At 41.3% G+C, this 144,179-nt stretch overlaps 4 protein-coding genes and 2 pseudogenes across 5 annotated transcripts; 3 read left to right on the plus strand and 3 right to left on the minus strand.

The window, feature by feature from the left end:
• Positions 1–14,954: 14,954 nt before the first annotated feature.
• Positions 14,955–15,518, plus strand: LOC147905851 (uncharacterized). The gene is made up of 2 exons (XM_087378680.1): positions 14,955–14,963; positions 15,039–15,518. The coding sequence occupies exons 1-2, from the start codon at positions 14,955–14,957 to the stop codon at positions 15,516–15,518; spliced, it is 489 nt and encodes a 162-aa protein (XP_087234806.1).
• A 172-nt stretch (positions 15,519–15,690) lies between these two features.
• On the plus strand, positions 15,691–17,200 carry LOC147905852 (uncharacterized; annotated as a pseudogene).
• A 34,264-nt stretch (positions 17,201–51,464) lies between these two features.
• Positions 51,465–51,743, minus strand: LOC147905853 (glutathione S-transferase F10 pseudogene; annotated as a pseudogene).
• Positions 51,744–52,254: 511 nt separating this feature from the next.
• LOC147905854 (pentatricopeptide repeat-containing protein At4g19191, mitochondrial-like) lies at positions 52,255–65,769 on the plus strand. The gene is made up of 7 exons (XM_087378768.1): positions 52,255–52,308; positions 53,784–53,893; positions 54,300–56,591; positions 56,918–57,010; positions 57,103–57,343; positions 58,131–58,317; positions 65,591–65,769. Exons 1-7 carry the CDS (start codon positions 52,255–52,257, stop codon positions 65,767–65,769), a joined length of 3,156 nt encoding a protein of 1,051 aa, XP_087234894.1.
• A 33,127-nt stretch (positions 65,770–98,896) lies between these two features.
• On the minus strand, positions 98,897–100,631 carry LOC147905855 (uncharacterized). Its single transcript, XM_087384614.1, has 4 exons — positions 100,335–100,631; positions 99,680–100,241; positions 99,118–99,578; positions 98,897–99,023 (listed from the first exon to the last, which is right to left on the minus strand). The coding sequence occupies exons 2-4, from the start codon at positions 99,809–99,811 to the stop codon at positions 98,897–98,899; spliced, it is 720 nt and encodes a 239-aa protein (XP_087240740.1). The 5' UTR covers positions 99,812–100,241; positions 100,335–100,631.
• A 37,491-nt stretch (positions 100,632–138,122) lies between these two features.
• LOC147905856 (7-deoxyloganetin glucosyltransferase-like) lies at positions 138,123–141,562 on the minus strand. 2 transcript variants are annotated; one of them, XM_087375129.1, is made up of 3 exons: positions 140,726–141,562; positions 139,712–140,573; positions 138,123–139,499 (listed from the first exon to the last, which is right to left on the minus strand). In XM_087375129.1, the coding sequence occupies exons 2-3, from the start codon at positions 140,286–140,288 to the stop codon at positions 138,565–138,567; spliced, it is 1,512 nt and encodes a 503-aa protein (XP_087231255.1). In that variant the 5' UTR covers positions 140,289–140,573; positions 140,726–141,562; the 3' UTR covers positions 138,123–138,564. The 2 variants fall into 2 exon arrangements, with proteins under 2 accessions (XP_087231255.1, XP_087231253.1); XM_087375127.1 differs by lacking the exon at positions 140,726–141,562 and having other exon boundaries at positions 139,712–140,642.
• Between the last annotated feature and the right edge of the window lie 2,617 nt (positions 141,563–144,179).

Here is a 144,179-nt window from a genome sequence, read left to right on the forward strand (position 1 = left end):
GAAGGAATACCCAACTTATCATCAAGGCTCTGTTCTGAGCCACTGGATTCACCATCCACATAAGAGTGACATGCATTCACATCAACCATGGGCTAATCTACTTCCTCTTTTCCTTTTCATGATACTTGCATACAACTATTTGCATTGCTTTGAGGAAATCCTCTTGATCTCAATCTGCCTGTCGATGGCAAAATATGTGAACCACTACTAGAGGACACTATAGGTCCACTAATATTTTGTGATTGCTATTGTGAATTCTGTGCAGCATTACCATTTTGTGCATCTATATCGTCAATCATATTTACTAGTTTATACCAGCTGCTCATCTCATCAAAAACAACATCTCTGCTCACTGTAAACTTACGAGTAGAAGGGTTATAGCATCTATGCCCTTTCTGCTGCAGAGAATAACCAATAAAGATGCAGTTCTCAGCTTTTGGATCCAACTTAGATCTCAACTCATTTAGCACATGAACATAGGCAATGCAACCAAAAACTTTTAAATGAGAAATATATGGTTTCCTACCAGTATACCTCTCCTCTAGCATCATGCCATGTATTGCTGCAGTGGGAGTCCTATTCATTATGTAGACTGCTGTAGCAACTACTTCAGCCTAATAATAATATGGCAGGTCTTTTTTGTTGAGCATGGCACGAGATACCTCTCCAATATGCCTGTTTTTCCCTTTTGCAAGTCCATTTTGCTGTGGGGTATGACTGCATGAATATTGCTGCTTTATGCCATGCTCCTGTAGGAACCTTGCAAACTCATTTGAGAGGTACTCTCCCCCTCCATCTGACCTTAGGCATTTTATTTGTAGGCCGATTTCTTTCTCAACCATAGCTTTAAAAGCTTTGAAATGCCCAAACACTTCACTTTTCTTTTTCATAAAATACACCCAAACTTTTCTGCTGTAGTCCTCAATAAAAGTGACAAAATAATGACAGCCTCCAATAGATGCAGCTTTAGTAGTCCACACATTAGAGTGGATTAATTCCAATGGCCTCTTACTCTCTTGAACATGTCTAGGAAATGGTTTCCTTGCTTGTTTTCCAAATTCACATACCTTATGCATTTCTGCAACCTTAAACTTAGGCAATCTTGCAACAATATTTTGGGCCTGCATTAATTTAAGTCGCTGTACATTAACATGACCAATGCGTTTATGCCAATTATCAATATCTGCAACTACACCGGTCCAATGTGCAAACATTGTTGCACTCAATTTAGGCATGTCCGATCCAACATAAACATCCTGCCCTTCTTCTTCCCTTTTGCTATCAAGTGACCTCTATTTTTCATATCCTCAACAAAGCATCCATGAGGATTGAATACTCATACATTTGACCAATAGAAACCAGGTTCTTGGTGATATTCGGGACAAAAAATACATCAGACAGGTATTTCTTTTTCCCATCCTGCATAGACAAAGGAATTTTACCAATCTGCACAATAGGATGTGCAGTATCATCACCAGTCTCCACAAATCCTGGTCTTTCCATTTTCCTTGCATCCTACATCCATTCTGCATGACCTGTCATTGGTTTTTGTAAGAAAACAATACAACATCTGTGCTCAACAAATAACAGGATCTCGTACGCAAGAGAGAAAACAAGATAGTATGGAGAATCAAAAATTTGATTACTGTAGAACTGATACAATAGATGGCGCTACCTCCCAACTGTGCGCTCCTATGAAAGAAGCTTCGATGGCATGTTGGAAACAGTAGAAGATGGAGGCTAGATGCTAAGGAATCAGGGTTGTTGTAGCCAGTGATGAAATGGGCTTCACGGGCTTGCTCTTATATAGCCATCAGTTGTAGTCGGTTAGGCTCAATTGGGTGACCGACCCAGTCTGCCCAAAATGGTCAACTAGGGGTCGGTTTCGAAATAGGCCACCGACCACACGATAGAACCGGTGCACAAAATAGAGCAACTAACCTATGGTCACCGTTCGACCCAGAGCCATCCGGGATCATCTGAGCTCCAAACGGCCCCTGCAACTCGAGAGTGGGGCTACCCTAGGAAATGCTCTATCTACCCTCAGTGCAGTCAATCAAGGGATGCCTTCTCGCACTTGCATGTAGCCTAGTTGGTAGTGTGCCAACTCTATCTGAAGCTGTCCAGCCATCAGGCCACACATGGCCCCCATTTGGTGTCCAAACCAGGACCTACCGGATAACCGAGCTACTCAAATGCCTTCTCCTCATATGGGGGGCTTACAAGTAGAGTTAGCTAGTTCCTGCATAGTTACATGAGAGTGGAGCATTGATATCTAACACCCCCCCTCAATGTCCACCCGCAAGTGAACTTAATTTTTCGGCCCAATGCCAAGTCGATGAAGATGCCTCTCCAGCAAGTCTCTTCCAAGAGCCTTCGTGAAGATGTCTGCAGTATTCTCTGTAGTCAGATAGTACACCAAGTCGACCTCTCCATCCATGATGAGCTCGTGTACAAAGTGATATTGAATCTCAATGTGTTTTGTGCAAGCGTGGAACACTGGGTTCTTTGCAATCGCCATGCAACTCTGATTGTCACATGATAACTACGTAGGCTTGCATTTGCACCCATGTCTCCCAAAATCCTCCTCAACCACACTGCCTCGCAAGAAGCAGAGCATGCAGATTTGTACTCAGCCTCAGTAGAAGAAAGAGCAACTATGGGTTGCTTCTTACTGACCCATGACACAACTCCAGATCCAAGTGAGAAACAGTACCTTGTCACTGATCTCCTACTGTCCATGTCTCTTGCCCAATCCGAGTCATAGAATCTAGTCAAGATGTTGCCCTTGTTATAAGTGATGCCATAATCAAGTGTGCCTTTGATGTATTTTAGCACCCGCATCCCTGCCCTCCAATGGTTCTCTCGGGGCTTATTGGAAAAGCTGCTTAGTACACCAGTTGCAAAACTGATGTTCGGCCATGTGTTGCACAGGTAAATCAAGCTACCCACAAGCCTTCTGTACTTCGCTTCGTCCACCAGTGGTGATGAATCTTCGTTTGAGAGCTTCGCGTTAACCTCCATAGGGGTACCAACTGCTGTCTTGCACTCAGCCATGCCAAATGCCTTCAGTATCTCTCCAGCATACTTCAGCTATGAAATGAAGATCTGTTTCACCAAACTTCAATCCCCAAACAGAAATGCATCAGTCCGAGGTCTATCATTTCAAACTATCTTCCTAGCAAATGCTTCGTCTGTGAGATCTTCTCTTCATGGTTCCTTGTTATGACAAGGTCATCCACATAAAGGACCACGATCATACTCTTGCCTCCTCCTCTAAAGATATACAAATTTGCATCAGATGGGCCCCTCCTGAACCCGTTTTGTAGAAAGTAGGCATCAATTCGTTGGTACCACGCTCATGGGGCCTGTTTCAGCCTGTAAAGTGCTTCTTTAGTTTGCAGACTTTACCTTTTGAGCCGAGGATCTCAAAACCTGGTGGTTGTTCCATGTATACCTCCTCCTTGAGATCTTGATTCAGAACGGTGGATTTCACATCCATCTAAAACACGGGCCAACTTCCCTGGGCAGCTAAAGCCAAAACACTGTGAATTGTGGTCAGTCGAGCTGTGGGAGCAAAAGTATCTTGATAATCAAAACCATGTACCTGTGCAAATCCTTTTGCCATGAGCTGAGCCTTGTATTTATCCAACGTGCCTTTGGACTTGTACTTGGTCTTGTACACCCACTTGGTTCTGATTACCTTGCGTTTTGGTGGTCGATCCACAAGGTCCCAAGTGTTGTTCTTCATTATGGAGCCATACTCTGACTGCATAGCCTCCATCCACCTATCATCGCCTTGTGCCTCTTCAAGACACTTGGGTTCATTAGCATGAATCACTTTTGTCATCAAAGCATAGTTGACCAAGTGTTCCTGCACCCTTCTTTGCTCCTCTAATCTCTTGGATTGGCAGTGTTCGGATGGTTCCTCCTCAATGGCTGGAGGTTCTCTGCCATCCAAAAGCTGCTTTACCCACTTTAGGAATGGCTGTTACCATTGTGGTTCTACAGGCTCTTCTTCATCTTCTTTGTCTTGAATCCTCCCAAGCACCGTTGCGATTGACATCGTAGGAGTCGAGAAGGTCCTTCACTAGATCTACATCAAATGCCTCCTTCCTTTGCAAATTTGAAGAGTCGGTTGCTTTTTAAAAGTATGAGAATTGTTCAAAGCTAAAATCTATGATGGGGTGGGGTGATGAGATGCAAGAGGTAGCACGCTTGCAGGCCTGTTGTCCCTCCATTTAACACTAAAACAAGGGAATACTGAAAGAGATGGAAGAGGAGTTGTGGATGTAGCAACAGGATGCGATGGTGGAAGCTGTGGAATCAGAAAACAAGCAAGCAATGGTAATAAGACTCTGGTAAAGAAGGATAGGGAGCTTGTAAAGTGCAAGGAGCATGGACTATGGATAAGCAATAGGAATGGGAAGATGATAGAAGGAAGCTAAAGATGGTGGTCTCTTCAAGGATAATGTAGTATTATTCTTCCAATACCCCCATTTATCCTTATTATGAGCTCTCCTTAATGTCATTGGACTTGTAAATGTCATGTGGTTGGTCTTCCTAATTTACATCTTGCTTTGTAATTTCCTTCCCTTGGATGCGATCTAAGAATTTGACTCTTATTAGGTGACTGCATTGCATACACATGGATACTAAAGTTTCTATAGCCAAGTGTTTCTCTGAGTTTATCGGTACTAAGTTTGAATCCTCAGTTGCTCAGTATGGTTTCACCTTTCTTCCATTGTAAATTTTGGGAACACCTCAGCTAACCTATAAGGTTTGTTCTTCCAACCAAGTTAGAAATTTGTTTTTATGGGACTAGCTTAGTAGTATAGAGCAATACAAGCATCCCTTTCTCCACTAGTAGTAGCAACAATATGTTGATCATGCCACATCTTTCTGCGCCTTTGAATGATTTATTGCGACCATGCTGCTCAAAGAAACAGTTCATCTAGGTGGGCTAACTGATGCAATTGTCCCTTGATTACCTCAGGTTCTCACCTAGTTGATGCTTGGCTGCGATGCGAACACTTGGCACAATGAATTCCAAAGGAACAGTTGCTTCAAGACCAAAGCCCATCTGAAAGGGTGTCAAATGATTGGTCCCTTTGTAGGTAGTATGATAGGACCTCAATGCGGCATGCAACCTAGCATCCCAATCACCCTTTATGAGATTGCATTGTCTTAGTAAGAATGAACTTGAAGTCTTATTTCTTGACCTAGCTTCACCATTACCTTGAGCTTAATATAGGTAGTGGAGACTGTATGCATGATTTTTAACTCAAACTTGAGTAATTGCATATCCTCATTCAAGAAATGAGATCCTTGATCACTGACAATATGAATGGGGCATCCATGTTTTCATATAATATTCTTAAAGAGGAATCGAGTAGTGATTTGTGTTGATTTGTCTCAAAGATCCTTAGCTTTGACCCACTTAGTGGCATTATCATTTTGCGACAACCACATACTTGTTTCTTATGTGCCAAGCACATTTCAAAGGACCAATGAAGTTGAGTTCCCATCACTAAAAAGCCTCCCAAGGCTTAGTACGCTACAACGGAATGTATTGGTTGGACAACAACCGATCACATTGCGTAGATTTCTTACTGGCATCAGCAAAGAGAGTACCCTGCCATAATCCTACTTGCAACACTGATGTGGCGATGCCAACATTTCAAACTAGTGGGACTCTTCATTTTGAGCTGTGAGTTCAATTTGGAAATGGCCACTAGAGGGACCCAAATGAGCTTCTTGCAACAACGTAGCTCGTTCATGAGAAAGAACCCATCTACATAAGATTCCATCTTTGCGCATTGTCAGTAATGCTAACCACCAATTAAAATGTACTTCCAAGACTTCAAGGCTAATTGTATGTGTTTATCATGAGGCATATGCTCAGGAAATATCCCCTTAGACAAGTAATTAATCACCTTGACATACTCGCTTTCAAAGAAATCAATTGCAAAGGGCTCAGCATCAGGCAACTCATTGTCTACCCCCTCACTATCATCAGGTGCAGGCAACTGAGATATACTATCGGCACCCTCATGTGTTTTTCTAGGATTATGGATGATTTTAAAATTAAACTCCTGAGAAGAAGAATCCACTGAACAAATTAGCCTTGAATGTCTTTTTTGGTAATTAGATAAAGCAAGGCTTGATGATCCATATAAAATACAAATGGATTGCCAAGCAAGTAATGCCTCAACTTTTGACCACTAAAGATCATGCCAAGAGCTTCACGCTTAGTAGAGCTATAATTAGATTTTGTCAAAAGGTGAGCAATTAGTTGGCATAATACATGCCTGTAGTTGAGCCGGGATTTCTAATTTTTGAGCAAAACCATCTGAGCATTTGAGCAAATTGGATCAGAATGTAGTTTTTTTGTGTCAAAGTTTATGAAAACAATCAAAGTGTATGGACCCCTTTTGTAAAGAAAGGGGTCATATTGCTTAAGAAAAGAAATGGATATCCTCATTTCTGACTAAACAAGTTTTCTAACTCTTGAAGTTCATGAAATGAGGCCATGATTATGAAACCATTTTGTAAATGAAGGATCCATATTGCTCAATAAAAGAAGTGGTTATCCTTGTAAACTAATAAACCACAACAACTAATAACCAAAAAACAAGTCTTCAAATAAGTTTTAAACCTATGCAAATGAAAATGAAGACATGATTTATCACATAGAAGACATGTTCAAACTTTTGTGATGTAAAATCATCCTTCAAAATGTCCTACCACAATTATCAAGTGGAGAATAATTAGTACACTTTCCTTGTGGTTCAAATTACTTATGGAAAAAAGGATTTCTTATATCCAATCCAAGGTACAAAAGGAAATGTAACAAATATAGCCAAATTTTAAGTCAATATTTTACACTCATAGTTTGGTATTTTGCTACTAGTTGTGTTGAGTTCATGTTATTTCAAATAAGTTTCCTACAAAGTGTCCTGCCACAATTACCAATAAGTGGAGAAACAAACCAAAAATTTACACAAGGAGAAATGCAAAAGGCTCCAAAAACATTGTTCTTGTGGTTCAAAATCTTCATGGAAAAATGAATTATTATAGATATCTTTTCATTTTGTATTCAACATCATGAAGGTTTAGTCTTCAAAAAAATACTATTTTTGTGGTTCAAAATCCTCATGGAAAAAGGATTATTATAATAGCCCTTCCATTTTCTGTTGACCATCATGAAAGTACAGTCTCCAAAAACTAAACCTCAAGGCATGCAGGACACTGCCTGGAATATCTCTTTTTTACTCAGGGTGGCTTGGTGAACAAACATATTATTTCTGCTATCCAATCCAAGGTATGAAAAGGAAGATGTAATAAATATGTTTGCATGGAATATAAGCATCCAATTTGCATGATCGTCCAATGAAGTCTTCACAGTTGCAAGAAGGAAATGGGGAAATGTCAACCTTGTATTCAATACCTTTTTGCATTGATCCTTCTGTAGAAATAATGAACTCAACATGCTCCATGGCCTTCATGACTGTTGTGTCCTTAACAATGCATTTCATGACCAATGACCTCTGAATTCTATCTTCCATTTCTTTGGAGATTTTGTTTCGCCATCTGATTGCTTTGCCATCTTGACGCCGAGGTCGATCTTCATGCAATACTATTGTTTCATCATGGACTTGAATTGGTGAAGCACAACTTGCACCCACCATCAGAGTTGACACTCCTAATATGACAAACCCCGAGCTTGTCAACCTGGCAATCCCTACACTTGTCAAGGATGTTCCTGATTGATGAACCTTCCACCTTCTTGGTGATGGTCCTGGAATACCTGTAATGCTAGTTGATGGCTTCCATGTGTGGGTTACATCATTTCCACAAAACCAAATCATTTGGGAGTGCACTCCAATTGGTGTTTGAATCCTCCCAAAGAATGATGGTGCAACAACTCCACGTCAATTTTCACGATCCTTTATGTTGACAAGCTTGTTACATTTTCCTCCTTGTCCAACCCAAGCCTAGCAACGGACTTGTTACAAGAACTCTTCGTAATGCCCAATTTGCATCATGCACTTCATATTCTTGTACACTCTTGGAATCATCATCCTCAAAACTCTCTGTTGCAAATTTAGATTTTGGAGACATGGAGCATCTTTTCTTATTTGCATAACTGTACTCAGGACAATGACTATCATCCTCATAGATATTTGAAGGCATTGACTTTGGCCTTTTCCTTCGCACAGCCTTGTCATCTCCATCATTAAAACATACTTCAGATGAACACCCATTTCCTTTGCAACATCACTTGTTAGATCAACAACTGTTTTGGCACTAATGTCAATCCGAGATTTTGAAGATATTTTTTTTAAGGTCTCTAGACTCGGTCCACTTCCAATGAACTGGCCCTTCAGAAAAGATGTGTATCTAGAGCTTTGTAAAATTGCATTTGAGAGGTCACTAATAGAGGCATTGTAGAGACCAACATATTTGACATGGTTCAATCTAGCCCTTTAACTACCATGAATAGACTCTGCTAGATTTGTTCAAGGTATCAAGTACTTCTCGTTATCTAACATACTCTGCAAACCAAGCATTGCAGAGATATTGTAATGGCAAAATTACATTATTAGATTTGTTTGAGGTATCAAGTACTTCTCGTTATCTAACATACTCTACAAACCAAGCATTGCAGAGATATTGTTATGGCAAAATTACATTATTAACATGATTTAAAAAAATTCAAGAGAAATACAAAACCAACCTCTATAATGTAGTGGCCCCAATGGGAAATCCTAGCATGCTACCATGCAAACCAAGTTTCAAGCCATGGCAAGTCTGAATCACTTGCATGGCCTGCATTCCACCATGCCCTTAGGCTTCTCATTTCGACTTCTGTAGCTTACTCTGTAGAGGCATCCTTCCAGCATCTATATCAGATTTTAAATTCCTCTTGGCTGCCAACTTTTATACATGCCTTTACATGGGAATGAAGACTTTGCTCCCAATGGAAAAGGCAAGAACGCTCTTTCCCTTCCATTGTATTGTCAAGGCCACCATTGAAAGTGGCACGTACAACTCTCCAGTTGGCTTGGGCCTCATCTGCCATGAACCCTTTGAAATTTGCATTGTCAAACCCTTCTAAAACCATTACTTTGTTGAGAGTATCCCAAAATAGAATTTGTGTGTCAGTATCTTCCACCTTGAAGTCACAAGTTGCAATTGTTTGCAACTCTTGGATAAAAGGATTATACACATGGCAAGCCATGGTAGTCCAATCTTTCATTTGCTTCACAAAGTCAAACAACACCCAACAATGACCCAGTTCTCCTCTAGGTCTCATTTTATTTACCAAATCAACCCTTGAACTAGAACCTTGGGTAGAATTTTAAATACATGACACATGCTAAATGAACTATGTTGCAATTGTCTAGGAAACACTACTCTTTGGAAATAATCTACAATGTCTTTTCAAGTATAAAATTCCATCTAGCCCATCTGACATAGGTCGAGAGTCACGTTGACCCTCCTCAATCCATCTTGATAATCTATACACAGATATAAAGTTGGTCAATATTCATTGTAATAACATCATTTAATAAACCAATGCAATAACAAATATTATGGTAATTACCTTCTTTTGTCGAGCAAAGGTTCATATTGTTTTAGCAAATCTTGTAGCTTAACATCTGACATCTTAATCCCATCTTGCACTTTCATAGACAATAAAGTTTCCATAATAATGTCTTGGACAATTATATTTTGTATCCCTTTAGGGCATACAGCACCACCAGCCCTCACCATTTCAGAAACTTTGGTTTTAATGGCATCCTTTGTTCTCCTAGTCAAACCATCTCCAACGGGATGATTATGATGGCCATGGTGTATGACTGCATGAGTAAGATTCACACCATCTCTACATTCTGGCATGCAAAGTAAGATTTCACAGTAACATCTCTCCAAGCAAATTGGTGGACGACCACAATGTATACATGATAAGGAGCCATATGATTCAATTGACACTTTGCTGGGGCCACTCTAATCACTCTCCCATCCCATTGTGTCTCATTCTCTATCCCAATTCTTGTTTTATAACCACAAGTTGCATTTATACAACGGAGGTGACCTCCACATTCCTTTCTACGAACCACACCAGGAAATACTATATTTGTTGTAATAGGATCACTCCAAACATGACCATCAAATTTTGACTCCGTACCTTTTGTGCGATGTTTCACTGAAGTAGCTAGTAACTCAAAGAAAACATCACCATCATAAGTAGAAGGCAACTCATCCACAGTGACGTGCATTTCAACCTTCTCATAGGCCTTACGCAATCTGTTCTTTATAGGTAGTTGCATAATAATCTCAATGACACTATGTTGTTTGTCATTCTCAATGTTGCTAGTTGAATCATGTTTCCTTGCCTCATCATTTGTGTTGCAAACAGAGTAGAAATCTTTTTTGTTTTCGTGCACTAGAGTCTTTTGAAGTTCATTGTCATCAAGCTTGAATCTTTCTCCCTTCACGGTGAAAATATCACCAAACTGCGCATTAAGGTGAAACATTTTGTATCCATCATCATGGACTTCGTATTGCAACTCCATTGTCAAATCAGACCCATTATCACCAAAGTGCTGATGGACAGATATGGACCCAAGTGTGAATTGAAAATGGCTAGCAAGCACCATCTCTGACGACACTCCTCTACCTACGGAAGTGCGAAGAAACATATGCAAAGATCTATCCTCATTCTGAATTGTGACAGATTCCATAAGAATGGAATGGTTAAGCTGTGCAACTCAATGAGATGAAGTCTAAAGGGTGAGATCAAGAGCAGAGTGTTCGTTTCAAGAACTCATTTGAAACAAGAGTTTGCCGCAAGAAAAGTTGCTCACAAATGCTTTGCACACACTGCCCATTGTTTATATCACAACTTTGTAAGATAGGTCTTGTGAAATTCGGCACAAGTGTGACAATGGTACTGAACCATGATGTAAATTTTAGCCATCATTTGTTAACAACAATAATATAATACCATGGACTCTTAGACCTTTTAATCCCCAACCTTTCTTTGACACATATGGGAGTTATTGCAAGCCATTCTCGCTAGCAATGACATTTCATAATTGCTACATATTCATTTCGACAATTTGATATAAGTATTTTAAAGTTGATAGATAGATATAAATTATAATTGTGGTGAACAAGAAATGGTTGATTAGTAATTTTCAAAAACAATTATGAAAAATTATCAACCTCACATAGTAATAATGTTTAATTAAATGATCACTCATCATTGCTGCATTCTCATGAGCAATCGAATTCGTATGATAATCATTATAAGTCATTGTTCTTATTAACATCATAGTGCGGTAGCATTTCTATTGCTAGTATGTCGTCCTGTCATGGTGAATAAAATAAACGCATTGATTGTATGTCATCCCATCATGTGTGGTAAGGAGTGCTAGCTAATAAAGAGCCCTCATGAAAATGAAAGGCCAATAGACCCCTTTCGTCGACAAAAGGGGTCTATGGGCCTTTCATTTTCATGAGAGCCCTTAAGCCCTTAAGAAATATAAAAGCCAATAGACCCCTTTCATCGATGAAAGGGGTCTATTGGCCTTTTAAACCTTCAAGAAATATAAAAGCCAAAGCCCTTAAGAAATGCCAATAGACCCCTTTCGTCGACGAAAGGGGTCTATTGGCGTTTTAAGCCCTTAAGAAATATAAAAGCCAAAGCCCTTAAGAAATATAAAAGCCAATAGACCCCTTTTGTCGACGAAAGGGGTCTATTGGCCTTTCATTTTCTTAATTAAACTCATGAAAATGAAATCCCTTAAGAAATATAAAGGCCAATAGACCCCTTTCGTCGACGAAAGAGGTCTATTGGCCTTTTAAGCCCTTAAGAAATATAAAAGCCAATAGACCCCTTTCATCAACGAAAGGGGTCTATTGGCCTTTTAAGCCCTTAAGAAATATAAAAGCCAAAGCCCTTAAGAAATATAAAAGCCAATAGACCCCTTTCGTCGATGAAAGGGGTCTATTGGCCTTTCATTTTCTTAATTAAACTCATGAAAATGAAAGGCCAATAGACCCCTTTCATCGACGAAAGAGGTCTAGGGGCCTTTCATTTTCATGAGTTCTCCCTCGCTCTACCTCTGTCACCTCGCCGCTCCCTCCGTCCCTTGCTCGCCTCGCCTCCCTCCCGTGTGTTGCCTGCCTCTCGCGCCTCGCTCCCTCGCTCCTTCCTTCTGGCTCTTTCTCCCTCCCTCCCTCCGTCCCTCGCTCTGCCTCCCTCACCTGACCTCCCTCCCTTGCTCGCTCGCCTCGCCTCCCTCCCGCGTGCAGCCTCCCTCCCTCGCCTCGCTCCCTTGCTCCTTCCCTCTTGCTCTACCTCCCTCCCTCCCTCCCTCCCTCGCTCTGCCTCCCTCAACTCGCCTCCCTCCCTCGCTCCCTTCCTCCCTTGCTCGCCTCGCCTGCCTCCCTCCTACGTGTAGCCTCCCTCCCTCACCTCGCTCCCTCGCTCCTTCCCTCTTGCTCTACCTCCCTCCCTCGCTCTGCCTTCCTCACCTCGCCTCCCTCCCTCCCTCGCCCGCCTCGCCTCCCTCCTGCATGCAGCCTCCCTCCCATGCAACGGGCCACATTTATACATGTAGAAAAGGGTTCTTCCTTATTATGGGGCCATTTTTTGTTCATGTTGCAATGGTGGGAGTGATGCATCTGTGTATATGAGCTTTGGATGAAAGACTTGTATCCACACGATTTCATGGAGAGGTAACTATAGATTGTATTGCTGCATTTACACTTATGATTCATGGGATTCCTAGGACATTAGCAGCAAACACGAGACCACTACAAGAGTACTTCGAACACCACTACCCTGGCAAAATATATCGTGTTGTTGTGCCCCCAGATCTATCTTCTTTTAGATGTCATGGTTGCAAGCAGAGCTTTTCGTGTATTACAAAGAGGATGCAAACGGTTTTGTGAATTTGGCAGGGGCACGAAGGAGTAGGTTTGCAGGGTTGAGGGAGGATTGGCATTTATGGAAGCTTATTCTGGAGATGCTGCTGGTTCAACCTTCCAGGGCTGCTGGTATTTGTGATAACCAAGTAAAAATTTCACAATAGAGAATAATTGAAAAAAGAAGGGGTTGCGAATGTTTTCCAAATTGTACTCTTGATCTAATACAATTTTCATTCTCACGAAAAAAAAGAAAGTAATGTAAAGACAATTTTATGTTGAGCTCAAAAAAGGCAGTTCTAAGAAAGGCTTTGGAAGGGTGCGTAAATTTGTCACTGGTTTCTTGCCCCTGAAGCCGCTCCCATTTGATCTTCTTGTCCTACATCAGTCGTGATATGCTACCAACAACCATCTACCTCCCTCCCTCCCTCTCTTTGTCCCTCTGTGTGGCTCCCTCCCTCACTCGCCTCCCTCCCTCCCTTTGCCTTGTCTCCCTCCCTCGCCTCTGTACCCTCTTTGTGTCCCTCCCTCCCTCGCCTCTGTACCCTCTTTGTATCCCTCCCTCCCTCACCTTGCTCCTTCTTGCCTTGCCTTGCTTTCTCCATCACGTCGTAAGTTCTTCTCACCGATTTTTGTCACATTGGCACGATGGTAAAAATAAGAACTTCTGAGAGGAGGTGGAGAGGTGGAAGAGAAGAATGAGGAGGCACGAGAGGTGGAAGGACAAGTAGCAAGAGAAGTTTGCAAGTGGAATCTACACCAAATTTAGAGATTCAAAAAGAGGTTGAAATTGGAGTTGAAGAGGATAAGGAGATTGAAGACTTTGAAGACACTACTATAATTGTGGAGGAATCTTCTAAGAAGAGAAAGAAAGAGGATAAACAACTGGATGAGGAGTTTGAGTAAGAGTTTCCTGCTGCGCTTGATATTGGTCAGGGGAAGGATGTTATTGAATCTCTTGCAATCAATCCTGGAAAGATTGCTCCCTTTATCCCTTTATGTCATTGTGTTGTAAACACAAGAGTGAGAGGCCTACGAATTGATATGGATAGCCTAAAGCAAGCTCTAGAGGTAGAAAAATATATTCAACAGAAAGGAATGTCTATTTTATCTACAACACTTCCGGATAGTGTTTCACAAGAGGTGACAGATGAAATTGAACAATCATGGGATTCTTGATGGAGGGATGTAAATGCAGAATTTGAGGCATAGATTTTTGATGATGATGAATGGTCATTTTTGTCTCGAAAGATGTTTTTTATGTGGGAGGGGAACCACTGTACTGTTGCATGGATGTCTCTAATTGAAGAGAAATTCAAGACATCAAAGGCATGGCATATTCAAGTTTTAGCAAGTTTTATTACTCTAGAGAAAGAAACAAAAATGAAGCTAATAGCTGCTCTTCAAAGGTTCAATCTGTAAGTGCGAGTTCTTGCTTATATGTGTTACCTTTTTTTGAGCTTTTAAGGGTTTTGTGAACAATTCTTAATATGTTTGAAGCTATGTATTTTTTATTTTTCAGCCTTAATGAAACAACAATTATTAAAACAAATCTCAAGGATTATTTGTACAACACAAAGACAATGTGTTCGTGTGATGAGAATGAGTACTTATCACTATTTTTTGAGGAAGAAAAAAAGACACTTGAAAAGCATAGGGCAAATGAGAGCAGTAAAGGATCAAGTACTTGGTATCCTTTGACATCTCTGATGCTAGGGAGAATGGTATTTGCAGTAAGTTTCATACCATTTGTCATGGATGTCTTTTGAATTATATCCAACTAATTCATTGTACTCATTCATTTTTTTGGAATATATTTTAGCCACTATACAGCCAACTTTGAGCGTCGTTGATATGGAGAAAGCACTTAAAAGTATTCGAAAGGATGTGAATCTCAAGTATGGTCAAAAAATGATCAAGGTATGGTTAATTTAATGATTCTTAACATAAAGTTGACTTTTTAAAGTGTTCAAGTGTTTTTTGAGATTGGTCATATGATGTTTGTTTACAAAATGATCAAGGTATGGGATATGCATGTATTGTATGATCAAAAAATACAATTGAGTGTGACAATTGCATGTATTGTTTATATGTAGATTCTGTCTATTGTCAAACCAACAAATGGTGAAGATTGGTTTAATATCGTGTGGAGCCTCCCATTTGATGATAAATCATCCACTGTCACATTGGAAAAGTTGTATAACATCTCCATTGCAAAAGTCTCAAAGGAGACACAACTAACAACCCTCAGAATCTTAGGGTCCGATTCAAATTTGAGAATAAGTTATGGGATGCCAAAAGCTGATAGAGAATTCATAAAGTGGATGGCAAAAGAGGCATGGATGGATCAATTGCTTTGTGAATCTGAGAGGTTACTCTCTCAGGTCTTGGTTGCTAGTCAACAAGCTAGCTTTGTGCTTCCTCAAGATCCTACGTTGAGAGAGTATTTTGGGGAAATACAAGCAATGAACAGACTTGAACTTTATGAAGATTTAAAGGATTCAATGACTATTGCTACAGCTGCAACAGGACAAATGGAGATGACGAGGGCATCTCGACGATTGGTATTTAGGTAAACAATACATGTTTTTTCCTTTTCAATTAAAAATCCATCCTTAAGTATTTCACTTTTGTACTAAGACTCTTATTGTATGCAGATTCTTCCAATCCTTAAAAGCTATTGGTAAAATTGAAAAATTGTTGCCCATATGTCGAGTATGGACAAAAATTCGGGACTTAAAATTCTATATGTACTCTCCAAACATGATAGAAAAAGAAGGGAAGCGAGTGCTCTCTGAGTGGGAGAGAAAGAACTGCCCGTGGTGGCTCAATATGAAAAAAGGATGTTGCATCGAGGAGGAGGTAGAGCTATACACACAGCATAAAAAGGGAGAGATGGGTTCATCAAGCTCAAATTCAATCCATGAGGATGATGCAGTCATTGAGGTTCAAAAAACACTTGAGAAGATGACTAAAAAGGACAAAGATTCAAGTATAGAACTAAAGAAGGGTGGTAGGCCACCAAAAAATCCTGGTACTAATAATAATTTCTCTTGATCTTTTTTCAAGCTGTTATTTGTTTGTCTAACATATGTTGTTATCACTTTATATTTACATATGTGGTGTGGGTACAGATGTGCAGGTACTCCAGTCTACACCCATTTTGAAAGGATGTAAATGGAAAGATAGGTCTATCCACTTTTTGTGCATTCCATTGACCTCTCTAACTTTGAATCATAGTGGCACATGTGATGCTTCACATTGCAAGGTTTGGTGCTATGATTATGTCGAGTTTGGGAAGCAATTGTCTATCTCAAACTTCACACAAGCCTATATAGACATGAAGGAATACTTTGTGGGTCTTGGAGGTGAAAGAAAAAGAAGAAATGGTAAGAGTGTTGCTTGGGCTGCAGATTTTGTCATTATTGATCTACCTACACAACTAGAAGCTCTTGGAGTAGAGGATTCCACATCTCCATCTTGGAATTTATTAGCAGAGGACCATGTACGCTACTCCTTGCTAGTAGCAGCCACAGTTGTTTCAGATTCTGGCTAGATCCTAGTTATGTGTGCTCCTCATGTTCTTCATTTGGTTGAGCGTTATGCTAGGATCAGTCGATTGGAGTTTGCATGTCGAATGTACATGCAATGCTTGGATGCATATTGTACAATCAAAGTTGGTGGTATTGATCATAAGGTGAGACAATTGTCATACAATGAACTGTTGAAAGAATTTATGCTCTTGTATAATGAAATGGCTTATACTAAGTATACGTTTAATTCTTTTCTTGTCTTTAGGTGGATGTTAGTGGTTTTATGCCTTCTTCATTGGGCTAGTATGTCTTGTGTTTGTAATCCTGGAAATGCTTCCGTGGTTGGTACCAAATTGGGCATTGCTTTTGGAAGTAGTTTGTTTCATCATTATTTACCAAGTGAGCAGACTATAAAACATGGAGAGAGTATTCCATGGAGAGGTGCATTGGAGAAGGCTCCATGCATGATGTTGTACTTCTTGGAGTTCTCGTGTCCAATTTCAAGACATGTGGTGGACTTAGGTGTTGGGACTGGTTCTATGCAAAAAGCATGCGTGCATTTTGGGATAGCATGCTTGTCTATTGAGAATGATCCGGACATTTGCAATTCTATATTGCAACCATTTTTGGATGGACAGAAAGGAAAGGGAAATGTGTTAAGCAACTATGGGACTCTAAATGATTCCGAAGATGTGGAAATGGTTGTTAATCTTCCAGACGACTAGTAAGTATGTTACTCTCGTGTTTTATCTTTTTAAACCTATTTGTTGGAGAATATTATTATCAATGAGGCATTGATATTGATTGATCTATTTTAGCTTTTTGCCTTCTTATGCAGGTGCTATGGCTGAGATGATGTGTAATGACATTGCACTCAATGCCCCCATCAAAGAGAGAAGGCATCATCGCAGTATCTATGTGGATGACATCAATAAAGAAGATTGAGTCTAGTGATTTGACATGAGTTTTTCCCTTCAAGCAATTCATTTTGCTTGTGATGCCCTAGTATTGAACATGCATAACTTTTGTGGTGTCTTGCACCTATTTCATTTGCTAGAGATGTAGTAATCATATTGAAGAACTATTAGTACATCATGTGAGTACCCACCATGAATATTAATCTCAATATCGCATATTCAATTTTGAGCATGTTGGTTTCATAAAACTTTTTCTATTTGCTAGAGATGTGACAATCATGTCATATCTTAGTTACGGTTTGCATGTCAAAACTATGAGTTGTGTACTTTTAGCCGGAAAAGAAACCGAGACCAAAGGCTAGAGACTAAGTATGGCGACGCTCAAAGGCCATAGAGAAAAGGAGATCACGAGGGCGAAGGGATGTCATAGGGGTGAATAAGGAATTAGAAATGGAGGGAAGGAAAAGGGAGACTATGACACAAGGGGAAAGGGAGAGTGGGAAGAGAAGCAAGTACATGATAGGAAGAGGAATGTTGAGATGTAGACATCAAGGGAAGTGAACCATACTTTATTGGAAAGAAGGGATGAGAGGGAAATATCAAAATACTAGCTAGGTGGCTTTACAAGAATGAGCGTGTCCCATCAAGGAATTGCCCCTTCCTTTTATAGCCAAAAGAGGGGGTCTCTCCACATTAATGTATCCTCCCACATGCATGGCGTGTGTGGAAAAGTTTTCCATGTGGGCTAGGTGGGTACGCACTCGCAATTGTATGCGACAACCCTTTGCCTCAATTTTCCACATAAATCAAGCCCCATATCTCAAGTCTATGATACTCCCTTGGCCTCTTTCCAATTTTATAATAGGTTCAAACCTCTAGGAGGACAAGTGGAGGGTTGGCACAAGGAATCTTGCCACCTCATCCTACTTTCCCCATTATTTAACTAGCTCTCTTTGTCCTTCTATACCTCCCCCACATGGGCCTATCCCATATGGAGGGAATAACTCAATATAATAGCCATCTCCACCCATTTTATATTGCTTCTCCCATGGACTTTGAGCCATATCTCAATTATTGCATCCTAGGTGGAGGGGTGGCACATGGAGGAGCCATGCCACCTTGCATTTTATAATATTCCTATTATGGATTATGTACTACACACCTTATGGGTCCTCTTACATGGAAGGGTGGCACATGGTCATGCCCTGCCACCTCAACCTTGGGCCCTATGCACACCATATTTGATTATACTATTGCCACATATACAAACACACATACATATTAATGCCTTTTTCCTTAGACAATTTTATCCATAACAGTTCCCCCCCCCAGGCAGGGAATGCACCGCATTTCCATGCCTGGGACCATCACGCACAAAGAAAGGCTTGAGGTAGCGCTTGTTGATCACCTTCTTGCCATATGGTTCATGCAGCTCCTGAACTTGTACAGACCCATTGCTACGTTCTTTGATGACTTTGTATGGACCAGCCCACAGTGGCAGAAACTTCTTATCCATTTGGTGGTCCAATCTGTTATCAAAGCATAGCACAACATCCCCCTCAGCAAAGTGTCTTACCCATCCCTTGCGAATCTTAGCATCCAATCGGGCCTTTTGTCGATTCTTTTGGATCTCTGTTTGATGTAGTGCAAGGCGTCGGGTCTCATCTAACTTCTCAAGTTGTACCAATCTGGCCTCTACATGTTCATCTTCTGTCATCCTCTGTTCCTGTGCCAATCTCAAGGCCGGAATCTCTATCTCAAGTGGTAAAACTGCCTCAGTACCATACACCAACTCAAAAGGGGTGTGACCTGTAGATGTTTTATGAGTGATGTTGTAAGCCCACACTGCTTCAGTGACCTTCTGATCCCATTGACTCCTATTCCCTGCGGCCATTTTTCCTATGATTTTACAGAGGAGGCCATTGGTCCGCTCTGTTTGACCCATGGATGCTGGATAATAGATGCTAGAAGTGTGATGATCAATGCCCATGCGATCCATGAGTAACTCCACTGCTTCATTTAAGAATGGACTCCCATGGTCAGAGACTATCTCCATGGGTGTCCCAAACCTTGTGCAGATACGTTCAAATATGAAACTTGAAGCTGCCTTGCCATTTGCAGCAGAGAGAGCGATAGCTTCAGCCCACTTAGTGACATACTGAGTGGCTACCAAAAGATACTTCTTTTTGCGGGCAGTCATGGGCAAGGGCCCGACAAAATCTATTCCCCACTTCTGAAACGGATGGATGGACATCACTGGGTGATGTTGCCCGGGATGCAAATCCTTCCTACCGAAGAATTGACATGGTTCACAGGTTTTGCAATACAAAGTGACATCCTTGAACAATGTCGGCCAATAGTATCCAGCATGTAAAATCTTCTTAGCTGTATAGTCACTGGCATAGTGGCCTCCACAAAACCCATCATGATAATGCTTCAATACCTTAGGCACTTCATCTGCATCAATGGCTCGTCTGAGTACCCCATCCATGCCTTGACGGTACAACACCCCATCAAGGAGGGTGTAGCGCCTACTATCTCTGTGGATCTTCTTTCTCTCATAGCTTGTACTTTCTGAAGGAAAGGAGAAAGCGGTCAAAAACTTATATATACCACCATACCAAGGATCCCCAACTTATATGGCTGCTACCAGGGTAACATCAAGGCACTCCTCTAAATCAATCAAAGCATTCTTCAAGTTGGAACAACCCCCTTTTACAATTTTGAAAGAAAAATCATATTCTTGAAGAACTGCCAACCATTTGGCCAACCGGCCCATGGGATTTGGTGATTGAAGAACCTACTTTGCAAGACCAGTGTCAGTGAGTATAAAGAAGGACTGTCCAGCCACATAATGCTTAAATTTCTCAATGCAAAACACCAAAGACAAGGCATGCTTGTCGGCCTCTGAATAGCATCGCTCAGTGTCGAGCAATTGTCGAGAAGCCAATCGAACGGGATACATGAACCGATCCTCCCCTTGCTGGAGAAGAATACCTGCCAGAGTGTGCTCTCCAAACCCAGGATTGATATAGAAGGTCTTTGACGAGTCTGGATTGCGTAGAATGGGTTCTGAAGCCAGAGCATTCTTGATTTATGCAAACCCATGATCACAATCCTCATTCCAAGAGAAATCAACCCCATCTTTTAATAGCATAGTCATGGGCCGTTTCAAAGCAGCATACTGATCAATGAAGCGGCGATAGTATCCTGCTAGATTGACAAATGAGCGTACCTGACATTTGGTTGTAGGTGGGGAGAGCTTGAGGATGGCTTCTACCTTCTCGGGGTCAGGCTTGATGCCCTCGGATGAGACAACATGTCCCAATAACCTCCCTTGAGTGGCTCCAATGGTGCATTTCTCAGGGTTGAGACTGCCATTTGCATCATTGACCCTTTGGAAGGCCAATCTAACCTTCATGATGTGCTCCTTACGTGATGAGAATATATAGAAATCATCTAAAAATACCCCCAAGAAATCCCCCAAATAAGGAGCAAACACCATCTGCATGAATCTTTGAAAGGTGGCAGGAGCATTGGTGAGGCCAAATGGCATTACTTTGAATGCAAATGTCCCCCAGGGTGTGGCAAATGTGGTTTTAAGCACATCTTCCTCGGCAATTCTGATTTGATAAAACCCAGAGTAACCATCACAGAAAGTATACATCTCATGTCCACTTACCTTCTCAAGAATGAGGTCTTGAAAGGGTAGAGGATGATGATCCCTCTTGGTGGTAGCATTGAGCTTCTTATAGTCGATGCAGACCCGCCACTTGTTGTTTTTCTTTGGGATGACTACCACTGGTGAAACCCATTCACTATTGTGAACCGGAACAATAAACCCAGCCTCTACAAGCTTCTGCAACTCTGAGCGCAAAGCGTCGGTCTGTAGGGGCCCTAATCTCCGATACTTCTGAGCCACAGGCTTTGCATCAGGCTTCAGCTCTATCTTGTGCTCTATGGCAGTCACATGGCGAAGGTGGTGGTAGCTAGTTGCAAAGAGGTCAGGGAAATCTTTGAACATTTCAAGAAACTCATCTTTCTCACCTGGAGTGAGGTCTAGAGAAAGCATTGATTCGAGCTGTTGAGGACTAGCTGTTATCTTTTCAGCAGGTGGCAGGGTTGGAGACACCCCCATCATGTAAACTTCCTCCTCTGAGAATTCCTCCCCCCCGTCTGATTCTTCCATGGACTCAGACACTGAAGATGAGAGAGTATCATTGTCATGCTCCTCTTCTTCTTCCGGTTCCATGGCACCAGGTTGCACAGGGATTTTCTCCTTGGAAGCACCAAAAGACATGTGTCCTGTCTTCCAATAGCTGACTGCATCACTTTTTCTCAACCATGGTCTCCCGAGTATGGCAGGGTAACTTCTGCCTGTATCTTCAATGTCCACTACATAGAAATTGACAGTGGTGGTCAGCCTGTTGACAGTGATGGGCAAATCCTCAATGACTCCCATGGTGGCGAGTCGTCGACCATCTGCTACCTTGATTCCAGTGGAGGAACGCCTTGTACATTTTAAATTCAATTTCTTCATGATGCGGGGCACCATGATATTACATGCAGCTCCCCCATCAACACACACATTTTTGACACGGCAATTATCTATGATGACATCTACTGTGTGTGGGTGCCGATCAATTTCTTCAGAGATAGAAGATACCTCTCGTACCTTTCCCTTTTTCTTGCTCTTCCTTGTTGAGAGACCTTGCTGCAGCTCACGTCTCACCTTAGGGCTTAATGCTATTAGTTGCGGGAGTGTGATGCTCAAAGAACGATGAGCAAGGTCTTGAACGATCGAATAGTCCTCTTGCCCTGAGCCGATGGGAAAATCCGAGGGTGACCACTTACTCCTGCGAGATCTTTTAGTCTTCTCTGTTGGTGGGTCTGCCATCTCAGCATCTGAGGGCTCTGAGAAGGACACCTTCTTCTTGGGGTGGCCCGGTTGGAGAGGGGTCCGAAGTAGCACGAGTTCTTTTCCCGAGATCAAGGATCTCCACATCAGAATCCTCAGTGCCCGACTCACTTAGAAGATTCACCCTTGGAATATTGGGGCATTCTGGGCGATAATGACCCTTCTGGTGGCACTCGTAGCATACAACATTAGCACGATCTCTTGGAGGGCGGTTGGCTTGATTTCTGATACCCACCATCTCAAGCTGAAGATCATTCAGGGCCTTAGCTAGGTCATTGACTCCAGGTTCTGTTGCAGGGGGGCCTCTTTAGTTGGAGGGGCCACGGGAGTAGAGAGGAGGGGGGCTCGTGGGCGAGGCTGGGGAAATCTTCGAGGCGGAGGATGAGGATATCCACCTTGTTAAGGGTAAGCATCTAAGGGAGGACCATACATCTGAGGTGGAGGCGGTGGATACATCCCTGAGGGGTGGGGGTATGCCCCTGAGTTAGACCCCCCAGGTTGTTGTTGCAGGAATGGAGGGGGATGCGGAGGGACAATTGTCTTCTTTGAAGCGGGGTCAGACTGAACTTTGTCAAACTTTTGAGCAATCTCATGTGCTAGCACCATAGTATCTGGATTCTCCCATTTAAGCTTGAGGCAGAATTCATCACTTGCTCCTGCTACAAGGTAGCCCAGCACATGTTGAGTCATTCCAACTCGAAATCCGGCATTGTCCTCCTGTGTGGCAATCAATGGTCCAAGAGCACGGCCGCTCGATCCACATATCGACACGCCGTCTCACCTTCTGACTGCTTCAAATTTGCCACCTGCAGGTACACATTCTCCGACTCCTCTTCTTTGCTGAAATACTCAATCATTGCTGCTGTCAACCTTGGCCAGCTTTGGCGAACATCTTCGGTTTGCTTCTCATACCACACTTGAGCCAAACCTTCTAGAAATGTGGGGAGAACCAATAGCCATCTGTCTTCAGTAAGAAAGTTGAGAGAAACACAACGGCGCTTGAAAGCCACAAGATACTCATTTGGATTTTCTTCTACCCGTCCACAAAACACGGGAATGTCAGCCATGCTTGGAAGATGGAAAAGAGTGGCTTATCTATGGACGAACAATAGTAAGAGGAAGCTTGAACTGAAAATCGGGTGAAGATACATCCAAAAAGCACACATAGGCAGGGTAGGGTGTGACTGGAGTAGTGTGAAATATTACACGAGAAGAATCTTCAGCATAGAATAGCACATAGACAATCTTAAAAGGACCAATCCTCATGATATCACTTTGATCATTACACGCGAGGGTTAGAGGTGCGGCGTCGCATGAGGTTGTTCATCAAGGCAAACAAGAATGCCATGACAAATGTCAAAAGTTGGAGAGCTTGCACATCACCTTCAGCTTCTTCCAGTTCTTGTAGTCGCCATTCTATTTCTTCAAGGGGTGTGCGGTCTGGCATCCTTCTTCTGAGCAATGTCCTTGAGAACCCTCCTGATGGTCTGCCGAAGTCGGTGAACTCATATCAAGTAGGCCCAACACTTAGTTTCATGATGACCACAACCTTTGCATTCCTTACAAACGATCACCCTCCTTCGTGGCTTGCGGCTTTGTTGGGGAGGCGCTTCCACTCGCATCATGCGTGATGGAAATACAAGCTTCACGTGCCAAGAAATCAGCAACAAGATTTCGAGCTCGAGGGATATGCTGAATTTTTACCTCTTCAAACTGGTTGCAGAGTTCCAAGGCCTGTTGATGTCGTGGAACCAAGCCTTTGCTCCGCACCTTCCACCTTCCACTAACCTGTTCACACACTAGTTGAGAATCTCCTTGCACCTCCAATTGCTTGGCCTGATGTTCTTGTGCCTTTTGTAGCCCAAAAATGAGCGCTGAGTACTCAGCTTGATTGCAAGTACTTGCGGGCGAAGACTTGCTGTAACAAAACTCCTCACCACCCGGTGAAGTGAGCTTCACACCCACGCCAGCTGCCTTGGTCGAAGGTTGATTGAGTTTTAGTTTGGTCAAAGTTGTGCCACATCACCAAGTGCCACCTAAGCACATAGCTTCTTGCTAAGCACAGTGTGAGTGCAACATGTGAATCCCTCTACCACATCATCAAAGGTCTTTTCAACAAGCCATAACTTCCAATCCATGAAGAATTTGCATGCGCTCCAAATAGGAAAAGTGATCTCCTTCTTGAGCTCTACGCGCCTCTCAAATCAGAATCATTGTAGACAATTAGACACTGCCAATATTGAAATATATCAATTGGTAAGACCTTTGCAACAAATGGGAAAGTGACCCACGAACGTAAAAAGCATGCCGGATATCACCATCAATAATGGACTGGACAATCAGCCGTTGAAGGTCGACATGAAGATCAAGGAATACATCTCATGCATTGGTAGCCGTAAGGTGTGGAGGAACAGGCACCAATTCCTTAAACGCGTCGAGAAGTGACATAAATGTCCACCCTTCTCATGAGGCGTGCGTCCGTGAAGTGGGCTTGGAGAAGTTCTGAATTGGTGATCTAGCAAGAGAAGTGGATAGAGAACATAAAATGAAATATTTTTGCTTTTTACAACAAGAGCAAACTCCTTATGGTTAGAGAGTTACAGCTCCCGCAATTTCAATATATGAACAAAAATCATTACATTTTTACCACTTCCAACTTGTTGGCCCAATGATAAGACTTTCTTTTGTGAAGGGGGAGGTCTTGGGTTCCAATCCTACTCTTTAATAAAAAGAGAGGAGAGGAGAGGAGAAGGAGAAGAGAAAGAGAAAGAGAAGAGATAGGGGGGGGCGCGGGATCTGCTGTTACTCTTTTGCAGGGGCTCAGGAAACAGCGACCAGAGCAGTCTAGAGAACTGTCACGCAGAAAACTGTCCGCAACCAGAAGTCGCGGCAGTCCAGAGAACTGTCGCACAGAAAACTGTCCACAACCAGAAGTCGCGGCAGTCCAGAGAACTGTCGCGCAGAAAACTGTCCGCAACCAGAAATCGTAGCAGTCCAGAGAACTGAAGCGCAGAAAACTGTCCGCAACCAGAAATCGCAGCAGTCCAGAGAACTGAAGCGCAGAAAACTGTCCGCAACCAGAAGTCGCAGCAGTCCAGAGAACTGAAGCGCAAGAGACGCACGAAGCGAATGCACGCGCAGTAGCTTAGAAAGAGCACAGATGGTATAGTTTTGTTGATGTAACCCGTACGAATAGAAGAGTTGCCACCAGCCGTGGAGATTCGTATCCCAGCAGTCACACCAAAACTTTTAGCCGGAAAAGAAACCGAGAACAAAGGCTAGAGACTAAGTATGGCGACGCTCAAAGTCCATAGAGAAAAGGAGATCACGAGGGCGAAGGGATGTCATAGGGGTGAATAAGGAATTAGAAATGGAGGGAAGGAAAAGGGAGACTATGACACAAGGGGAAAGGGAGAGTGGGAAGAGAAGCAAGTACATGATAGGAAGAGGAATGTTGAGATGTAGACATCAAGGGAAGTGAACCATACTTTATTGGAAAGAAGGGATGAGAGGGAAATATCAAAATACTAGCTAGGTGGCTTTACAAGAATGAGCGTGTCCCATCAAGGAATTGCCCCTTCCTTTTATAGCCAAAAGAGGGGGTCTCTCCACATTAATGTATCCTCCCACATGCATGGCGTGTGTGGAAAAGTTTTCCATGTGGGCTAGGTGGGTACGCACTCGCAATTGTATGCGACAACCCTTTGCCTCAATTTTCCACATAAATCAAGCCCCATATCTCAAGTCTATGATACTCCCTTGGCCTCTTTCCAATTTTATAATAGGTTCAAACCTCTAGGAGGACAAGTGGAGGGTTGGCACAAGGAATCTTGCCACCTCATCCTACTTTCCCCATTATTTAACTAGCTCTCTTTGTCCTTCTATACCTCCCCCACATGGGCCTATCCCATATGGAGGGAATAACTCAATATAATAGCCATCTCCACCCATTTTATATTGCTTCTCCCATGGACTTTGAGCCATATCTCAATTATTGCATCCTAGGTGGAGGGGTGGCACATGGAGGAGCCATGCCACCTTGCATTTTATAATATTCCTATTATGGATTATGTACTACACACCTTATGGGTCCTCTTACATGGAAGGGTGGCACATGGTCATGCCCTGCCACCTCAACCTTGGGCCCTATGCACACCATATTTGATTATACTATTGCCACATATACAAACACACATACATATTAATGCCTTTTTCCTTAGACAATTTTATCCATAATAGTACAAATGATCATCATGGTGAATTGAATCTTAAAGTATCTCCTTGATGCAACTAATAAATGTTTCGGCATAGATGCATGCAAATTTGCACCCTAAATTCTTCATCATGTGACTTGCAATCATTTCATCGATAAATCACTATCTATCATGATAGTATGAATGATGGATGATATAGGTGGAGGGTGTTGAAATGAAGTAGACATGAAAAGTAGTTTTGTGAATAAAGGGATCTTATAAGCCCTAAATACTATTGGAAAGAAATGTAATTAAATGTATATAATATCTTTGTGGGGTAGTTTTATGACTAAAGGGTGTGTGATGTTAGTGGCATCTTTGTGGCGTAGAAATGTATATAGTATCTTCTTGGGGTAGTTTTATGACTAAATGGTATGTGATGTTATGATAAAATTGTCTACCAAATCACAATATAGGCCATGCTCAGAAAAATGTGCTCAGACCAAGACGCTCAGAGAAAAGACATACCCTAAAAAAGCGTAGCTTGCTACCCTCATTGATCAGATAATTTCTCCATATCTATAGATGGGGCCTATGTCTATTACCACTAACTTAATTCTCTTTATTATCTCAGTCAAATTGTCATGCACACCATCGAAGCCTTCTCTGCCAAATGCTAATGCTTGACCAAATTTTCATCTAGGCCATGAAAGCCTTCCTTCACACTCATCAATGCTCTACACACAAGAGCTCTGTATAAATGCTTTCTTGTATGAAAAATAGCAAATTGAGTATTGCCACTCCTTGAATCAACTATGCAACATTTCCTTCATTTCAATGTTGGGGTTTTTTGGTGCCCATATGATCCTCTCAACTCCTTCTGTATGCGGATTTTTGGAAATCGAATTGGTCATTGAAGGTACATGACTGTTTGTAGATGCCAAGGATGTTGGTAAGCACCTCACTACTACTAGAGCCACAAAAGTCTTGAGCGTTGCTCCTAGAAAGGGTGCCATTCCCACCTGTGTCGTGGGGGTGAATGAGATGAAATATAGCTCTGAATAATTGCCATTAGCAATGCATCTTGCACCACAAACAACCTGGCGTCATCTATAAAGGCCCATCTGAAGAACCACTCATTAACAAGGCATCTTGCACCACATATGCAAAGGTCTTAGATGATAAGTACGATGAAAATTGCATCGATGCTAATGTGCAAAGGGGTGAATGGCTTCTTGTGGATCATCCTTTCAATGTGCTTCCATTTGATAACATGACTGCTTCTCTAATTTCCTATTGATCACCCCTTTCGATGTGCTTCCATCCGATGACAGTATAGCTTCTCTAATATCTTTGTCCCATTTTTGTTTTATGGAATGCACACTCATAGGAGTCATCAACCGCAACCCACTTCTACACCAATGATTAGCATCTCCTAGATGCTAGACACACAAGGACTTGAGGAGGGCCAGAGAAGCCACCCTCAACATCATGCCAACATCTTGATAGGTGAAGTGAAGGATGCTACCTAATGTCAATGGATGACAAGATCATAGGTGCCCCCTCCTAATGTGTCTATAGTAGACCTTGTGGTGCAGGTGGAGAAGAAAACATTCGCTGACGAGGTAAGTGCTATATTTGGAGAGGCAGTTGCCAAGATGAGGCAGGCACATGTGAGAACAAAGGAAAGGTTGCTTTAGGGGAGCTTTGAATCGATTTGGCAAGGGTAGGCATAGAGGGCGAAAGAAGGGTCTCGATCCTCCCAAGAGTCCAGTGAAATTAGAAATGTTTCCACTCAGGAAGTGTTCAATATTCTCACCAAATAGTAGAGGCGAAGGCACAGATAGCCTCGATTTATTGGGTTCACATCCCATTCCGTATGTTGCTTGTTCGATCAATTGAAATATTTCTTGGGAGAGTTTATGGAAGCTGGGAAGCATCAACATCGATAGTCCAACACAAGAGGTTGAAAGCTTGGTTCTGGCTTGGGGGAGATCAATGGCGTGTTGAGGCTGTGCATTGTGAGAATGTAGCAAATAGACTCTTTGTCTATTGTTTGGGTCTGCATGTGTACTATGGTCATCATGTTTGCCCTGTGCACTTATTCTTTTGCATGTTTATTTGCAGTAGATATTTTCTATTCCAACCAGAGGCTTTGCACGTACTGTTGCACTTACATCGATTGTGAGATAAGACTTTCATCTTGCCAATCGATGATCCCTAAAATTATAGCAAATTGTCTTTGCTTCTTGTAACTATATCTTGGTGCTGATTCTGAGAATCGTGTATAGTTTGGCAGCCGTGATAGCTAAATAACATTTCTTCCTTTTATTTGTACTAGCAGCAGTAGGATAGCCATCCATTTTCTTCATTAGATTCATATTATGCACCTCATTTTGGTAGACATAGGCCTTCTCAATGAAGTACAACTATGTGGTAGACAAAGTATAGTCCGTCCTAATTTATGTCACCCATTCAAACTTTTGTTTTCTAGTTTAGTATTTCCTAATGGTTTTCGTTTTCTTTTTTAGGCAACAGTTAACAAGTTTTCATAACTTTGTTTTTACCTTTTGCATGTTAAAATTTTGTAATGATATGGATTTGTGGTAAATTTCCACGATACTTTATAACTGTGATGAAATACAAGTATTTGTCTAACCCTTTGTATTGTTTTTGCTAGAGCAAATCCGTTATATAATTAATTATGTTTACAATGACTTCTATCAAATTGTACTTTATAATTTAATAGTCTTGAGAATGTTTGTTATTGCTTTAAATGTTAATTTGATAAATCCAACAATCATATTTTCTTTTGAGTAAGTTGCTTTAACAATCATGTAACTTGCATTCATTTCCATGTATTAGAAAACTTGGTCGTTAAAAAAGCGTGTTGCAAATCAGTTAAGTAAACCACTAGTTAACATTAGGTGTTGCTATGTTAAATGTAAAGATTGCATGGCTTTGCAAAGCTGAATTTATGAAATGTAATACTTTGTCATTTTCTTTAAGTAGAACATAAGCTCTATACAACATAATAAATCCTTCCAAATGCTTTAATTATGTAAATAAGACTTGTGTTTAAGTGTTGTTTTAAAAACTTTGAACAAAGGACATATGTCTTGCTAATAATTATTGAAATTGCAACTTCAAAAGAATATTCAATTACTTATGTATGTCACTCAATTATTCGCAGAGCAGTGAGAAAATTGTCCGTGACACCTATGAAGGCTTGTGAAGATGAAGTCAACTCATCACAAGACAACTTCCCAGCCAAATTTCCTGAGCAAAAGAATGAGGGAAATAATCAAGCCATGGTCATTGAAAGTAAGCACTACCTAAAAGATTCTTCCTCACTACTGGTACTATACATATGGCAGCAAACTGACTGCATCAGCCTTAGATTTGCTTTTGAGGGAAAACTCTTGGCCAAATATGGGACCTACAAAGCTAAAGAACTTGAGGATGTTGTTGTTCTCTGAGCTGACTTCACAAATAGACACAACTGTGACACTATCACATTTGTTGTCCCTCATTCCTATGTAGATCAATATAAAGACAAGTTGGAAGTAGATGGCTTCTATAGGATAAAAGGCCCTTCTATAATAAAAAAGAGCCTCGATGAAGGAGGTACTTGTTCTTATTCTATTGATCTTAACACCACAACAAGTGTGCTCAAAGGCAAACCATTTGAAGGAACTATCACTTTATTGAATGATCACAAACTTGCGAATATGTCCCTTTCGAGACAAAGAATTGTAGGTCCTTGAAGCACCTCAATATGGCAATGGGCACTATATCATTTGTTATCATCAAAGTTGACAAGGATGGAGGAGCAGCAGATCAATTAATCATTGCTGACGGACCAAGAAATGAGGATCGAACTGCGGTACACACAATCTATTAATTGCAATTCATTATGCATGACAACTTCATAATGCTTAGAATTTTCAAACATGTGCACAAGAGTTTGTTTGCATGCCTAGAGGAATACAAAATGAAGAAGGCATTGTTATGTGCACATTGAAGAATGTATCCTACATGTTAGTAAGGAATACATTGTGTGTTTTTGACTTCACAATCTTGGCAAACATCCCAGACGGTCCAAAGAAAGAAGAGCTCACCCAAGTGTTTGTTATCCAAGTTGGAAGTCTTGGTGGATATGGCCGCATGGTAAATCCTAAACTTACCCTTCATGGTTTGCTATTATTTGTTATGTATTACAATAACTTATAAATTGATGTGCAGGTTAGTCGAGTTCTACAATTCACAAATCTAAACTCGTAGCTTGTGGAGTATTCATGTGCTGTCTATGCTGGCTCTCGTGTGAGTCATGATCATCAACCTTTTTGCTACATACACAAGAAATTATTCAAACACCTTGCTTGACGGGCAAGATAGTTCAATGTTTTAGTGAAGACATTGCCATCCACTTGCGTGGGTCGCATGTAGAAACTATTCTACCTTTAGAGGCTCCTTTCCTTGAACTTCATAGTGAACATGTTCTTCGTGTATGCTCAATGCTCCATTGCATCAAGTGTAGTGGTACTTTCACAATGAATAGTTCTGGCCATGTAATAGGCTTTGAGGGAAGCTCTTGATTGTACTAAGGCATTTTTAAAATTTAGCAAGGGTATTCATGAGATTTTTTGAAAGAAATCATTGTTCTTGGACATTGAAACATTGTGTTGATATTCATTTCTTCTTTTTGTGTAGAAAATGGACATCTCATTTGAAAAGTAAATTCTTGAAAATCTCAATGCATTTGACCTTGCATCAAATGTTGGTTTCTTGTAGCAACACCCACAGAACACAAACATTATAAATTGTCCAATTGAGCTTATTCCATTGCAATCATATTCCGCTTTGCTAGAAATCCTTATTAAATGTGTTCAAACAAATGCAAACTTTGTCAATTCCCCTTGTAAAATTCTTTCAAACCTTAACAATGACTCGTACAATCAAATTGCATGTGTTGAAGAGATTAAGAGAATGGTAACAAATATTTCTACTTCAAGATCTTAACTATATAGTTGCTTGACGAGCTTTATAAAAAACTTGCATTGTTCATTCAAAGACATTTGTAAAACTAGTACAAATGCTACAAAGTTTTCATGCACATTTTCATGATAATATTTTAGTGCATACACTTTTATTTGATGAAACTACAATACCAATGCAAATATCACCTTTGCATCATATTCAATGTAAAGGAGCATACATCCCCTAGACCAAAGAACATGAAAGTCAACTTGGTTTAATTCTTCGTAACACCCTTCAGTTAAGTGCTAAAGAGGTTGGTACCATATTCATTGAAACACACAAAGATGCACCTTACAATTGCATGAAAGATATATAGAATGAAAGATGCAAATGTGGCAAAAGGATGAGAAAAGGACATACCAATGGTATTGAGAAAAGCACACAAAACAAAGGAGGTGATATAAGAGAAGACAATTGCATCTCAAAGCAAAGAACAATGTTTGATTCAAGCAAGGAACAAGAAACAAGGAACATAAAAGCAAGTAACTCTAGTGCCAATTGTGGACACTCTTCAACATTCTTGCAAATGTTGTCAAACGTTAACATTCTTGTCCAAGCTACACACTAAGTCCAATGTTGACTCCATTTTTAATACAAAGTGATATCATTACTGCCGAAGTTCTTCCCAAAGAGAAGTGCTTATGCTCCATTTGTTTGAAATATATTAAGAGAAATATTTTACCGACTTTTTCCCATATCAACATGCCACTTCCAAAGAAAATGAAATACACTAGTCTTCTTAATGACATTGAAGCATGCCTTATTTCAGTTCGAATCCCTTTTGCACAAATTTGTGAGTTGATTTTTGATGGACAATGCGGCCTCAAGGGAAGCATTGTGAATGTGTTTGCTGATGTTGACAGAGCCCAATACGTACTACTGAGGTTCCTTATAGATGGAGCAACAGCCATGGTTGGGATTAAAAGAAAGCTAGAGTACACTCATTATTATATGAGTGATTAGTAAGACCTACTTTGATAATGCGTGCATTGAAGGAGCTACTTCCAAATTCCCTATACAAGGAACAAAAGGTCACATCAAACCACAAATGGGCTCAAAATATAGAGTCTTTGGGAGAAATTCAAATACAAGAGAACTCATCAAGAAACAACAACATGGACGATGACAATGACATGCTAGTACATCAGATTTACAATAGCCAACAAGTCATTGACTTCGAAGAGAAAACAATAAATATTGCACCCTCAAAAGGCTTCTCACCTTTAAGCACCTTCAAGGACAAACATTGTGAAGAGTTAGCATTCCCTCAACTATTTTATGGACATGGACGCTTATACAATATATCGGATCGAACTTCATACCAAGACATTGCACAGTGGGAATTCACTAACAGTGATCAATGCTTTGCATTCTCCATAGAAAACATCTTTTTTTAAACCATGAGAGTATTGGTGCGTCAAGTACTATCCTCAACCTGGGTTCGCATATGTGTAAAGTGCAATTGCGTGGACGAACATTAAGAGAAAAAGACACACTGCACAACACTAACGTTGAGAACCTTCTCCATTCCAATATTGGACATCACTTCGCATCCATGTGAACATCATCCAACTACAAGATGAAGTTGCAAAAAGACCTATTTGCCATGGTTAGACAACTAAGAAAACTTTTTTTATTACTTTTTCATAAGTAGAAAGACTATGGGAACCTTTGTTGCAATGCTTGTTAGAAAGGCTTAGAAAGTCTTTGTGGAAGAGCCAAGAGATACCTCAGAGGGTACTCCTTTGCACAAATACAAAACTTGATTTGAAGAGATCCAATAACTTCAGCTCAGTATTATGTCCATAGATTCCAAGCAATCAAATGCTTGTTGAAACAAGATCCATTGATCATAGGGAAGGTGATGGACTACTCCTTTGTCATAGAATTTCAAAACCATGGTAGCCACCAACACGACCATGGGTTGCTTTGGATCAAAAACGCACCTACTGCGATGGTACTTCAGACATAGAAGAATTTATCGGCAAATACATATGCTCTGACTTATCAAAGCTTGCCTTGCCTAATTCAAAAATCCAAAGACATAAACATCACAAGACTTGCCAAAGAAGAGGTAAAAAAGGTCATTTTGGTTTTCCTCGTGCACCCATGCACACAACAAAGTTGTTGAACCTACTACATACGGGAGAAATCATAAGCAATTCGAAAGACCAAATTAAAAGTATCACTAATCTTATGGAAAACACAACAGTACAACAACAAACTTTTGATGTGATTACCTCAAATAACTTCACATTACTGAAGAAGAATAGATACTAATTCTACGATCAAACATTAGCCAATCGACAATATTCATGAGGTGTGAACCAAAGGCTCACCAAAGGATGTCTTCACTAACAACTTCAATCCAACAATTTCCAAATTATGGGGTGCTAATACAGACCTCCAATTCATTCTCAATCCACATCAAGCAGGATCATATTGCACGTCATATATGACCAAAGAGATAAAGACACAATTGACATTGTTCGTAAAGCATTTTCCATAGCATATGCAAGCATAGCCTACCAACCAATGAGCATCTACCCAAGGTTGGGAATGCCATTTTAAACACACAACACATAAGCGCTCAACAAGTTGTGTACTTATGCTTGTCCCTTCCTCTCATTTCCACCACACAAGAGTTCTCCTACATTAACACCAACCCCATTGATGAGCGTACATTCCTATGGAAATGAAGACAAGACTTAGAGAAGTTGGACCCTTAAAGCAATGACATTTTCTTCGCAGACATTGTTACAAAGTATTTGCAATGAAAAACTAGCATGAATGATGTTTGCCTAGCATCATTCATAAGTGATTAAAAGGAATGCAAATGCCACCAAGAAACGAAAACATGAAAAAATAATGTTTCAACAACAACAACAAAAACAAGGATCTAGAGAAACATTTCAGAGAGTTATGTCTACTGTACTTGCCATTTTCAAATGAAGAGCATACACTAACTACAGAATTTCCCACATGGCATGACTTGTATCAATACAACAAGAAAATATAGAAAACAAACGAAGCATATATAACAAACTAATACCAACCAGCACTATATCTACGAATTTCACAACGGCAAGTTCAAAAACATCTAAAAACTACAAACACACTGCAACAAATCAAGAGTATGACTTAAACATCGAGCTGAATACAACGTAAAACAAAAAACAATACATTGACAATGTCCTCTCACATACAAAGCACAACCAAATGAGGATTATCACTCCACAATGGGGAGATTGAATCAATGTAAACGACCAATAGTACATGACATCCTGCTCAAGAAATGTTTAAGCCAACAGCGTAGTGCCATTGCGCCTTTTTCTAACATGTAATGCTAGCATAGGAAAAACATTCACTCTGCTTATATTGATCCAAGCATTGGTAAGACATTACAATCATAAAAACACATCAGATGTTACTCTACCAAGGATTCTAATACTTGCATACACAAGCAAAGCCGCATTCAATGTAGGTGGAACAATAATACATTCCACACTCCACTTGCCACTCATGACTTCCACATACAAGCCACTCTCAACTGAAATACTACAAACTCTCTCAACACTATATGCAGATTTGGAGCTAATAGTTTTCGACGAGGTTTCCCTCATTGAGCAGAATACGTTTACCGCAACAGATATGCGAATGTGTGAGATAAAACACAACCACTTGGAACCATTTGGTGGTGTGGATGTTTTGCTTTGTGGACACTTATGCCAAGCAAGTCCAACAAATGATGCATGGATCTTTTTTAACAGATCTACATCATTGTCTATGGTACCATCCATTTGGAAAGACCATGTGATGTACTATGAACTAGAAGAAACAATGCGACAAAATGATAACACCTTCCTCACAATATTAAATCATATATGATTGGGCACCCAAACACTTTCAGATCTTCAATATTTAAACAACCTATACAATCATACCCCAAAGTCAAAACATGAGACGCCACACCTATACTATACAAACGTAGCAAAAGATAAACACAATGACGACGTCTTTCACATGCTAACTTCTGAACTAGAGCAAGAGACATTAGGCATAAGACTTGTAGCAAAACAATCAACATACCAACAGACCCAAAAAGTATTGGAGGACTCCATGCAGAGCTATTCCTAAAGGTTGGTATGATTGTGGAACTTTGTTTAGGAAAAATGTGGACCCAAAAAGTACTGGAGGACTCCATGTAGAGCTAAGCCTAAAGGTTGGTATGATTGTGGAACTTTGTGTAGGAAATATGGACATTGCAGATGGCTTAGTTAATGGAGCAGATGCCACTTTCATGGATTCTAACATCGACAACAAAGGAGCCATAGTATGGGTACATTTCAACAATCCCACAATAGGTTCGAAAACACGTAACATGAACTCAATGATCTATACGAGGATTACCAAAAAGCCAGCAACAAAAAGCGAACGAGCCAAAAAAAGCGAGTAATAAAATTTTATAAATCCCCCATTTCAGTAGCAAAAATTAATAACTTATTCAAAATACCATATGTTTCCTGAATGCTAGAAGGTTAAATATGCATATAACTTTAAAGCCACTAACACTAATTTCACATCATCCATGAGACAGTTTGTAGGTTTAATTTCCAAGTCATTGTTTGTATTAAATACAAACCCTACTTCAATCAAGTTCTCTCTTTCCACTAGAGTAATTGAGATAATCAATGCAACCTTCCACACAAGTGGGGTGTTTCCAAGGACTCCTTGCATGGGTCATATGTAAATGCTTAGCTTTTTTAACTCTGTTCACTCTTGGAACAAAACCCATGTTTCATTAGGAAAAAAGGGAGCTCATTTTGGGGCCTTTTACGGTTTGGAAAAATAAGCTCTCAACCAATCAATAGAAGGCCAACGTAACGTTGAAAATTCATGAAAATAAGAGAAAATAGAAAAAAGAAACAATACTTTATGTAAGTACAAGCGTGCTACATTAATGAGGAGATTGGTTTTTTATTCTCAGAAGATCTTTGGACAAGAAGATAGAATCTAAACTGACATTTTATCTGACAAGATCCTTCCTGCTTCCACCTTCCTTTGAATTTTCAAATGTTGTGCCGCCTTTCGTGCAAAAGGTCTACCATTCTACACCATTGCCTCATTGTGCAACAGCCTTTCTTTTCCAAAACTGCTCCCTTGATCCTGTTTGGCGTAGAGTAAGATGTTTCTCGTCAACTGTCTGTTTGCCCACTTTCTCTTTCTTGAAACTTCAAATTGTTATCTTAGTTACATTACTTTGCTATTGTTACAGATTCAGAAAATCTCCATGGTGAACCAAAACCATGGCCGTTCTTGTGGAAGACGCTCTGTGGATGATAATGCTACGAAGGCAGAATTATACCAAACATCCTTACCCCGTCGACCTGCTTCTTCTATTTCGTCGGTAGAGAATTCAAGTACAGTCAAAACGGAAGGAACTTGGGAAAGGTTTAGTGTTTCGAAAGGAGCATGGGTGCTCATGCAACCTAGCAAAAGAAAAAGACCCCAAACAAAAAACATTTTCTTGGCATCGTGGAAGGGAAGAGTACGAGATTTTAAAATCACCAAAGGGAAGATATCCGTGAAAGAAGTTTTGATTCAGCACGTGTACATGCATAAAGAACTTGTCTTGCGAGACTATCCAAAAAATCTTCCGCAACACAGGCCTAATTGTATATTTTTCTATTGTGGTTTTTTTCTTGATGAGGTGTATGGATTTTTAAGATGAAGCTTTCTCTCTTAGCTTATTGACATTCTTGTGTTGTTTTATTTCAGATTTATATCCTTCATCGTATGAGACATGGCAAAACATCGATTGTATTCTGGGATTTATAGATGTTCTGCATGGATCGATAGGAGAACAACAATACCAAGGTCGATGTGCAACAGAGCTAGCTCAATCGGGTATATTTTTTACTGATCATTTTTATCAGTTGCTGGACAAAGCTAACACACATGGTGTATTAATAAAACAAGACCTTCCGGCGTGGAATTCGGTGGATTGGCCTCACCCACATTCTAGTGTTACAGAGGCATATAGGGCGAAGCTTTTTACAGAAGTACAGAAAGCTCTGAGGCCCAATATTGCCACTAGGATAGTAAAAATTTCTTTGTGCATGCCTCTCACAGTTTTTGTAGACTTGTTTAATACCTTTCCAGTAAAGGTTTCAAAAACAATGTTCACAGTTAAAGCAACAAATTCGGCATGCATGCCACAATTTTTGGATAAAGGTTGGGATAAGAAGACATGTAGTTCAGTGTTTTGTGAGGTGGTCCAACCTTCTATGCAACTGAAGTACATGGTTGCATCACAAAATTTTATTTTCTCTTTTTATTACAAGCGCAGTCGAATGCTAGGCACAAAGCTTGTCCCAATGGATCAAGATGAAGAGTCTTTTGGTGCAGAAAATAAACTTATTGATATTGATGTTGTTGAGAATGGTGATGTGGTAGCCAATATCTCATTAAGAGAATGTTGCTCCCTAGCTCAATTGCGCAGTGACATTCTGTTTGAGACTGAAGGTTCTATCTCAAACGACTTTTTATTTATCTACAACAACAGAAAGGTACACCATCTGATTTATCCTAGTCTCATTAAGCATTGCTATTAGTTTAATTTACCACTCTAATTCATATTGCTTTTTTGCAGTTACTCAGAAGAAGAGAGAGCTCAGTTAAATGCAAAGACATAGAAAATTTTAAAATTGAGATAACACAGACTCCATAAAGAAAGGTTTTGTATTCAATCAAGTAAGATTTTGTACAGAACTGTTTAGCTGAATCTGTAGAACATATTTCTAACATCCATTTTCTATTTATGTACAGTTTCATCTACATTTTCTGGAGGATCTTCTCTCTGCTGCTCCATCCTGTCCGTGCTCCATCCTGTCTCCTCCACTGCCCCAGAAGCCTCTCTTTGCTGCTTCTTCACCTTCTCCTCAACATCAGCAGCAGGTCTTTGCTCCTGTGTCTGCTCCTCCTCAACACTCTGTGATTGCTCCTGTGGCTTCTGGTCCTCAGCATTAGGTGCTTCATCTGTAAGATCAAGGTGTATGACACCTTCTTGTACTTTAGAGCTTTCACCCAGCTCCACAGTAGCTGGTACAATAGGTTTGGGGGAGGCATAGCTCAAAAACCTCCAAATTGTATGAGCTCTAAAATTATGTACATAGTTGGGGCTGAAGGTATCCTCTTTCATCTGCAATGGCAGAGGATAATTTAGAACACTTTGTATCATTATGAATTATCTTCAAGCTAAATGAAATGTATTTTTCCTTACCAAATCTGGCTGTTCCTTCTCAAAGTAGCTTGAAAGTATATATTTTGCATTGATCAGCACCCTCCATCCACAGCTACTTGAATCATTTTGTTGTGGTGTCTGTACAGTTAGAAAAAAATGTTAGAAACTGTGAGCATCAGCACAAAACAAAATTATTCAATAAGTTCAAAGACATAGCATTTAATAGACTTTTTACCTCTAGACTTATTGGCTCTATTGAATCCAAAAGAGAGACATTTGGAGGACAATGATCCAATGCATCTAATAGCCTTCTAATACAACTGCAATATGTATAATTTAGTTAGTATGGTATCAAAATAATGAAGTTTTAAGTTCAAAAAGCACACACAGCACTTACAATTTCAGCTCTGTGTGTGTGTTTTTTAGAGAGTTGAATAGAAAGCATTGCTTTTGCTGGATGTCAATAGACACAAAACTCCAGTGGTCACTGCATAAGGAAAAAAGCATAAGAAAATGAAAGGCTACAAGAGTTCCCAATATTAAAGAAGAATCTTAAAAGAAGTAGTCACCCACATACTTGCTATGGTATGGAAGTAGCAAAATATCAATTACTTCAAAATTGCAGTGTTTGAACTAGCTGGAAATACTCATGGGAGTCTCCTTTGCATCTCTTAATCTAGAAGAAATGGCTGGATCAACAATATGGACTGTATGCTATACAAAGGGGTGAAGCCAGCTTCTCATCATGCTGCATAGGATCAGAACATAATTAGGGTAGGTTATAAAGGAGTTACAAGGAGGATTGATTTGCAAAAAATGTAAAATTTATAGACACTTACTAGAGCATTGCAAGAATGATAGTATCTGAGCAATACTCATTCTTGTTAGCCAATGCTGCTAAGCATTGTTTTGTCAAATCAAAATCATTGACTGAAACTTCATCCTCAATATGTACAACTACATCAGGGCCCAACTCCTTCAACCTTCTATGTATGTGTAGCTCCTTCTTTCCAGTCTCCACATCTATAACAGATTTTGTTTCTTTTATTTGCTGCTTCAGTGAGTCCTCATAAGCAGCCTTCCCTCTGGTGTTCTTTGAGTGTGTTACCTCAACAACCTTTACCTCATCAACCTTCACCTTCCTTGTAGGTGGAATTAGCAATATATCTCTCATTTTGATGTCCTGCCATTCCACAAGATGAACCAGCTTGTCATACCTCCATCTCACTCTGGACAAAGTGTTGAAGTCTTTGGCCATCAAAGTCACCCTGTGAGCATGGGCTGCTACAAGCATTGCATCCTCAAAATATTTCTCCAGGTAATCCTCTGCCATTTCCTGTAAGGAAAGAATGGCAGTTCTATTCCACCTGAACCCAAGGTTTCAACTGTCACAAATTTCTCTCACCAGTCTTTGAAAGGGTGCTTTGGGTATTGCAAAGCCTATAGCTTTTTGTTGCCTCCTTATCTCCCTTAGCACACCTGCACCCTTATTCAATATTTTGGCCTTTTGCTTGAGCAAGCTCATTGGCTTACCCTTCCTGCCATGTGCAGCTCTTCCCTTTGGAGTACCTGCCCTAGCTGCTGTTGCTGCAAGACCTGGTCCTTTGCCAACTTTCCTTGCAGTTGACTTGGTTCTTGCCATCACTCTGAAAAACTGCATACAAAGGATTGGAAAGAGATCACAGACATCTAACAAAGAAAAGGCAATCACAGGGGTGGAAGAAGCCAAATAGAGAAATTTGCAATAAAATGCGATATGAGCAGTTTGGAATTTCAAACAGGTCCACATCGCATTTTGCTGCAAATTTTTGAAATGAATTGCTGGTGCACTCCTACAGTGATTTCTATGTTTCTCCAACCAAATACAGTATGAATGGAGGTTATGCAAGAAGATCACATGCAAATATCACACTTGAAGATCTGCATTTCTACAGTGATTTCTCTGTCTTGGTTTGAGTCTATGCATTTCCATGCAGGATGTATTTTTTCTATTTTAGGCAAGAAGATTGCAGAGACTAAGGGGAGAACCCATTGTTACTGACCTGGAATCTATATGTGGATGTGCTGTGCTGCTGAGGAGTAATCTGTGCTGAGGATGAACCTGTGCTGTTGGACAAGATGCTGATGCTGCAGAGTATGGAGGTAGGGAGGCAAGAGAGCAGAGACTGGAGGGCAAGAGGTCCAAAACAGGATACCACAAATAAGTGCAAATAGAATTAAAGAATCACTAAATCCCACACGTGTGGAATGTAGTCGTTTTTCACACATGTGGATGGGACCCAGATCTCTTGGAGTTTGAAATTTGGCACGTGTGAAAGTACACTTTATTCCTTGGAACTTGTGCCATTCATGATTTCATCATCAATACCACAACCACTTTTCCCTCCCCTGGATCCCAATCTTTCATCCCTGCCACGACCCTCGCATCTTCCATTTCCTTCTCTCTGATCCTTTCCTACCCAGCACACTCCATCCAGACTGCAACCTGCCTGAAGACAGTACTGCCAGATCTCCAGGTTACCTAGAGTGCAAAGTTCAAGCTAGAGAAAGAGCAGGAGATTTACCAGTGCAACTCAATCAGCATGGAAAAGGAAAAAAAAGGTCAGAATTCTAGTTTGGTTTCAATGTTTTTCAACATTTAGTTCTTCCATCCATTGGATTTTTTATGTCCCAATGTCTTCACTCAGCTCCATCCTTCTTCTTACATTTTCAATTAATACTGTTCAAGAATGTGGTAAATCACCCAGAAATTAGATTGTAGGTTGATATGAATAGAAACAAGAAATTTGCAACAAAATGCGAGGAGAGTGGTTTATAATTCTCTAAACAGCCCATATCGCATTTTGCTGCAAATTCCTGTTGTTGACTCCTTCCTCATGAAAAGTTTCACTCATTCCATTATTTCTCTTGCATATGAGATCATAGTGTCCAGGAATCACTGATATGAACCAAGTGCTTGATTTGACATGCACATGAACAGAACTTGAGAATTTGCAACAAAATGTGAGGAGAGTGGTTTATAGTTCTCTAAACAGCCCATATCGCATTTTGCTGCAAATTCCTGTTGTTGACACATTCCTCATGATTAGTTTCACTCATTCCATTATTTCTCTTGCATATGAGATCATAGTGTCCAGGAATCACTGAGATGAACCAAGTGCTTGATTTGACATGCACATGAACAGAATTTGAGAATTTGCAACAAAATGCGAGGAGAGTGGTTTATAATTCTCTAAACAGCCCATATCGCATTTTGCTGCAAATTCCTGTGTATTATTTGTTTCTCACTTCTACCTCATTAATTTGCTATCTTTAGCCCTGTGGAAATCTTCCTTGATGATGAGAAATGTTTTTGTTTTGGAATAGCTGGCTCCCAGGCCCCACCTTTCAAGAGGAAGCTGGACTTTTCTGCTGCTATTATTAGACCACAGCAATCACCAGGTGAGTCATGAGATGTCATGAAGGAATTATCTGGTGATATACAATGCATTCACTGATTGCATATGTCAACATATAGAATTCATAGTATATAAGTTTTTGAACAGGCAAAAAGAAGAGGCTGGAGCAGAGTGCTGATTCTTCCATCAAAAAACAAATGGAACCAGAAGAGGACAGTTCTCCAGATTTGCTCCTATTTGAGTTTCTTCACAAATGCAAGGCTCAGAGTAACTTCCATATATACCACAGTATTTTCAACATGGAGTTCACAATGAGCTCTGTACTGGAGTAGCACAAAGATTTTCTTTCAGACTATTGGGATGCCTTCAAAGAACTGACAGAGGCAGGAAGAATTGTGGGAAGAGAAAAGGTTTTTGTGCACCTAAATCATATTGTCTCCAATGACAGGCTGAGGTACCATGTGAACAGAAGATTTGACAGCCTGCCTGATCACTATAAATTCAACTGTACTTTGCACACCAGAAAGTGCAGAGTGCTGGAGGAGAGCATGGCATTTCTTATGTACATTGTCTTCAGTCAGGAGTCTTTGGATGAACAAGGGCAGGAAATAGAAGAAGAAGACACATCTGAAGCTTCTGAAAAGGAGGATGTTTCTTTGGTCACAGAAATGGCAGAGCAAGAAGAAGATATCAACCTTCAGGATGAGGGGCTGCAAGTGGCTGCTCTTGACCTTGTTCAACTGAGGACAAAAACTCTGAGGGGAGCAGAGCCAGTTGAAGATTTTGATGTTCAGAGCAGCAACTATGCAGTGCCCATGCTTCCAGGTGTGTTGATTGGTGGAAAGGATTATGTTTTCCTCCATGATATAGAGTGTATGTTTGATTTGAGGGAGCTCCATCAAATTGAATAATCCAAGATGTCATCACACCAAGACGAGAATTCGGACATCCCAAGTTTCTCGGTAGTCCAAAATAGGTAGGAGAAGAGGGTGGGGAGAATTCAACACTTGAGCCAAACGTTCAGCACCAAATAAACTTGCAATTCTTTGTTGATAGTTTATCTTAAGCCCAAAAAGAATTACAATTTGAAGCTCGAAATGAGGCACAAAAGGCTGATTAGGTACAAATGGATTCCTTGGTCGAAACATTACCAACCATAGCCAAGGCCTAGAAACCTTTGTAATGAGATTGTGAATAAACCATTCAGGACGAGCTTTTCCACAGGAATCAACAAGCAGATGCGCCAAATCTCCCCCCAAGCTTGGGGAGCATCCCACCCTTCGAAGAAGGAAACCGTTTTGATTACCTCTGAAGCAGCAAGTAGGGCTACTGCAAGGTGATCATATGTGAGTTTACATTCCATCACCTCCCCTTAGTGCATGCATTGCTACTTAAGGTGGTCAAGTGTGGCTTTTACATGTCAATACCTCCCCTCGGTGCTTACATGGCTACTCTTAGGTGGTCAGGTTTGATTATAAGAATATAGGCTAAAGGTGGCAAGGATGTTGCTTCTTAATGTTGATGATGATTGCTTCTTTGCTTGATGTAGCTTGATGCATGATGCTTTGTTATTCCATGTGGCTTGATGCTTTATGTGTGGATGCCACGTTATGGGCTATGGTCATCTCAATGCAATTTCCCTTATTGCCCAGGCTTCAAGGCTTGACAAGGAGGTTGGCATAGAGGATGACCATTCACTACTGGCTTTGGAAACAATGTTTGATCCTATAGAGGCCCTTTCATTTTGTTTCAAAGAGGCTGAAAGGTTCCAAGAGCCAGATGAAGCTGCCTTCTAGCTCACATAGGAAGCTATGAATCTCTCAGCACTATACACAGAAAAGCCTAAAGAAGAGGCTGGACAAGAAGGGAGAGGGATAAATCTTTGGAAAGATGAACTGCTTGTTGCTGATGAAAATGAGAAGGTACTTCAAATCATATACTTTGACTTCTGCTTAACTTTGTTTTTGTAGGTTGTGTATTGTCTCACTCCAATCCTTTGATATGTTGCAGCTACAAATTGAGGATGACACATTCCTCCAGAAATCAAGTGGAAGCAGGCAGGTTGGGTTTCGCAAAATGTCAGGCCTAGCTCATTATATTCATGATCTAGGCAGTGCCAAGATCTTGATTTACCATAGGCAGTTGAGCAACAATGGAGAAGCCATTGTTTACTTCCTAAAATGTTTGTCCAGGGCTTTAGGAGGACATGCTCTTTCATGGCAAAAGGAAAAGATCATTTTGATAGAGAGGTTGTCTGCCATAGATATATTTGGAGATTATGTGAATAAGCAGGCCTCTAGGGCCGCTTACTTTTTGTCTTACATTTCTTATGCATTAGCATGTGGTGTTAAGGAGCCCAAATATCTGGAGGGCTATGGAAAACACCAGCTCGTAAGGTTTCGAGAGCCACCCATGATTGCATCAAGCCACACAGTCCAAGAAGAGGAACAGGTGGAGAGAGCTGAAGAAAAGGATAAAGAGACAGTCGACATCAAGCCAATAAAGAAGAAAAAGACTCCAATCAAGATCAAAAAGAGAGTTCCGATCGGCAGGCCCTGGGAGAAATAGGATTTAGTCATCGAATATAGCACAAACATTATATTAAATTTGAACTGATTTGTATAAAGTCTTTGATATCTGATTAATAAGTTGATGATGAAATAATTTGTACATTTACATAGAGTGGTGTCGTTAAATATTAAATGAACAATATATTGAAATTGTAAACAAATTGTATTAAGTTCAGATCATATGTTTCACATTGAAATACTTTTCATGCATAACACCAAGAGTCACTTGTTCCACTAAAAAAATTTCTATTGAATGAGTTTGAAAACATGTGGACATAACACCAATAAGTTACAAATGAGTCCTATTCATGTTTACTTGTCCATTTATGGTTTCTAAATATCTTCGATTCCCTCCATTGTCTATGTCTCTCTGCTGCAATTGAATTGTCTAGAGCTTGTCTTCGTCTTTGCTTTTGGGCTAGAAGAAAAGCAAGCTTGATTTTGGAGCTAGCAACTTTTCTTTTAGCATGCAGCCTCTGTAGTATGCCTCGGTAAAACCATTGGAAGACTTCCTTCAGACTATTCGCCTTCTGACTCCCTCCATAGTGTTGTGTGTGTCTAAAAAATGCATTACGTGCCATGTAGTGAGACGTCTCCATGCCTTGGGTAGACCAAATAGCTGGGCATCCATACTTTTTGACAAAATAGGGAAGGTGGTTGTATATGATATGCTGTAAGACATAAGAATGCATAGTAAGTAATAAAAAAAAAGAGGATCACACTTAAGTAAAAGAAAAAGACATAACCTTACCATGTAGTGAGTTATATTGCAGGCTGTCCACGCGTCTTTCATTGACTTTCCAAAATGTTTAATTGCCTCCTCAAAGTTCTTGTAATCACTCTTTGTCCATGTTACTTTGTCACAGAACATGAAGAGTTGATCAAGAGACCTCCACACCTCTGCCTTCCTATTTCGTGCTTCCCCATCTGCCTCATGATCTTTCACAGCATTATGGACTTGCTTCCACAATCCATAATTAATCTTTGAAACTGCTCTACCTTGCCTTACTTGCTTACTGTGTTTGGGTCGAGACAAGAATCTTCTTGCCTTAACACCACCAATAGAGGGCTTGATTGGTACCTCCTTGCCATTGGTAGACTTTTTAAAATCCTTTGTGATTTGAACATCTCCTCCATGCAGACCTATATCGGATAACACTTTTTCCAATGCTTGAAGAGCATCCTTTCTATTTTTTTCGGGACGGAGTTTCCAAGCAAATCCAATATATAAAAATACCAATTTCTCAATAATTCGACATAGACCATGCAATGTGCAGATGTGAACATTACATAGTGGAATGTCCAGAATGGCCTTGAAGTCAGGGTCAACTTTATCTCTATTAGGTGCTCTCTTCCACCATTTTGAATCCACTACTTGAGCTGATTCTTTGCAGTAAAGACAAGGAGACTTTGAGTTGCCTCCTTTACTAATGTTATACATGCACTTAAGTGTTTTAAGATCCCCGGCCATGTGCCACTCTACTTGAAAATCACCTTTTCCTGCAACATGGAGATTCTCGCCTTGCACTTGTCTTTTGATTATTCTTGGTATTTCCGTGTGGTGAAACACCCAATCTAGTGTTTCATGGTCTTCGGTCTTCACCTGCGAGATTATAGAAAACAAAAGTATTACTATATCAGATTTGAAAACAATGACCAAAATCAAGTATAAAACAACCCATGATCATACTTGGAACGAGCCTAACCACCATATGTGTTTCTCTGACTGCACACTAAAATACTTCGAACTCGCTTCAGTCAATGATGTATCAATTGCTCCATTCATCAATGTAATAGTAACTCTTTCCATTTTCTTTTCCTTTACAACCTCACACTCATCCAGTTTGATAACAAATTTTAAAATGCCTTTGCACTCCTCAAATGTTATTCCATAAAACTCGACCATTCTTTTTTGAAGTTGTTGCAGATCTAAAAATATATTGTTCCAAGGATCATACACAGTGGTTCCTTTAACACCATGAAATATTTCTTCAATATGGATATATTGCCCAATAAATTCATCTATACTTTCATTCAAATGACCTCTTATCCTCCACACGGTTGCTGGATTTGGCAGTAAAACTCGTTTAATCCTTTGATCTTTCAAAGTTGAGGATATCGCATGGAAAATCGAACTATATCCCTTCCTGCTAACTCCACTAACATCAAGAGCCTCTTGGATTATAGTGCCATCAACTTGATTATTGGATACAAAGTCCTCTACAACATTGCGTTTGACTGTTTTGTATTTTTTTTCCTCAATCAAACCTTTTGCTACACCGCAAGAAAGCAATCCTTTCATTTGTTTAACAGGAAGAAGGTTTGGGTCCATATTTTCTTTTGCAGGCTCCAATAATTTCCTGTAGTAACAACACAATATGACTATATTATTCAGCACCTCCATTCTTATTTTGCGACAATCAACGAAATAGATATAGTCTGGAAGAGAGCCTTTTTGAGTATACAAAATGATAAATTTCAATCTAACCTTGCTTCCTGAATTCGTCGCTTGCATCCACCAGTCCCAGCCTTTAAATTTGCAATGTTTTTAATCTTCCTGCTACGTAGTCTGTCTCCAAGCACGGTTCTCTTCTTTCTTGCTCTTGTCAACTCTTTTTTACTCTTTGAATGCTCCTCAATTTCATTCTGCAACTGCTGCTCCAATTTTGCACGAATGGCTATCTCCTCCATCTTGGCCCCCTTTTCTTGTAGGTACATCATTTTATACGTTTCCGCAAATGCAGACTGCGCGGAAATATAACCAAGAAGTCCATTTTGTCCATCGCCGGCAAACCTCAGTAATGTGGTGGGATTGACAAATGGAGGTGTAGAGTTTTTTACTTGACATTTTGGATATATGCTTCCATCACACCATAAGTCAATATGTTGAAGCCCTTCTCTTCTCATATTTTCCCGCTGTTGAGCATTCAGCACCGTATCCTTTCGTCTTTTTTGTGCTGGAGCATATTGTTCTTCTAAGTCGATGTGAAGATGGTGTAATCGCTTCTTCTCAGATAGTGACTCACTAGTATCGGCCATTTTTTGTGCTTCCCAGGTTGCGAAGTTTGTTTTTCAATCTCATAGTCGTTTTGTAACATGAATCGTGGAAGTGTGGCGGTATCCATGTGAATATTTTCAATCACTAAGTTCAGTGATGGACTCTTTATGAAAGGCCTGCACACGTCGGCCAAAGAGATGCGGAATCTTTAGTAAACAAAAAAAAATCTAAGAGGATATTTAATACAAAATCGTGTTAGTCAGACAAAAGATTATCTTATTCCTTTTTGAATTGACAGTTCTATAGTCCTTACTGACAATTCTGAGCCACGTTTCCGTATTTTACTATTTTTGAGGTCTTTTAGGAGAGAAATAAATCAAAAAATAGTGAATTTCTTACAGGGCCCCAAAATGAGTTCCCTTTTTCCCTAATGCTTTGTTACTGCAAAAATATCCTTCCCTAATGATTTATTCTTACCTCCCTCTAAGCTTACCAATGCAACAAATTGACCACAAATTCATATTTTGGTGCATTAAATTTTACTAGATGGTGCACAAAGACATGATAATCATCGGAAATACACCTTGCCATTTGATTTGATATGTAACATGACCCCATTTGGACTTGTAAATCAAAAGATACAGGGATGTGAAAATGTCGTCTTTTGGGACAAAACAGGGATTTCACATCCTTTTTTGGCCCAAAAGATGAGTTTTTAACGTCCCTGCATCTTTTTATTGTCAAATATAAATGGCATAATGTTACATATTAAATCAAATGACAAGGCATGATTTAGATCAATATCATGCCTTTTTGCACCATCTAAAAAAAATTGTCTGCATCAGAATATTATTTTGTGAAATTATGTACAATTTTTTGCACTAAGTTTAAAGCAAGGTTTCCCATAATGGGGAGCGCGAAGACATTGTCTATTTTGGCAAAAAATAAAATAAAATTTAACATCCTCTACCTTTTAATTACACTCTGGGAATTACTCTTCATAAACCCATAAAGCATGTGCAAGCAAGCATGTACTAAAAATTACCCCTATTCTTGCATTTTTACATGTTCTCATGTAAATGGTGAAACCCCTGTACGTGTTTACATTTTCAAGCTTAAAATTGTGACACTCTTTCATAAATCTACATATATAAATTACACTAAGTTGCTATCTTATAAATCCCCTCATGCACATAAATAGCATGTAAGTCCCCCCACTAAAAACTAGCCCTCAATACACTAAAGTGCTATGTTACATGTTTATTAGTGACCCCCCCAGATAATTTCTAAACCCAAATGGGGTCATGTTATAATAGTCCTTAACTTTAGACTACTCAATTTCAAGAATTGTGACACATAACCACCCTTTTGAATACTTTATACTTCAAGCAATTATTTTATAAAAAACTTAGATTCTTTTTTTGCTTTCTTCACACGACAATGGAAATTCACCTATCTAAACCTACGAGAATAATGTAGCTTACCAATTCTACAGTCATTAAACACAAAAACATTCCAAAGACACAAAGATGATATTCTAAGTAATACAAACATTCTCGCCTCCCAAATATTTTGCCTACAAGAAACACACTCCAAAACTTATCAAGACCCTACCATTCCAAACTTCAAACATGTTATGGAGACAATGGGCGTCGGAATTACAACTTACTACAAATTAGAACTAAACGTACTAAATAAACAAGGGTGCATGTATGCACAAAAGCACTAGCATTCGGCTTATGAGGCTCTATCAACAATTAAGGCTGTGTCGAAAAGAAATTCAAGGAAAATTTTTGCATCCATGTAGTTGAAAAAATGCAAGGTTACTTCAAAGCAGAGAGCCTCTACTTAACTTTGAGAGACCCGCTTATTGTCACTGATAGATCTCTATATTTCAAAGTTCCTTTTTATGTCATGGAGCACATAACTACAATCTTAAACTAGAACTTGGATCGTACCGTTTAATGAAAGTTTCATAAAGAGAAAAGAAAAAATAAACATTACACAAGGTCCATCAAGACCCGATCCTCCCTGCAAAAAAAGGCGAGCCTAGCATTCAAAACAAGAACAATGGACCTAAACAAATCAGTCGTCGATAACACCTTGCACAAACAGAACTTAAACCGTATCATGCATTATGGTTGCACACCAAGTGATTGTTTATCTGACGCAATCCTCAGGGGGGTCACTCATTATATGTAACCCTATCATGTGAGTTCAACAGAAGGATGTTTTTAATATCTAAATTTAACAAAAGTTAATTTACATAAGGGAGTACTTAAAACAATTTTCAAAAAAATTTACAGATTTGTATAGAAAAAGGGTACATTTTATTAATGAAAAATTTACAGATAAGGGATTTTAGAAATATGCCTTGAACGCACGTGATATTGAGGGTTTATACATAGTGACCCCCCTGAGACGCAATCGCATACCTGTTGGAAAACAGGATGACCTTTGAACAACTACGGACTACAACACTCTAAAATTTTGTTTCGAACTTGCACAACAATGACCAACACGCAATAAAATATTTCAACACATATTTGGATTTGAGCTTCAACAACAAGGAGTTAAAACGCACGACGAATACCTTACATGAATGAGTGTTCCGACATTAGGCGGTGGTCTTTGGGGAGATAGATTTGCCATTGCATGGCTTTCAAAGTTCCTTCAAAGGCCTATTCAAGTGTGGTCACCTTTAACTGGAAAGATATGTATGCAGTGTGGCAATGAAAACAAATCGACCCCATTACGGATCTTGTATGATGACAATTCTATACACCCTTAGTGCTTTGAGCCTCCTTTATTTGAGTTTTTCTTATTCTTTTACAGTCTCAATAAACCCGTTAGGCAAGCATAAATCCCGTTTGGCAGGCATAAAGCCCTTTCAACAGGTAACATCCGTTTTCAAGCAAATTAACAAATGGTTTTTTTTAAAAGGTGAACCGGCTTTTCTGGCAAATGGCTCTTTGGATTGCAATTTTTTTTTTCCAAGCATAGGCTTAGTAACTATGTCTACCACAGCTTTTTCTTTACCCAAGGATCTATGGAGCTCTATCTCCCAACTTGTAATAATACTCTAGCTCATTGACACTTCTCAAGATGTACTTGCAAGACTTGGCATCGACTTTCCGAGAGAGGGGAGATTTTTGCCTTCGCATGTAGATTTAGCAGCAGTGTCCCTCGTCTGCTCAATTCTAACCTCCAATAGCGGTGTCCCTCGTCTACTCAACTCTAATATGTCCTTGCCATTGTAGCTCTCACCTGCTCTCCTCAAAAAGTCATCCCAAGTGCTACTAGGTCCCGTCTCCATGTAATCAAAGGGTAATCCCCCACCCTGGTTGCACGTGACAATCACTCTTCACAATCTGGAACTCAACACTGTAGCCTCGTTCCCTTAGCCTAAGGTTCAAAAATGTTTTGCTACTTGTATGAGATTGCATTCCCTTTTGTATTTCATTGTTCACACATTCTAGAATTCCCGCAGAAGGTTTATAGTTTCGGCTCTGGGTTGTAGCTCTTGATGTTTCCTTGCAGCTTGTACTTGTTTACGATCATGGGAGAGAGAGAGGGTGTTGGATTGAAGAGACTGCAATCACCACTAGGATACCGATATCTTTGCTTCAAGTGCCTCATGAAAAAAAGAAATAGGGACCTTCAGCTTCTTTGATCAAGTTTGCAGGAGATCTGGAATTTTTTGGTGGATTTTCTAGGAGAAGAAATCCCCTGCCAAATACTCGTTGCTTGCCAGATGCGCCTCGTATATGTCCAATACCTTCTCCAGCTTCTCGTAGTTGGCCTTCACTACCTCCTCGTCCGTCGCTTGCCCCCTGAACTTGGCGAACACCAGCTCCTTCACCAGTGTCGAAATCGGTGGGTTGAAGTTCTGCGATTCCACTTCCAACCACTGCTCCACCATCGCCTTCTCTTGCAGCGTCTTCCCGTACAGGGGTGTGCCTTGACCCTCGTACTTTGTCACAACATATCTCACGATTCAGAAAACTATTTCAGTTTCCTCAGAAAGTGCTAATTAATATTGCACCATAAATCTATCATCACCAAAGACTCCGCTTTCATTCACCTCAGGGGACGGGCTCTAACAAAAATAAGGCATTCTTGCGTATTGCACAAAAACGTGCATGTTTTCTTGCCAAGTTCATGCCGTAAAATAAACTCAATAAAACCTCTTCGGCTTGCTGGAATGTTCCATTGTGCATTGCTTATGATGAAATACAGAGAGTGCTTAACAAAAATGGGAGCTCTGTGGCTAAGATATTAAAGACAACAACTCAAGACACACAACGATCGGACTATACAGCACATAATCGGAGCAACAGAGGGTCAAATTGATGTGTAGTCGAGCAAAAGAGACAAATTACTACTCACCATAAATCTTGAGGTCGCCATCTTTCAAAACAAGGATGACTCTGAAAGGCTGCAGATGCAGTCCATCTATGATAGTCAGTCAAAAGCACAGCTCCGACAAAAACTAATGCGCAATGGCGAATCGGCTTGAAAGCGAAGGGAGGGAAGCAAAAGGGGACGTTTTTTTGGTTCCCTGCAATGGAGAAGGGGACTGGAAGCGACCAAAAACCCCGTCCCTCCATCCCTTCATCCGCCCTCCACCATCTTCCTCCTAAACTTAGCGATGTGTTGTAGTTTCTCTTGGCCCCGTGCTACCATCCATGCAGCTCTCACTCGCAGGAACAATCGGGATGGATGCGAGAGGCTGTAAGGAAGAAGCTTCCATAGCCTCCTCCATGAGCAGAGGAGCGACTGCTGGTAGTTTGCTTATAGTTATGGAAATACCAACTCAGGCCACCAATAATAGAGCTCCTCCCAAGTGTCCACGTCTAAAAGGGAAGTTGGGTCATAAAAAATAGAGCTTTTGAATTTCAAACTCGCCCCAACTTGATCCTTAAGCATTGTCTGTAGGAGAGCCATGCTAACAATATTATTCCAATAATGGACTACAATGCCTTCTAAGAGTTTTCAAGCATCCAAAATCTCATAAGATAGCCCTAATAAATGTATATAAGCCTCCCACAACAAAAACACAAACTCTAATCCACTCACTAGAACATATACTAAAAAGTTTCAATACAAATATTCCCATGTATATCTTAGGAGACTTCAACATCAACTACAAAGTTAAAACTGGCAAACTACTTATACTCATAGGAAAATACAACATGAAACAACTAAGGGCAGTTACACACAGGCGCCCGCCCATCGTAGGGAAGGGGTGAATGCCCATGTGGCATTGATGTGGCAAAAAGAATTGGTAGTGCAAAAAAAGGGTCGCCCATCACGATGGGCAAGCAACCTCCCCCACCCAAAGCCCGCCCAAGCGCAAAACCAGGTTTTGAACCTAAGACCAACGAATAGGATTTCATGAAGCCTTGACCACTATGCCAATTTCAGCTATTTTGTAATAAATGCGCACATTTTTTGTTATGATTTGTCGAGCTAGTGTGTAAACACACCTCGCCCATCGCCCATCCTCACTTGGGCGGGGTGGGCGGTGTGTAACCAACCTACTATCAGAACCAACTACAATTCACGGTTCAACCTTGGATCATATCTAGACAAATTCATTCAACGAAAACCCACTTGCAGGAACACACTACACACATTGGTCCGACATTCAATAATATACACAAGCATTTCGCCTAGTCATTAGGCCCAATGAATCATATTCATCTTGTTTCCTTTTGGTGAGTAGGGGTCAATACATGCCACAAGTATGCGGGCGGCGAGGTTCCTCCTGCCTACGTGTCACGAATTTCGGCGAAGTGCCAGGCTGAAGCCCACCTGTCGAGGCCGCGTGAATGGTGGACTCAATGAGTTTTTGGCATGTGGCAGGTCGCCCCTGTAGAAGAGGCTTATGCATTTCGGCAAGACTCTGTGTAAAGGCCCTAACATTTCGATTTCATGAGAGTCGAAAGAGCTTGCAAAGGTGTGCGCAGCGATCATGTGCAGGTAGACAGAATGGCTTCTGCCCGATTCAAGAGACCAATGCTTGCAGATTGGAGGCTCGGAAGTCAACTATGATAGTCGAAATTTTGTCGAGATCTTGTGGCGACAAGAACTGCTTTATGCACGCTCTGCAATTGAATCTCGCCTCAGACTGACGAGGTAAGTCAGATGAGACGCTTCTTGGATTGAAGATCAGTCTTGCATATTCGCTTTGGAACTGCGTGAGATATCCGGATATGAGTCCAAGTTTGCTATAGCACTTTGAAGCTTTTGTTTAGAATTGCCCGGGTGGATTGGAAAAGAAACTGATATCCAAATAAGTTCAGTCATACACCTTTTAAATGTTTCACAAAATGATGTAGGCAATTCAAGCTGCAAAACATATGATTAAGCTGGCATTAAATGCGTCTTCCACAAAGAGGTTCTGTCTTCTTTTGCAAAAGTGCATTAACAAGAAAGACTTGACCGTAGGACGGAAAGTGTATTCCGTCATTGCAAAAAATGGATTAGAGCTGGATGCATTTCTGGGTAGCTACCTGATACGCATGTTTGCTTCATGTGGTAGTTTTTCAGAAGCCAACCTACTGTTTCACAAATTGCCTGAACAAAATGTATTTACATGGAGTGCAATCATTTTAGCACATGTTAATCATGGACAAGGTGACTGGGCCATTAAATTGTATAGCAAGATGCTACGATCGGGGGTGAAGCCAGATGGACATGTTTTTGTTGCTGTTCTGAAAGCATGTTCCAGTGTAGAATCTCTGTCCTATGGCAAGCTGATTCACTCTCATATAATCGAAAGTGGCTTTGAGTTGGATACATATGTGGTCAACACTTTGGTTGATATGTACGGAAAATGTGGTAGCGTTGATGATGCACTTCAAGTATTTAATGACTTGCCAAAACCAGATGTGGTGGCATGGAATTCAATGCTCGCAGCATATATCCAGCTTGGGAATGGCCAGGCAGCTCTGCAGCTTTTTCAGCATATGGAAGACAAGGGCAATAAACCAGACAATTACACATTTGTCAACGCCTTGAAAGCATGTTCCAGCTTAGCAGCCTTGTATCAGGGCAACTTGATTCATGCCAACATTATTGAAAGTAATTTGAACGTAGATGCTTTTGTTTGGAGCAGTGTAATTGACATGTACTCCAAATGTGGGAGTGTTGAGGATGCACGCAAAGTATTTGATAAATGTCCAAAGCGTGATGACGTGATGTGGAATGCAATGATCACAGGATATGTGGTGTGTGGCATGTCAGAAAAGGCTTTCCTATTCTTCCAGCAAATGCAACTAGAGGGAAAAGTTCCAGACAATGTCACATTTGTGAACGTTTTAAAAGCATGTTCCAACATGGCAGTATTGGGTCAGGGCAGGTTTTCTCATACCCAAGTCATTGAAAGGGGCTTTGATGTAGATGTGGTTGTTGGTAACACACTTGTTGACATGTATGCCAAATCTGGCAGTCTGAAGGATGCACGCAGAGTGTTTAATAGTTTGCCTAAAGATGATATGGTGACTTGGAGTGCAATGATTGCAGGATACTCCCAACATGGGCATGCTAAGGAAGCTCTCAGACTTTTCCAGCAAATGCAGCACGAGGGCAGGAAGCCGAACGTTGCTACTTGGAATGCAATGATCGCTGGATGTGCTCAGAACAAGCTTGGCCTTGTTGCTCTTGAACTTTTCAAGCAATCACAACAAGAAGGCATGAAGCCAGATAATGCCACATTTGTCGGTGCGCTGAAAGCATGTTCTAGTCTGGCAGCTTTAAGTGAAGGCAAACTAATTCATGCTTTAATAGCTCAAAATGGTGATGAGCTAGATACATTTGTTGGTAACACCCTTGTAGACATGTATTCCAAGAGTGGGAATATTGAAGATGCATCTGAAGTTTTTCAAAAGTTGCCAAAGCCAGATTTAGTGACGTGGAATGCAATGATTGCAGGACAGGTCCAGCATGGCAGTGCTCAAGTGGCTCTCCAACTTTTTCAGCAAATGCAACAGGAGGGTTGGAAGCCTGACCAGGCCACATTTCTAAGCATAATGAAAGCGTGCTCCTTAACAGTAGCCCCAACTCAGGGCAAGTTAATTCATAATATTATAGTTAGATATGATTGTGAGTCAGACATGTTCATTGGCAACTCACTCATTGATATGTATGTGAAATGTGGCAGTCTTCAAGATGCTCTCAGTGTATTTGACAAACTGCCAAAGGATAGTGTGGAGACATGGAATGCAATTATTGCAGGATATGCACTTTCTAATGACTATGAGCTGGCTCTGCAGGCTTTTGCAGATATGGAACTGGAAGGCTTAAAACCAAATGAGGTTTCATTTCTGTGTCTTCTTTCTGCATGCAGTCACATGGGTTTTGTGGTTGAAGGCTGCAACCATTTCAATACCATGAAAGAAGAATATGGAATCACACCAATGCTCGAGCATTACAATTGCGTAGTAGACCTGCTGGGTCGTGCAGGATGCTTGAAGGAAGCAGAACATCTTCTTCAAACCATGCCATTTCAACCTGACATTGTCAGTTGGATTTCTTTGCTTAATCATTGCAGATTGTATGGCAGAATGGAGCTTGGAAGACGATGTTTTGACCGCATCAATTCTATGGATTGTACAACTGCATCTGCGCATGTACTTATGTCCTGCATTTATGGTGATGCTGGCATGTCCAATGATGCAGACAAAGTTCGAGAGGTGATAGGATTTGCAACTGTGTCGAAAAAGCCAGGAAAGGCTTGTATAGAGGTCAATAATAAGGTACACGATTTTGTTGTGGGAGATAGAAGCCACCCACAAATTCATGGTGTCCATGCAAAGCTGAACAGTTTGAGCTGGTACTTGAAGAGTAAAGGACATGTGCCACAGGATGGCCTAGTACTGCAGCCATTTTCTAGTGAGGACAAGGGGGACGGGCTTATGTTGATACATTGAGAAATTGACCAACTAAAGCTTTTGGTCTTATTAATACCCCACAAGGCAACTATTTGAGTATCCAGGAATATACACCGAAAGATACGACAATCTGAGGGTCAAAGAATCTTCCAGTATGGGAAATCAATGTCCAATGTCTGAAGCTGAGTGAGATAGTGTCAGCAGAGCAGGAGCAAGGCCACCAAGAGAGAATATTGGACCCACTGCCCAATGCTCCTTTCTTATGCAGTTACTTTACTTCTGCTTTGGTGGCCAAGGATCTTGAAGAGGCAGATTTAAAGCTGCACTGCCAGGATTGGGAGGAGGGTGCCACTCATTGCAGGTGGAGACAAGGATTCTGTTGCTATGGGACTGAAGCCTCAGAAACATTGCGGAGATCGCTGTATCTCCTGGGCCTGGTCCCCACATTTGAAGGTCCAATGTGGGTCAAAAAGGTTGCGTTTGTAATAGTTTCTATGCAGCAATTGTGCAGTCCAGTGCTGTAGCAGAGGAGATGATGTCTGAAGGCAGCCTCTGTGTTTGGGTGAGAATGTTCTATGCTGGTCCATATATTCCTGTGTCCGCTTGTGGTGGAGTTACAGAAAGGATATGCTTTCTGTGCAATCCTATATTCGTGGAAAAGGATTTGTTGAACATGACAGGTAGCCTTGGGAAGGTATCCATGCTCCCTACTTAAGCTTACATCCTGTGGGAGGTCTGCGGTTCTTCTAGCATTTCCTTGAAGTTTTGCCATGGAAGGTGAATCCATTTATGTGAACTGTTCAACATTCCAGAAGATATAAATGCACGCAGTTTTCCATGAAAAGATATAGCTTTTGCAAAAAGTGACGAAAATTATTCATGCGCGCGGATTTTGTTCTTGAGTTCACGGGATGATAGTTTCCAGCCTAATCTCCACCTCCATCTTTTGCTGCTCCAGTTGGTGCCCACGAAGCTAAGCTGTACCTGCCCACGCAGCTTCTCCTGCTACCCACATAGCTATCCTCTTTGCCCGCCATCTAACTGTCCACGCTGCTTCTAGCTGCCCACGGAGCTGCTCCTACTGCTCATGCTTCTCTTGTTGCCCGCAAAGCTCTATCCTCTCGCCATTCGAGCTATACAAAAGTCACACGTGCCTGACTTATTTCTAAAGATGAAGCTCTACATCGTCCTTCAACATTCTTGTCCATAAAATTAAATAGTTTGAAAGTAAGAGCACTTACCCCCAAGAATAATAGGGATCTTGCGCAATAGATTGTTTGGAGTGTGAGAGCACAAAAGTCGAGCGTAGTTATCTAGGAGAGTGGTTGGGGAGCGAGAGAGTGGGAGGCTTGGTTGGTTCTTTGCAAGTGGAGCTCATGCGTGCCTCATCTGTCCTCACTCTGGGGAATGGAGTAAGGACCAAGCACCTTTGTATTGATGATAGTCTTGAGGTTGTCTTGAGTGGTGGTACTATGTTTGAGGCATTGGATCGAGAAGAGAGGTTGATTGTTGGTCCGAAGGTGGATCAGTCCCTTCATGCATGTGGTAAGGAAGCCCCGGTGGGCTTTGAGAGAGAAGTCACTACGGTGGATGAGCCGCCTCCTTTTGTTGATGTGGTGGCGAAAAGGTTGGGGAGCGGTTTCTCACTGATCCCGGACGACGAAGCTTGTTTGTTTTTTCATGTAGATATTGCTAGGAGAAATCGAGATTTGGAGACGAAAGATTGGAGGGAGGCTGGTGTCAAGCATCTGATTAGCTATGAAATCCCTATGGCCAAGGCTAGGCTTGAAGAGCAACTCATGCATGGGGGGTTTTACCTATTCTTTATTGGGTGAGCTCCATCTTTTAGGGAGTTTTGGAGTTTGAATGTGATTTTGGGGGAATGATTTTGAAACGAGATTGCTTGGGAAGGGTTTTGTTTGGTGCGTTGCATGTCCGAATGGTAGTGAGAAGAACTTGTTGGGCATTCCTTCATGTCCATGGGTGCTGTAGTCCTGGTTAGTCTGTTCTCCCTTTCGTTTAGAATCGAAAAATCCCTCTATCACGAATGTCTTATTTGGGTTGAGTTTCCTAACCTCCCTCTCTAGCTCAGTGATGTGTTGGAATACCTGGCTAGAGTGTTCGCTCCTGGTTCTGTCTTCTGCATGCTCTGCTGTCGAGGCAAATAGAGTCTGCATACTATGGCTCGGGAGGTGCCAGATCAGGTGGAGTTTTGATTGGGGGAAGGGTCGGTGTACATACAACAGGTTAAGTTCAAGGTTTTTCCAAACCGTATTTTTATTTCTAACATGCTAAGAACTGCCTTGATTGGTCGTGAGAGGAGCCGTGATGCAAAGGTTGCCTTGCATGCTACTAAGGAGGTGGCCCAAGAGGGTGGTTAGGAGCATATGTTTGTACCAGATGGTTCCAAGGGAATGGGCACTGCTGAAAAGGCAAAGGAGGTGTTTCCCGAGGGAGGTACACAGTCTATGGTTGTGCTTGATGGTTCAAAGAAGATGCTCGGGAACAAGCTGGAGATGGGGAGTGGTTCGTTGAAAGGGTCTATCCCTAGAAGGGATTCACCCCCTAGGGAGGTGGTCTCTAAGTCGTCGGTGTAGCAGCCCGAGGTCCAGCATGTGTCTGGCAAAGGGGAATGGAAGATGGGACAGGTGCCTACGGATGGAGATCGGTCGTTGGCTAAAGTTTCGGTTGGGATCTCTCAAGTTCGTGAGTTTGTTCTTGCTTTGCTTCTGCGTGATGGGGAGGATGTTGAGGCTTATCATTGTAAGCATATGCATGAAGAGTCATATCAGAAACCTTTGGGTGAGAGTGGTGTCGTTTAGAATGGGTCACATGTTGCGAAGAGCACGCCTAAGAGGATGGATGATGCTGCGAGAAATATTGGAGGTGGGAAAGATTTTTTTTTCCACTTTTTCCGCAATGCTTACAAGGCCCTATCACAGCAAGGGGGAAATGGGTTTGTGGCCGTATTCTAGTCAGCAGGCTAATTTCAGTGTTGTCATCGAACATGCGTGGCTGGTGTGGCTGCTGTGGTAAGGAGAAACATGATAGTTGTCTTCTTTGGGGTTTCGTGCTTTTGTGAACTATCCGAAGAGAGGAAGGGCAGTAGTGCAATTGTGGTGCCTTCGCAGTGCCGTGCGAAGGAACTTTCCTAGGATACTTAGGGACATTTTAGGCCATTTCTTGGTTATCACTATAGGGGTCTCTTCCATTAGTTTCAATGCTGTTTTTGTTTATGCCCCGAGTGGTGGTGGAGATAGGGCTCTCTATTGCAAGGGATTAAGGGAGAGTTTGGCGTATGGGCACTGGTTGCTTGGTGGAGATTGGAATATGACCGAGTGAGGGGCGGACCTATGACATTTAAGGAGGGAGGTCTCTAGTTGGGAGCAAGAGGAGTGGGATGACCTTGTGTTGATCTGGGAGTTGCTAGATTGCACAGAAATTGATGCAAAAGGGTTGCAGGTTTTACGTGGAGCAACAGACATAGTGGATTCGAGTTTTGTGCTGGTCTGATTGATCGAATCTATGCCTCGGGAGAGGGGTGGTGGATGAGGTCCTGCGTATTTGTTGAATACCAGTCTAGCAGATCACATGCCTGTGAAGTGGTGGTTTTCAACTGCATGTATGGTGACCACACCGTGGGACATAGGTTTCAAATTCAACAAGAAATTCTTGCAGAATGAATGTTTTTGCTCTATTATAGTTAGCACGTTGTATGAGTGTTGCTGCTGAGGATTTAATCTCTGTCAGTCCTGGGATCTGTCCATTATGAAATTGGCAGTTCAATGGGATAGGAAGTACAATGATCTTGTGGCAATGGCAAATGAAACAGTGAGGAGAGGTAGCTTGTCTTAATATGGGTAGTCAAGCGTTTTCCCAAGCATCAAAGCAGGTTAGTGGTTAGTGGCTGGTGACCGATCATGACGCTCAGCATTTCATATAAGATTATTGCAAAATCCTTGGCTTTAAGAATCAAAGAGCTGTGTGTCCTGGTTGTTGATAGAGAACAAAACGGGTTTGTGATGGGACATGATATCTTTGAAAAAATCATTATCGTTGATGGGATTTTTTTGTGAAGCCAATAATTTTTTGTAAGGATGAAAATGCCATGTATGCCATGTATAGAAGCACCAGTGTATGGGTAGTAGCATCGATAGGCACACATGTAAGCTAGTATAGATAGGACACAATATAAAAAGCTAGGAAATAGGAACAATGACCTCTTTGATTTTTGGTGACTTTTGTTTTGTCTGGACCATGTCTACATAAATAAAATGTTTTCTTGTATGAGAGCCTTGGCAGGAAATGTTCCAGTTCTTGTCGGGGTGTTCTTCTTTCTCCGAGCTAGTGTGAATGTGATATGAACTGGTTGCTATAAAGGCATTTGTGTATTTGCTCTACTGACCTATCAACTCTCTCTCTTCTTTAGATTTTTCTTGCTCCTTTGGGCAGAAGTGTCCTCTTCGATTTTGATTTTGACAAGGCGTATTACTGCAATAGATGGGACTTTATTGCCAGGGTTTGTTGATGGATATGGTAGAATGGTGACCACCCTTTTGGCAACACTTCTGCTATGCTATGCATTAATGGTGGTGTTGTAGGCAGGTTTGGTCTCTGTAGGTGTATTTATCAGGGCAGCACATGCTTGATGAGCAGCAAACGTGAATTCCACCCTAGACTTGATCAATGCTAGCAAACAAACTTCTTCTTGATGCAATCTTTAAACCACAGAAACCTCTATCCAAGAGTAAGGCCCAACCCCAAAGGGGCTCCCAGATAACAAATGACCTACCCCTAAGGGATCCAATTGATCATGAATTTGGCAGCGCAATTTGGTAAAGCATCCAGGCTTACCCGAATAGCAAAGGTTTTAGTCAAGCAGACCAAAACTGAGGCCTGACAAAACAGTTGAAGGAGGTGGAAAAGATTCCTTATATTATTAGAAGATTCAAGGGCAAAGTCCACTCAATCATCCGCAAACAATTGTAAACAAAACTGCAACCTTGACGATAAAGTCACCCCTTTGATTGCACCAAAACACAGGACCTGCTTGACCAACCCAATCAAAGACATAGTACAAATGGCAAATAGGAGGGGAGCCAATGGGCACCCCTGCCTCACTTATCTGCTCAGGGTGTATCACCCCATTACTCCTCCATTTAAACAAAGGACAACAAATGCTTTTCCAAACAAAGATCAAACCAGCTTAATCAGCGAGGTACCAAACCCACAAACTCTAAGACCCCATAGATCAACTCCCATGCCACCCGATCATATGACTTTTAGAGTCGAGAACCCAAACAGCACACACCTTTGAGGGAAGGAACAAGCATAGTCTAGAATTGAAGTAACATTCAGTGTGTTCTCCATAATGTTCTAGCCTTTAATAAATCCATTCTTCTCCCTATCTACTAAATAAACACATACACCCTAGATCCTTAGGGCAATGGCCTTTGCCATAATTTTTTCTGAGACATTTAACACTGTGGTTGGTCTCCAATCACCCACCTTTAGTCTATTTTGCCTCTTAGGAAAAAGCTTAACCCACCCGATATTTACAACTTCAGAATGAGAGCATTACTCACCATGTTCACCAAATCAAACTTCAACATATCCCAAAAGTGGATATAAAATAATATAGTGTGTAGAAAAGGGGATAGGGACATATTTGGAGAAAGGGGATAGAGGAGCAAAACGGAGAGAGAGACAGGGAAAAAGGGGGAAGAGGAGGGGTAGGAGTGAGAGAATGAGGTAGGAGAGAGAGAAAGAGAGATAGATAGATAGAGAGAGAGAGAGAGAGAGAGAGAGAGAGGGTGTAAGAGAGTAGGGAGCAGGTAGCAGGAAGGAGGCGGAAACGTAGATAGGATTAGATGTCACATCAAAAAGTACATAGTAGGGGGTGGATGGGGACTTATATAGTCCGTCCACATTTTCCACCTAAAGGGCCTCAAAAGGGCCTCCAACTTGGCCCTTTTCCCCCTTCATTTACAACCATCCATTCCCATAGAATTTTGCCCTAAAAATTTCACAGCATGGCTGTCCAAAAAGTGTAGCAAACAGCAAGTACTAATCAATCCGGTAGGAGATGGGGGTGGTCTTGGACAATGCTTTCTGGCTACCATGAATTTTCATCCTCAGGGAGTCCTCGCCAATTGATAAGATACTCTACGTAGGCCTTGTTTCGGAGTACATGGTCTTTGAAACCCACGATGTGCTCCGGAAAATAGAGGATGTGGCCCTCTTCATCCATAGGTGGCAACTAAGGAAGAACATGGACAGGCTGTCCAACATGTGGTTTTAGCAAAGACACATGGAAAACATCATGAATCTTGGAGGTACTGGGTAGCTCCAACTGATATGCAACCTCTCCAACCTTGCGGATGATCCTGTAAGGACCATAATACATATGAGCAAGCTTTGTGTTGGTATTACCTTCCAGCGAGGCATAACAGTTCTTATGGAGATGCAAATGCACATAATCTCCCTCTTTGAAAGAAAAATATATCCGGCGTTCATCCGCATATTTCTTCTGCTTGGCTTGGGCACCCTGCACATTCTTTTTTGCCAACTTCAGAAGGGCATCCATCCTCTCCAAGTCATTCCGTGCTTGCTAATTTTTCACAGCCATGTCAACAATTGAAGAAGGCATCCCAACCTTGCATCTGTACATTGCCTCAATTGGGCTCATGCCAATGGAGATATGCTTGGTAATTCAGCAAGTGCAAACCATTTATCCCAAGACTTCTGAGTATCATGACAAAAGTGCCCCAAATATTCCTCCACCCATTTGTTCACCCTTTTCGACTGTCCATTAGTCTCAGGATGGTAAGCAGTGCTAGGTGTGAGTAAAGTACCCACTGCTATAAATATCTCCTGCCAAAAGTGACCCATAAATTTTGCATGTCTATCACTGACAATTTCTTGAGGGAAACCATGATGCTTAAAGACATTCTCAATTAATTTGTTGATGCTTTAAGCCATACGTCATTGATGTAGAGGATTTTCAAACCTTAGTGAAGATGAAATGCCACATGTCATAAGAAAAAAAAACCATAGCCAAAAAGGAGAGATTGTAGGTAATAGGGAAGACATCACGTGGCAGATAGGAACCCAAGTAATGGTTGGCTACTACACACCCAAATAGTCTCATGATGTTTTACAATAAAAGGCAGTACAAACTTTGTCTGATTGGTTTGTCATTTACTCGCGAGTGAATTTTCAAGACGGATCGCACTGGGAATACTTGGTTGAGCATACCAGACTCTATCATTACACATATCTTCGATTTTAAAATGGGGCTAACATAGCAGGAGAAATGACTAGTTGGACAATGCAAACCACTCTATCCTTTAATGCATGTAGTGCATATGCTTCTCTTTCACAGTATGAAACATTAGTGATGGGCATGGTGGTCCAAAATTAATAGTCCTTCATACTGTCTAGGGACATGGTGGTATAAACTCATCTTACCACATATACTTGTACCAAAGGAGAATGCTAGTAGTCCATAGTAAATTTTTATGCTAATCACATAATCTTAAAGGTCATCTTAACCTCCCAAATTCTAATAGTGGGAAGGCCAACATTCCATGGTAACAGAAATCTACCCAATGCATAATTCTCATGGTCCCATGGCTCCCTATATTCTCATCATAAATCCATAAATGATGGTTTGTCAAGTCATTAGTCTAGGTCTAAGCCCATGTCAAGTATCACATTTCTTCAACACCCCACAATTATGTTTACATTGTTTATTAAAGTGTTGACAAATCCAAAGTTACATGTCTCCTCATCTCATTTATTTTTCCAAATTCTTAATACTTCCCACGATCCTTTCATAAAAGAGGAAACATGATTAATACAGGGGTCTTACAAGTAATTTATCAAGCATTCATACACATAAGCTGTTACGCTCTAGCCGAGGTAGCATGACCTCGGAAGAATCAGTCGACATTTCCCTTATAGGATCTATCTTTGTAATATATGTGTTTGCGCTTCATGTAAATGATCGGGAGGGATTTAATGTCAAGGTCCTAGGTGAGGGCTGATAGCACCAGACTAGATAGATCTAAGACCAAGGGCCTAGTGCTAAGATTGTGCCTAGGGGCAAGGAATTTAATGCATCCCAAGAGAGGGGTGAAATGTTGCATTAGGAAGGCCCTATATAGATGACATGTGGCATCTAGATCTATCTAGGGATTTGGGGTTTGCTAAGGCTAGAGAGAGAAGAGAAGAGAATGATTCATGTAATTTTTGGTAACGTAGATCTCTGTCTCGCTTGTGAGCCTTAGCAAGAATTGCCTGGGAGGAGAATCATGGTGCTGCTCCCGTGATCTGCAGAGAGGCTAGAATAGGAGAGTTTGACAATTGGTATCAGAGCCTTGTGGAGAGAGCAAGGGACGGGTGATGTACTGAAGAAGGCTACGAAGTGGAGCGTTGGTGGCGAATCACCCGACGGTGACCTCACGAGACGTATAGCGTGGGATCGTCGAAGTACCTGTGTGCTGTGACGACGAACAGCGGGAGTCTGTGATAGAAGGCGCTCCCGTAAGGCAACTCGAAGGAACGCAATCAAGAGAGCAGTAAACGAAAAGAGGACTGTTGACGAACCATAGCTGGAACTCGGAATTAGGCAAGTGAAAAGGCCGCACAATTATAGACCAGCGTCGAGGGAGATCCAACGCTGCTGACAATGTGCGTGATGATTGGCGCTCACGTGGAGCTGTGCTGACGACAAACGATTGGCGTGGAGAAGAGAGGGGATTCGTGGTCTACGATCAAACGGAAGACCTGAAGAGTAGATGGCGAATTCGAACGTGACGTGATACGTGGACTGTTCGTTCGACGTCGGTCTACACAATAGTAACAGTTGTCAACTACTTCCCTGGCGCATATGCAATCAGAGATTACGGATGACTATGAGGTCTTTCGACGTGGGCAGTCCGGGATCAATCGCAGAAGAATAGAAAGTCCAAGGAGCTGGAACGAGCAGCAGCAGCTCGTGAGCGGCGAGCAGGAGCAAACTGCTCAGGTGGGCCCGTAGTCAAGATTTGGCGCAGCGAGCACGAAGGCATAGGGCCCACAGGCTTCGGGATATCTGGCTACCTCGACCCGTGCTAGTTTTCGATTCCTTCAGACAGATTTCGATCAGAGTTCATAGACCAGGGGGCTCTCTGTCACTTCTGTCAATGCTGCGTTTTCTTCTCTTGATTTAGTTTGGTGATGCTCCGCTTGCATAAGAGTTTACAGTCTACGATGCTATAGGGACAGATCATGCCTATGCAGATGCCTGTATACTTCAGTCTGAGTTAATTTGTAGGAATTTTCCTAGTATAGGGAAAAGCGGGATTTGGATATATGCCTGTGTCAAGTGCGTAGTTAGTGTGCATGTCAGATTGCAGGTATTCCCTAGTATAGGGAATTGTATTAGAGTGTTAGTACCCTGAATCGTGTAAGCGTGTAATACAGTGTTCTAGCGGTGTTTATTTTAAAAAAAAAAAAAAAAAACCCCAAAACAAAACACCTATTGAACTGAATGGAAGCAGAAGAAGGGGCTTCCAGGAGGGACCCTGGTGAGTCAGGAGTCCGGCCGACCCACAGCAGGGATCGCGCCCAGTAGCTCACACTTTATCTGGCAGGATTGCATTGCTGGAGGATGCCTTGCAACAGTTGTTAGCGCAGCAATTACAAGCCAACGCAGGGCAATCTGAACTTAGGAGAGCGTTATAGAGTATGTCTGCCAGACCTTCTCGAGAGGAGAAGGGAAAGGCTCCAATGGAACTGGAGTCTAGTGTCCATACGGTCGAGCCTAGAAAGGCTAAAGTGCCAAATATTGCGAATTACAGACCGGAAAAGTATTCTGGTCAGATGAACGACCGTAGCTCCGATGTCATTGAGACCTGGTTACACAAATGGGACGAGGCGTTCGCCATTTGTGAGATCAGAAATGACATCAAAAAGATCCGCGAGGCCACCCACATGTTTAGTGAGGCAGCGGATCGGTGGTGGATTAAACAACAAAAAGATGGCATAGCATCCACTACCTGGGAGGGGTTTAAAAGAGAGTTCAGGAAACACTTCTTACCTCCTGACGAGGCATCCCGAGCTTGGGATCAATATAGGAACCTTCGTCAGAGAAATTTATCAGTGGCAGAATACATTGATAAGTTTCGAGAGAGTGTAATGAAGGTTGACGAACCCCTGCCTCAATCAATCCAAGTGAAAGATTTCATATTTGGATTGAATGATCGAATAAAAATGGAAGTTCGGGCTAAGTATGTGAACACTCTAGATGATGCAATAGCTATAGCCCTGAACTACGAGGATGCCAAGGGCAGCAAGCCAAGTGGGTTTGCACAGACCGGAACCCAGTATGGGTATCCGAAGAAATCTGGGTTTAAGAAGAAGTGGGCTAGTAGAGGGAGTGGTTCACAGTCGAGTGGTCAAGCCAAGCAGGCGAGACCGGCTGAAACTCCTAAACCAAGTACCACCATTGGAGTGAAGAGGAAAGTAACCCCAATGGCAGCCCGAGCTTGGTCTAAATCTCCCTTGAACCCAAAACAGCGGGAAAAAGCGAGGAGAGAAGGCTTATGCTTTGGTTGCCTTCAACCTCATCAGTGGAGAGATTGTCCACGTAATAAAGATCGTCGGATGGCTGAGATGGTGATCTCAGAGTGCGACGTGGAGATGCAAGGAAGTCCCAGAGCAGAAGAGATGCAGATTCAGCTAGCGGGATCTTCTCAGAGGTTAGTACCTTGTTTGTTCTGTGTGTCGGTTGCTAAGTTAGTGACGAGTGCACCTGATAACATCCTATCTAAGCCCGCAGCAACAGGGTATACAGCCCTCAATGATACGGAGTTAATTAAAATGAAAGGGCAAGTGGCCAGTCATGATGTCATTGTGTTGTTTGACTCAACGTCAACTCACAATGTGATTAACTCCAAGCTCGTGAAGAGGCTGAAATTAAAGACAAGTCCATCTGACTATGCATACACAGTCAGGATGGCAGATGGAAGTTCAACTGAAGTATGGGACCAAAGGGTTACCCAGTTGGAGCTTCGGATTCAGGACTATGCTAAGAAGCTTGATTTTGAAATGACCAAGCTTGCTCATGTGGATATAGCCCTGGGAATGGCGTGGCATTCTAGGAAGAATCCAGCCATTGATTGGAAAAAGCACGTATATCAATTCAAGATGAATGATGTGCTTTATGTCTTGCGAGGCGAAAAAGATATACCTCAAGGACCATTGGTTTCCGTGATGGAAATCAGAAAGGCTCAAGTAGAGTTTTTGTACCTTTGCACAGCATCGGTAGAGTCGGTGAATGATTCTTCGACTAGCACTGATGTTACGCAAAGTGGTGAGATGGCCAAGCTGGCTAATCTTATAACAGAGGAGTTCTCTGAATGTTTAAGGGATGAACTACCTTATGGGTTACCTCCAGAGCGGAAAGTTCAGCATAAGATTGAACTGATCCCGGGGGCAGAACCTGTAAATAGACCTCCCTATAGAATGAGTTTTACTGAAGGAGCGGAGGTGCGTAGGCAACTGGAAGAATACCTCAAGTTGGGGCAGATTCAACCAAGTTTCTCACCTTTTGCTTCGCCAGTGATATTAAAGAGGAAAAAGGATGATACGTTTCGCCTCTGTATAGATTCCTCTGTATAGATTACAGAGCATTGAATAATATCACTGTTAAGCACAGGTATCCGATGGCTCGGATTGATGATTTGCTAGATGCATTACATGGAGCCGTGATTTTCAGTAAGATAGATCTTAAGTGCGGCTATCATCAAATCCGGATTAGTAGAGCCGAGGATGTGCATAAAACCGCTTTCAGGAGCAGGTTTGGTCATTATGAGTTTTTGGTAATGCCCTTCGGACTTACCAATGCTCCAGCGACCTTCGTCATGCTTATGAACGATTTACTACGTCCGTATATCGGAAAGTTCGTAGTACATTTCATTGACGACATCCTGATATTCAGTAAAAGTGTTACTGAACATCGTGAACACTTAAGGATAGTGTTCAGTACTTTGAGGAAAGCCAGTCTTTATGTGAATCTTTATGTGAATAAAAAGAAAACTATGCTGTGTATGGTTAGGCTTGAATATTTAGGGTTCATAATTACTCCACAGGGGGTAGAAATGGATCCAAAGAAAGTGGCTGTGATACTAACTTGGCCAATCCCTCAGAGTCTGACCACGTGTTGCGATCATTCTTGGGATTTGTCTAGTTTTATAGAAGGCATATCAAAGGATATTCCGGAATAGTATCGCCATTGACTGATCTGACCTCAAATAAAGTACCTTTTGTTTGGGGACAGAATCAACAGGAAAGTTTTAACACCATAAAACAAGCTGTGGTCTCAGGACCGGTGTTAAAAATAGTTGATCCCCAGAAACCGTTGTTCCTAGAAACCAATGCAAGCGGCATTGCGGTAGGAGCAGTCCTCCTTCAAGAGGGAAGGCCAGTAGCCTTTGAAAGCAAGAAGCTTTCTCCCTCTCAAAGGAATTGGCCAACTCATGAATTGGAGTTGTATGCAGTTATCCATGCTTTGAAAACATGGAGGCATTACCTGTATGGTTCAGAGTTTTATGTGGATGTAGATCATGATACTCTGAAACATTTTTGTAAACAACCTGACTTGAGGGGCCGCCAAGCTAGGTGGGCAGAGCTCATGCAGGAGTTTAATCTAACGATTCGGTACCGAAGAGGAAAAGACAATAAGGTAGCTGATGCGTTGTCTCGCATTATGCACAACCTGAGTTTCACGGTATTAGAGAGTGCTCTAATGACGGAGATCAGAGAAACTCAGAAGGTGGACGAGTTTGTCCAGAGCTTATGGCCTAAAGCTCATGTGTTAAAACCCGGGGAAAGTGAAAAGGATGACCTGGCATCCAAAAAAGGCCAAACTTATGCAAGATATACCATAAGGGATGGTATGCTAGTTAGAAATGGCAAGGTTGTAGTACCTGGTCAGAATGATCTCAGGCAGAGAGTCATTCGACAATGCCATGATAGCCCGTGTGCAGGACATCCAGGAGTCGAGAAGACATATGATCTCGTGAAGCGAGATTTCTTTTGGCCAAAGATGAAAAAGCATATTCATGAGTATGTGACACGGTGTTTCTCGTGTCAAGTAAGTAAGGCCGAGCGGGTGAAGCCACCCGGACTTTTACAGCCCTTGGAAATACCACTAATTAAGTGGGAGAGCATTTCCATGGATTTTATTGTAGGGCTACCTGCAACACAAGGAGGATATAATTCTATCCTTGTGGTGGTTGATCGTCTAACCAAGATGGCTCACTTCATTCCGACTAGAGAGTCTGTTAGTGCCCCGCAAGTGGCAGATTTGTTCATTAGACATATATTTCGTCTGCATGGATTACCTAGATCCATAGTGTCAGACCGAGATGTCAGATTTACCGGTCATTTTTGGACAGCGGTATTTGAGACACTAAGGACTGAGTTGGGAATGAGTAGTGGGGATCATCCTGAGACGGATGGTCAGATGGAGAGAGTCAACCAGACTTTAGAGGATATGCTGAGGGCATATGTGTCATTGAGGCAACATACATGGGACAAGTGGTTGCCATTGTTGGAGTTTGCCTACAATGATAGGAAACATTCATCTACTGGGTTCAGTCCGTTTGAGCTGAACTATGGTTATAGACCAGCCAATCCGACTATAGTTGGAGTAACTCAGAAAGTGCCTAGTGCCGCGAACTTTGTAGTTCAGATGCGGGAGATGCTAGCACTTGCGAGAGCTAATATCCGCCAGGCTATGGATAGAGCCAAGGTGTATGTGGATGAAAATCGGTCTATAAGAGTATTTGAAGAAGGAGAAAAAGTTTTTCACAGAATTCCTTCGCACTCGAAGTCGTTGACTTCAGGAGAGTGTGCTAAGTTATCAACTCGATACTGTGGGCCGGTTTTTCATGTTTCACGCTTAAAGAAATTTTTACATACAGGTGACTCACTAATCGAAGGTGTGGTTTTGTTTCAGGAGATAGAGGATATTGCAAGGCGCAAACCAACAAGAATCCTAGACCGAGGAATAATGCAAATACGAAATCGAAAGATACCCATGGTGTTGGTTGCATGGCATGGTCAGCCTCTATCCGAAGCTACCTGGGAATCCGTATATTAGTTGCGGAGAGTGTTCCCAGACTTTATCATCGAGGACGCTGATGTCTGAAGAGGGAAGGAATGTTACGCTCTAGCCGAGGTAGCATGACCTCGGAAGAATCAGTCGACATTTCCCTTATAGGATCTATCTTTGTAATATATGTGTTTGCGCTTCATGTAAATGATCGGGAGGGATTTAATGTCAAGGTCCTAGGTGAGGGCTGATAGCACCAGACTAGATAGATCTAAGACCAAGGGCCTAGTGCTAAGATTGTGCCTAGGGGCAAGGAATTTAATGCATCCCAAGAGAGGGGTGAAATGTTGCATTAGGAAGGCCCTATATAGATGACATGTGGCATCTAGATCTATCTAGGGATTTGGGGTTTGCTAAGGCTAGAGAGAGAAGAGAAGAGAATGATTCATGTAATTTTTGGTAACGTAGATCTCTGTCTCGCTTGTGAGCCTTAGCAAGAATTGCCTGGGAGGAGAATCATGGTGCTGCTCCTGTGATCTGCAGAGAGGCTAGAATAGGAGAGTTTGACAATTAAGCATTCATACACATAAGCAAAGTGTAAACACATCCAAAAACTATAAGGGTCCCTGAGGGATGAGTTTCTTTGTTCCCTTGGACTTGTCATGTTCTTGACAAGTGTTGGAAGGGATCCTTTACATTGCCACATCCTGCAAATTCCATATCTACTTATACTATAATACTCTCCAAATGATTAATGTGGCTTAGTAGTCTATATCGTCTAATCATATGAGCCTCTAACTGATCATGGTCCTCATATTAACCATGGTTCAACTTACCATGGTTCTCATAGACCTCTACTGTAATAATATCAAGGGGGTTCAAGGAAAGTATTCATGTGTGTGTGCGTAGCCCACCAAACCACACCCTACAGCAAGCCATCCATACCACCACACCAGGAGGGCAGTAGTCCCCCTTGTGTGTGGGTGGGCACTGTTTTCATACAATGATAGTGTAAATTAAATTCCGATTCTAGTTGTGCCAAAGAATTTGGCCTTAGAGGTCACAAACGACGAAGTAGTATAGAAGGGTACAAGTGTAATGGGTCCACATTCCCATCGAAGCCATTTAGCTTGTTCATATGTGGTCGATGGATGTATGACATACTAAAATAACATCTAGAGGGGGGTATACAAATCCAAGCATGGTGTTTACAATGTTAAAATATACCCAAAATAATAAATTTAAAAGCAACCCATCCGCCAAGAGGATACCAAACAAGGAAGCATGCGAGTATGCTATAGTTAGGGTCTTTGTCACCCCATCCTACTCATAAGGGTGTGTGTTGCCTATTGTCATAGTACTACTAACATCCTGGTTAAGCACCCCAAGGCAATGTAATCATAATCTTCATTCTTCCATAAAATGCACAAGGATTGTTGAATTCATAATATCCATTTTCTAAAAGGTATATATCCATCCACGTAAAAGCTTTATGGTTTCAAAGGTCATGGGACCCATTCTGAAGTGGTACATTCCTATTAGCTATCTAATTCATCAAAATAGTAATGTACAAAAAAATAGGTAAATATGTCATAGTGCTCCAATGCTAAGGGGTGGCAAAAGCATTCTAGTCTCATTTTGTGTCATCCATGCATTGAAGGTAAGCTGACTCACCTGAGTATTCTCCTTGTGGGCTAGCTCCAAGTAAATCAATTCTTCCTTTTGTGATGATGTGGTCTCTTATGCTCCCTTCCCATATCTCCAATCTTAGGATTGGAGCATAGTGGGATCAATAATGAGAAAAATGTCCATTACGTAAAGCAAGAGTAAGAGCATAGCAACAAATTGAAAGCTCCAAGCTACTAAGTACCTCTTGTGCCTTAGAGCTCACGTTAGACTTTTGCATGCTCCGTCAACCAAGCTGAGGAAAGTACATCATACACATCATATATAGAAGAGGAGTTTCATGGTGCAAGGCAGATGATGGAGTGGATCATTTTGCGAAAACACTGCATATCGTTCTAGCTTCAAAACATTGAAGTGAAAGGAAACACTACAAAATGAATGGTGGCAATGACTACGAGTAGTAAATCCTTTTTTAAAGAGAAGGAACCTAGCTGGGACGGTGATCAGCACTCCTGCTCAGCTTTTAAATCACTCAGGCTCCTCGTGAAGGTAGCTCTTGGACTATGTGCAAGATCTCTTGAACTGTTGCAACTTGTGACCATAATTCTAGGCCTCCTTATTCTTGTCGTCCATTCCTTTCTCTCTCTAAACCTTTCAAGTTTCACCTCCTTTGTCTTGCAAAAGGAGTAATGGGAAATCTTGATAGATGGGTTGCCCTTTTGGAAGCTGTATCAATGTGTCACTTATACATCAAAGTCATTAATATCATAGCCCTCTTTTCCCCACATGTGTGAAAAAATCTTACTCAAGCTACCTTCAACAAGGCCAGTTGTCCATCCTTTAATGCATGTAGTGCATATCCTTCTCTTTCCCAGCATGAAACATCAGTGATGGGCATGGTGGTCCAAAAGTAATAGGCCTTCATACTGTCTAGGGACATGGGGGTATATGCTCATCTTACTACATATACTTGTACTAAAGGATAGTCCATAGTAAAAATTTTATGCTAATCACATAATCTTAATGGTCATCATACCCTCCCAAATCCTAATAGTGAGAAGGCTAACAATCCATAGTAACAGAATTCCACCCAATGCATAGTTCTCATGGTCCCATGGCTCCCTATATTTCCATTATAAATCCATAAATGATGATATGTCAAGTTATTAGTCTAGGTCTAAGCCCAGTAAAGGCTAATCAAGCATAACATTTCTTCAACATCCTGGCAATAATGTTTACAATGTTTATCAAAGTGTTGACAAATCCAAAGATACATGTCTCGTTTATTTTTCCAAATTCCTAATACTTCCCATGACCCTTTTAGAAAAGAGGAACCATGATTAATCAAAGGGTCTTAGAAGTAATACCAAAGCATTCGTACAAAGTAGTAAAGTGTAAACACATCCAAAAACTATAAGGGTCCCCGAGGGGATGAGTTTCTTTGTTCCCTTGGATTGTCATGTTCTTGACAAGTGTTGGGAGGGTTGGAGCAAAGTAAGGTGTCCAAAATAGTTGTGTCCTGGCGGACACGAGTTATGAAAGCACAAAAGCAAAGGATATTTTTTTAGAGAAATTCTATTACATGCAACCAGAACGTGGGCATCTACTATAACTGCAAACCGTGTCAACGGGATACACCCAGTCTTTTCTCAGTTCTCCCGCAGTGTTTTTGTTTTTCTCACAATTTGAATGTGCTACAATCTTACATCTTATCTCTCTTGTTGTCTCTCTCTAATCCTCGACATTAGTCTTCTATGCTTCTTGTCTGCACATCCTCTTCTCTGCCCAAGCACAATATGGAACCACCTGTTAATCTTCCCTACAACCATGGCCTCGTTGACGAGGTATGCATAGTTTCTAATATGTAATGTGGAAGATTTTACGGTATCTTACTCTCTCTCCCAGTCTTCTGCATCTATTCTTGCATGCACATCTGTAACTCACATGGTTTATGGAACCTGGTAATATTCTAACGTATATTGTTCATTGCAATTAGAGCCAAGTTGTTAAAGATATCTCAAGAGAAATCATAGATTATATGAAAATATGAAGCTAACAAGAGACGGGAGCAAAGGAAAAGAAAACTAGCAGCACAAACCAATGACATTCAATGGACATTGAAGCAAAGAAGAAAGAGACTGCAGGCGAAATAGTCAATAATTTGTAGTTGTCACTTGATTTTGGTAGGGAAGACAGGTCAAAAATCATTCAATTAGTGATGAATGATGAATGCATTTTGAAATGTCTTGGTGACCAACACGATAATTCTAAAGCTCTATCCGCATTAAAGAGGTCCTTACAAGAACTAAAGAATCCCAAATCAGACACAAAACTATTTGTTAAGCGAAGCATACAAACCATGGTAGTGGCATCATGAAATGAGGATGAAATTTCTATTCCAAGAGCTTCAAGAGTGCTGAACATACACCCTAGGAATTTATACTCACCACTTAACAGGTTTTCAAATGATGAGGATGGAAGAAAGTTGTCTTTCGATCTTTGCAAATGAAAATCTTGTAATGATGTGTTGAGCTTTGAAGTAAGGGAACTCGTCATCAAATTTTGGATAGAACAAACAAGGGTAACACCAAACAAGAAGGACATTTGTCGTCATTGAATTGCAAAAAATGAAGATTAGAAGCACCCAATACATTTCCTTGATAATTCTCAGGTAAGATTTGTTTCTATACATATTGTTTGCTGTGAGTTGTGGTTGTGTGCTCTATAGCAATTTTCAAAATGCTTCTTGGGAAGAAATGGTGCATTAATGTGTTATATGGATAGCATGTATATAGGTCTGCTACATAGCAATAAAATGGGTTGTAAATAAATACTTCATAGCATGCACAATCTACCACATAGCATGCATAGTGTGTTGTTTAGCATACTAGGGCACTATACAATCAGTGTACTATTCATAGCACAGACAACGTGAGGCACATATCATACCTGGTGTGTAAATGTCAAACATTATACATGGTGTGCTATATGCCATATCTATGTGTAATGAAATTGTCTGCTTTATAGCTGATTTCATTGTTTAAATAGCACAAACAGTGTGCTATATAGCATACATAGTTCCACATCTATGTGTACACTCAAATAGTGTGCTACATAGCATATTTTATGGGGTATATATCACATACAATGTGCTATATAGTAGACCTAATGTGCCACAACTATGTATACTACTAAAATTGTGTGCTATCTAACTGATTCCATGGTTTGAATAGCTCATTGTTTGCGCTCTATGGCATGAAAAGTTCCACAGCTTTATCTATGTGCTACATAGCATATTCTATGGGATGTATAGCACACACAATTTGCTATATAGAATACCTAGTGTGCCACGACTATGTATACTCAAACGATGTGCTATATAGTTGCTACTATGGTTGCATCTGTGGTTTGAATAGCATAAACAATGAGCTATATAGCATGCAAAGTTCCACATCTTTCTCTATGTGCTACATAGCATATTTTGTGGGGTGTATAGCACACACAATTATAGCACACACAATGTGCTATACAGCAGACCTGGTGTACCAACTATGTATACTATTAAAACTGTGTGATATATAGCTGATTATGTGGTTTGAATAGCTCATTGTTTGAGCTATATGGCATGAAAAGTTCCACAGCTTTGTTTGTGTACTAGATAGCATATTCTATGGGCTGTATAGCACAGACAATTTGCTATATAGCATACCTGGTGTGCCACGACTATGTATACTGAAACTATGTGCTATATAGTTGGTATTGTGGTTTGAATAGCACAAACATTGAGCTATATAGCATGCAAAGTTCCACATGTTTGTCTATGTGCTACATAGCATATTGTGTGGGGTGTATAGCACACACAATGTGCTATATAGCAGACCTGGTGTGCCATGACTGTGTATACTATTATGTATGCTATATAGCTGATTTCATGGTTTTGAATAGCTCATTGTTTGAGCTATATGGCATGAAAATCTCCACAACTTTGTCTGTGTACTACATAGCATATTCTGTGGGTTGTATAGCATACACAATTTGCTATATAGCATACCTAGTGTGCTAGGACTGTGTATACTCAAACTATGTGCTATATAGTTGCTACCATGGTTTGAATAGCACAAATAGTGAGCTATATAGGATGCAAAGTTTCACATATTTGTCTATGTACTATACATAGCATATTTTGTGGGCTGTATAGCACACATAATGTGTCATATAGTACATCTGGTGTGCCACGACTATGTATACTCAAACTATGTGCTATATAGTTGATTCTGTGGGTTGGATAGAAGAAAAAGGGAGCTATATAGCATACAAAGTTCCACATCTTTGTCTATGTGCTACATAGCACATTCTGTGGGCTGTATAGCACACAATGTGCAATATAGTATACCTCGTATGCCACAAGTATGTATACTCAAACTATCTACTATATAGCTACACAGCGCATTCTGTCGGGTGTATAGCACACACAATGTGCTATATATCATTCATGGTGTGCCACGACTATATATACTGAAACTGTGACCTATATAGTTGATCCCATGCTTGGAATAGCACAAACTGTGAGCTATATAGCATGCATAGTTGCACATCTATGTCTGTGTGCTACATAGCATATTCTATTGGTTGTATAGCACACACAATGTGCTATATAGCATTCATGGTGTGCTACGTCTATATATACCCAAACTGTGTGCTATATAGTTGATCCCATGCTTGGAATAGCGTAAACGGTAAGCTATATAGCATGCATAGTTCCACATAGCATATATCCTGAAACTGTGTGCTATATAGTTGATTTCATGCTTGGAATAGCACAAACAGTGAGCTACATAGCATGCATAGTTCCGCATTTTTGTATGTGTGCTACATAGCATATATCATTACCCACTATCCTAAAGGCTTTGTCTCCTCTTCACTATGTTGGGCATCTTCATCTTTGTCTCCTCATTTGCCCTGTTGTCTATAGTCCCAATCCTCGTGGCACATGAAAAGAAACCCACAATCTAGCCACATTGGCAAATTGCGTGTGTTGTGTGCTAGCCTTTTATGAAATTGTAGATCTTTCCAAGTACACTTCGGTAGCCAGTGGAACAAGATCAAGAGGAAGAGAGGATAACAAAGAATATTACTATCTCCTAAGTGTATCATCGTGTTGAGATATGGTGCCATCAACACATAGATTAAAGGGCAAAGGTATGTGATAAGGAATGTATTAAAGTAGCCACCCTAAGATGTGGACTACATGATGTGGAGATGTGGATTGAGGATATCCACAAGGAGAGATGTGGATGAGAGGATCCCACATGGTTTGACTATTCTAAAGGCTCTCTCTATATAAGAAGCCTATCATGTATTATTGAGAACACATATTGCAAGAGATATAGATTTGCTATCTCCCTCTCATGTCTTATTTAGTGTGCTTTGAGCCTCCTTAGTTCTTCTGTTGATCTTGTGTGCACTAGGTTTCGCACGATCTTGCATTCTTTCTCATGGTATCAGAGCATAGGTTTAGCTCTCCTAGTTTAGCTCATTAGTAGTTCACTAGGATTGCTTCCATTCCTAGATTAGTTTCAAAATGTAGGATTAGTTTTAGATCTCGAGATTCTTGTGAGAATTCATTGAGAGAAAGAGTGAGAGAAATCCATCTTCTTGAGACAATTTCCATTTGCTCAATAGAATTTCCATCCATTTAAGATATTTCCATTCACGTGAGAAAGAGAGAGATATGCTCCTTCATTTCTGTGATAGAATTATGTTTGGGAGAGAGAGCATCTATATTCTCCTTGTTGCAAGAGAGAGAGAGACAGGAAGTGCAACTTCAAAGGTTTTCGACCTTGTTGTAGATCTAAGGCTCTAAGGATTCTCCATCTCCAAAACGACCTAGCATACGCAGCTAAGCAATGCCAGCAACAACTAGCAACATCTACACCAAGCAGTGACTACTACAACTGACTCGACCAAAAGCCAGCCTCGCCTAATTACCTTTGATGCCTCTCCAATAGCGCTCCCAGTCTCCAGTCTCCCGCGTCCTTTAACACTGCTCCTGCAAGATCACCCCTCTCTAGACGCGACCTTGACTGACGATAGCTCAAAGCTCCAAAACACAAAGCAGCCAAGCTAAGCGCGCTTCCTAGATATGGCAAGCTCCGGTTTGCGTGATTTCATTGAGGGTTTGGCGGGATCCTTATCCATATCGAAAACAACACCAATGCCCAATCATAATAATTAGATTCATCCCCTGAGCGAATGCTGCTTCATCTGCCTCCCTCTACAAGTGGCTTGCACTCGCTCTTCCTCTCTCCGAAATTCACAACAAAGCACCATATTGATTTCACACATACACAGACTCTGGTTGAATTCTTCGATATATCCAAGATCGATTGCACTGTAGAGATGACCAAGCACCGTTGGAACTCTCTGTACAGCCTCTACACGGCCCATCCATTGATGACCAGTAACTTACAGCCAGGCAACCCAACTGCAAATGCGATGACTATCTCCTCATCTCCATCGATCGACAATTGCTCAAGCAACTCACGCGATAGCACGCACACATCCCCGACTCGGACAACAGCGAGAAGACTTCTTCTTGTTCTTGCGATAAGGAATGCCAATGATTTCTTCTTGCGATGAGGATGACAGATTGTTTGCAGAGATTTGGTCACAGTTTTGGCTAAGGGCTACACGTGGCACATAGAATGATTAGGGTGTAGTCAATCTCTAGGTTTGGTTAGCCATGTAATGGTCAATTTTTTGCCACGTGGCAGATCGAACTTGAACCATGGTTAAGGCTTATGGTTAGGGGTAGGATTAGTTAAGGGCCACCTAAGTACAAAAACCTTTTACTAAGCATAGTGTGAGTGCATCATGTGAACAGCCAAGCCACATCATCAAGGCTCCTTCTTCTTCACAAAAACTTCGACAAGGCATAACTTCCAATCGAGGAAGAATTTGCACACACTCCAAAAAGGAAAAGTGATCGTGTTTTTGAGCTCTACGTGCCTGTCAAGTCAGAATCATTGTATGCAATTAGACACCACCAATATTGAAAGAAATCAATTGGTAAGACCTTTGCAATAAATGATAAAGCAAAGCATGAATGCACACATTGATGTCATAAGCATGCCAAAAGCACAAGTGCATGAGATGACCATAGCACGAAGCATGGCATCCACACATAAAGCATCAAGGCACATGGAAGAACAAAGCATCATGCATCAAGCTACATCAAGCGAAGAAACGAACGCCATCGACATCAAGCATTGAGAAGCAACATCCTTTCGACCTACAGCCCATATGAAAGCACCCAGGGGAGGTATTGACATGTCAAAGCCACACTTGACCACCTTAAGTAGCAATGAATGCACTAAGGGGAGGTGATGGAATGTAACTTACATCTGACCACCTTATAGTAGCCAAAGGATCATGGCACCAAGGGGAGGTGTTGAGATATGGGGCCATCAGCACATAGATTAAAGGGCAAAGGTATATGATAAGGAATGTATTAAAGTAGCCACCCTAAGATGTGGACTACATGATGTGGAGATGTGGATTGAGGATATCCACAAGGAGAGATGTGGATGAGAGGATCCCACATGGTTTGACTATTCTAAAGGCTCTCTCTATATAAGAAGCCTATCATGTATTGTTGAGAACACATATTACAAGAGATATAGATTTGCTATCTCCCTCTCATGTCTTATTTAGTGTTCTTTGAGCCTCCTTAGTTCTTTTTTTGATCTTGTGTGCACTAGGTTTAGCATGATCTTACATTCTTTCTCATATCAGAGATCTATAATTTCATGGAAGCCTGTGTTATGTGCTAGCTTTTGATGAAATTATAAATCTTTCCAAGTACACTTCGGTAGCCAGTGGAACAAGATCAAGAGGAAGAGAGGATTACAAAGAATATTACTATCTCCTAAGTGTACAGGAGATATATAATTTCATAGAAGCATGTGTTGTGTGCTAGCCTTTAATGAAACTATAGATCTTTCCAAGTATACTTTGGCAACCAGTGGAACAAGATGAAGAGGAAGAGAGAATTACAAAGAATATTACTATCTCCTAAGTGTATGGGAGATATCTATAATTTCATGGAAGGCTATAAAGTGTGTTTCTTTTCATGTGTGGAAGATGTGGACCGTCATATTCTACTTAATGCTAGTTAGGACCTAAATTATGATGCTAGCGACTTGCTTTTGAAGTCCTTGAAAAAAATCATCATATTAAAGTCTTTTTGCCCAAGTACTACCCTCTCCAAGTTAATTATATGTACATCATTCAAAGTCACAACTAGGAGAGGCTATTCTATTAGCTTTACTAAGCAATTGACATCATCCTCGGGCACTATGAGGAACTTATTTTTGAGCTTTAGTCTGAATCCCTATGTCAGTCCAGCATCTGCAAAAAATATGGGACTGAAGTGTTTCATTCCCTCACAAAATATGCTCTCTTCCCCTGCCCAACACAATTTCTGCAATATGGAGGGACTTTCTCAAGATGACCAGCAGAACAAGATCTTCTCAGATCTAATGGTGACCCTAGTGACAACTACCAGCAAGAGCTCAGGCCCCATGTATATGAACCCCTTCTTCCCACCCAGAGTTTTGGAAGCAAAACTCATGGCACATGACAGCAAGGTCTGGGACCTGCATGACATGAACCTTCTAGTCCCATTCCACATTGACACGTGGCTATTTCTCATGGATCTCATACAGTCTACTAGGAACATCAAATTGGAAGCAAAGCAAGTCGCTCAAAACTTTGACATCCCGATTATATATAGCCATGCACTCGCCAGTTTCTTCTCTATGGCTATGTTTACAACAGGCAGATGCCCTTCCTCAGTGGGGGTATTCGTCGGTAGATGCAAAAGCAAGATCAACGAATTAGAAAGGAAATCCTCAAAGTATGTCAATGACATTTTCAATGTGGGGAGACCATATATTAAATGCAGATGCAATGAGGAAAGAATGGACTGTAAAGCCCAACCACTCTGGTTTGACCGCACCATATGGTTCACAGTTAACAATCTGGTTACCTTCTTCTCGGGTAGACCTTTGAAAGTAGCCTTCAACTCCTTTTTACTGTTTATGAAGACCCCATATATGATACTGTTTGGGAAGGCATCCATCACCTTCATGTACATGAGGGAGTTGATGCTTACAATAGTACAGAACCTTGAGAAGAGTCCCTCACTATCGCTGCTCCCATAACCATCCCCCGGGGTCTGCTCATATGGGGAGAAAATTATAAGAGGGCAGGAGAGCAACAGCCATAGAGCAATAAACCCTTCAAAACGAGGCAGATTCTAGTCACGTGGTAATGCAAGCTATGGGAGATCCAAGATGCTAAACCAGCCCAATCACGTACCCCGAAGCAGATTGAATGGCAAAAGAGTGCAAAGAGCTCAATCCACTTGGACACTGGAGAATCTCAGGTAAAATCCTTAAAGACTATGAGAGGTGGCAAGACAATGTCCTTTACCAGAGACAGCAATGCAAAAATGCCAGTTAAGCACCTTTTATATGATGACCAGGATTGATATCTTGCAGGTATGCAACTCCCCCTCAAAAAGCCTTGTTTTCCTCCCTCATGGGGAGCTTACCCTAACCACTCACCACATGAAGAAAAAAAGAAAAGGATTTATTATTTATTAAAACATCATATTAGGGAATTTGGGAAAATCCCAAGTCCCATTTTGCAAAGATCTTAAAATGGGGGCACGATGAACCCTTTTAAGATTTTGTCAAATCCCCCTCATGTAACATATAATTGGAAACGTCTTGAAGAGTAGATTCTAAAGTAACAAACTTTGCCAAATTTGAAGTTTTGATACTCAAGATACAATAGTAACTAGATTGAAAAGAAAAGTCCCAAAGTATTGGGATTTTCCCAAACTTCCTAATATCTTTGGAATTTAATAACCCCCTTCTTGATTTTTTCTCCATAAAGAAACTACTTTCTGACTTTTGTTTGAGTCATGATTTACAATTGGCTAATGGATATATAAGAGATGCCTCTATTAGCTGGTCCTTTAAAGATAATCTAGGAGCAAAATTAATGAAACCATGGCGGGTCTTTAGAGATGAGGGGAACATATCATGTAACTACCTTGATCCTAACATGGCTAGATTCATTAACAAAACCTGGAACCATGTGGTAACATTGGATACTGCCCTAATTCTGAATGGGCAACTCTGTAATGAAGTGCAAAAAGCCTTGAACCACATCCCAAGGGAAGGATTGTAATTGGACACTCTTTATACCATAATGCAAGCTTGGCAGCAACTCATAAACTTAGTAGACGAAGGGGAGGAAGGGAACCCTCGGGAATTAACAAAGCGTTTTAAAATTTTGCAAGAGAATTCTTGAGACACTTGATAGAGTCAAAGATCCCCCCAAAAGGGGAACCCTTAACCTTTTCTTGCTCAAATGGGGTACAAAAGGAAGTGGACCGGATCACATTCGCATTCTAATCACCTCCATAGATAAATCAGCATCCACACTAGCATTTGTATGCACTAAGCTTGCCTTCTCACTAGCATATGAGAGACTACACAGCCCAGACTTTGTCTAGGTAGAGCATGGGGACTCCCTAGGCCGACTAGCCAAGGGCATTCTAGCCTTTTGGGTATGTCCACACATTGAGCGACTTTCACTACCTTACTTGATGTGCACATACAAAGCACATAAGAGCTCTTTTAGATGGATAACTCATGGATAATCAATGCCCATGCTTGTGTCTTCTCAGAGATAGTGGGATTCATTTTTTTATCACTTTAGGCATGCTTAGAACCCCTTATGATAGCTAATGCAAGGTTACAGGAATCGATCATGGATGACCTTGGAGTCCCATCAAAAGCCTTTTGGATCGTCAAATTAGTATATGACACGAAGATAAATCTACCAAACTCGATAACATGTGCATTTACAGTAGACATTGGGAAATGTTTTGAGAACATCCCACTACAAGGAGAAATGGGCCTAATTTGAGTAATGGAACAAGTGATATCTCTAGCCTTCTCTTGTTCGGGGAAGAGATTCATTGCCCCCCAGAAACAAGGAAATGCAAAATGGTGATGAGTGTGAGGCCAAGGCATACACCATCCACTTCAGAACCTGAATTAATTAAAATGAATACATGGCTCCTTTGCAATATGCACCTTTGTTTAGGGGGAATGACATATAAACAAATCTCAAGGATCCCCATGGGATTTGCTTGCTCCCCCCTTTGGTGCAACCTGCACTTGTTTTGGTTCGAATACTTCACCAAGAGACTTTGGCACCTTAAAGAGGAACAAGCCTTAGGAAACTTTAGGCACTCAGCAAGGTGCATGGATGATATTCTCTTTATCAATGTACCAAACCTAAGGCAATTCTTGGATCCATCTACAAAAAAAGACTCCAACAACCTATATTGGATTTACCCATTGGACTTCCTGGAGATAAAGGAAACAACCAAGGCATACTCTCCCAACACACACTAAGAACCCCAAGGAACAAAAGTTTCCTTTGTAAACATGACCATTACAATAGTACACCCCGGCAATGGAATAGTAGTCATGCGTAGATTTGATAAACTTGAAGAACTTGATTACAAGGTATGCCAATACATTCAATGGGATGGGAACAAGCCAAAATCCTTTTTGGAAAGTGAACAATGAAAAATGAAGCCTTGTGAGGTAGGACTTGCAGGCTAAATAGCACACTTACTCATTCAAAGTCCAAAATGAAATTCAATTCATGCATTGGCATTTAGATTAGTGTACAATCCTTGTTCATATTACTTATCGCCACATCTTTTTGGATGACCAAATTATCAAGGAGTTTCATTTCTACATTTTTTATGATAAAACACACGACACTCTTTTTGTATAGCATTGCCTTTTGCTTCACTGCAAGTGGCTTGAAGGACAAGGGGTACAATTCAAAAGGAAATGGGTGTGATCCGATGGAGCAACATCTCAGTTTAAGGCAACAAGACCCATTTACTTTGTTGCTAAATTATTTACATTAACCAATGTTGAGATGACTTGGAACTTATTTGGATCATGCCATGGCAAAGGAGAACACGATGGTGCAGGTGTAGTGATTAAAAGGGCCCTTGCACATGAGCAGCTCAAGATTGATGGTGTGGTATTGAAGCAAGCAGTTGATGTAGTGCAATTTTTAACAAATTCATTGAGTACTACTACATCTACTAGTTCCAAGCGTAAGGAAGGACCATCCAAAAGAGTGTTTTGAGAGATCAAGTTTGGTGAAGTAGATAGAACTAAGACATGGGGTTGTGCAAGGGTGGAGGGATCTTGAGGATTGCATAACATTCAAGGATTTTGCAAACATGATGCAACACAATTCAATCCTACTATTGCCATGCATGCATGCACAAAAGGTGGAGATCATGTGAATGTCCAAGCTTGGGCATCGAGCATTCTTTCTCCAACTGATGAGGTATTAAGTCAAGAAAACATAGTTGAAGAACCTATCTATGAGGGTTGTGAGCACTTGCTAAGTGATCTGCTTGTAGAGGGAGACAATTTCGCAGTGAATGTTGAGGAGAGAAACAATGAGGGTGTGGACTTTTTCATTCTAAAATGTAGCCATGCAAAGCAAACAGCCGGGAAAGTGCTTACATACAAGTGGGGCACTCAGTGTGGCAGAAGATCACACTATGTTACTAGATATGGTACTATGTACAATGCAGTGGCCATCAATATTGTTTGCTCGATAACAAGCCAGTCGTGATTATCTTTTCTCACCTTGTTAGAGTCATGAGATTCGACATGGAATCAGTGGATCCCAAAAGTAACATATACTACCTATCCTCGCAAGTACACGAGTTGATCTACAATACATTACCCTAAATGTGAGGCAAATGTCCGAAACATTTCACCAATCTTTTCAGTAACAACCAATCCAAACCTTTTTTTTGTGCATGGTTCACAGGGTTGTGCAAAATATTGTCAAAAGATGATCTGTTGTGTTTTATTTTAGACCTATTTTGCTCTACTATTATGTTCCATCTCTTCTATTGAATGCACAAACAACTTAAAAAAATAACAGAGTCAATGTTAAAAAAACCAACAATATTGTCATCCTCCAATTTCAGTGCTCTTCTTTTCTGAAGACAACCATCCACACAATAGCTCTAAACTTATCTTAGTCTATGTGATCATAAGGTCAATCAACATGAACAGGAGCATTACTCCCAAAGTCCAGTAAAATAGTAGTCTACAACTCAGCACATGGATATCCTTAAAGAAAAAATACCAACCAATCCCACTATTGCAACCAAAATTTTTGGGCTTCTTATATTTGATTATGGGTTCAACATATTTGGGCACAAATGAAGAAAGTGTCTTAATCATGGTGCAACATAATCATTACAAATAGTCAAATAGGGCACAACCAATTCAGTGCTATATAACACATATACTAACTGATTTCTTGCTATATAGCTGATCTATTGACAAATAGTATCCAATTTTGTGCTATATGGTAGTGACAATAACCGATTCAGTGTTATCTAGAAGATATACTAACTATTTTGGTGCCATATAGATGATCTATTGATAGATAGTAACCAATTTAGTGCTATATAGCACACACAATAGCTTTTATCCATGTTAAATCAACTGCATAGTATTAAGATAGAACTTGTGAATGTGCAATCTGCACTATAGCATAGACAAACATCACAAGATAACAATTGAATATATGTTTAATTACAAAAAGAACGCCTCTCATGTTGTGTACTCACAAAATGGTGGTAACATTGCTCTATGGGCATGGATACCTCATCCTTTGGATTACTTAACTTTTTCATTTTACAAAAAGTTTCTGTAGTCATGTGCACTATTCCACATAGCCAGCCAGTATATCAACATTTTTGTGAGATAAAAGGGAACCTGCTGAGACTATCCTCAAGATCAAAACTCTCAGGACAAATGGATACATCAGGGTCATTCAGGATGGACTTGTATCGCATGTCATCATCAAGAAGCAATGTGTTGTCAGGGTTGAATTCAATATAGAACCTCCAAATGTATTCAAGATTCTTGAAGAAAATGGGTTTTTGCCAATAACTTGTAGGAACCCCAGGCACATCCCCAAACTGAAATGGTGCCTCTGTGCATTCATCTTCTAGCTCTACCAACCAAAAATTACTTCTCCTGCACAGGTTAGGAAACGCCTGTCGCATTGTATTTTCCATAGTGGTAGGTACAACTACAAATAATTAAGCTAAACATATTTGAACATTCCTTAAGGAAGCATTCAACATTCTTTCGCACCACAACAACCTCATTTGGCTTATCCCATAGCAATTTGAAATTCTAAGGATGCTCAATATTGGGGTAGCCTGTCCCCTTATAAATCCTGTATCTTTTTAGCAATACTCCATTCGTGTCCAAAACCAATAGTTTTGTCTTTATACCCTCAGGGACATGTATTGTTTGTGGCATAACCCTTATTGGTTCTTCATGATGGAGTACATGCCATTCAAGCCTCCATGGTAACAACCCATTATGCCTTGCCCTACCGTGTGCATCATGTCCATTCTCAACATCAGCTATTGAATCATTATGTACATCAGCAGGGTCTGCTTCCACAATCAGCCTGTGCATCATTCTCAATATGAGCCGATGAATCCTTTTTTGCATCATCAGGGTATGCTTTTGCATCAGCCTATGCATCTTTCTCAACTTCAACTTTGTGTGCCTCTGCATCAGCCTGCACATCCTTCTAAACATCAGCATTGGATGCTTCTGCATCAACATGTGCATCCTTTTGAACATCATCCTTAGCTTCTAGATCAGCCTCTGCATCCTCTTCAACATGAGCATTGTGTGGTGATGCATCAGCCTGTGCATCCATATCAACAACAGAACTATATGCTTTTGCATCAGCCTGTGCATCCTTTTGAACATCAACAATGAATGCTTTTATATCACATAATATCTTTGCTAATGCATCCAAATTTGCACCAAGCACTCAGTCTGCCTTCTTATCCTGTGTTTCTTCAACCTCATTAACCTGCCTAAAGTTTCCACATAATCAGTAGACCCTTCTTGTGCCTTGTCGACTTGGAAGGACATTTTCTCATCAGGATACCCTTCATCATTGTTTGTGTCCCTAGCTTGTTTAATAGTATGCTTCCTTCATTGCTTTTCTCTTTCTACTACCACATGATCTTTTCCTACATGTGAATCATCATTCAAATCATTTGCATTGCACATAGTAATTGCATGCACATTGCATTTTTGGGCAACACATAACTTGCCTTAAATATTATTGAAACATGTCAAACTAGACAAACATGGAGAGGATGGAACACATGGTGGATCATGATTCACCAAGCATGGCACATCTTTATTATATTGTAAAAAACTCTTGCAAGATACATTGTTGGGATGCTCATCTAACTAACTTGCAAATAACTACTCGCATACAATGTATTCAATGTCATGGAAGTTCATTACACTTCAATGACATACCATTGCCTTGAGCTCTACGCTTCAAGGGTCTTTATTGTGTGAAGTGAGATAATGTAATGCCATCATCAGTGACATCCAGTGGTCCAACAAGAGCCTCATTAGGCTCCTCAATATCCAGTGCCCACCCTCTTGATCCTGCCAACTCCTCATCATCTCCATCCTCTTGTAACAATTCCTTCTCCTTCATTTTTCTAGTCACTACCCTTCCAACCTCCCCTCTGGCTTTAGGGTAATGCAACACTTTCTCTCTTCTTTTTGATTTGTCGAAGCCGACAAGTCCATTTGGAGATCATAAGCAACTGATACCACGATCCTCAAAGTAGGATGAACATTGTATGAAATAATGAATCTTAAGGATTCATACCTTCAACCACACACGAGGGAATGCCATCATCAACTACCTCCATTGGCCCAATAGGAGTCTCCCCAAGCTCCTCCACATCTTGTGCCTACCCTCCTGAGCCCATCCAACTCATCACCTCCATCAACATGTAACCATTCCTTCTCCATTTTTCTAGTCACCGGCTTCAGGGCATTGCAATGCCTGCTTTCTTCTTTTTAATTTCCCTGAGCTTGAAAGTCCATTTGGAGATCATATACAACTGATAGTAGGATGAACATGTATGAAATTATGAATGTTAAAGGTTCACACCATCAACCATACATGATGTGGACCATGGTTGGACTCCACAATTGCAGAGTGGTCATGACTAGTACATACAAAAGTGGAGTCCAGATCACTGGTCCTCCCTCTCTTAAGTGTTCTTACATCTCCACCCAGAGATTCTCCTTCACCTACATTACAAAATTAATAGTGAAAGTACTCTTATAGAAAAATGGACGCTAAGAATAGTTCAGGATATTATCGCAATACACACTTGTAATAGGTGTCACATGCTTGCCATCAGGAGAAGTAAACTCAGGATTGAGTCAACCATCTGCACATGAACATAAAGAAACTTCAATAATTTAACAACTAACTTGCTACAATGAAAGTAACCACACATAATTTAAAACATACCAGATCTACATGATGTTGGAATGCTAAGAATTGATTTGGATCTCTCAAAAATGGGCTCCCTACATGCACTACGTACTAATCTTTGTTGCTACATGAGCAAAGCATATAAAGTGGTACATGTGACCGCATTGTAATTTAAACACCTTAAATGATTGAGTACCAAAAGCGAAGCCATAGGCTAAGCAGTGGCTGTAGTCACCAGACTTCAAAAGCAAACCACCCATACCATCAACAACCAGTGGATGTGAGGGGCCTGAACTTAGCCCTAGATTCCAATTGTAAGAAAAAATCCCTGTGGGCCTGTGCCTCCTTAATCATCATCTCTATTTCTAAAGCTGAAACTTACGAATATATACAAAATATCAAAACTTTCCAAAACCTCCAAACATATGTATTTTAATCAACCTTGTGCAATGATACTTAGGTGCATCATAGAAAAAATAATGAGCTGTGTAGCATACAAAAAGCACATGATATGTGTTATGATATATAGCTCATTCACCATGCTTGAAATATTAGATTAAGTACTACATAGTAGAGATAATGTACATCACATGAGCTATATAGCTCATTTAGTAGGCTTGAAAGAATAGAATGAGTGCTATATAGCATAGATAATGTACATAGCACATATTTTGAGCTATATAGCTCTTACACTATGTTTTGAAGAATAGATTGAGTGCTATATAGCATGGGATAATGTACATAGCACATAGCATGAGCTATATAGCTCATTCAGCATGCTTGAAATATTAGATTAAGTACTATATAGTAGAGATAATGTACAACACATGCGCTATATAGCTCATTCAGTAGGTTTGAAAGAAGAGATTGAGTGCTATATAGCATAGATAATGTACATAGCATATAGTATGAGCTATATAGGTACATTATGTTTGTAAGAATAGATTGCATGCTATATAGCATGGGATAATGTACATAGCACATAGCATGAGCTAGATAGCTCATTCAATATGCTTGGAAGAATAGACTGCTTGCTATATAGCAGAGATAATATACATAGTACACAGTATGAGCTATATAGAACATACAGTATGCTTGGAAGAAGAGATTGAATGCTATAGAGCAAGGATAATGTACATAGCACATAACATGACCTATGTAGCTTATTCGGTAGGCTGAGAGAATAGATTGAGTGTTATATAACATAGATAATGTACATAGCACACAGGATGAGCTATATAGCTACATTATGTTTGGAAGAATAGATTGCATGCTATATAGCATGGTATAATAATGTACATAGCACAGAGCACATAGCATGAGTATATAGCTGATTCAGTATGCTTAGAATAATAGACTACTTATTATATAGCAGAGATAATGTACACAGTACATAGTATGAGCTAAATAGCTCATACAATATGCTTGGAAGAATAGATTAAGTGCTATAGAGCAGGGATAATGTACATAGCACATAGCATGACCTATGTAGCTTATTCGGTAGGCTAAGAGAATAGATTAAGTGCTATATAGCATAGGTTTTGTACATAGCACACAAGATAAGCTATATAGCTACATTATATTTGGAAGAGATTGTGTGCTATATAGCATGGGATAATGTACATAGCACATAGCATGAGCTATGTAGCTGATTCAATATGCTTGGAAGAATAGACTCCTTATTATATAGCAGAGATAATGTACATAGTACATAGTATGAGCTATATAGCTCATACAGTATTCTTGGAAGAATAGATTGAGTGCTATAGAGCTGGGATAATGTACATAGTGCATAGCATGACATATGGAGCTTATTCAACAGAGGGTGAGAGAATAGAGCGAGTGTATCTACTAGAGATAAAGCACATAGCACACTGTATGAGCTATATAGCTCATTCACTATGCTTGAAAGATGAAATAAAGCAATATATAATAGAAATAATGTATAGCACATAGTATGAGCTATATAATATATAATATAGCTCATTATATTATATTAATATAATATAGCTATATTATATGAGCTATATTATATTATTATATAATATAATATATTATACATGAGCTATATTATATAGCTCATATAATATAGCACATAGTATGAGTGATATAATGTAGCTCATGTATAATATATAATACATGCTATATATTAGAGATATTATACACAGCAAACTGTATGAGATATATAGCTCATGTAGAATGCCTGAGAGATTAGATTAAGTGCTATATAGCACAAATCAAAAATAAAATAAAATCATTTGGGAGGCTCACCTTGGCATCATCAACCCTTTTATGTAGTTCCTGTACATCGTCTTTGGTATGCAATCTTTGGAACATTTGTAACAATCATTCTCGATCAACACCCTCTCTAAGACTGGATAAGTCAGCTTCCATCTTGTTCATCTCTGTGCACTTGGATTTTACTCTTTACAAGTCCCAGCTAGCAATCTCAAGAATCTGGCGTTTCTCATCAAGTGCTGACTTCAGACATCCCAACCTAATCTCAGCTGCACTTGTCATTCCAATGCCATCTTTCTATTTTTTTTGGAATTCTAGGCTCATATAAAACAAATTTTTCACTGATGTTGTGGAAATGACAGGTTTTACATTGGGTGAAGGGAACACACCATGTAAAGATCTCATATTCTCTTCACACCTCTTGCGCTTTGCACCTAGATGCCCTCGGACCTCATAATGTTCCATTGCACTCTCCGCAAATGGAGCCCATGCAATGGTGAAAGGCTACATGTCCTCAGCTCTTTGCACTGACTTGTAGTTCTCCAAGGCAAAGGACTTTGCAAAAAATAGCCCGATTTCATAATTGGGTAGCTCCTCTTGATAGACTTCATAGTGACGCCACACAAGCTTCTCGATAAACTCATCATGTACATGATATGACTTTATTTTCTTTTGCCCAAAAATTGGTTTGGGACATGCAAATACAGACTCCCAGTCTGCAAGACTGATGTCTTTTGAACCTGTTCGTATCTCCTTTGGATCAATTCCAACCATACTGAGCCCATACTCCTCATTAAACTCCCATGCATACCGGCAAATTTTCTTTTGTACTGGGACCTGCACTTGTGATATCTTCTTAGATGCCTTGCGAGCTGCAATAGCTGCCATGATCTTTGCAAAGATAGAAATAATAAAAGTCAATATGATTCATTATGATTCACTGCATGATCAATAGCCAATAATATATTTAGAATGACGTCTTCTATGTTCCTTCCATATACAAAACCATATTGTCTGGCATGCACCACCCTACTCAGAATATGCTTAATTCTATGGGCCAAATCCTTGACCATAACTTTGCACACACAATTGAGCATCGATAAAGGTCTCCAACGACATGGTAACCATCTATTCAGCTCCTTAGGAATGAGCTTTATCATACCCATATTAAGACTCTGAGGCATCACACCTCTTTGAAAGCACCAGTTAATTACTTCCATCATATCCTCCACAAGTTATATTGATAGAACTCAATAGGCATACTACTAGGCCCAAGTGACTTACCTCTAATGATAGAGAACACAAGATATTTGATCTCAGCTGAAGAAGGGCCTTTGCAACAATAGAGCCTCATAAGGCATCACCACCTATCATGCAAATTGCTTGGGAATGCATCCAGCTTTACCTTGTAATTTGTGCTTTCAACTGACCTAGTACCCGCAATGCTAGATAAATGCTACATGAAAATCCCAGCTATTTTTGACTCCTCATACACTAGATTGCCCTCAGCATACTTTTCTCTCTAACTGCTCTAAAGAAGAATGCCGACAGTGTGTCACCTTCTTGAAGCCACTTTGAACCTTAACTGTATCCAGCCTAGCATGCTCTATAGCTCTCAACAAAAGCTCAACCGAGGAAAGCAATGAAGGAAAAATAGGATCCAATGGATTCTCAGCAATAGTCAACAACAATTACAAGCTCACCTTCGCCTTCCCTTGTCTCCTCATTCTTCCTGCTCTCTCTTCCCCAAAATCTTTAGCAATCTTAGTAACCATTTCAATACAAGCACTCCATCTATTGAAAGGTCTCGAATGGCATACTTCTTACATGCTCTATAGCTCTCAAGAAAATCTCAATTGAGAAAAGCAACGAAGGAAAAATAGGATCCAATGGATTCTCAGCAATAGTACATGATGACCAGACTACACATGCAGACCCAAACAATAGACAGAGAGTCTATTTGCTACATTCTCACAATGCACAGCCTCAACACGCCATTGATCTCCCCTGAGCCAGAACCAAGCTTTCGACCTCTTGTGTTGGACTATCGATGTTGATGCTTCCCGGCTTCCATAAACTCTCCCAAGAAATATTTCAATTGATCGACCTAGGAACATACGGAATGGGATGTGAACCCAATAAATCGAGGCTACCTGTGCCTTTGCCTCTACTATTTGGTGAGAATAGTGAACACTTCCTGAGTGGAAACATCTCTAATTTCATTGGACTCTTGGGAGGATCGAGACCCTTCTTTCGCCCTCTATGCCTACCCTTGCCAAATCGATTCAAAGCTCCCCTAAAGCAACCTTTCCTTTGTTCTCACATGTGCCTGCCTCATCTTGGCAACTGCCTCTCCGAATATAGCATTTACCTCTTCAGCAAATGTTTTCTTCTCCACCTGCACCACAAGGTCTACTATAGACACATTAGCAGGGGGCACCTATGATCTTGTCACCCATTGACATTGGGTAGCATCCCTCACTTCACCTATGAAGATGTTGGCATGATGTTGAGGGTGGCTTCTCTGGCCCTCCTCAAGTCCTTGTGTGTCTAGCATCTAGGAGATGCTAATCATTGGTGTAGAAGTGGGTTGTGGTTGATGACTCCTATGAGTGTGCATTCCATAAAACAAAAATGGGACAAAGATATTAGAGAAGCTATACTGTCATCGGATGGAAGCACATTGAAAGGGGTGATCAATTAGAGAAGCAGTCATGTTATCGAATGGAAGCACATTGAAAGGATGATCCACAAGAAGCCATTCGCCGCTTTGCACATTAGCATCAATGCAATTTTCATCGTACTTCTCATCTAAGACCTTTGCATATGTGGTGCAAGATGCCTCGTTAATGAGTGGTTCTTCAGATGGGCCTTTATAGATGAAGCCAGGTTGTTTGTGGTGCAAGATGCATTGCTAATGGCAATTATTCAGGGCTATATTTCATCTAATTCACCCCCACGACACAGGTGGAAATGGCACCCTTTCTAGGAGCAGCGCTCAAGACTTTTTTGGCTCTAGCAACAATGAGGTGCTTACCAACATCCTTGGCATCTACAAACAGTCATGTACCTTCAATGACCAATTCGATTTCCAAAAATCCGCATACACCAAAGGGCTTGCATGTTCATGAATTGATTAGAGCTAGCAATACCATTTCATCCATACGATGGCTGATTAAAGCATTAACATTGAGGATCACCATGTTGCCAATGGTCTAGGAAGAAGGAGTTGAGAGGATCATATGGGCACCAAAAAACCCAACATTGAAATGAAGGAAATGTTGCATAGTTGATTCAAGGAGTGGCAATACTCAATTTGCTATTTTGCATACAAGAAAGCATTTATACAGAGCTCTTGCATGTAGAGCATTGATGAGTGTGAAGGAAGGCTTCCATGGCCTAGATGAAAATTTGGTCAAGCATTAGCATTTGGCAGAGTCTAGAAAGGAAGGCTTCGATGGTGCGCATGACAATTTGACTGAGATAATAAAGAGAATTAAGTTAGTGGTAATAGACATAGGCCCCATCTATAGATATGGAGAAATTATCTGATCAATGAGGGTAGCAAGCTACGCTTTTTTAGGCAACATCCGATGTAAAAACATATTTATATGTGGCTCAAGGAGAGCTTCAAATTTGAATAGATTGCATTATGCTACATGCCTAAAGCTTTCACAAAAATGATTCACACATTCTCCTCCTTCTTAATTGCTCCCTTTAAGCTTATATTACAATGGTATGTTTTGTCGTAACAACGGCTCAATGTGCTCCTGCCAATAGACTGGCAGATTGTGGGAGGTCCTAACCTAATCCTGGGATCTACGTGGGATGCCTTGCTATCGTGGGTGGCATTGATGATGTGGGTTGTCCTTCTAGCATGTCGTCGGATGACATAGTCTATCCTACGGCATGTCATCATGTCATTTTAATCTCCTTGAGATTAAATGATACATGCATGGAAGGCCTTGATTTGTGACATGTGTGTGGTTGTCTTTATGCATGGATGATCCATAGAGCAATGGTCACCATCATGCATAGTGTTTCCAATAGCTTGAAGAATCTAGTACCGACCAATCCAGTTGGCGACGAGAAACTCTCAGCAAGACCCTTCTTGCAAACATGGTAATTAATCATTACATGGTCTCCAAGGAAAAAGGTGACTAGCTGATGACACTTGTTATATGAGATGCACTGGCATGCTTGAGTTTGTCATAAATGCTCAAGGGCCCAATCCTTAGCCTCACATCCCTTTATCTTGTTTCCATCAATGAGGCCAACTTCAAGGACCAAGGTAGGAGGTCAACCATATAAAACTTCACAATGGCTAATTTGGGTAGATTAATGGATTGTTGTGTTGTAAGCTACTACCACAAATGGATGGGAAACATCCCAGTTGGCATGTATCGAATCGATGTACATGGCCAAGATTAGTTTAATAATGTGATTGATTCATTCAGTAAGACCATTGCAATTTGGATGGTGAGGATTGGTGAATTGCTATTTCATGTAAAGGCAATCAGCAACAACAATCTTCATGACTTCGGATCAGAAATTGGAACCTTGATCAGAGAGGATCTGCTCCAAACACCCATGAGGGAGAATAAGGTGCTATAAGAGGAAGTCAGCTACCTTGGATGCAAGTGCAACCTTTAATAGAGGAGATTGTATACTTTGGCTAGCACTATAATGTCCTTATGTCCAAAAACAAAAGTGGGAAATGAGCCCATGATGTCAAATGCAACAAGCTCAACTTGTCGAGAGGTTGAAATTGCAGGAGATTCCTGTTGAGCACCATGGTTGGAGATTTGAAGCTTGGCATGTGGACATGATTGGAGATACAAATGTAGTGAGTGGTGCATTTTAGGCCAGAAAATAAGAGCTTGGAGCTTAGTTAGAACTTTTAAAACCCCAAGATGCTCACTGAATGAACCATCATGAATTGTGTGTAAGTAATAGTTGTGGAATCTAGAGGGGATATACACATGCAGCTAGAATGGCAGCTTGTGATAGTGAAGTAAGTCATCAATGAGGTCAATAGGACATCCCACATCATCAGTCCCACCCATAAGAACAAGGTACACCACATAGATTCCATGATAGGTTAGGCCATCCCATGATCTACCAATCCATTGGTGGAACTATGTTGAGTCTTTTGTGGCTCAGCCTAGTGGAGAAACTCTATTTGAGCTTCTACAAAAAAAAGCAACAGTACAAGGTGGAGGATGATCAAATGGAGACATAAACACCTCTATGCCTCCAATCGCTCTTCTCCCACCAAATGCAAAAGATTACCAAAACTACAGGCCTGGACATTTTGAATGGCCTAAAGGAAATGGCAGTGTTTCCAGGAGTGCCCATAATGATTGCAATAAAAGCATTAAGGCCATTCCTAAAAGCATCACGATCGGGTAGACATGGTCAAGATTGTGATTGCAATGGAACATCAAGATTATCCTATTTTATTAGGATTTACATGATTGGGGCTTTGGGGAGATGATAATCAAACTTGATGGTAAGAATGTTTGCATACTAACCAATCCTTGGAAGGTGCCAACTAGTTGCCGACCTAAGGAAGTGGAAGTACTTGATCCCTTTCCTTAAGATGCTGAGTCCCAATAAATGGAGTTCTAGATCATTCCCGTTGGTGAGCTTGACGTATTGTAAGTTGTAGCAAACATCAAATGCAAAATGAAGACCGAGCAGATAGCAGCTTAGAAGGACATGTATCCAAGTCATTTCATATAAGTTATTGTGGGTTAAAGGGAGATAGGTGAAACCCCATTGCTATCACTTGACTTGAAAATGAATAGTTGATACCCAATCTGACTCAAGAACTTAATATTGGCATGGAAGAGGAGCTGAGCACAGTTGTGGTTAGTGCCAATCTGACATTCGAGCAACTATGTGTGATCAAAGAACTATTTGTTACATATAAAGATGTCTTTGCCTAGAATTACACCGATCTTTGAGGTGTTCCTCCTGAGATATGTCAACACAGAATCCCTTTGGTACTAGCTACCACACCAATTAGACAACAAAGATACAGGATGAATCCTCATTATGCCAAGTAAGTTAAAGCTAAACTGAATCAAGTTATTAAGGCTAGATTTATTTATAAAGGTTGAATCAACTTATTAAGGCTAGATTCATTTATGCCATTGATCACAATGATTGGTTGTTTCCAATAGTGATTGTGCCTAGGAAGAATGGCAAGCTTCGTGTTTGTGTGGATTATAGGAAGATGAATGAACAAACTATTCCAGATCCATTTCCTATACCTTTTATAGATGGAATTATTGATCACATTGTGTAGGACATGAGATGTACTCATTTATGGATGGTTATAGTGGATATAATTAGAGTACTATGGTGCATGGGGATCAATCTAAGACATCATTCATAACTAAGTAGGGAGCTTATGTGACTCGGGTGATGCCATTTGGCTTAAGTAATGCCCCCTCTACTTTTTAGAAGTTTATGTTGGAAATTTTTTGAGATTATTTGACCAAGTTCATTGCCATCAATTTGGATGACTTTTGCATCTATTCATTAGATACAGATCACTTGACTTTCTTGGAAAGGTATTCCAATGATGCAGACAAGAAAGTATCTCTTTCAATCTAACAAAGTCAGTGTTTTGTGTATGAGTTGGTGTATTGCTCGGATATGTGATTTTCAAAGATGGTATTTGCACCAAGCTAGGTAAAAATCATGCTATAAAAGCCATGCCTGAGTCCACTAACCTAACGCAATTGCGTTCATTTGTGGGTTTCATTAGTTTTTATAGGAGATTTGTAAAGGACTTTTCCAAGAATGCAACTCTGTTATATGAGCTCACCAAGAAGGATACTAGATTTAAGTGGAAACTTGAGTTATTAGAGGTTTTTCAAGATCTCAAAAGTTGAGCTGTGACCACTCCAATTTTAAGGCAACAAAAGGTGAGATGTCATTTTTCATGTGCATGTTGATGCTACAGGGTATGTTTTAGGAATTATATTGGCTCAACTAGGGTACGTCCTTTCTCTAAGCATCTTGGTCTGAGCACATTTTTCTGAGCATGGCCTATATTGTGATTTCATAGACAATTTTATCATAACATCACACACCATTTAGTCATAAAACTACCCCAAGAAGATACTATATACATTTCTACCCCACAAAGATGCTGCTAACATCACACACCCTTTAGTCATAAAACTACCCCACAAAGATGTTATATACATTTAATTACATTTCTTTCCAATAGTATTTAGGGCTTATAAGATCCCTTTATTCACAAAACTACTTTTCATGTATACTTGATTTCAACACCCTCCACCTATATCATCCATCATTCATACTATCATGATAGATAGTGATTTATTGATGAAATGATTGCAAGTCACATGGTGAAGAATTTAGGGTGCAAATTTGCATGCATCTATGCTGAAACATTTATTAGTTGCATCAAGGAGATACTTTAAGATTCAATTCACCATGATGATCATTTGTACACAACTCATAGTTTTGACATGCAAACCTTAACTAAGATATGACATGATTGTCACATCTCTAGCAAATAGAAAAAGTTTTATGAAACCAACATGCTCAAAATTGAATATGCAATATTGAGATTAATATTCATGGTGGGTACTCACATGATGTACTAATAGTTCTTCAATATGATTACTACATCTCTAGCAAATAAAATAGGTGCAAGACACCACAAAAGCTATGCATGTTCAATACTAGGGCATCACAAGCAAAATGAATTGCTTGAAGGGAAAAACTCATGTCAAATCACTAGACTCAATCTTCTTTACTAATGTCATCCACATAGATACTGCGATGATGCCTTCTCTCTTCGATGGGGGCATTGAATGCAAAGTCATTACACATCATCTCAGCCATAGCACCTGCATAAGAGGGCAAAAAGCTTTAAAAAATCAATCAATATCAATGCCTCATTGATAATAATATTCTCCAACAAATAGTTTTAAAAAGATAAAACACGAGAGTAACATACTTACTAGGCGTCTGTAAGATTAACAACCATTTCCACATCTTTGGAATCATTTAGAGTCCCATAGTTGCTTAACACATTTCCCTTTCCTTTCTGTCCATCCAAAAATGGTTGCAATATAGAATTGCAAATGTCAGGATCATTCTCAATAGATAAGCATGCTCTCTTAGAATGCACACATGCTTTTTGCATAGAACCAGTCCTAGCACCTAAGTCCACCACATGTCCAGAAATTGGACACAAGAACTCCAAGAAGTACAACATCATGCATGGAGCCTTCTCCAATGCACCTCTCCATGGAATACTCTCTCCATGTTTTATAGTCTGCTCACTTGTTGGCAAATAATGATGAAACAAACTACTTTCAAAAGCAATGCCCAATTTGGTACCAACCACGGAAGCATTTCTAGGATTACAAACACAAGACATACCAGCCCGATGAAGAAGGCATAAAACCACAACATCCACCTAAAGACAAGAAAAGAATTAAATGTATACTTAGTACAAGCCATTTCATTATACAAGAGCATAAATTCTTTCAACAGGTCATTGTATGACAATTGTCTCACCTTATGATCAATACCACCAACTTTGATTGTACAATATGCATCTAAGCATTGCATGTACATTCGACATGCAAACTCCAATCTACTGATCCTAGCATAATGCTCAACCAAATGAAGAACATGAGGAGCACACATAACTAGGATCCAGCCAGAATCTGAAACAATTGTGGCTACTACTAGCAAGGAGTAGCGTACATGGTCCTCTATTAATAAATTCCAAGATGGAGATGTGGAATCCTCTATTCCAAGAGCTTCTAGCTGTGTATGTAGATCAATAATGAAAAATCTGCAGCCCAAGCAACACTCTTACCATTTCTTGTTTTTCTTTCACCTCCAAGACCCACAAAGTATTCCTTCATGTTTATATAGGCTTGTGTGAAGTTTGAGACAGACAATTGCTTCGCAAACTCGACATAATCATAGCACCAAACCTTGCAATGTGAAGCATCACATGTGCCACTCTGATTCAAAGTTAGAGAGTTCAATGGAATGTACAAAAAGCAGACAGACCTATCTTTCCATTTACATCCTTTCAAAATGGGTGTAGACTGTAGTACCTGCACATCTGTACCCACACCACATATGTAAAGAAACAAAGTGATAACAACATATGTTACACAAACAAATAACAGCTTGAAAAAAGATCAAGAGAACTTACCATTATTAGTACCAAGATTTTTTGGTGGCCTACCACCCTTCTTTAGTTCCATACTTGAATCTTTGTCCTTTTTAATCATCTTCTCAAGTGTTTTTTGAACCTTAATGACTGCATCATCCTCGTGGATTGAATTTGATCTTGATGAACCCATCTCTCCCTTTTTATGCTATGTGTATAGCTCTACCTCCTCCTCGATGCAACATCCTTTTTCATATCAAGCCACCATGGGTAGTTCTTTCTCTCCCACTCAGAGAGCACTTGCTTCCCTTCTTTTTCTATCATGTTTGGAGAGTACATATAGAATTTTAAGTCCTGAATTTTTGTCCATACTCGACATATAGGAAACAATTTTTTAATCTTACCAATAGCTTTTAAGGATTGCAAGAATTTGCATACAATAAGAGTCTTAGTACAAAAGTGAAATACTTAAGGATGGATTTTTAATTGAAAAGGAAAAAGCATGTATTGCTTACCTAAATACCAATCATCGAGATGCCCTCGTCATCTCCATTTGTCCTGTTGCAGCTATAGCAACAGTCATTGAATCCTTTAAATCTTCATAAAGTTCAAGTATGTTCATTGCTTGTATTTCCCCAAAATACTCTCTCAACGTAGGATCTTGAGGAAGCACAAAGATAGCTTGTTGACTAGCAACCAAGACCTGAGAGAGTAACCTCTTAGATTCACAAAGCAACTGATCCATCCATGCCTCTTTCACCATCCACTTTATGAATTCTCTATCAGCTTTTGGCATCCCATAACTTGTTCTCAAATTTGAATCTGACCCTAAGATTCTGAGGGTTGCTAGTTGTATCTCCTTTGAGACTTTTGCAATGGAGATGTTATGCAACTTTTCCAATGTGACAATGGATGATTTATCATCAAATGGGAGGCTCCACAAGATATTAAACCAATCTTCACCATTTGTTGGTTTGACAATAGACAGAATCTACATATAAACAATACATGCAATCATCACACTCAACTGTATTTTTTAATCATACAATACATGCATATCCCATACCTTGATCATTTTGTAAACAAACATCATATGACCAATCTCAAAAAACACTTGAACACTTTAAAAAGTCAACTTTATGTTAAGAATCATTAAATTAAACATACCTTGATCATTTTTCGACCATACTTGAGATTCAAATCCTTTCGAATACTTTTAAGTGCTTTCTCCATATCAGTAACACTCAAATTTGGTTGAAGTTCCTTAAGCTTTGCCTCATAATCTTGCTTGTATAGTGGCTAAAATATATTCCAAAGAAATGAATGACTACAATGAATTAGTTAGTTATAATTCAAAAGACATCCATGACAAATGGTATGAAACTTACTACAAATACCATTCTCCCTAGCATAAGAGATGTCAAAGGATACCAAGTACTTGATCCTTTACTGCTTTCATTTGCCCTATGCTTTTCAAGTGTCTCTTTTTCTTCCTCAAAAAATAGTGATAAGTACTCATTCTCATCACACGAACACATTGTATTTGTGTTGTACAAATAATCCTTGAGAATTGCTCTTTCATTAAGGCTGAAAAATAAAAATTACATAGCTTCAAACATATTAAGAATCGTTCACAAAACCGTTAAAAGCTCGAAAAAAGGTAACACATATAAGCAAGAACTCGCACTTACAGATTGAACCTTTGAAGAGCAGCTATTAGCTTCATTTCTGTTCTAGAGTAATAAAACTTGCTAAAACTCGAATATGCCATGCCTTTGATGTCTTGAATTTCTCTTCAATTAGAGACATCCATGCAACAGTATGGTGATTCCCCTCCCACACAAAAAACATCTTTCAAGACAAAAATGACCATTCATCATCATCAACAATCTGTGCCTCAAATTTTGCATTTACATCCCTCCAACAAGAATCCCATGATTGTTCAATTTCATCTGTCACCTCTTGCGAAACACCATCCAGAAGTGTTGTAGATAAAATAAGCATTCCTTTCTGTTGAATATATTTTTCTGCCTCTAGAGCTTGCTTTAGGCTATCCATATCAATTCGTAGGCCTCTCACTCTTGTGTTTACAACACAACGACATAAAGGGATCAAGGGAGCAATCTTTCTAGGATTGATTGCAAGAGATTCAATAACATCCTTCCCTTGGCCAATATCAAGTGTAGCAGGAAACTCTTGCTCAAACTCCTCATCCAGTTGTTTATCCTCTTTCTTTCTCTTCTTAGAAGATTCCTCCACAATTATATTAGTGTCTTCAAAGTCTTCAATCTCCTTATCCTCTTCAACTCCAATTTCAACCTATTTTTGAATCTCTAAATTTGGTGTAGATTCCACTTGCAAACTTCTCTTGCTACTTGACCTTCCACCTCTCCTGCCTTCTCGTTCTCCTCTTCCACCTCTCCCCCCTCTCTCAGAAGTTCTTATTTTTACCATCCTGCCAACGTGACAAAAATCGGTGAGAAGAACTTACGACGTGATGGAGAAAGCAAGGCGAGAGAAGAAGGAGCGAGGCAAGGGAGGGAGGGATACAAAGAGGGTACAGAGGCGAGGGAGGGAGGGACACAAAGAGGGTATAGAGGCAAGGGAGGGAGGCGAGGCAGAGGGAGGGAGGGAGCCACACAGAGGGACAAAGAGAGGGAGGGAGGGAGGTAGATGGTTGTTGGCAGCATATCACGGCTGATGTAGGACAAGAAGATCAAATGGGAGTGGCTTCAGGGGCAAGAAACCATTGACAAATTTATGCACCTTCCAAAGCCTTTCTTAGAACTGCCTTTTTTTAGCTCAACATAAAATTGGCTTTACATTACTTTCTTTTTTTTCGTGAGAATGAAAATTGTATTAGATCAAGAGTACAATTTGGAAAACCTTCGCAACCCCTTCTTTTTTCAATTATTCTCTATTGTGAAATTCTTACTTGGTTATCACAACTACCAATAGCCCTGGAAGGTCGAACCAGCAGCATCTCTAGAACAAGCTTCCATAAATGCCAACCCTCCCTCAACCCCGCAAACCTACTCCGTGCCCCTACCAAATTCACAAAACCGTTTGCATCCTCTTTGTAATCCACGAAAAGCTCTGCTTGCAACCATGACATCTAAAAGAAGACAGATCTGGGGGCACAACAACACGATATATTTTGCCAGGGTAGTGGTGTTCAAAGTACTCTTGTAGTGGTCTCGTCTTTGCTACTAACGTCCTAGGAATCCCATGAATCATAAGTGTAAATGCAACAATATAGTTTGTTGTTACCTCTCCATGAAATCGTGTGGATACAAGCCTTTTATCCAAAGCTTGTATACACAGATGCATCACTCCCACCATTGCAACCATGAACAAAAAATGGCCCCATAATAATGAAGAACCCTTTTCTACATGTATAACTATGGCCCGTTGCGTGGGAGGGAGGCTGCATGCAGGAGGGAGGCAAGGCAAGCGAGGGAGAAAGGGAGGGAGGCGAGGTGAGGAAGGCAAAGCGAGGGAGGGAGGTAGAGCGAGAGGGAAGGAACGAGGGAGCGAGGCGAGGGAGGGAGGCTGCACGCAAGAGGGAGGTAGGCGAGGCGAGCGACAGAGGGAGGGAGCGAGGGAGGGAGGCGAGGTGAGGGAGGCAAAGCGAGGGAGGGTAGAGCGAGAGGGAAGGAGCGAGGGAGCGAGGCGAGGGAGGGAGGCTGCACGCGGGAGGGAGGCGAGGTGAGGGAGGCAAAGTGTTAGCCCTCTCTACTCTGAAGACTAACTCGAAACGCACTACTGCGACAGATTTACATGCGTAATCGTACTTCAGAACTGCGTATGAAAATTCATAGAGTAGAACAGTGATCGACAGAATCATTCATGATAAAACAATAAGGTAGATGCAATAGAATCTCTGTATTACATTTCTCCGAGCAGTACAACACCGTACTCTCTGATACATAGCACTGATCCTTGCTCCGATCCTCATCAATGAGCCCCCTGAATGATCGCTCTCTTCTCTCTTATCTAACCGGCACACATAACTCCTTCACGGTTGCCGTGACGGTTGCCGTGCCTATTCAGTTCTCCGCCTAGTCCTAGAACTTCCGTCTTTTCATATCTTACTATAAACTAGATACAACGTATTAATGATAATGATCTAAGGACTAATGATCTAAGGACTCCCCCCCTAGTTCCTCTTTGCTGTTGCTGCTTTTGCCCTTAACACTTGGCACTCCCGGTGAATCGGATTCCGGATCCGCATCCGAACCCACCGGTTCTCCGCTACGGTTCATCCTCGACGTCGCCACCGTCATCGTCCGCCGCCGTCGCTGCTGCCGCTGGAACTGCTGCAGCCGCCGGCGCCGGTACTTGTACTGCCGGAGCCGCTTGCGCCGGTCGAAGTAAAGGTAGCTGCTGCGGGTTGAGAGCATGGGCATCCACAAAAATTTGGAGCTGTCCATAGAAAGGTGGTGCCGCCGCCCCCGCCTGCTAAGCTACTGCCGCCATCCGATGAATATAGCGGCATGCTGTCCGCAGGTCGACCAACAGAGCTGCTCTCTCAACATGACTCGTTCTCCGCAGCTGTTGTAGCTCCTCTTCATGCAGTCGGGTCTTCTCAGATAGAGCGAGTTCGAGATCGGTTACCCGCATAGTGCGATCTGCTTTCTTCGCCACACCATCCAGTCGTTTCATTACCCGCCCCAATTCCTTGGTTTGGGCACCTGTTGATTGTTCTGCCGTAGTAGCTCTGAGCTTCAGCAAATCGGCCATGAGGCTCTTCACCTCAACTTCATGTTGATGGTGCTCTTCTTTCCGGGCGAGCTTGAGTGCCAACAGCTGAGATCTGGCATCCTCACACTGCTGTTGCACCACCGCGACGTGTTCTTTCAGCTGCAAAAAGTGCCTTGCGTCAAAGGATTCCCCGTCCGCTGGCTCCGGAAAAGCTGCCACAAAAGCGGCTGCTGCGTCCGCTTGGGGTCGTGGCTTCATTGCGGGAACCTGTGCGATCTCGGGTCTTTTTCCTCTGGCCTTCGCTCGTCGGAGGGCTTCTTCCAGTTCGGCGATCCGTTTGACATAGCCTTCGGAAGAATCCACCGGTCCCGCCGCTGTCTGCTTCCCGAGAGTATTTGCCGATGTAGAACTTCCACCCTCCAATTGTGCTGCAGTTTCCGTCACCGGTACTGGTGGTAAAAATGCTGTTCCTGCGCCCCCTCCCGCCGGATCATCCTCATCCCTCCGGGCCAACCGTCGATCGAGAGGCCTGCAAGCCCGCTCCAGCTCTACGCGCAATTGACGTTGATGATCAAGAAAAATACCCTGCATCTCTGCGACGAAGGCTTCCGATAAATCCAACAAAAGTGCCTCGTCCAGCATGCGTGTAGAGCTAGAGGGTTGCCGGTACGCCATCACTTCCGCTTCCAACAACTGCACCCTGGCGGTCGCAGTTGTAGCCTTCTCCGTCAATTGTTCCGTCAGCCGCAGGTGTTCTTGAGTTTGGGCGACAATCGCCGTCCTTGCTTCCTCCATATCCTGCTGTCGCCGTGCATCCATCTGTTGGAATCGTAACAACTGCTCCTGCAGCTGTTGATTGCATTCGAGCAGCCTGGCATTTTCCTGGCGCAACCTCGCCTCATTCTCCTCCAGCTGCCCCTTCTGAAAACATTGGAGCAAGCGCTCCGCCAACCGTCGTGCCGTGACCAGATCATAGGTCTCCACCGGCGGAGATAGCTGCAGCTCACCACTCCCCCTTGGGACTACACGGGTTTCCTCCTGACATGCCTGTCTCCTCGAACTGTCCTCCCGAGTGTGGACTGAGCTTTCCCCTGGCAAGGCCTCCGCTTCCGGGTGGGTTTTCTTCAACATTGCTCCGTCCGGCACAAGAGCCAACTTTCTTTTCAATAAACTGGCCATGCGGCTCGATGTTGCTGAGACCGCTGGCCTACTCCTCTGGCTGCCCTGTGGAACTTCTGCCGGAACCACCACCGCAGGTACTACCGCCGTAACCTCCACCGCAGGTACTACCGGAGTCACCTGGTTCCTTGGCATCAGAGCTCCCTCCGTTGTTGATCTTGCTGGTTCCACCTCCTTGGACTCCTTGTCCGAAGCATCGTCTGTGGACTCCTCCACCTCCACATACGACCCTGGGACTACCGGTTCCGCATCTGGTCCGAACAAAAGAAATAAGACTTGCCCCATCTGGGATGTTGCCGTTGGCTTCAAGAGCTTCTTGGCCACCTCCAGAATTCTGTCCGCGATCAGCTTCGCCCAGGGAACCGGTTTCCCTTGCTCCGCCCTCTGGAAATAGGTAAACTGGGTCTGTCCCAGTAGCTCTGCTTTCACCTTCTGCCAGAGTGCCTCCGCAATAAACTTGTAGCAGGTCTTCTTCGAAGCATCCAGCTTCTTCATGTTGTACTCCCCCTTGCAACCTGCGCCGAGAGCTGCCTCCATGGCACTGCTGGTAAGCTTCGTGACTTTGCATGGACCATCCACCGGCAAGTGCAACCGGGCCGCTACCAGCTCCTTGCACAAGGTGAAAGTCTTTCCATACACCACGACCTTGCGCCCGCGTGCAAGCTGCGCCAAGATATCTTGCGCCAATGGATGAACTGGTGTCGTAGCCCATGGCAAACCCGCGAACTCCACCAGACGAGTTCGTGTCAGCCAAGACTACACAGCCTCATCCCCAACAGGTAACGGATTGATCAGATGGAAGACCACCATAGCGGCGAGAAGCTGGGATGCGAGGGAGAAGAGTTCTGGAAAACAAAGAGTTGGAAATAAGCCCCCTTTTGCTTCCAAATTGCCTTTTGGATGCCCTGGTGAACTCCTTGTTTGCATGCAACGATCAAGTGTCCCATCATCTTGATAAAAGCCGCACTTCGAAGATTCAGTAGATTGCATGGCGGCGTCCTCGCTCCGCAACACGAAGCTTTGCTCCCACCGTTTCTCGGAATAAAGTGAGTGATACCACACGTGCGTACTAATAGCCCCCATCATCGGTTTCTCCACCGAAATGGCTACAAATGCATTTGAAATGATCTTCACAGGTGGTATCTCCGGAAATGGGTAAGGTGGCATGGGCCCTGTATATGGTCGGAGACGAAATCCATTTACCGGCTTCTGCAACAGCTCCCCCTGTAGTGTTCCTAATCGGAACGTGCCGTCACCATAACGCTCCACCACCCAATACGGACCTCCCCACCGTAACTTCAGCTTACCCGGATGCGGACCCATCCGAGTGTTAAACAATATCACGGCATCTCTCCGTTTGAAGGTCTTCTTCTTTGAATGACAGTCCACCCAGACCTTCCGTCTGTCCTGGACTACCTGTGCAAGATACGCACTGTTGAACCGCTCCTCACCCAGCCGATCCAGCTGTTCAATCCTCCGGTCTACGGACTCGTCCTAACCCAATTTCTCTGCCGCTGCAATCCGCAGACTCGGTACTAGGAATTCCATGGGGACCACTGCTTCAACTCCGTAAACCAACTTGAATGGCGTGAACCCCGTCGCAACCTTATAGGAAGTCCGGAACGCCCATAATGCGGAGTAAAGTTTTTCATCCCAATCTGTCCGATTTTCATTGACCAGCTTTTTCAGAATGACTAGCAACACCTTATTCGAGGACTCCGCCTGTCCGTTTGCCTGAGGGTAATACACTGTGGACTTCTTATGAATGATTAGGTGCCGGGTAACCAGTTCCCGTAACACCGCATTAAGGAAATGCCCACCTTGATCCGTGACGAGCTCAACCGGACATCCGTACCGTGTCATAATGGCTTCATAAAGGAATCTGGCCACAGCCTTTGCCGAATTATCCTTCAGTGCTCTGGCCTCCACCCATTTGGTACAGTAATCCGTCGCCACCAGGATATACCGGTTACCTGTCCTCCGCGCCGGCGGCGAAAACGGACCTACAAAGTCCAGCCCCCACTTCATGAACGGTTCGAGGGCCAGTATGGGATTATGCGGCATCCGGTCCCGACCTGATGGCTGGCCCAACCTCTGGCACACATCGCATCTTTTGACGAACCTATGCGCATCCCCCATTAATGTTGGCCACCACAGACCTCCTTAGAGTACCTTCCGTCCGGTTACTTCTCCTGCGAAGTGTCCACCGCTGATTCCTTGGTGAGCCTCTTCCAGGATGACCTCCTGCTCATGTGGGTACACACACCGTCGCAACACACCATCTAGCCCCTGCTTATACAATTGGTCAGCAATGATCCGGAAGTCTCTGCTCTTGAGCGCGAGCCGTTTCCGCTGGTCTCGCGACATTCCGTCGCGCATCTGGCCCGTGTCGACAAAGTGAAACATGTCGTCGTACCACGTCTTTGGAGCTGCCGGTACCACCGCCTCCAGTTCGAACAGCTGGGCATCCGGAAAATCGTCTTCCACACCCATCGGGTCTTCGCCAGATTCCAACCGCGAAAGGTAATCCGCTACGGCATGTGTACTTCCTGGTCGATGGACCACCGTGAAGTCGAACTCCTGTAAAAGCAGCATCCACCGGGCCAACTTTCCAGTGAGCTCGGGCTTGTGTACCAAATACAACAAGGCGGAATGATCCACATGAAACGTGAACCGATTCCCCAACAGGTAGTGACGAAACTTTGTTACGGAATAAATCATCCCCAATGCTTCCCGCTCCGTCGTAGAGTAATTCCGTTCGGCTTTTGACAACCTGCGACTTGCATAATACACCGGTCGGAACCACTTGCTTGTCGCTTCCTGCATGAGGACACTACCAATAGCCACGTCCGAGGCATCCACGAAGACATGAAACATCTTCGTCCAATCTGGCGGCTGAACCACCGGTGCTGTCGCCAACATCAGTTTGAGCCGTCGAAAAGCTAAGTCACAAGCAGGAGACCAGACTACCGGTACTTTGTTGAGTTGGTCATACAGTGGTGTTGCCACATCCGCCAGATACCGCAGCATTCGGCTGTGCCATTTAACCTGCCCTAGGAATCTCCCGAGCTGCTTACCGTTGCCAGGAACCTTTGCCTGCCGAATCGCTTCGACCTTCGCCGGATCTACCGCAATGCCTTCCGCCGAGACAATGCAACCCAGCAGCATACCGCTGCCCACGGCGAATGCACATTTCATAGGGTTCAGACACAACCGTGCCTCCCTACACCAGGTTAAGCATTTCTTCAGATGCTCAAGGTGCTGCTCGCGACTCCCGAAAACACTGAAATCGTCCAGAAATACCTGCATAAAGATTAGTAAATAATCATGAAATATTTCTTGGACCATGCGTTGAAATGTTGCCGGAGCATTCTTTAGCCCAAATGCCATCACCAGGAAAACAAATGCTCCCCACTCCGTGATGAAGGCTGTTTTCTCTCGATCTTCTGGTGCCATCTGCACCTGGTTATACCCACTGAAGCCATCCAGAAAAGAATACATCTCGTGACCTGCCACTGTATCCAGCATAGTATCATTAAACGGCAATGGAAACGGATCCGTGATTGTCGCCGCGTTAAGCTTTCTGTAGTCAACACAGACCCGCAACTTCAAATTCTTTTTCGAAACAATCACTATTGGCGAAAGCCACGTTGCACGGTCAACCGGATAGATAAACCCGACCTTTAGCAGCCTGTCCAGCTCCTCCTTCACCCTCTGGGCATAGTTTGGGTTCATTCTATACCGTTGTTGCCGAACCGGTATCGCATCCTTCTGCAGATTGATCCTGTGCTGATAGAATTTGGGATCGATGCCGAGCAAATCTTTGTAGTCCCAGGCGAACACGTCTTTGAAGGATTTCAGCAATGTCTCCAATTTTCCCCGAAATCCTTTATCGAGCTTCGCACTGACACGGACGTTCTTTGGCTCCTCCTCCGTCCCGAGGTTAAGATCCAGCAGCTCGTCTTCTTTGACCCTCCGCGAGCGACGGAGTTCCTGCTCGAAAACTCTTTCCGCCTCCGCCACTCCCGCTTCGTCCGGCATGTCTCCTGTGCCTTCCGGTAGACTCCCTTCGACTGGTTCTTTCGTGGAACTGGATGACTCCTGCGTAGCCGAGGGAATCTGATGCTGATATTGCTTTAAAACGGCAACCACATCGACCTCGAACAAGCTTACCAGCTCCGTATTCCTACTGAAGTAGTCATCCTCCTCTTCGACCCCCATTCCGTCCATCATATGGATACCTTCCGCCATCGTCGGTCGGAATGGTGTCCTCAGCCCTTGTTTGGTATGTACCGAGAGCTTCAGCTTCTTTTTTCCTTTCCGAATGGTGATGCGGTCTGATTGCCAGTCTTGTTTCACACGGGCCTGCCGCAACCACGGTCTTCCGAGCAATAACGGGTATGACCCGCTAATATCCTCCATCTGGAGAATCACCGCAGCGATTTCGAACTTCACGCCGCAAACCTCCATTTTCAATCCACGGAGCAATCCTAACGGCTGCACTCTCCGTTGGTCTGCCATCCGAACGGCGAAGGGTGCTGATTCCCATTTTGTGATACCCAATGGCACCAGCATTTGTTCGGACAGGATGTTGACCCCAGACCCTCCGTCCAGCAACACCCCTCCCACACGGCTGTTCTCCAGTGTTACGGAAATTACCGGGACCGCTTCGTCAAAAACAGGAGGCTGTACTTCCGCTTCAGGCTTTGCAGATCCGTCTGACGACACTTCCATTGTTACCGCTTCCATCTCCGACTCCATCGCCCTGACTGGTTCCGTCAATTGTTTGATGAGAGAACTCCGGAAATTGGGTACCAATGCTAACAATTGCTCCATTGTCATGTGTATTTGCTGTTTCCGCAAATCCTGCCATAAATCATATGGTTCAACACCCTCCTCGCCGGTCATCAGGCTGTCCTTCTGACTGGTAGGTAGACAAGTCGCTTCTGGCTGCTCTCCTTGCAGGCGCCTTGCCACCTTCGCACCATTCTCCGTCACCGAGACTGCCTTTTCCGTGCTCGGCCTAGGTAACACCGTTGGGGTTTGCTGGACCCATTCACCGACCGTCGACCGCACCTTTTGTTGTGCCTGCCAGTCCAACGCCGTAGGTCTCCCCTTCTCTTGCTGGGCTTTGTATTCCCGCACCTTTTCCTGGGATCGTGTGACCACGAGCACATCTCCGCTCGCACTTCCTCCCACTTTGCCTTCAACAGGGACACCCGCCGGTACTTCCGGTACTTCTTCGGACTTCGGACTAGGCTCCTTGCTATCCTGTTGCTGACTGGCATCATCGCATTCGATAATCAGAACCGCATTCACTGCTGGTGCGGACTTGCCATCTCCAGATCCCCGGGTTGCTTCCCTTTCCGCCTTGTGGCGCTTGAATAATTCGCAATCTACCTTTCGATGTCCGGGTTGATTGCAATAAAAACATAGGAACGTCCGTTCCCCTGCTGGTTCATCTGCACCTGTTCCAGCCGTTCTCGGCCGCCAAGGTCTTTTCGCCGGTGCGGCTGGTACCGCGGCTGGTGCTGCGGCTGGTGCCGCAACTACCGCCGCCACCGCTGGTGTCGGGGCTATTCGTGCGTTATAGCGGCAGATCTCCGTGGTATGCGTCGCTGTTTGGCAAATCGCACACCACCGCTCATTCAAACCGCATTCCTCTGCTAAGTGTCCTGCATTCCGGCACCGATTACACCAAGTATCCTTGCGAACTTTTGAAGAGGACCCTATTCCACTATCCCAGCTTTTGGCTCCGGCAGCAGATCCTTCCGGAAATGACTTCCCTGCCGCTTTTCCAGCCTTCCGCCTCATGGAACGTTTGTCCTCCTCCTCATCCGACTGATCCGACTCCTCCTCATTATCGGTATCGGAGTCTCCCTCAGCCTCCTCATACTTCACTTTTCCTTTCCTTCCCTTGGAAGTAAACAGAACTTGTTCCGCCCTCACCGCTGCTTGGACGACTTCTTCCAATGAAAGAGCTTCCAGATCCAACGATGCCAGGGACCTTTTCAATCCTTTATTCAGCCCCTCCATGAAGTAAGCATTTTGGATGGGGACTGCCGGGGTAGTTGTTGCATCGAGGCGGCGGATCAACGACCGAAACCTGGCCGCATACGCCTCCACTTCTTGGTTCTTCTGTTCCAGTTTCCCCAGTTTGGCCAGGACATGAACACGGGTCTTGTCCTCCCGAAACCGGAGCAAAAAGGCATCCCGCAGTAGATCAAACGTGGCGAAATGGGTAGCTCCATATTGCGCGATCCATACTGCCGCCTGCTTCTGCAGTGTCGGGATGAAAGTCGCCATCTTCATAAGATCTGTCGCCTGCACTGGTGGAGCCGTATTCACCATCCATGCCATCTCAAATGACAGTATATGTGCATCCGCATCCTCCTTATCCCGTCCCGAAAACTTGGGGTACTTCACCGTCATCCTGGGTACCAGTGGTGGAATAGCCGCGCTACTTACCGCCGGAACTCCACCCCCGCCTCCGCCTCCACCGCCTCCACCTCCCCTACCGGGATCTGGTGACGGACTTGGGGCTCCGCTTCCTGCAGGCACACCACCCCCCCGTCTCCTGGGACTCGGTGGTGGGGAATTCCGCAACGGTGACGCTTCGTCTTCCGGAGGAGTACTTGTTAAATCGAACGGGCTACTGCGTCCGGAGGATTCGCCTTCCTCCTGAACACCGGAAACGACTGGACCTTCCTCTCCTGGGATCAGCGGAGGTGTGTCAGAGCGGCTACTACTCTCACTATCCGTGAAGAAGCCGAAGAGAAGATCACGTTGAGCCACATATTTGTCATGCCGTTCCTCGCGGGTTGTACGTGCCGATACTGGAGTTGCAGGCTACCGAGGCCGTTCCGGAGAGCGCGATGTTCCCCCTGGCGCACTCCCAGCGTCATTCATGCGCTAGTCCATGCACCGAGGAATCAGAGTATTACAGATGGGGAGCATCCAACCTCTCCGGGGTATCCACCGCGACAAACATGGAAATCTTCCGTGGTCGCCAAAGTGTTAGCCCTCTCTACTCTGAAGACTAACTCGAAACGCACTACTGCGACAGATTTACATGCGTAATCGTACTTCAGAATTGCGTATGAAAATTCATAGAGTAGAACAGTGATCGACAGAATCATTCATGATAAAACAATAAGGTAGATGCAATAGAATCTCTGTATTACATTTCTCCGAGCAGTACAAGACCGTACTCTCTGATACATAGCACTGATCCTTGCTCCGATCCTCATCAATGAGCCCCCTGAATGATCGCTCTCTTCTCTCTTATCTAACCGGCACACATAACTCCTTCACGGTTGCCGTGATGGTTGCCGTGCCTATTCAGTTCTCCGCCTAGTCCTAGAACTTCCGTCTTTTCATATCTTACTATAAACTAGATACAACGTATTAATGATAATGATCTAAGGACTAATGATCTAAGGACTCCCCCCCTAGTTCCTCTTTGCTGTTGCTGCTTTTGCCCTTAACACAAAGCAAGGGAGGGAGGGAGAAAGAGCCAGAGGGAAGGAGCAAGGGAGCAAGGCACGGGAGGGAGGCAACACGCAGGAGGGAGGCTATGCGAGCGAGGGACAGAGGGAGCAGCGAGGTGACGGAGGCAAAGCGAGGGAGGGAGGGAGATAATTAAACTCGTGAAAATGAAAGGCTCCTAGACCCCTTTCATCGATGAAAGGGGTCAATTGGCCTTTCATTTTCGTGAGTTTAATTAAGAAAATGAAAGGCTAATAGACCCCTTTCATTGATGAAAGGGGTCTATTGGCTTTTATATTTCTTAAGGGCTTTGGCTTTTATATTTCTTAAGGGCTTAAAAGGCCGTTTCGTCGATGAAAGGGGTCTATTGGCCTTTTAAGCCCTTAAGAAATATAAAACCCAAAGCCCTTAAGAAATATCGATGAAAGGGGTCTATTGGCCTTTTATATTTCTTAAGGGCTGTGGCTTTTATATTTCTTAAGGATTGCCAGAGACACCCCAAGAAGAGCAAGGTCTACAAGGGAAAACAGACCACTAGCTAGATTGACATATGCTCAAAAAGCAAAAGCAATTTAGGTTGAAACTACCAATTATTCTCTTATGACTACCATCATGGCTATAGGAGAGTCAGTGTACTTCGAAGTCGCAGTTGATATGCCAAAATGGCAAACTTCTATGAATGAAGAAAAGTATTTTGCTAATCTATGATACATGAAGTCTGATGCAGATCATACTCCCTACTATAAAGTTCAAGGGGAAGATATTACTATTGCACTTTTGTACTTAGATGATCTGATTGTGACTAGAAGCAGTGATAGGTTGATGAAGAAGTTGAAACAAGACTTATCTGTAGAGTTCAACATGAAAGATCTTGGACTTATGCACTATTGTCTTGGTATTGAGTTCTGTAGAGCTTCAAAAAGCCTCTTCATGAGTCAGCTACAATATGTTGACAATCTTTTAAAGAAGTTTCATATGGCAAATTGCAAGATTGCAATAGCCACTCCCATGGAAAAGAGTTTGAAAATTACAAAAGACTAAAAAAATCCCACAGCCAATGATAGATACTATCGGCACCTCATCAGATCTCTTATATACCTAACTATCACATGGCTAGATATTTTTTAATGCAATAAGCTCATTAGCACAGTTTATGGCAAATCCAAAACAGTCTCACTAGAATGCAGCCAAAAGAGTCTTGAGATACATCAGAGGTACAACACAATTTGGAATAGAATACAGAGGAACTCATCCAAGGTTACATGGATACCGTGACGATGACTATGCCCGAGATCATGAGACCAAAAGATCCACACAGGGATACGAATTTTTCCTTGGCAAAGGAGCTATATCATGGTTATCAAATAAACAACCAATTGTTTCTTTGTCTTTAATAGAAGCAAAATATAGGGCACTCACAACAGGTGCATGTGAAGCTATATGGGTTAGAAGACTATTGTCAGAAATAGATTACTTTGATGAATCAAAGCCAACATCAATATATTGTGATAATCAATCAGCTCAAGCATTGGCCAAGAATCCAATATATCACTCTAGGACAAATCACATTGATGTCAGAGAGTAATTCATTAGAGAAAGAATGAACTTACTTGGTGACATCACATTGCAGCATTGTGATAGCAAAGAGAATGTTGCAGACATCTTTACCAAACCACTTGGAAAAGAGCTTTTTGAGAAGCACCAATAAGCTCTTGGTTTGATGCAGAGGAAGGAGATTCCTATTAAAGGGGTGTGATGGAATGTAATGCTCAACACTTCTTGGATTCCCTAGAATCATCATCTTGAGTGAAGGCCTACCTAATGATGTTGATCTTGAGGGAAGGTGTTGAGAAACCATCTCTACATCATGTGTTCAATATTGTTCCTAGCACTAACACATAAAGTGCTATAAAGGAAAGGGTTAGATGCCCTAACCCTAACGATAAAGGGGTTTGTATATATTCTACATTTTCAACTAAATCTAGTGTATAGTTAGTCATTTGTGGTGTGCTCTCTAGCCGTGCCCTCTCTCCTCATCACCACTCTTCTCCTCTCCTCTCTCCATATTTTGTTAGCAAGATCTTTTGTATTTTTGATGTGTCTACTAAAACGTTTACGATGCTACCTTTTACTACATATTGACCATTAAATCGAAGCTCTCTTATTTGTGAGAAAGATACTCTTGGAGAAACTAGTCATTCTTCTATTTCATGTAAAATGCATACTTCTTGTATTAATTTGGTTGATTCACAGATATTTGAGTAGGAGTAAAGTTTTTAGGTAACCTATTTTTATGTATAACCATTCTACATTCTTTGCATACACAGTACTCTTTCTCTTTATATAAATTGAGTAAGCTATGTCCCATTTCAATAATCCATTCAAAATCCTTTTTCTTTAGGAAAGAAGTTTTTTAAAAAAAGTAAGCATTCACATGGGAAACATTCATGGCATGGTGGTGTGTCTTTAATAGACTTTCTATATTTTAAAACCTTTTTAGAAGGATTGCCAAACATTATTTCATACCTTGATTTATCTATATTTTCATTTGTTATAATAGATCTTTTCCTTTTCTTGGATTGTGTTTGAATTGTTTGTTTCTCTTGAATTTGGTGTGCTTCTACATGTTTGAGTTATGAATCATGTTTATCTTTCTTGATCTCTTGGACTTCATGTATTATTGTATGTAAAGGTAATTGTGTAGATGAGAAAGTATTTTGAAAATTGTAGCTATACTTCTTAGACCTTTTCTTCATTGTTGTCACTTATTGTACTAAGTTGATTGTAAATGATTTCTCCAAAAGTTTTTTTAATTGAAGTCCTTATGAAACATACATGGGAAGATAAACATGTTTGGGTATTCCATAACCAATTGTACTACTTTTTGTTTACAAGTAGATATTAAGCTTTCATATTTCTTATAATTAAAAGTATTATTGTTATTGTGATATATTTCTATTTTAAAACTATAACTTTCAATCATTTGAGCATCCAAGGGAGAAAACATGACATTATTATCCTCTAATATTTTAAAATAGTCCTCCATACATTTTATTTGAGGGTACAATGTAAATATGTAATTACTTTTCATCCATTCCTCATAGTTTGTTTTATCAACCCCAACATTTGAGTGAATATCATGTTTGATGTTATTCATGATATCTTTCCTTAATTTCTCTTTGGTTATATGAAAATTTAAAAATTATGAGAAACAAGTGAATATACATTTGTTATTTGGAAAGTCTTGTATAAAAGAAGAATGTATATCAAAATGTGTATTGTCTATTGTCATATCTATTTGATGATGTACAAAAAATGGTCTTGTGACATTGAAGTTTAAATAAGATGGTGCTAAATGTTGGCCATTTTTAGAAATCCAAACTTCTTGATATGAGTCAAAGTTGTGCTTTCACATAGTGATCTCAAATTCTATCCAACAACCTGTAAATTTGAATTGAACAACCCACAAAAATTAAGTTTTGTATCTTATGGATTGATTGAAGAACTTAAGGAAAAAAAGGAAAGAGGGTTGAAATTCTTTTCAATTTATTGAGAGATATTAAAACAATAGAAGTGAATCCAATTGAATGCAATGAACTTTGAAATGTAAACTATGCTTCCAAAAAATCATAAGCACAAATTTCAAATGTTAACATAGCAAAAGCAAAAACAACTTGGAGAATAAATTGCTATGAGTGAAGGGAGTAAAGTAAATTTAAGTTTATTACTCAATAAAAGTGCTATAAGAGAAGGGAGCAACCAAGTCTTCTTGCTCTAAGTCTTAATAATTTCTGAAGTAGTCTTTGAACATGCTGCAATGGACAAGCATATAACTCCTTCAAAATATTGTGTTGCAACCCAATGAGCATAATATACTCAAAGACTCTTTGGAAACAAAAAGTCTCTCTCTCTCATCCAAAAGATTCACATCTTATTATAGAAAATTATAATCAAAGTTAGAGGGGTGCATGAGAAAATCTGATTCGTTGTCGATCCAAGTATTGCTATTCCAAATGATCTTTTATTAATACCCAAAATTTCAATCATACAACATTTTTGAAATGCATTTTAATTATCAAAAAATGAAAATTTTGCTTAATAGTAGAAAATCACATAATTTTATCTCTCATAGCACTTCTCCTTTTGCATCCCCAGTACTCCTGGTAGAGAAAAACGATGGTTCATACCGCATGTGCATTGACTATAGAGACTTGAATAAGGCAACTATCAAGAATAGGTTTCCAATCCCCAGGATAGATGACCTATTGAATGGATGCTCAATTTTTCACTAAGATTGATTTAAGGTCAGGCTACCATCAAATAACTATGAAACAAGGAGATGAGCACAAGACAACCTTTGCACAGGGAGAGGTTTATATGAGTTCAAAGTGATGCCTTTTGGATTGACCAATGCACGACTACTTTCTAGGTACTCATGAACAAGATTTTGTAGCCTCTTCTTTACAAATGTGTGTTGGTATTTTTTGATTACATCCTCATTTAGAGCAAGGATAAGCAAGAACACATCAGACATGTCAAGCAAGTGCTAGAAATTTTGAGGTTCCATCATGTTTCTGCTAAAGCCAGAAGAGGTTGAGTATCTTGGTCATATTGTTGAGTAGGGATGGAATTTGGGTGGATCCAACCAATGTTAAATGCATAATGGAGTGGCCACAGCCACAGAATCCCACCCAACTCAGAGCTTTTTGGGTCTTGCTTCTTTTTACAAGGGATTTATTGAACATTTTGCCAAGAGGGCAGCCCCTCTCACTGACTTGTTAAAAAAGGATGCCTTCAAGTGGTCAAAAGAAGCACAACTCTATTCTAAGACAACAACATTAAGTTATCACATTTGCGAGTAGGAAATTTGAGGCCAAGGAATTGAACTATCATATTTATGATCAGGTTATGTTGGCTATCCTACATGCTTTTGAGAAATGGCACAAATACTTGTATGGTAGCACGATTAAGGTTAAGATGGATCATAGGACACTCAAGTACCTCCTTACGTAGCGCAATTTGTTTATGAAGTAGAAGAGGTGGTTGGCTACAATTTAGTCCTACAATTTCGACATTGAGTACATGAAGGGGAAAGAAAATGTGGTTGTTGATGCCTTGTCTAGAATGTGGGCTTGCAGTTAGTATGCCGTTTCCACCATCTATCAGGAGTGGATTCATGAGATTCATGAAGAATATATGCAGAATTCCAAGGCAGCTCCCATACTTTTGGAGTTGTTGGAGCCTTCAAGCTAAGGGCATGTTCAATTTAAGTTGTATAATGGGCTATTGTACTACAAGGATAGATTTTATCTAATACCAGACTCAAAGTATAGCTTCTTATTTTGCACAAAATGCACTCATCTCCTATGCTAGGACATGTGGTATGATTAAGAAATATGAAAACATCAAACAGAGCTTCATCTGGGATGGCATGTGGCAGATGTGGTTAAGTATGTCATTGAATGCTTGCCTTGCCAATAGAATAAGGTGGACAGCTAGCTACCTATAGGTATTTTATATCCATTACCTATTCCAAAAGGAAAATGGACTCACATAGCTATGGATTTGATCACAATGTTGCCTTCTACAAAGAGGGGATGGGATAGCATTTATGTGGTGGTGGGGATAGAATGACAAAATAGGCTCACTTCATACCACCAAGATCGGTATTCAACATAGCATACCTTTAAGCATCATGGATTTCCTCAAGAAATTGTCAGTTAATGATGACAAAGATGCAAAATTCATGGGTCACTCTTTTGGCATGAGTTATTCACAGCAGTGGGTACTCTCCTCAAACCTAGCACTACTTACCACCCTAAGATAGATGGATAGTTAGAAAGGGTGAACAAATGGGTGGAGAAATACTTGGGACACTTTTGTCATGATACATAGAAGTCCTGGGATAAGTGGTTGGCTCTTGTTGAATTTTGCTACAATAGTACCAAGCACCTTTCTATTGTCATGAGCCCTTTTGAAAAAATGTATGATGTAAGGTTGGGATGCCACCCTTAATTGTAGACATGGCTATGAAAAATCGGCAAAAGCAAGAAGTGACTTGGAAAGAATGGAAGCCCTTTTGCAATTGGCTAAGAAGAATATGCAGGACGCCAAGCCAAGTGGAAGAAATATGTAGATGAATGCAGGAGGTATCTATCTTTAGAAGAAGGAGATTATGTGCATTTATGCCTCCATAAGTACCACTATGCCTTGCTGAAAGGTAACAGCAACATGAATCTTGCTCACATGTATTATGTTGCCTATAAGATCATATGCAAAGTTGGAAAGGTGGCATATGAGTTGGAGCTTCCCGGTACCTCCAAGATTCATAATGATTTCCATGTGTCCTTATTGAAGCCACATGTAGGACAACATGTCCAACTCCTTCCTAAGATACCACCTATGGATGAGGAGGGCCACATCCTCTATGTCCCAGAGCGCATCATGGGTTTCAAAGACCATGTACTCTAAAACAAGGTCTACAGAAAGCATTGTCCAAGACCATGCCTATCTCCTACTAAGCTAACTAGTAGTTGTTGTTTGTTGCTGCACTTTTTTTATATCGAGGATGTAAAATTTTGAGGGCAAAATTCTATGGGAAGGGATGGTTGTAATGAAGAGGGGAAAAGGGCTATTTGAGAGCCCCTTTAGAGGCCTTTTAGGTGGAAAATGTGGAGGGACTATATAAATCTCCATCCACCAATCATTGTACACTTTTGATGTGACCTCTAATCTTATCAAGTCCCACCTCCTTCCTCCTATGTTCTACTTACACTCTCTCTCAATCTCTCTCTTCCCCTCACCCTTCTCCCTCTCTACCTCTCCCTCTACCCCTTTCCTCAGTTCTCACTCCTTCTCCCCCATCCTCTCACTTCCTCTTCCCACTTCTATCTCCTTACACCAATCTGTCCCTAGTCCCTTCCTTACACCAATCTGTCCCTAGTCCCTTCCTTACACTGTCACAGCAGGTGGAAGATATGTTCCTGTCTACCAAGAGGTTGGATCTAGTTGGAGCAAATGCAGCATCATCTATAAGCCCCCATGAGAACTGTGGTATTTGGCTTTTTTAGTAGGGAATCATCGAGCAAAATGTGACCAGAGGAGAACATATATGGCAGCTGATGAAAGATACAATAAAAATGAAGAAAGGCAAGTGTTTGATGGAGAAAGATGCTGAGTATCTAAAGCTAATGTGGAGCAGTTAAGGAAATTTAGTTGAGTTCCCCTGTGGGTGGAGTGAACAGTGACTCACATTGAGGATGAATTGCATGATCCCCATGATGGATACAAAGATGTGCCTTTAGGGTGCCTCCGTATTAATTGATGACACACTCTACATGAAGGTCAAGAAAGTGCATCTAGATCTACTCGACCTAATATCTATGAAAGACATATAGCTGATGTGGTTCCTCCACATGAAATGTGACACATTCAACTCGACAAGTGGGTCGTATAGACCCTATGGTGGCAAGCAACCGCTATACACTTGGGTCATATAGTCGATTGAGTTGACTATATGCTCCAGTATACCTAGTCTATGGAGTAGACCAAGTCGTAAAATCTGGAGAGTGAGCAAGGAGGCTCAAGGTAGCTCAAAACATCAAGGTGAAGTTCCAAAACTTTAAAGGCACTGATGATGATGAAGACTCATATAGTCATCTACAAAGCTTTGTATGACTCTGTCACATTAATGGAGCTACTACAGACGAGGAGTACATGGATTATTTTCCTTGTACTTTGGTCAAGGCTGCACAAAGATGCTTCAACCAGTTCGCATTTGGGTACTTCCCTGATTTGTTGCCATGTCCCAAGCTTTCCTGCATTGATTCAGACAAGAAATCAATGAAGAAGATGTCCATACTCAACTAAAATGAGATGAAGCAAAACAAAGGAGAATGTATCCAAGACTATTTGTTACAAATTCAAGTTATTATTAACTAATTGTCTATTGTACCAAATGACAAGTCCATGTGAGCTTGATTGATCACTGCGTGTACTCATATTGACTTGAGGAAGCCATAAATTGTCAATCAAACTTGGACCTATGAACAACTACTTAACAAAGTAGTAGCCTTGGAGAAAAGTGAAGGTCTCAAAGGTAATCCAAAGAAAAAGTATGCTAAATGAAGAAAGCGCTCAAAGAAATGGGCATCCATGGCAAGCCAAATTCTAGTGAGAAATGTTGCAACAAATGCTCAAGGAGTGGACACACAAAAGATGGTTGCAAGATGAAGTACTGCAACACTTGCGCTAAGTATGGACATGATTGCTTCGAGTGCTGGTTCAATGCCAAGAAATGATCTGTAGCTTCTCATCAAGTAACAACTAATGTCAAGATAGGAGGTAAGTCACCTCAACCTGACAACAAAGGTAAAGGGAAAAACGATAAGGAAAAGGTTGATCCTTCTAAAATTAAGTGTTATTATTGTGGAGAAAATCATCTTTGGCAAGAATGTCCTATTTAACATTGAGAGAAAAGAATTAAATCCTGAGTGCAGTCCTAAGTGCAGAGCAGTTGCAGTCAAGTTACTTGATATGGTGGATGCACAAGTAGTCACTAGGCAATGACTCAACACCTATAAATGTCAATTGGAAGGCACAAAAAGAGGTTTTTTGCAACCAAAATTATTTGTGTTAACTATATGGCAAGGCACTAGTAGTTGAAATGTGACTCAAGCAACCAATCACTATCATCAAGCTAGGTAAATCATCAAAATCTAAGGATAAAAGTGTGGAAATAGAGAATACTTTTCTAGAGCAGAGCTAGGCCAAGCATGGGAAACATTTAAGAATATGAAAGTTAGTCTTACTTTTGTTGAGTTTCCAGATTGCCTCCAATTGTCATGACTCTTTCATTAAGTAGTTTTAAGAATCTGAGGCAAAGTCAAAGGAAGTGGATGCTTGGGTTACTATGCCTATCATTGATACAACTATGGTGGGGATGAAGAGGTCCCAAGTATCACGGTCAAAGTTAAGAAGCAAACTATTCCAGTGTGATTGTGGATGGAGGATATGGAGTCAATGTCATCTTTGAAGGACTCACAACTCTATTGAAGTTCAAACACTTCTCAAACATTTTTGGCAGTTGTATCCACAGTCCAATAGAACCTTTTGGTGGATGACTCTATGTACAAGTGCAGCAAGAATCCCCCTAGCATGTATGTGATAGTCCCAAGGATGAAGGACCAGTATCCTACAAATGTATAGGGTTTCATGATGGGCTAACCTCAAGCTATGGTTGCATAAGTGGTTGCTATCAGTTGATCGGGTGGAATGGGCATCAGTGAGCTCATTTAATGCAATTGCACGAGCTGAGAATCAATTTACAAGGCCCTCTCCTATCACATTATCTCTCCTCCTTAGTCTTCTCTCCCCAAAAGTTTCGAGTAGAGTGAACTCCATCCTTGGCTTCTTCAACCGCACATCGAAGTCAGCTTGAAACTAGAAGAGTTTGATCCTTTAGTGTCATATTTTGCTACTGCCTCATACCTCCACCCTTTCCCTTGGCTATTGTTGTGCCTTCCCATGGAAGAACCAATGCATGATGTCAGAGTCTTAGTATGTGTGAACCCCTCTCATCCCTCTTGCAAAAAGAAATGCCCTCCATAGGGTGAAATACACACCTAATGAAGGGGATATTCTAATAGCCACTCCTACTAGCACAAAGCCCATCTTCCTAAAGGGTGGATAAACCTAAGAAGGAGGTCTATATGCTACCCACATGGCAACCTATGTAGTATGTATTTCCCATGTGGTAACTTGCTCGTCTTTCCCCTTGCTCCTTATCTCTCTACAAGTGTCACCCCCCCATGATCTTCTTAATTGGGAAGTTACAAATGAGCCAAGTTGCATTATTTCACTCGGTTTATTTTTTAATTCATTTAAAATGTTAAAAAAAATTCCCAAAATTATTGTTTTCTATTTGTTACAAATAAAGAAAATTGTTTGTACAGATACCCTACTAAATTTGTATGAATAAGCAAGCTCTAAGCAAGACAAAATATGTTTTCAATCCTATTTCCTCTTATTTGGCCAAATATGCAAAGTACTAAATAGATCTTCTAGCATCCCTTTTCTTAGTTTTCATTTCTTTGTAGTAGTAGAGTCTTGTTTGGACAGAATTTGCATGTATCTTCTATCTACATAACCTCATGGTTGTCCATACTTTCTCAGGTCAACACTAAGTTGGTTTTAGTTATTTCCTTTTCCTTTGTAATTCTTTAATGTTTAAAGTTAGCTATATTCCACATTTGCAAAGACCTAATCTAGCACTCTTCTCTTTTGATCTAGTTGTGTGTTACAGTTTGAGTTAAATTGTAAATTTTTGCATACATTGATTTGAAGTTTGATAAGATGTAGGCCACTAATTACTAAGAGTACTCACCTCTCACAAGAGATTTTTGTTATAGTTTGAGCTAAAGTCTAAATGTTTTGCATAGTTCCATTCAAGTTAAGTTTGTAAGTCATAGGTTGCACTCATCTCTCTCAACTACAATTCTAGTCAAATCACAAATGTTTTGAACAGTTTCATTTTTAAGTTTATAGAGACCCAGGATGGCACTCATCTCTCCCAAAAGTTTTGTGCTACAATCTAAGATAAAATTTAGAAGTGTTTAGAGTTCTAGTTGTCTCAGACTATGGCACCATTTCAAGGGTGTGTTGCAATCCTAGTTCATGAAAATGATGAAATTTCTTGCATTTTTATGCTTTAGTTGGCGCTAAAACCAATTCGAATTCGGTGTTGCAACTTTGTTGTTAGCCGGGTCCATATGCATGATTAAGTGCAACAACACTTAAGATTTGAGGTGGCATAGAGTTAGGTGGTATCTTGGAGCTATGGAGGGGCACATGGATGGTAGAGGACGGTTGAGGTGAACATTGGCTTTCCCACCTATACATTGTATGAGCCTTTCATTTTCAGAAAGAGAGATACCCACCTAAGTTTAGGTTTTGGGGATTCATTTAGTTTTACAACTCTCTTTCTCTCTTTTTGCTTTCTCTCCATGCTAGGAAAGATTTCCCTCCAACACTTTGCATAGTTGTTAGCTTGAGTTAGAACACCCATCAAAGTACATGTCAAGCATACTAGAATGTTACTGATAAGGACTATGTTATGATTGACATTGTAGGAGTCGAGAAGGTCCTTCACTAGATCTACATCAAATGCCTCCTTCCTTCGCAAATTTGAAGAGTCGGTTGCTTTTTAAAAGTATGAGAATTGCTCAAAGATGAAATCTATAATGGGGTGGGGTGATGAGATGCAAGAGGTAGCATGCTTGCAGGCTTGTTGTTCCTCCATTTAACACTGAGACAAGGGAATACTGAAAGAGATGGAAGAGGAGTTGTGGATGCAGCAACAGGATGCGATGGTGGAAGCTGTGGAATCAGAAAACAAGCAAGCAATGGTAATAAGACTCTGGTAAAGAAGGATAGGGAGCTTGTAAAGTGCAAGGAGCATGGAATATGGATAAGCAATAGGAATGGGAAGACAATAGAAGGAAGCTAAATATGGTGGTCTCTTCAGGGATAATGTAGTATTATTCTTCCAATACCCCCATTTATCCTTATTATGAGCTCTCCTTAATGTCATTGGACTTATAAATGTCATGTGGTTGGTGTTCCTAATTTACATCTTGCTTTGTAATTTCCTTCCCTTGGATGCGATCTAAGAATTTGACTCTTATTAGGTGACTGCATGGAATACACATGGATACTAAAGTTTCTACAGCCAAGTGTTTCTCTGAGTTTACCAATACTAAGTCTGAATCCTCAGTTGCTTAGTATGGTTTCACCTTTCTTCCATTGTAAATTTTGGGAACACCTCAGCTAACCTATAAGGTTTGTTCTTCCAACCAAGTTAGAAATTTGTTTTTATGGGACCAGCTTAGCAGTATAGAGCAATACAAGCATCCCTTTCTCCACTAGTAGTAGCAATAATATGTCGATCATGCCACATCTTTCTGCACCTTTGAATGATCTATTGTGACCATGTCGCTCAAAGAAACAATTCATCTAGGTGGGCTAACTGATGCAATTGTCCCTTGATTGCCTCGGGTTCTCACCTAGTTGATGCTTGGCTGCGATGCGAACACTTGGCACAATGAATTCCAAAGGAACAGTTGCTTCAAGACCAAAGCCCAAAGGTTGTCAAATGATTGGTGCCTTTATAGGTAGTATGATAGGACCTCAATGTGGCATGCAACGTAGCATCCCAATCACCCTTATGAGATTGCACTGTCTTAGTAAGAATGAACTTGAAGTCTTATTTCTTGACCTAGCTTCACCATTACATTGAGCTTAATATAGGTAGTGGAGACTGTATGCATGATTTTTAACTCAAACTTGAGTAATTGCATCACCTCATTCAAGAAATGAGATCCTTGATCACTGAAAATATGAATGGGGCATCCATATTTTCATATAATATTCTTAAAGAGGAATTGAGTAGTGATTTGAGTTGATTTGTCTCAAAGATCCTTAGCTTTGGCCCACTTAGTGGCATTATCATTTTGTGACAACCACATACTTGTTTCTTGTGTGTCAAGCACATTTCAAAGGACCAATGAAGTTGAGTTCCCATCACTAAAAAGCTTCCCAAGGCTGAGTAGGCTACAACGGAATGGATTGGTTGGACAACAACCAACTAGTTTTTTCATAGACATCACATTGCGTAGATTTCTTACTGGCATTAGCAAAGAGCGTACCCTGCCATAATCCTACTTGCAACACTGACGTGGCGATGCTAGCATTGCAAACTAGTGGGACTCTTCATTTTGAGCTGTGAGTTCAATTTGGAAATGGCCACTAGAGGGACCCAAATGAGCTTCTTGCAACAATATAGCTCATTCATGAGAAAGAACCCATCTACATAAGATTCCATCTCTGCGCATTGTCGGTAATGCTAACCACCAATTAAAATGTACTTCTAAGACTTCAACGCTAATTGTATGTGTTTATCACAAGGCATATGCTCAGGAAATATCCCCTTAGACAAGTAATTAATCACCTTGGCATACTCGCTTTCAAAGACATCAACTACAAAGGGCTCAGCATCGGGCAACTCATTGTCTACCCCCTCACTATCATTAGGTGCAGGCAACTGAGATATACTATCGGCACCCTCATGTGTTTTTCTAGGATTATGGATGATTTTAAAATTAAACTCCTGAGAAGAAGCATCCACTGAACAAATTGGCCTTGAATGTCTATTTTGGTAATTAGATAAAGCAAGGCTTGATGATCCACATAAAATACAAATGGATTGCCAAGCAAGTAATGCCTCAACTTTTGACCACTAAAAATCATGCCAAGAGCTTCACGCTTAGTAGAGCTATAATTAGATTTTGTCAGAAGGTGAGCAATCAGTTGGCATAATACATGCCTGTAGTTGAGCAAGGATTTCTAATTTTTGAGCAAAACCATCTGAGCATTTGAGCAAATTGGATCAGAATGTAGTTTTTTTGTGTCAAAGTTTATGAAAACAATCCAATTGTATGGACCCCTTTTGTAAAGAAAGGGGTCATATTGCTTAAGAAAAGAAATGGATATCCTCATTTCTAACTAAACAAGTTTTCTAACTCTTGAAGTTCATGAAATGAGGCCATGATTATGAAACTGTTTTGTAAATGAAGGGTCCATATTGCTCAATAGAAGAAGTGGTTATCCTTGTAAACTAATCAACCACAACAACCAATAACCAAAAAACAAATCTTCAAATAAGTTTTCAACCTATGCAAATGAAAATGAAGACATGATTTATCACATAGAAGACATGTTTAAACTTTTGTGATGTAAAATCATCCTTCAAAATGTCCTACCACAATTATCAAGTGGAGAATAATTAGCACACTATCCTTGTGGTTCAAATTACTTATGGAAAAAAGGATTTCTTATATCCAATCCAAGGTACAAAAGGAAATGTAACAAATATAGCCAAATTTTAAGTCAATATTTTACACTCATAGTTTGGTATTTTGCTACTAGTTGTGTTGAGTTCATGTTATTTCAAATAAGTTTCCTACAAAGCGTCCTACCACAATTACCAACAAGTGGAGAAACAAACCAAAAATTTACACAAGGAGAAATGCAAAAGGCTCCAAAAACATTGTTTTTGTGGTTCAAAATCTTCATGGAAAAAATGATTATTATAGATATCTTTTCATTTTGTATTCATCATGAAGATTCAATCTTCTTTGTGGTTCAAAATCCTCATGGAAAAAGAATTATTATAATAGCCCTTCCATTTTCTGTTGACCATCATGAAAGTACAGTCTCCAAAAACTAAACCTCAAGGCATGTGGGACAATGCCTGGAATATCTCTTTTTTACTCAGGGTGGCTTGGTGAACAAACATATTATTTCTGCTATCCAATCCAAGGTATGAAAGAAGATGTAATAAATATGTTTGCATGGAATATAGGCATTCAATTTGCATGATCGTCTAATGAAGTCTTCACAATTGCAAGAAGGAAATGGAGAAATGTCAACCTTGTATTCAATACCTTTTTGCATTGATCCTTCTATAGAGACAATGAACTCAACATGCTCCATGGCCTTCACGACTGTTGTGTCCTTAACAATGCATTTCATGACCAATGACCTTTGAATTCTATCTTCCATTTCTTTGGGAATTTTGTTTCGCCATCTGATTGCTTTGCCATGTCGACGCCGATCTTCATGCAATACTATTGTTTCATCATGGGCTTGAATTGGTGAAGCACAACTTACACCCACCATCAGAGTTGACGCTCCTAATATGACAAACCCCGAGCTTGTCAACCTAGCAATCTCTACACTTGTCAAGGATGTTCCTGATTGGTGAACCTTCCACCTTCCGGGTGATGGTCCTGGAATACCTGTAATGCTAGTTGATGGCTTCCACATGTGGGTTACATCATTTCCACAAAACCAAATCATTTGGGAGTGCACTCCAATTGGTGTTTGAATCCTCCCAAAGAATGATGGTGCAACAACTCCACGTCGATTTTCACGATCCTTTATATTGACAAGCTTGTTACATGTTCCTCCTTGTCCAAGCCAAGCATAGCAACAGACTTGGCTTGTTACAAGAACTCTTCGTAATGCGCAATTTGCATCATGCACTTCATATTCTTGTACACTCTTGGAATTATCATCCTCAAAGCTCTCTGTTGCAAATTTAGTAGTAGATTTTGGAGACATGGAGTATCTTTTCTTATTTGCATAACTATACTCAGGGCGGTGGCTATCATCCTCACATATATTTGAAGGCATTGACTTTGGCCTTTTCCTTCGCACAATCTTGTCATCTCCATCATTAAAACATACTTCAGATGCAACACTCATTTCCTTTGCAACATCACTTGTTAGATCAACAACTGTTTTGGCACTAATGTCAATCCAAGATTTTGAAGATCTTTTTTTTAAGGTCTCTAGACTCGGTCCACTTCCGATGAACTGGCCCTTCAAAAAAGATGTGTATCTAGAGCTTTGTAAAATTGCATTTGAGAGGTCACTAATAGAGGCATTGTAGAGACCAACATATTTGACATGGTTCAATCCAGCCCTCCAACTACCATCATGAATAGACTCTACTAGATTTGTTCGAGGTATCAAGTACTTCTCGTTCTCTAACATACTCTACAAACCAAGCATTGTAGAGATATTGTAATTGCAAAATTATATTATTAACATGATTTAAAAAAATTCAAGAGAAATACAAAACCAACCTCTATAATGTAGTGGCCCCAATGGGAAATCCTAGCATGCCACCATGCAAACCAAGTTTCAAGCCGTGGCAAGTCTGAATCACTTGCATGGCCTGCATTCCACCATGCCCTTAGGCTTCTCATTTCGACTTCTGCAGCTTGCTCTGTAGAGGCATCCTTCCAGCGTCTACATCGGATTTTTAATTCCTCGTGGCTGCCAACTTTTATACATACCTTTGCATGGGAATGAAGACTTTGCTCCCAATGGGAAAGGCAAGAACGCTCTTTCCCTTCCATTATATTGTCAGGGCCACCATTGAAAGTGGCATGTACAACCCTCTAGTTGGCTTGGGCCTCATCTACCATGAACCCTTTGAAATCTACATTGTCAAACCCTTCTGAAACCATTACTTTGTTGAGAGTATCCCAAAATAGAATTTGTGTGTTAGTATCTTCCACCTTGAAGTCACAAGTTGCAATTGTTTGCAACTCTTGGATAAAAGGATTATACACATGGCAAGCCATGGTAGTCCAATCTTTCATTCGCTTCACAAAGTCAAACAACACCCAACAATGACCCAGTTCTCCTCCAGGTCTCATTTTATTTACCAAATCAACCCCTAAACCAGAACCTTGGGTAGACATTTTAAATACATGACACCTGCTGAATGAACTACGTTGCAATTGTCTAGGAAACACTACACTTTGGAAATAATTATATCTACAATGTCTTTTCAAGTATAAAATTCCATCTAGCCCATCTGACACAGGTCGAGAGTTGGTCAATATTCATTGTAATAACATAATTTAATAAACCAATGCAATAACAAATATTATGGTAATTACCTTCTTCTGTCGAGCAAAGGTTCACATTGTTTTAGCAAATCTTGTAGCTCAACATCCGACATCTTAATCCCATATTGCACTTTCTTAGACAATAAAGTTTCCATAATAATGTCTTGGAAAATTATATTTTGTATCCCTTTAGGGCATACAGCACCACCAGCCCTCACCATTTCAGAAACTTTAGTTTTAATGGCATCCTTTGTTCTCCTAGTCAAACCATCTCCAACAGGATGATTATGATGGCCATGGTGTATGACTGCATGAGTAAGATTCACACCATCTCTACATTCTGGCATGCAAAGTAACATTTCACAGTAACATCTCTCCAAGCAAATTGGTGGACGACCACAATGTATACATGATAAGGAGCCATATGATTCAATTCACACATTTGTTGGGGCCACTCTAATCAATCTCCCATCCCATTGTGTCTCATTCTCTATCCCAATTCTTATTTTATAACCACAAGTTGCATTTATACAATGGAGGTGACCTCCACATTCCTTTCTACGAACCACACCAGGAAATACTATATTTGTTGTAATAGGATCACTCCAAACATGACCATCAAATTTTGACTCCGTACATTTTGTGCGATGTTTCACTGAAGTAGCTGGTAACTCAAAGAAAACATCACCATCATAAGTAGAAGGAAACTCATCCACACTGACGTGCATTTCAACCTTCTCATAGGCCTCACACAATCTGTTCTTTATAGGTAGTTGCATAATAATCTCAATGACACTATGTTTTTTGTCATTCTCAATGTTGCTAGCTGAATCATGTTTCCTTGCCTCATCATTTTTATTGCAAACAGAGTTTGCACAAGTGCATTTTCTTTGAATGCCTTTACTTTTGCAAAAGTTCATGAATGATGAAGACATGTATTCACCTCCTATGTCTGATCTCATGACTTTGATCTTTCTGCCTGTCTAGTTTTCAACCATGGCTTTGGATTCTTGAAATCTAAAAAGACTTCAGATTTCTCTTTCAAAAAGTAGACCCAACAATATATGCTGTAGTCGTCAATGAAAGTCAAGTAGTAAAGTGAACCACTGATGTTGCGGTTATGGGCACAACCCCATACATCTGTATGAATCAAATCAAGAATACCTCTAGCTCGAGAGGTGCTTCTACCAAAATTGGTTCGCTTTTGTTTACCAAAGCAACATGCTTCGCAAAGGTTTCCAAGAAACTGAAGTTTTGGAATCCCAATTGCCATATTTTGATATTGAGTTGTATCAAGCATTTGAAATTGATATGTCCATATCTCTTATGCCCTACTGTGGAAAGTGGCATCTATTACGGTTGAGCTGACATGGCATGCAAATTTGGTACTAAAGCTAGCATTTTGAACAAGCATCCTTCCTTGACTACTTTTGCTAATATCCTCTAGATTTGTCTCTGATTGTGCATTCATATCCATTAAAGATGACTCAATAGTTGTGTTTCGTTGTTTGACCAACTGATAAGAGGTTCTTACTAAGCTTCAAAACATAGAATACATCTTTTACCAATCCTTTCATACCAGTGAAATTGTCAATAGGGACAATGCATTTTCCTTGAACTGGATTCGGTGTGTTATCTGCCATGTAGATGACATTCTTATGTCCTTCTAATGGTGGTTTCATCTCTGTGAACCGTTGTTGATGTTTTGCCATATGAGATGATGTGTCGCTATCGATGTACCAAGGATCTTGACATGCTTGATCAACTTGATAACTGCATTTCCCTTTTGAATTGCAATCTATATCAAGATACACTATTTTAGTCTTCTGCATATTCTCACTTGCAAGAAACATATTCTTAGGTTCATTGGCATAATGACTGTGACTTGAATGTCCATCGTTGCAATGATTTCCTCTTTCTCAAAATTCCCTCGATTGCTAGTGGATCACTGCTGAGGTGTCAAGAGGGTGCACATGCAGTGTGCACAGTGTGCCTGTAGAGGGTTACTATGCATGTGTGGGGTCAATGCCATGTGGTAGTGATGAGGTGGCATAGGTGATTGGACTTGATGATGTGGTTGATGACATGGATCAGGTGATGTAGCACAGATGACATGGTAATCAGCAATGCATACATGGAAATCAATGATGATGTGGCATGATGATTAGATAGGGTGATGTGGCAATATAGTCAGATAGGCTAACATGGACAATGATGATGTGTCAATGGATAGGGTGCCACATGGCTCCCTCTGGCCAACCCTAGGTTGGTGATGTGTCATCTTGCGAGTGCACCACGTGTTAAGAGGATGAGCCTTGGACGAAAAATATTAGATTCTGTCACAATATGTTAGATTCCAACAACGGAATTTCGGACGTCGGTTTCGTTGTTGACAAATCGTTTGGTAGGAGTCGCTTGGCCATTGTCATTGAAGGGCTCATTGAGGCTTTGTTGATCATGAAGTTTGCTGAAGCAAGGAGCTTTGGAGTCAATCAAGTATCGTATGAAGCTAGAGTTGGGCAACATTGTAAGCAGTTGGGCTAGAGAGCCCGAGTTGGTATTCATGGAGAGTCATTGATGGAGAGCTGGGTTGATGTGGAGGAGTCATTTGCTGTGGTCCCATCTGGTTTGCTCATTGCGGCTGGCGGCTGGCCGATGGCACTATAGGATAGATGTAGTTGGAGGCGTAGATGATCATTTATGGTGGCTACTCACTATTGTTGCTGATTGTGCTTTATGCTTGTTGTTGTGTCACATGCAGTTGTCCGCTCGTTGGCTAACTGGCAAGGCTGGAGGTCTTTGTTGTAAAGAGCTGGGGAGTCAGAACTTTGGAGCAAATAGTGAGTCATATTGACTCGAGGTTTTGGAGGCATAGTTCGAGAAGCTAGTGAGTCGATGCAACTGGTGCAGCATGTAACTTTGATGGGCTAGCTAAGACTTTGGCAGCTGGAGATCATGTGGCTGTGCAAGAGCCTTAGGTCATTGGAGGGCTTGCTAAAGACTATAGTAGGCATTGCATAGCTAAGGAGCTCATAGTCTAGGGTAGAGGCTATAGGAGTTGCTTGTCTAAGTTGCCCTACAGATAGCTGTTAGGATTAGGGCATCGAACCCTTTCCTTTATAGCACTCTCAGACTATGTGTTGTTACTATGCACAATATTGAACATATGATGTTGAGATGGTTTCTCAACACTTTCTCCATTCTATAGATGAAGACACAAGAATAATAATTGGTATCAAGAAAAGAATGGAGTATCAGTCAAGTTACCTTATTGGAAATGTTAGACCATTGACACTCATGAATGCAATGCATTCACTATTAAAAATTCCTTTATATCAATGCAAGAGTTTTCCCATTTTTCGAGCGAAGCAAAATCCGAGCGAAACATTGCAAAAAATGTCTAAATTTTGAGTTTCCATGAAGAGATTTGAATCTTTAGACTAGACCTTATGATTTTCGTACTATCGTCTCTACCAACTTTTGCCTTCTGAAGGTTTTCCTTTGGGTTTTTCTAATTCTTCTTGTTTGCTTCATCTTTGTCACTTCCATACTTCCTCCCTTGAACAACTTTGAGGTCAAAAATAACAAGTACACTCTCTCACTTGATCTTAATCTCTAATTTCTCCAGTTTTGACAAAACAAAAGCTTCTTCTGTTTCATTGTTGCTCTCTACTCTCTCTTCTTGCATTGTTCTTATTGTTTTTCTTCAACCCATCTATTTCCTTTGTAGATTTGCTCCCAGTCATTATGAACAAGATGGTTGTTGTCTATGGTCCCGAAGTACAACAAAAAATGCTATTGGTTTTCAAAGAGGAGACCAATGAGTTGGCTCTTGACACCCTGAGAGTATCATTTGATTTGCAAGATATGCCCTTCACATTGAAGCCGTTGGGAATTGCTGTTGAGGACATTAAGCTAGAACCTATGAAGCTTCCAAATGGCGACTCAGGTTATCTGATTGATCCTGGTTTTAGTAGCACTTATAAAGTTTTCAAGGTTCCGTCATGCTCAAGAGTGAGCATAGACGTTGATGAAGATGTTTCTATGCCAAAAAATCCAAGCTGCAACTACAAAGTTTACAAGGGAGTGTCACGCTCAAAAGTAAGAATAGACGTTGATGAAGATGTGCCTATACAGAAAAACCCAAACTCCTACTTCAAAGTCCACAAGAGAGCTCCTAGCTCTAAAGTGAGTATTGACGTTGATGCAGATATAGGCATGGGGAATCTGCCAATTGCAAGTGTTCTTGAACTGATACGTTCTTTGCCTCAGGGTTCAAGTTGCGTTCAGCATTGCAAAGCATTACAAAAACTATGTAGCTTGATGAGCTTCCTAAGACATATGATAGATATGTTGCATTTGAACTTCCTCCGTGTGGTTCGAAATCTTCAATGACTGGAATGGAGAGGAAACATGCCCGTCATCACTGGATTGATTATGTTACTTGTACTAGTGATAGTTTTCTTGGGGTGGTCCGTTTCAGCAGGTGTGCAGGAAATTTGAGATGTATCAATATGGAATGTCCCTACTAATCTAGAATGAATGTTTCAAATGTGACGCAATGGAAGGGACTATTGAAACGAGTATGTGAGCTTGGCTTGATCAGGGAAGAGGATGGAAATCTTGTTTGTCACCATTATGTGCTAGCTCCAAAATGTGTTTCTACTTGTCCTGATGTGATGTACTTTTGCATTCCCAAGGACCACGCAACCACAAGATGTGCTATTCATCTTGGAAATCATCCTCATCCCCATGAAGAAGGTACCAGCAGAGTGGATGAGGACAACATTGAGGAGATGTTAATGGCAAGAGCGAAGATGAACCCATTCACGATGCTAAAGCAACTTGTCACAGGTGTGGGTAGAGACATGATATTGGATATGCTTATGGGTGATCCTGTGGGAGAGACCACAGAGATTGGAGATGAGGAATTTTCCAAGTTGTTGGAGTTTGCAACACCCCTGTCTAGTAAGAAGAGGATTGAGAAATGATTGTAGCATGCAAAAAAGGCCCAAGGCATGACATCCAAAGGTTTTGAGGCTGTGCTAGATCTAAAAAAGAAATGCAAGTACCCTTTCATTCACAATGTTTTGTTTCATGGACAACTAGATGCTCAACATCAACTACATGTGTTCAAATCTTCTTGTGAGCTATTAAAAAGAGAGTGAATCGAGCTAGAACCACGAGAAGACAAGATCCAGAAGACCATGTCAAACTCGTAGAGGGAGACTCCATTGATGATGGACAAAAAAGGCTAAAGTAGTGCCGAGAAGCACTTTGGGTCAAAGCTACTTTAGAAGCGTTGCAGGCAAAGATTTACACAAGGAAGTGGTGGGCTTGCAAGGGAGATAGAGCAAATGAGGACATGTTTCGAATTCTTAGGAAAAAGCATGCTAATGAAATGCTAGATTGCATTGTATAGGGTAACCAAGTAATAGTGGACTCGGGAGAGATTAGGAAAAGTGTTGCCTCTCAATTTCAAAGCCTCCTAGGGGAACCAAAAGTGATTACAATAGAAAAGGAAAGGAATGGGGAACTTGTCTGTAAGGCTAGAAGAAAGTGGTAGCAAGTTATGTTGCCCACTATCCAGACATAGAATTGATGCTAGAAGAATTGAAGGGAGCAGTGGATCAAAGGGCAAAAGGAAAAATCCTCGAGGAAGATGGGCTATCAATTGAACTTTATCAAGTTTTTTGGAACACAGTAGGCCCCTACCTGCTAAATCTCTAGGAGGAATCTATGGGTAAAGGTTTCTTGGACCCAAGGATAAACTCTAGAATGATCAAGCTAATCTCGAAATGAGGCCCTAAGATGGAGTTAAAGAATTAGCTCCCTCTAACAATGCTAAACACCAGTTACAAAATATTTGCAAAGGCTCTAGCCTTAAGGCTCAAGGACAAGATGCAAACCTAGATGAGGGAAGACCAAAAGGGATTCATCAAGGGCAGACACATTTTGAAGGCAATACTCACACTGTGGGAGGACCTGGAGCATGGAGATGAAACCCTTCAAGATAAGCTTCCTCAAGGTCAGTGTACAAAGCGTATGACAGAATGGAGTAGGGCTTCATTCTCTTTTCCTTTCAGGACATGGAGATTGGTTCCAAGTATGTAAATTTTGTCAATACCTTGCTTCAACACACACAAGCAAAGGTTGAGATAAATGGCAGTGTATCTCCTCCCTTTGCACTTAGGCACTCAGCTAGATAGGGTTGCCCCTTAGCTCTACTACGTTTTGCTATTGTGACAGACGCTCTTGGGTTGTTAATTCAAGATGAAGTGGACAGGGGCACGTTAGGTGGTATTCAGATAGAAGAAGGAAGAGGACATATTATCTGCCAACAATTCACGATGACGACTGGTATCTTGGAAGCTAGGAATCCCCCTGCCCGCCCCGCCCCCCCCCCCCCAAACTCTTTGTTGATAAAGGGTGCAAGTTCATAAAGGAAGGAGAAATTTTCAGACTTCTTGGAATTCCAATGGGCTTAAGGCACTCAAACAAGGATAGATGGGCTTGGGCAATTAATAGAATAAGATCCAAAGTGCAAAGATGGCAGGGATTCCAACCTACTCTTTCTAGAAGAAGTTTGTACTTAATCACTATATCTATCCTTCTCTAATCGATTTTATCTTCTAATGGTTCCCACCAAAGAAAGGCTTTGACTAGGTAAACAACCTTTTCTAAACCTTTCTAGAGAGGGTAATTGGGCCAAAGAAAGATGGCCGAAGTAAGCTGGCAAGTTTGGGTGATTGTGGAGGCAAACATTAGTTCTTTGATTCACTTTTGTACCCACACTAATTTTGTTTCATTGTAAAAAAGATTGTGCTACCTACAAGAAAGAGTAAATGTGGATGTAAATGGGGTTTTAAATCAAGAATGAGCTTTATAACACTCTCCATGCCATGAAGAGAAGTGATGTTTTCTTGAAACAAAGGTAAGATTTCAGCTTGCCCTATGGAAACTACTTTAAGAGGCTAAGCAACCCTTCGCAAGCGACCTTTAGAGATGAACGAAGCATGGCATGCCACACATGCGACTTCTGTCGTTGCCTAATTTGCCTTTGTTCTTCCCTAACCAAAAATTGTTTTCTAAGATTTTTTAAAAATTTAAGAATAATAAATAAATAAATAAAATATAGATAGAGGAGAAAAGAGGGGGTGGGCAAAGCCGCAAGGTCTAGCTCTCAGAACTTGATTCAAGGCAAAGCCCTACACTTGCTAGCCCTAATAACTTGATTCAAACTCTGATAAGAAACTTACCCCCGATAGCCAATGCAAATCTCCAAAATCGAGTCCCACCTCCGCTTCCCTGATTAGCAATTTCTTATACGCCCTTATCTGTTGCCAAACAAAGGGGAGCTTCACGTTCTCCTTTTGTAAAGTGCAATTTGTATAGATTAGTCCAGCCTCGTGCAGAGAAGGGCACCATGGGAGAGAGGTTCATGACAAGCAGCCACAAACAAAGGCGGACAATATCTTTAACTCCGTTGAAAATCAGGATGCTCCTCAGCACAATGAACCAAAATTTCTAATCCCGAAAGTAACGTTATGACCTCCTATGTGTGCTGTTGAAATACTATTGGACTTTACAGGGAAGCTTTCACCTTAATGTTAACGTCTCAGCTCGTCGACATAGCAGAAGTCAGAACAATCCCTTGCCCCTTGTGTGTAATACTCCCTTATCCCTTTCCTTCAAAGCTCTATATTTCTTTAGTAGTTTAGTTCAAATATTTAACAATCTTATCAATTTGAATCTGACTATGTACAATTAAAGGAAGGCTTCAAGCGTGAAGTTCCCCTTAACGTTCTTCGTTAGCATCTTCAGTAAGACTGTATCACTGTGATTTGGTATAAACATCTGACGAGTAGCACCCTTATATCTTAGAAGAGCTTTTGCAAAACTATTCAATCTTAGAAACTAGGTGTTTGTCACAAGCATCAGTTGATGAAAAATATTCTCATTTCCACAGTCATGCAACAAATGAGTGTGTTCAAATTTAAGTTCGGAAGCTATGTAAGATGTATTTTCTGGCGTTTAAAGACTTAAACATCAGTTTTTCTGCTGGCTCAGCCTTTTGTATAAGAGGCCCAAAATGTGGTGGTCACCAAATCTTTGAACTCCCTTGACCAAAGATGTTTCCATAGGGACAGATTATCAACTTAAGCTAAAGATATCTGCGTCATTATTCAATGCAATCAAGCGTCGAAGGATAAAGGAGTCTCTGCAAATCCATCAGCAAAGCAGAAGGCTTACCGTCCTCACAGATAAATTGTTCTCTTATCAAGGGATTATTTAAGCTGTTGACATTTGTTGCCAATGCCTCTGCTATTTTCATAGAACCTATGCAGAGTTTCCACCTCAGGAACTCTCATTTCCAGATGGTTATCTATATCAGAACAGCTGATGCTACTCAGTTCTCATCAGTTGAGACACTGAGCTCGTTCCCGCATGCTCTTCACAAATGCTTCCAGGTTTCTGAAGGAAGAACCTCCCTGTTTCACAACCTTCCCTGCCTCACTTTTTAGCTCTGCAGCTCGCTTCCTCCTCTCTTTCCCTTCCTTTCCTTCCATTAGAGCTCTCACCGCTCTCTCAACTTCTAGACGGTCTACCTTCCCATCACCCTTCCTTTCAAATTCTAGGCCGACTTTCCATTCGTCCACCAGAAGTCGGGCATTCACTTTCTGCTCTGCAATGTCTGGCCAACAGAGCATGGGTATCCCTCCAAGAGCTATGTTCTCCAATATGGAATTCCACCCACAATGGCTTAGAAACCCACCCACTGCAGGATGCTTTAAGACGTGTAATTGTGGTGCCCAAGAGATGATCAGGCTTCGATCTCTGGTGTGGTCCAGGAAGTCCTCAGGCAAAACATCAGAGAGAGAGCCATCTACAGCGTCTTGACGAATGACCCAAAGGAAAGGCTGTTGACTGGCTTCTAAACCCAAAGCTAGTTCTTTCATTTGCTCGGGATCAGAATAGGTGGAAAGGCTCCCAAAAGAAACATACAGAACAGATGAAGCTGCTTGAGTGTCTAGCCATGCTAGACATCGATCCTCCACCTGCCAAAAGCTGACTTCTTGCTCGATGGTCAGCGATTCATCTCCACTTGGCAGAAGCAAAGGTCCGACGGTGTAGACCGGGCATTTAGTTCGCAGCGTATTGACAGCTTTAGGTTCCAGTTCAAAGCAACTGTTCAGAACAAGGCCTGCTGCCTCGTTCAAACGCTCGAACAATTTGAGAGTGAACTGAAAACGATAAAAAGTGAGATCCTGCGTCTGCATGGATGGAGGAAATTCGCTGGGAAGAAGTGGAGGAGCTCCCGGGCAAGTTATGCGTTGCTTTGAATCAGCTTTAGCTGCAGGCCCCCCGCAAACCGTAAATCATTAAGACAGCATGAAAATTAAGTCCTATGCATACTATTTCCCGTTGAGATTTACGGAAGCTCTACTGAAAGCATGCCAATTTCTCTATCTGTTTCATTAAATGCACATCCAAACATTGTGTTTGCTGGAAGATCAAAGTCCAGCGTGCAATGCTTATGCGCAAACGATCGATAGCCGTCCCTACCTTTGAAGGGGATGATGCCCTTTGAGAGGAGCTCGGGGCAATACGACATAACGCAGCAAGCAGTGGCGTTGGAGGTGAAGAAGGCGAACAGGGGGATATCGAATTTGGTGGCAAGCTCTTGAGACCAAGGGACGAAGACATCGGAGATGATGCAAGAGATGGGCGGGCCGTTGAGTGGAAGCTGGTCGGCGAGGAGCTGCTCAACGGGGGAGCGCATACCAAGGCAGGCTTGGAGCTGGTGGAAGAAGGTAGAGCGGGGGTGGGAGGGGGGGAGGCCATCAGGGACAGGGAAGGTTTGGATGCAAGCGGAGCGATGGCCATTGAGCTGTGGTTCGGAAGGATGGCGATGGGAGGAGGAGGAGCCTGAGCGAGAGGCAGTGTGGAGGGAGACGATGGAGGTGAAGAGGAAGGAGGAGGAAGCAGAGAAAGAGGAGAGTTTACGAGCGAGCTGAAGGAGGGGGTTGAGGTGGCTTGGGAGGGGGAAGGAGAGGAGGAGGATATGGATCATGGGAGCTTGCTTATGATTTTGTTGATCTATTGCTGCTTCCATTGCTATTGCAGTTGTTGCTGCTTCCATTGCTGTTGATTTTTTACTGAAACTGAAAGAAGTTATAAACTCTGAGCTACACCTTTCGCATATGTTTGGGATTGGAACTATCCACTATGAGCTGCACTTTCTCATATGTTTGGGATTGGAGTTGGTGTGCTTTAAGGAACCTTACACCTTCGTCAACTAACACCCTTCACACACATCACACACATACTTTTGGGATGGAGATTCTGTTGCCTCGCTAGCCGAACCTTACACACATACCTTTGGGATGGAGATTCTCCTGCTTATCGCCAGCCGAACCTTACAGAACTTACTATACACTCTTAGCTTACTCCCTTCGCACATATTAGCTGACAGGATGGGATTACTTGAGCTGACAGGATCTTCACTCATATGTTTGGGATCGCCTTTCAACACATTTGTTTGGGAAGGAGATCCTGCTCCTAATTAGCCTTTCAGACTTTGCGTACATTGTCAGCTACCTACACCCTTCGCATCTGTTTGGGATTGGAGCTCCTCCTCCTTTGCCTGCAGGACCTTTACGCTCTCTAGCCAGCATTCACTGTGCGCTACACCTCGGATTGAAGCATCAGTCATTTCTTATCGACGGATTTTACCTCCTTTTCTACGGATCTCTTGCTTCCTCCACCTTCGTATCGACGGATTTGTTGATCAGTTCTTCCCTGCGTATCGAACGGAATTGTTGGGTGCTCCACCTGCGTATCCATGGATTTGTTGGGTGCTCCCTCCACCTTCGTATTGACGGATTTGTTGGGTCCTTCGCTTCTTATCGACGGATTTGTTGGGTCCTTACCGACGGATTTGTTGAGTTCTCCGCCTCGTATTGTTGGATGCTCTTTCTTCGACCGATCTCTCTCTCTCGCTCGCTCGCTCGCTCCCTCGCGCTCTCTTTCTGTTTCTCTCACATTTTGAGTTACGGATTTAGTTGGGTCGCGCTGCTCTATCCTCCTCTTTCAAATTTCTGTTTCCGATGTTTTAATTAGTAAGTACCAAGCTCTGCTTTTTGTCTCTGTCATTTCAACTATGGCGTTTCGCCGGAGAGACCGTCGCACCTCCGTGACCACACACACAAACAATAAATCAGAGAGTAGAGGTCGCAACACAGCTCAGTTGGTTCCTCTGACTGGTCCCTCACCTTCTCTCTTGGTCTCTCTTTCGCTTGCTCTTTCGTGACGGTCCACGCATTTGTTTGGGTCCCACTATCACTTCTCCTCTCTCGCTCGCTCACCGGGTCTTTCCTCTCTCTCTCTCTCGCTCGGGCACACATACACTAATAATCGGTCCGTTGACCGATGGTCAGCGTCGTCACGTCCGCTCCTTATTTAAGAAATATAGACGCTGGCCGTGCTCAATAGAAATTTCAATAGAGCAGTTAAGACAGCAATGGTTTGAAACAAATATGACACAATTATTATTATAACTTTGTCTCCTTCAAGAGGTATTCTCGAAAGAAACTTGCCGATTTGATTAGCGGCTGACCGGCAAAGAAAAGCACCTCTTGACTCTTGAGTCCTTAGAGTTGAGCCCCATGAGATCTCATTTACCCTTGGAATCAGAGACTCGATTGGTAGCACCTAGATCAGGGCACATGCCCAATCAGAGATGCAGCCTGCTGGGTACACTTTCCTGAAATGAGTGTAGGAGAGGAAGGCCTCCTGGGCACACTGGTCTGGGCTTCCCTCTCAAAGGCATTTGGAGCTTTGGCGGTTGAATGGAGAGGGAGGTTTGCCACCGCCAAACATCTATTCCACAGCTGGGTGGAGCTCAAGGCAAGGCATGTACATTTGGCACATCCGATTAGCTCTTTGTAGATCCAACTTTGGCTGGCTTCATTCAATCACGTGTGGCCATGGATTGCCTGCTGAAACATTGAATTTCCCTTCCTATCTCCATGCATGTGGCTGCACTCTTGGAGGGCATTCCCGCGGTCGTGGGAACATTGCTGCAACGAACACGATGTTTTAGGCTTGTTATAGATAGACAAGATGAAATTCTTTACAAGACGTTGGTCGAAATTATCTCCCTCCTACTTTCACGCCTAACATTGTCCAAATCCTCGATGATGGGCATGAAAATAGGACAGCCGATAGTGTAGGCAAATTCTTGGGACAATTTCTATTTCGTGCCTCTACGTAGGTTTCGAGAGAGGAATTCCCCTATGTGGGAATGCCCTCTTAGCGGTAGTGCTAGAGTGGACATTTCTAAGTGTAAGTTTAAAAAAAATAATTAAGTCTGTTTCTAGCACAGCTATTAGCGCTTTTTCCTCCTTTCTTCTTATGGGGAAAGAAACTTGCCAATTTATTTGATTGGGGGTGACCGGCAAGAAAAAGAACCTCCTTGGTGGTAGTGCTAGAGTGAACAATTCTATGTGTAAGCTTTCAAAAATTAATTAAGTTTGTGTGTAGCAGAGTATTAGCGCTTTTTCCTCCTTTCTTCTTTTGGGGAAAGAAACTTGCCGATTTATTTGGTTAGGCGGTGGCCCCTTAGAGGTAGTTCTAGAGTGGACATTTCTAAGTGTACATTAATTAAGTTGTGTACATTTCAAATCGTTATTTATCAAGATCATCCTACAAAAATTGCCTTTTAATAGCCCAACACCCGTTTCTCTTTTACATATAAAGTGCTTGCTTTACCACTATACTATGGGTCCTTAGCCCCCAATGATCTAACCCCTCCATTCTCATTAACAGAGACAATGGGTATTTTTCTTTAAGCTATTATGATATTAGAATATTGGTGATAGTTCATATAACTTTCGAAATGGAGGTAGTTTCAATGAAGAATAGTGACATTTCAACATTCACCCAAACAATGATAGCCTAGAAAATTTTCAATATTTAAAGTACTATGATTTCAAGCCATGACAAATGTTGAACACTTTTATTTTTATGGGGGCACACAAACATTATCAAACTTTTTCTTATTGGACAAGAACTTCATATGTGACTTCAACATCTGAACAATGATTTCAATCTTAACGTGTACACGTTTTAAAATTCAACTTCAAGTGGTAGAAGTAGTCACCATCATCATTGTAGTCCTAGCTGTAATTGTAGTAGTAGTAGCAATAGTAGCAAGTAGTACCAATAGTAGTACCAGCAAAGTCGTCATAGTAGTAGCAGTAGCACTGTCACTACTGGTAGTGTTAGCAGTGGAAGTAGTAGAGTAGGAGTTCCTTTAAACATGAATTTGTCCAATGAGGTGTGCAAATCTCTAAAAGTTGAAACTTAGCTATGAAAATTTTGTGGAAATAAATGGATTTGACCACAAGCTCTAGGCTTGCTTTTTTAAGTTGCGTCCTTTCTTTATTCAAAGCACGTAGAAAACTCTACAAGCTGAACTCCTTTCTAGAAACATTTTGTGGGAATGGTTCAATTTGAAATCTTAAAACTTCAACATATAAATTGAATTTTCCTATGTAGAGGACCACCCTTATGAAACCGTCAATCAATTCGTGCATGTCACTTCAACACATGTAAATTGCATGACTTTCGTATTTATGTCCACACTTTTTTCAATGGACACTCCATGAAGTGTACGTGACCTTTCCCTTTCTTCCCTTTACTAACTTTTGTAGCCTTGTATTGATTATATGAATATGTTAAGAACATCTTTGTGATATTCTAGGGATGTCCACATAGTTGTGTGTTGTCATTTTGAAAATTTCAAGGAATTCCATCAAAAGAAAAGAAATTATATATTACCCTAGAAATGTGGTGGGTTGTTTACAAAGAAAAGAAACTCTCATCAACCACATACACTCCAAATGTACTAATGTGTTGTCTAAAGGATATGTACTCTTTCAAATTGGAGGGTTGCTTCACCTTAAGCTATCTAGTCATGTTGCATTTAAATAGATGAATCATTGAGATGTTGCACACTGAAAAGAATACA

This window comes from Dipteris shenzhenensis, chromosome 1, assembly GCF_047967505.1.
Source record: "Dipteris shenzhenensis isolate YYH24624 ecotype China chromosome 1, Dip_SZ_1.0, whole genome shotgun sequence".
NCBI lineage: Eukaryota > Viridiplantae > Streptophyta > Polypodiopsida > Gleicheniales > Dipteridaceae > Dipteris > Dipteris shenzhenensis.

Excerpts from the sequence above, each read along its gene's own strand:
- LOC147905854 (XM_087378768.1), top strand. The coding sequence starts at position 52,255 with ATGGCGAATCGGCTTGAAAGCGAAGGGAGGGAAGCAAAAGGGGACGTT. Across the intron at positions 56,592-56,917 it reads AAGCTGAACAGTTTGAGCTG|TTACTTTACTTCTGCTTTGG; the intron begins GTACTTGAAGAG and ends TTTCTTATGCAG. Across the intron at positions 57,011-57,102 it reads GAGGGTGCCACTCATTGCAG|GTCCAATGTGGGTCAAAAAG; the intron begins GTGGAGACAAGG and ends CCACATTTGAAG.
- LOC147905856 (XM_087375129.1), bottom strand. The coding sequence starts at position 140,288 with ATGGAAGCAGCAACAACTGCAATAGCAATGGAAGCAGCAATAGATCAA. Across the intron at positions 139,500-139,711 it reads GGGCATCATCCCCTTCAAAG|CTAAAGCTGATTCAAAGCAA; the intron begins GTAGGGACGGCT and ends GGGGGCCTGCAG.
- LOC147905855 (XM_087384614.1), bottom strand. The coding sequence starts at position 99,811 with ATGTGTGCTCCTCATGTTCTTCATTTGGTTGAGCATTATGCTAGGATC. Across the intron at positions 99,579-99,679 it reads TTGGTGGTATTGATCATAAG|GTGGATGTTGTGGTTTTATG; the intron begins GTGAGACAATTG and ends TCTTGTCTTTAG. Across the intron at positions 99,024-99,117 it reads GTTAATCTTACAGACGCCTA|CTTTTTGCCCTCTTATGCAG; the intron begins GTAAGTATGTTA and ends GATTTTTTAAAG.